Here is a 144,179-nt window from a genome sequence, read left to right on the forward strand (position 1 = left end):
TATATATTACCTTTAAGAGATTTGATGATCTACCTTCATCTGCAAATCTTGACTGTTCCTTTATAACAAAGTATCGCAAAAAAAGTTAATTAGCAAACAACGGAGGTAAGAAAACAAACACCAAATAAATAATTAAAAACTGAATGGTGATCTTACAAGATATTCATATGACCATTGAAGTTCCAACATGTCTTCAAGATCTTTGACAATATGATCCATGGTTGGACGTTTCACAAGTTGTTCATTTAAGCAACTATACGTTATTTTTATGAAGACGCTCCACGATTGTGTGTCCATTTGATTCCTTAAATTTGGATCAATGATGTCATCAAGATCTTTCTTAACGCCATGGTCTCCGATCATTGGTTTCCTCCCACAAACGACTTCAAATAATAACACACCAAAAGAGTAAACATCATATTTTGGTGTCACATTTGTGTGGTTGAAGTAGCGAGAGAAGAGAAGGCGATGCCTCAAACTTTGAGGATATTTTGTGGAAAGTTCAAAACCAAATATTTTTGGTTCCCAATCTTTGTCCAAAAATATTTTAGAGCTATTGATGTCACAATGTATGACATCGTAATGGAGGTAATTCAATGCACGCGCAACACCTAAGCATATTTTTAGTCGTCGATACCATGTGAGATTTGGATCGCTTAGATGTTGATCTAGACTTCCATGAACTGCGTGTTCATATAGGATGATCTTTTCATTGTTCTCATCACAGAACCCAACAAAAGAGATGATATTTTTATGCTCGAGACTAGAAAGCATTGTGTAGGTCCCTTTTCTCGGAGGATCGAGAACAAACCTAAACCTTGTTATACTAACCCACTAGCGAGTGCGGAATCCAAGCTAGCGGGCAAACCGGGATGATGCAAGAACAAACACAAGAACACACAAAATTCACCGATTAACACCACTGTATTAATACGTATGAAGGTTTACGGTTACAAGCACAATGTTTACAATCTTGTTTGCAAACTCTCTAAAGTGTGTGTGTGTGTGTGTTTTCCAGCAGAGTTTCTCTAACTCTCCAAATGTGCATCTGTCTAACACTAACACACTGCATGGGTATTTATACCCATACACAGCAGGTCTTGGTCGAAGGATCGATAGATGGTCCGAAGGATCATCTATCGATGACAGGGAGCTCGAACGATCAGCGTGGACATCGAAGGATCATCCTTCGATGTCTAATGGTCGAACCATATCTTTCGAGCACCTCGAAGGATGATGCGTATCCTTCGAGGCTATCCTTCGATCCAGACAAACATCATGTTGTCCAAGTCAAACTAGGAGGATAGTTGACTTGGTCAACTTACAGACTGATTTAGGACATCGTTTACATACAGACCGAATACAGACAAAGTACAGACACAAGTGCACCAACAAACTCCCCCTTGGCTGTAGCTTTGTCTTTATCTTGTCTTTATCTTCTATAGATGTAGACTTGTCTCGAACTTCGACAGTCTTTGGTCTTCGAGTTTCCAAAACTCTGATGTCCTTTCAAGTCTTCATGGTCGGAGGATCTTCAAAGTCTTCACGTCTTGAAAGCAGAGAGTGTATCAACAAACTACCCGTATCATGTAGGCAGTGTGTTAACAAACTCCCCCTTAACATAAGCTCCCCCTTGAGTTATGCTCGTGAAATACTTTAACTTTATGAAGTGAGATCCTTGTGGTGTTGATGATAGCCAGCGGCAACTCGATCATCTTCATCTTTTGAGTGCCTTCTCGTCGTGTCTTCATTCCAAAGCTTGTCATCGACCATGTTCTCCTAGCCTTTAGAATCTGCACATGCAAGAAATCTAAACGCGTAATGAGAACAACTGCTTGGAACATAGTATAAGCAAATGACACACGAATGACCATGTCACAATCAAGCACCGTCCGACAGTTTGAAAGTTTAATAAATTTTTCAAATTTTAAATTCTAACTTTCAAAACATGCAAATTTCGACCGTTTATGAAGATTTAGTCAGTTTGGTTTTCGTTCAGGTTTCAGGCAACGAAGACTTGAGCTCCAACATCGTACGATCGAAAATAAAGCAGAAATAAAATCTTTTTGGCTTTTATAAAGTTTATATTAAAACACTGCTAAAATCTTTTTGGTATTTTTGAAAGTAAAAGACAACAATTTAAAATCCTTTGAGTGTTATCAAACGACATCACCGCTAATGTCGTGCTGATATGCACCAAACGACGAAACTGTTTAAAAAGAAAAACAATAAAAGTTAAGCAGAAAATAAATAAATATATACAAACATTCTTTTTGCGAGTTTCGAGGGTAAGAGAATCATATCAGTGTACGGTCATGCCAAAACACTCTTGTTGTTCAGTTAGTTAACATTAAGATAAGCATCCTAAAACAATTATCGGTATTGTTGTCCACTTAAGCTCAACTTATCAGATGTAATCATGTTTAGAGGATACGTTAATGTATGATTTATACTTACCGACCGGTGTTCATCCACATCACGACACATTCCCGTATCAAGGTATGCACGAGAGTTCATCTTACCGGTGAGTATACCGATTATCATCTGTTTGACCGTATAAAATTGTGAGATACTCACTTATTTTGATTTGAAAACAAGTCCTTTGTGATATAATCACTTATTGATGAGGAACTTGATTTTCGTATGCATGAGGGCACAGGTGCAAGTCCGTGAACAGGTCAGTACTTCCGTACAGCAGAGAGACGAACTTGACACCCGGATAAATGTGATATTTTATCACTTATTTGATTTGGACATGTGATTGTTTATCACTTATTGAGGTCGAATGCAGTATGCAATATGTACACGTATGTATAGTATCATGGAAGATCTAGACTTGCGTCCCCGTTATTTTTCGGTAAAAGATACGACCATGATACCCAGATGATAAGCAGCATAAAGACCGAATATCTCAGAACCTCGGCAATCTATCAAACGAAATTTCGGTACTAAGACCATATGCCAATGAATGGTTCCCACCTGATCTTCAGTCGATTAAGATTTATATCACCCTGCACACTTTAAAATGATTGTGAGCCTACCGATACATCTTATATAGAGCTGCTTATCGTTTTGCATTTAAGGTTTAAAGAGGTTTGGATAGACCACTGATGTACTATCATTTTCTCTTTTGCTCGCCAGGAAACTCATTTTTGTTTTTCTATTGTTTTTGTGTTTTTGAAATTTTTCAATGTTTTTGTATTTTCCGATTTTTGGATTTACTCCCCCTAAAATCAACAAACTAAGATAAATTTAAAAACACAAAGGTATTTACAAAAATGATTTTCCGATGTTGGTTTACTCTTGCTTGACCTTAAAGCCGTTTACCAATAATAAGAAGTCAAATCTAGATTTGTCAAAGGCTTTGGTAAATAAGTCGGCACGTTGGTCATCGGTGTGGACCTTAACAACATCGATTAGCCTTTTCTCAAAGCAATCACGTATGAAGTGATATTTGATTTCGATGTGTTTGGTCTTTGAATGCTGCACAGGATTTCTAGTGATATCTAAAGCAGCAGAATTATCAACGTAAATAGGAGTAGTTAGGAATTCAAAACCGTAGTCCCGCAATTGTTGTTGGATCCAAAGAACTTGTGAACAACAACTTGAGGCAGCAATGTATTCAGCTTCGCATGTTGATGTAGCGACACACGTCTGCTTCTTGCACTGCCAGGTGACTAGGCGATTTCCTAAAAACTGACATCCAGCCGTTGTGGATTTGCCGTCGATTTTACATCCGCCAAAATCAGAATCACTGAATGCGACCAAGTCAAAGTTATTATCCCTAGGATACCACAGACCGGTGTCTGGATAAGCCTTCAAATAACGAAAAATCCTTTTGACAGCTGCAAGATGTGAGGCCTTCGGGTTGACTTGATATCTGGCAAGCAGGCATGTTGGGTACATTATATCTGGCCTTGATGCTGTGAGGTACATAAGGGATCCGATCATCGCGCGATAGTATGAAGGGCTAACAGGTTCACCCTTCAAGTCAGGAGTAATTCCATGATTAGTTGGCAATGGGGTACCAATGGGCGCTGCATCGGACATCTGGAACCGGCTCAAGATGTCTCCAACATATTTGGTCTGATGGATGAATATCCCAGACTTCGTTTGTTGCACTTGTAGGCCCAAAAAGAAATTCATTTCCCCCATAGCACTCATCTCGAACTTATCCTGCATGATGCGTTCGAAATTCCTGCACAAAACATCATTAGTAGAACCAAAAATAATATCATCAACATATACCTGTACCAGAAGAAGATCTCCATCTTGTTCTTTGATGAAGAGAGTACAATCGATAAGACCTCTTCGAAAACCGTTCTCCAGCAGATATGTAGATAAGGTTGCATACCAAGCTCGTGGTGCTTGATGAAGACCATAGAGAGCTTTGTTGAGCAACCAAACCCGATCGGGATGGACAGGATCTTCAAAACCTGGAGGCTGTTCGACATATACCTCTTCTTCAACCACACCATGTAGAAATGCACTTTTGACGTCCATCTGGTAAACCTTGAATCCTTTGAATGAGGCATAAGCCAGAAAGATCCGAATAGCTTCCAGACGTGCAACTGGTGCATAGACTTCGTTGTAGTCGATTCCTTCTATCTGACGAAAACCTTGAACGACTAAACGAGCTTTGTTCCGAATAACTACTCCACGGTCGTCTTTCTTGCACTTGAAGACCCATCGAGTGCCAATCTTCTTGTAGTTCTCGGGTTTTTCAACAAGCTTCCAAACACCAAGCTTGTGAAATTGCTGTAATTCTTCCTGCATGGCTTCAACCCAAGCACTGTCTTTCAATGCTTCCTTCCACGACTTTGGTTCTTCTTGTGACACGTAACACGCGAAGGACCAGTCATTCTGTTGGCCAGATTCTCTTATAGCTGAATACAAACCAGCATTCCGGTTGTTTCTCAGCTGATTACGCGTCTGCACACCGCGATGGACATCTCCTATGATATTCTGCTGGGGATGGGTATCGTGAATCCGCATTTCAGGATTATCTGGCACACGAGCATTGATACCCAAATTATTCAGATTAAGATCAACAACCAACTCCACACCAGGAATGTGTGTAGAGGTGGATGCATTTCCTTCAGCAGTATCGACATTCTGCGTATGAGGTGTATCCCCAGAGGCACCTTGAACAGGAGCAGCTGGAGCTGAAGATCCTTCGGCTGCATCATGATATTCATCATCTTCAGAAGAGTCATTATAATCAGCAGCATCTTCATAAACCTCATTTTGAACCATATTGTTGACTGACGTAGAAGCTTGAGGGTCAACAACAATAGGTCTGACCAATGGCGAGACAGCAGCGTTGTCACTTTCTAACAACATCCGAGCCGCTGCTGATTCTTCGTCAAAGGTTGGCAGATTGAAGGAGTTAAATAATCCATCATAATCGAACATCCACGGATCACCCGGAGCCCTAACAGGACTCGTGTACCTTTGAACCCTAACTTCACTCCATAGCTCAATCTTTTTGGTAGCTAGATTCCAAACACGAAAATTTGGAGTTGCATATCCAAGGAAGAAACCCTCGATAGCTCGTGCACCAAACTTTCCATCCGGCTCAATCATAGTACAAGGAGCACCAAACGGTTCAAGGTAAGAAAGATCCGGTTTCCTTCTCTGAAGGAGTTCGAAGCAAGTCTTGCCATGTCTCTTAACTGTAAGAACTCTGTTCAACGTGTAGCATGCAGCCGATACCGCCTCCCCCCAGAATTGAATAGGGAGTTCCGACTCTACTAACATTGTTCTTGCAGTTTCAATAATAGTCCGATTCTTCCTCTCAGCGACACCATTTTGTTGTGGAGTATAACGAGAACTGTACTCATGAAGAATGCCTTTAGAAGTACAAAACTCATCCATAACTTGATTCTTGAATTCTGTTCCATTGTCGCTTCGGATCCTTTTCACTTTCAACGTATAGAGATTTTCCAACATTGTAAGAAGATCCTTGAGGATGCCAGGAGTTTCACTTTTGTGTGCCATAAAAGATACCCAAGAAAATCTAGAGTAGTCATCAGTAACTACTAAACAATAAGCATCACCAAACGTTGTCTTGTGCTTCATAGGTCCAAAAAGGTCCATATGAAGACGTTCGAGAGGCATGCTGACAGTGTTGATTTTCTTCAAAGGGTGAGACTTCTTCGTTTGCTTCCCCTTTTGGCAAGAGACACAGATATCATGTAGATGAAAACTTCTTACAGGCACACCATTCACAAGATTATTTTTCACCAAATGGTTCATTTTTCTCAAGTGAATGTGTCCCATTCTTCTGTGCCAAGATATAGACTCCTTTTCTGTGGCTTTTGAGACAAAACAGGTGACTTGTGCAGATGTAGTAATCGCTTGGCTCATGTCGAGAATATAAAGATCATTAACTCTCGGAGCCGATAAGAGAACCCATTCTTGTGGAATTTTGAAACCAGGCTTCAGCACATAACAGCCAGCATCATCAAAAATCACTGAGAACTTTTTATCGCAGATTTGCGACACACTGAGAAGATTGTGATCAATTTGCTTCACATAATTGATCTTATCAAAGCACACGATGCCATTGGAGATACTTCCTTCTCCAGTAATGTACCCGCCTTTATCACCCGCAAAAGCAACATACCCTCCTCTGATATTTCTCACGTCATACAGGAGCCGTAAGTCGCCAGTCATGTGCCTGGATGCTCCACTATCAACAATCCAGTGACTATTAATAGTTCCTCCTAGAACATCCTGCACATGTCAAATAAACACATCAGTTGAGAATGGGGACCCAAGCCTTAGTGGTCTTGGGTCGTCCCTTGGCATCACGATACGTAAGCTCTATCTCTTGATGGTTTTCAAGAACAACTGCTCCCCCTGAATTGTCACCCGACTTAGGTAACCAAGTTTGTCTGTGCCTACCAGTTTTTGAAGATTCTGGTTTTACAGGTTGTGACACTCTTGGTTCCTTTTGAACTGTTTTAACTTCAGATTTTAAAGCTTTTTCAACAGTTTTTATGTTCTTACGTCGTTGCTTAGTTTCTTGTTCTCTTACAGTTCGTTTATCTTGTTTAGGTGAAACTGACCGACGTTGAGGGTGAACTGCTTCAGGTGGAGCCTTTTCAACAATTTTCTTCTTTGGAGCATTTGGGCAATTTCTGATAATGTGCCCAATTTCTCCACATTTGAAACAAGTTCTCCTTTCAACAGACTTAGGAGAACTTGATCGACTACCAGATGTTGAGCTTGTAGAACCTGAGGTACTTGCTTTTTCATCACACCCGTTTGTGTGTTGGGTGTAATTGTTATCACTGTTTCGTTTCAAAATCTTGACTTGTTGTACAAAATCAGTGTTTGATTTGTTTTCAAAAGTCTCAATTTTATCTGTACCTTTTGATGCTACAAACTTAACATCTTTTCCTTTCTTCATGTAACGAGCTCCTTTTGTTTCAACTTTAGCCTTTGGCTTTGGAGCTCGTTGTGGTTGTTTACCCTTAGAAGCAGTAGGTTGTCGAGTGGTTGGAGATTTTTGATTACCAAATTGTTTCCTAATCTCAGCCTTAGGAATTGGATCACATTGTGTTACCACAATTCCCGGAAGTGTTTTTCCCAAAAATTTGTTTGTATTGTCTTCAAAGACTTTGTCAATCAAAGATTTATTTACATTTTTAATTGGAAAAACATGATCTGAGTAGATTTTATTATCTCCAACCAAAGTGTACAACACATTACTGCTTTTAACAGTAGACACACTTGTCTTATCAACCTTGACAGGATCAATCACTTGCTTCTCAACAGATGAAGCCTCAGGAGTATCAGGATCACAAAGGATGTGATTCTCAATGGGAATGACAACTCCTTTCATCTTGTTAAGTGAGTTATCCTGTTCACTCACATCCACTTCTGATTCATCATCCGATGACTCACAGTCCTCGATGATTGGAGGACTTTGTTTCATGGATGTTGAAGCTTCCTGTTGCTCTGTGGATGTATTTTCAGAATTCTCCGGTTTGAACCCTAGGCCAGTAGAAAATTCCTCAAAGTTCAAAGGCACACTGGGTTCATACCGGGGCATTTCCTCTTCATCAGGCATCTTGGTATAGTTGTCCATCAAAGGGGGTGGACACGCCTTATACCCTACACCTTTCACGTTACCTTTCAGTTGTTGAACGTCTATGATGTGATCAAGCACAAATCGGGAGTTAGAATAACTATCCAATTTCTGTTTGATCGCATCATGCTTGCATTGGGCAATGGCTAATTGCTTCTTAGTTTCTTCCACAAGATTAATGTATTCATTTATACTTACTTGTTTGTGGTAAACTACTTTGTTAACCTCGGACACATTTTTCTTTAATGTTTCTATTACAGATTTAAATTCTTTTTCATTCCGGGTTAAAGCCATGTTTGCCTCTTGGCATTTTGACAGTTCAATAACCAAATTCTGATTATGACTATGAAGCTTTTCTGATTCAAGCTTCATATCTGCACATGATTTACAAATACTAGGAGCAGGAGGTTCAGAAGTTACCTGACTAGTAGAGGCTGAACCATTTGCCATAAAGGCAGTTTGAAAAGAAAAAGCTCCATCTTCAGAGAATAGCTTTTCCATTTCCGTTGATGTAGCAGCAGCCTTCCTAATCAGAATTGATTTCTGACATTTAAGCTCATCAGCTTCATTCAGTAGCTCCTGTATATCATCATCTCCTTCTTCATTCACATCAGGCTCTGAGTGATTATCCCCAGAAACAGAGCCTTCTTCATCCGAACTGCCCGAATAACCAGAACTGTCATCGCTTCCAGAAGATTCTTCCTTTTGAACCTGCTCGATGACTTTAGCATACAATGCAGTTCCACTTCCTTGATCACCTTCACCAAACTGCACTGACCAGTCACATCCTTCATCAGCTTGAACAGCCAAAGCCCGATTGTGATTGGTAGCTCCAGGCTGTCCCTGATTGTTATTCACTGCCACCATCCTCCGTTCACGGTTTTCTTGTTGGGCATTCGCATTAGTCTGGTTTCTGAACGGGTTGTGATTGCCGTGTTTTGTTGGTCGAGTGCACTCACGTTTAAAGTGCCCTTTCTCGCCACAATTAAAGCACGTGACGGCATTAATATCAAACCCATACTTCGTGTTTTTCTTTCCTTCCAACGAAGTTCTTCCAGTTCTCGCCATGAAATCTTTTGCCCTTCTAACCGCACTAGCAAAAGCCCATTTAATATCCATCAACTCCATTTCTTCCTTGTCGATCTGATCATAATCTTCATTGGTCATGTTGATGTTTCCAAGCTGACCAGCTACCAAACCACAGTAAGCACTGACCATGGTGTTGATAATTTCCATATGTTCCTTAGCAACTTCAATGCTAAGGTGTGAAAGATTTGAGTTGTCGACTCGGATTGTGTGATGACTTTGAGGCTGAGGTTGAGGATTGCTTGTATAGTGAGCTTGCTGTTGTTGTTGTTGAGGTTGTGGTTGTGGCTGTGTTGGAACAGGAATATAGGACCTCGGATCGAATTGAGGTTGTGGTGCAGCAGCTGTTGATTGAGAAAATGGAAAGGAACTCGTATTGGACACAAAAGCAGTTTGAAGCTTCGGTTGCTGAACAGAACTAGCTGAAGGACCAAAACCAGGCAAATACATTTCTGTATTCTGAGGAGCTGGAGTACGCCTTGCTTTCCTAATTTCTTCATCATTTTTATGTTCCAGCTTCTGAATGAACTCATAGATGTTAATCTCATCTAGAGCTTTAGTATGCTTCAACAGCTCAATAAACGAACTCCATTTTGGGGGTAGGGCGTCAGCAAACCTGTTCACCATGTCTTGTTGAGTAGCTGCCACCCCATAAGCACACATTTCACTAATCAAATGATAGAAACGTGTGGTCATATCATTCAGAGTCTCGTTTTCCAAGAACTGAAATGATTCAAATTCTTTCTTCAACAAATCATGCCTAGACTTTCGAGCAGCTGCATTGCCTTCTCCTCTAGCAACTAAGGCATCCCACAATGCTTTCGTGGTCTTGCAATATGAAAACTGATGGTAGATGTCTTTGTTGAGTGCTTGAGTAAGTATGGCATATGCCTTTTTCTCCAATTCATAAGCCTTCTTGTCATTTTCAAGCATATTGGCGTAACCTTCTGAAGTGGATGCTCTACTTTCAAGACTTTCATTGAATGCATTGACAAAACACATCCAAAGGTCGGTGCTTTGTCCTTGAACATATGTGTGAAAGCGGCCTTTCCATGACGGAAAATCGTTCATGTGGTTCAGCTTTGGTGGACGATTGTTACTGCCTGTTTCACTCTCACTAATCAGAAGATTCTGAAGACTTTGACTTTGATTGGATACCAAAGCCCATTGACACGAACTTATTGATTGTTGTTGTTTTGGAATGGCACTCGTCATATATTCAGCCATCGACATCTGTTTCAGATCTGGTTGTGGATCCGTACTCCAATCCCAAGGACTTGTGCAACTCATTGTGATCAAAAATTAACAATTAACCTACACACCACAAACTGTTAACAACAAACAGACAACAATTGAAAGATACAATCTGATCGAAAGATCAAGACTTGTTCGAAGGATCAACAGTGATCGAAAGATTACTGTTGAGTTTCGAGCAATAGTCTTCGAAAGATTCTCAATGAAAGATCCTTATCTTTCGACTGATTATCACGAAAGATTCAATGTTCGAAAGATTTATATCTTTCGAATACTGATCTCGAAGGATTCACAATGAAAGATCCTTATCTTTCGAGACGTATCCTTATCTTTCGGACAACCAACTTTCGAAAAGATTCCAACTACGAAGGATAACCCTTAGACTTCGAAGGACTACTCGAAGGATACTTATCTTTCGAGCTGCCTTTGATCGAAAGATGTCGAAGAATATCTTTCGATGTCGAAGGATATCTTTCGACAGCTCTGACACACTGACACAAAGTACGACGGGTTGGTGAAAAAGGTGATGTGTTGATGTACCAACTTTCGGCAGAAAGGATGGTTCTGCAACAACTTTTCACCAAACAATTGACTTTCAAAAATTTTTGCCAAAATAAGCAACCTTATCTTCAAGAACTGGTCACCGGAAACACACCGGAGATATGGCCGGAAAAAATCAAGGTTTCACAAAAACGATTTTTATGTTACCCAAACCGACCCCGAACACTCCCGATAGGTTTAGTATGCGTTTTTAAGCAGAAAACTACCAAAAACGGGTGCTAAACCAAGTGTCCAAACACACCAAGAACTTGAACAAACCGGTTTTAAACAAGGTAAAGAGCGAGGCTCTGATACCACTTGTAGGTCCCTTTTCTCGGAGGATCGAGAACAAACCTAAACCTTGTTATACTAACCCACTAGCGAGTGCGGAATCCAAGCTAGCGGGCAAACCGGGATGATGCAAGAACAAACACAAGAACACACAAAATTCACCGATTAACACCACTGTATTAATACGTATGAAGGTTTACGGTTACAAGCACAATGTTTACAATCTTGTTTGCAAACTCTCTAAAGTGTGTGTGTGTGTGTGTTTTCCAGCAGAGTTTCTCTAACTCTCCAAATGTGCATCTGTCTAACACTAACACACTGCATGGGTATTTATACCCATACACAGCAGGTCTTGGTCGAAGGATCGATAGATGGTCCGAAGGATCATCTATCGATGACAGGGAGCTCGAACGATCAGCGTGGACATCGAAGGATCATCCTTCGATGTCTAATGGTCGAACCATATCTTTCGAGCACCTCGAAGGATGATGCGTATCCTTCGAGGCTATCCTTCGATCCAGACAAACATCATGTTGTCCAAGTCAAACTAGGAGGATAGTTGACTTGGTCAACTTACAGACTGATTTAGGACATCGTTTACATACAGACCGAATACAGACAAAGTACAGACACAAGTGCACCAACACATTGAAATCTCCGTCTTTAAAGCATCTCCTTGCCCATACTTACAATCAAACCTCCGCACAATAATATCCATCAATTTCGATTTCCCATACAACTTGAGTCGTCCTTTGTACACCTTTCCTAATCCACCTATGAGATTTTCCTCAGAAAAATTGTTGGTGGCTAGTGATATCTCTTGAAGTCGGTATGCCTAATTAAGTAAAACAAAAGGGAAAAAAATTCTAATTAGCTCAAGCTAAAAACCATTCATTACATGATGATAACGAAAGAGAAAAGCCAAGTAAAAATGGATTCTTCAAGGAAATTGATAGGTTATAGACTTTGGAAGTGAGAGTGCAAAATAGAGACCTTGATGATTAATAATGGACAAATCTGTTGGAAGTCTCTCTGAAAGTGGGAACCTCGCTAATTATAATTAATCGGGTGATACTTTATCAAAAAAAAAAAATGGTGCGGGTAAAGAATTACGAACATAATTCATTGATGGATCACCTATGGAGGGTATCACAGGACCGAGAAAAAATGAGTGTATAGAGAAAAAACGAGATTAACTAACATACCAACAATTGTGTATAGAGAAAACACTATTTGTATTGATTCTCCAAACAACTGGACTACAATAGAAAACTAACTTGCTCATATACAAGCCCTCACTTTAAGCAACAGATTAACTAACATAACTAACTATTATGTATTTTTGCCCTTTCTACCCTCTGACTTCATATATATTATGATTATAACCATTTGACTTTAGACTTAATCCAACTTTCTGTTTTAGTCATAAAGAGTGGTTGATAAAAAAAATTTAAAAATTAGCGTGTTAGAAAAATATATGAGGTGAAAAATCATTTTGATACATAAAAAGATATTATGGATAAATTATAATGGAAGTACCTTAACTTCTAGTGGTTGGATGATAATGTTCTTTAATGTGATAATAATCGCCATAACTCAAATTAATATACTTCTAGCTATTAAGCATATATGCAAAAAAAGATGAAAGTTAGAAAAGAGTAGTCAAAGGATTGATAATCTTACCTTTAAGTGGATGGATGACGACGTACCTTCAATTGCGGCAACAACTATTGATTGTTCCTTTATTATGAATAATCAAAATAATGAGAATTAAGTTAATAGATGAAAGGTAGAAAAGAGAAGTTAAAAGGATTACATGTTTGTGTTGAAGTTCCAAGGCTTTCTCAAGTTTTGTGAGAAGTTGATTTGTATCTGGACGTTCTGATGGCCGCACCTTCAAGCAATCATATGCCACTTCAGCGAAGATGTTTAGTGATTGCAAGTTCATTTGTCTTCGAAGATCCGGAGCGATCAAATCATCTAGTTTTCCCTCTTCATAATGCGATCGGGCCAGTCGAGCAAAATACCAATTATCATTGTTTTGGATGGATGCTTCTCTCCCAAACAAGACTTCAAACAACAAGACACCAAAGGAGAAGATGTCTGATTTGTTAGTCAAAAAATTATGGGCGTTTTCATGCGCTGGGTCCAAATATTGTAATGCGCGGAGATATTTACTAGTGCTTTGAGGACCATCATGCTCATCAACAACAGCGAATGCAAAACCATGTAACTTGGGTTCCCAGTTGTGATCTAGTAAAATTTTGGAGCTCTTAATATTACCATGTATGATGTTATAATCATGATGAAGGGATTTCAGTGCATCTTGTAGGTCCAGGTTTCGGGACCGAAACCGTGATTTTCATGTTTATGTTCAAAGATGGAAGAGATAAGAGAGATGATAACAAACAAACTTTGTATTAATCCGGTAGTAAACATTACAAGTCGGCCCGGTTACATGACAACCGAACTAATACCAAAGAAGTATACATCCGGGGAGAAACCAAGTGGTGATTTCTCCCGGTGAGGTCCCAGACCTCCTCACACTCTCTAGCACACACTTGTGCTTTCACTCTTATGTTGCAAATGACAAAGTGTTGGTATTTATACCAAAACACAGGCTGCAGGTCGAAGGATCAGACTGACTGGTCGAAACATCATCCTTCGATCAGACAGTCTTCGAAAGATACTCACATACCTCGAATGATATCCTTCGATATCCTTCGAGGTCCATCCTTCGATGGGTATCTTTCGAGCTCATCGAAGGATATTCATAATCCTTCGATGCCTTATCCTTCGACACCAATGACAACACAGCAACTTTGTCTAGCAACACACACACACAGTCAAACCAACAACCCTCTCGTTTGACCACTTCAAACGAGCGGGTCTATACACGTTTGTTTGACCGTTTCACTAACTATTACAAATTCAGCATAAAATAAAACTATTCTATTCGACAAGCATCGGACACAAAATCTGCATCAACAAATTCCCCCTTGTCCGTTGCTGTCGAATGCTGAAAATGCAACTGCAATCATCGATCTTCAGTCAAGTAATCATCTTCTCTGTGTTGACGAATTCCCCCTTGACCGATGATCCAGGTAAGTAGTATCCTGATGCTCATTGTATAAGATTTCCCCCTCAAAGTACGCGTATCCGTGTTGAGTGTTGTGCAATTTCCTCAAAAGGATCAATTGACCGATCTTCCGCTGATCTTCCAAAACTCCAACCGGCATATGATAAAGGTTCCATTCTTAAACAACTGCATCAAGTCTTGATCTTCAAGTGTCTGTGCAAAACATTCCACGCTGAACCGTTTGAATCACCAGAAGATCATAAACTCTACCACCTGAGATTGCGTTTAGAATTTTGCCGAAGAAATTCAACAAATGAAAAAATTTTTATCCCCCCATTTCTTTGGCAAAATCTCTAAACCTTAACAGATTCTTTCCACTTCAAAGAAACTGTCGTCAAATATTCACCAATTCCCTCCACCAAGCGGAACTGTTGTGTTTGGCCCATAATAGTCACGTTACCATGTTTGTCATTGCATCGGTAACCGTGACTACCCCACATTTTCAAACATCAAGTCTTCATCATCTCTTGTGTTCATCATGCTGCATCACCCCGCGTGTTCCCAAAGCCCGTACGAATTTTGATGTTGAAACTTTGAAGCCCGGTATGAATAATCCTTGCGAACACCCGACCCGACTCCAAGTGAATTAAATGATTAACCCCAACACACTGTCTGAGTTCATAAAATTCCACAACATCTGGATCCTTCGAAACACCTGCATCAAACGAAAGATAAACACCAAGACAGCTTCGAAAGATGATCTTTCGAAGTCTTTCGAGCACATGTCACATATCTTTCGAGCATCTTTCGAGCACATGTCACAGATCTTTCGAACACCTTTCGAAGTTGGACATGGCTGATCCTTCGTACACTTCAGAATTGATCCTTCGAAGTCTTTTTGATCCTTCGAAGAACTGATGATCTTTCGAGCACTCCTGTTCATCTTTCGAATCTCCTTGATCGAAGGATGATCTTTCGAGGTCGAAAGTTATCTTTCGATGGTTCTGACACAAGGACAGAAAGTACGACAGGTTGGTGAAAAGTTGATGTGGTAGGTGACCAACTTTCGCACATTTCGAAGCATGAAAATTTGAATTTTGAATTTTGTTTCATCCTTCGAAAAACTGTTCAATCTTTCGAGGACAAACAGCATCTTTCGAAATTTGAAGCTGTCAAGAACATCAAGAACACGGAGGACTGTTCATCTGCAGATCTGACCGAAAACACTTTGTATACAGTTTTTGATGATGGAAACTTGAAGATTTAGGAGAAAAACATAAAACCCAACACCCGGTTTAGCACAGATCTGGATATCCGGGTCCAGATCTGGGTTTTTCTCATTTTCACCTTTTTTACATCTTGAACAAAAACCCATAAAAATCACAGATCTAGAGCACATGTGACTTAGTAAACGGTTAGTTTTACTAAATCGGGCACCATGGCTCTGATACCAATTGTAGGTCCAGGTTTCGGGACCGAAACCGTGATTTTCGTGTTCATGTTCATAGATGGAAGAGATAAGAGAGATGATAACAAACAAACTTTGTATTAATCCGGTAGTAAACATTACAAGTCGGCCCGGTTACATGACAACCGAACTAATACCAAAGAAGTATACATCCGGGGAGAAACCAAGTGGTGATTTCTTGTTGGTGCACTTGTGTCTGTACTTTGTCTGTATTCGGTCTTATGTAACGATGTCCTGATTTGTGTTGTAAGTTGACCAAGTCAACCATCCTCCGGTTTGACTTGGACAACAGATTGTATGTTGAGAGATGTTCTGATCGAAGGATGATGTAGAGATCGAAGGATAATTTGGATCCTTCGATCTCATCGAAAGATATGCTTCGAACGATAGACCTCGAAAGACTATCCTTCGAGGTCCCTGCTTATCCTTCGAAAGCATTGTATCCGAAAGATGATCCTTCGGCCCATCTTTCGGATCCTTCGAGCAGACCTGCTGAGCTGGGTATATATACCCATGCATGTGTTGTGTGAGAGTTAGTTCTGCCATTTTACACACCAAGAGATAGAAGCTTAGAGAGCATTCTGCCCAGAACTCACACACACACTTAGAGAGTTTATAGAACACTTCTGTAAACATTGAGCTTGTAACCGAACCTTCATTTGCATTAATACGACTAGTGTTAATCGGTGAATCTTTGTGTGTTTGTTTCTCTACTTGCTACTAACTCGGTTTGCTTGCTAGCTTGGATTCCGCACTCGCTAGTAGGTTTGTATAACAAGGTTTAGGTTCGTAATCCTCCGCGAAAAAGGGACCTACAAGTGGTATCAGAGCTTGGCTCTTTACCTTGTTTAAAACCGGGTTTTTACAAGTTGTGGTGTGTTGAAACACTTGGTTTTGCACCTGTTTTTACTTGTTTTCTTGCTTTTTCTTTGAGTAAAAACGTGTCTAAACTAACCGGGAGTGTTTAAAGTGGGGTTGGGTAACTTGAAAAATTGTTTTAAGTGATTTTGAATTTTCCGGCTATATTCCGGTTCAAAATTCCGGTGACTGGTGTTGTTGTCATTTTTGGCAAACTTTCAAAGTTGGTGGTGAAAGGACAGCCTGCACATCCTTTCTGCCGAAAGTTGACTTACCTACCCATCACCTTTTCACCAACCCGTCACATCTGTGTCAGTGTGTCAGTGCCCATTCGAAAGATATCCTTCGACTTCGAAAGATATCCTTCGACATCGAAAGACCATCCTTCGATCAGTGACAGCTCGATAGATAAACATCTTTCGAGTAGTCCTTCGAAGTTCGAAACATATCTTTCGATCAGGGAATCTTTTCGAAAGATAGTTGTTTTATCTCGAAAGATAAGGATCTTTCAAGTGTGAATCTTTCGAGATTTTGAGTCTTTCGAAGCCAGTGCTCGAAAGTCAACAGTGATCCTTCGAACACTGTTGATCATTCGAACAAGTGTGATCCTTCGGAAGTTAGCTATTCGAAAGATAAGTGTCCGAAAGATAGGGATTTGACTCGAAAGATAAGGATCTTTCAAAAGGGAATCCTTCGAGTTCTTGAATCTTTCGAGATCATTGTTCGAGAGTCAACAGTAATCCTTCGAGTACTGCTGATCCTTCGAACAAGATTATATCTTTCGATTGTGATCTGTTTATTGTTAACAACTTTCTGTGATTGCAGATCTTTCGACCAGGAACCTTCGGTTGTGTGATCTCTCGGATTATTCACTTAGAATTTATTTTTCTTGTCAAAGATGAATCCGAGTTGGTGGAATCCTGCTCCAGATAGTGGTAAATATACAAGTTCAGGAGTTACTCCTTCATGGTGGGGTACACCGGCTCCTGATAGTGGAAAATACACGTGTACAAGTCTATCACCATCATGGGCCGAATCTCCAGTATCTACATCTTCACAAGCAAATGCCTTACCATCAAATCAATGGGCATTAGTAACGGGTCAAACTCCGAGTGTACAAAGTATTTTATTAAGCGAAAGCGAAACAGGAAGTTTGAATCGACCCCCAAAACTGATGAGTCTGAATGAATATCCAGGATGGGCTGAGAGGTTTAAAACATATGTTCTTGGTCAAAATACGGAACTGTGGATACGTTTCACCACAGATTTCGATCAAGCCATAGAGGTTGCTGCTTCAGAGACTGCGTCATTTGCTGATCTTCCCGAAGATAAAAAGAAAACGTATGATCTGGAAAAGAAAGCATACGCCATTCTCACCCAGGCTTTGAGCAAGGATATTTATCACCAGTTTGTCAGCTTCAAGACAACTAAGAAGTTGTGGGACGGGTTGAAAACAAGAGGAGTAGGGAATGAAGCAACACGTCAGCTGCGTCATGACCTACTCAAGAAAGAATTTGACAGCTTCGCTTGCATGGATAAGGAGTCTCTGGGAGACATGACAAGTCGTTTCTATCACCTGCTTACTGAGTTGAACAATTTTGGAGTTACAACAACTCAAGCAGAGGTGGTGAAGAAGTTTGCTGATGCCTTACCTCCTCAATGGAGTAGTTTCTTGGAAATTCTTAAGTATAACGGAGCGTTGAGAACTACAACTTTTAACGACTTCGTGCAGCTTTTGGAAAACAAGGATCAGGAGGAAACATTGAAGGCGAAGAGAGTTCCATTGCCACAGAATCCAGAAGTGTATTATGGAACTTCCAGCTCTTCGTCTGCAAGAACTGGTTCACATGCTCCAATTCAAACGGCGTTTGTCACAAGTACAGATTGTTTTGGCAATCCAATACAAGTTCCTGTTAAGCCACCTCCCACCACAGACATATTTGGAAATCCAATCCAACCACCTCCACCTCCTCCTGCTCAACAACAACGTGCATGTTATGGAGGAACATCATCTGCTGGTCAACAATCAAAGCCAAGTACAGTACAGCTCGACACTTCAAGCTTCTCCAAAGTCAGTGTAGAAGTAGCCAAGGAACACATGGAGCTACTTAACACTATAGTGAGCGCGTACTGTGGATTGATAGAAGGTCAGATTGGCAACATTAATCTGACACAGGAAGACTATCGGCAGATAGATAAAGAAGAGATGGACTTGATGGATATCAAGTGGGCCTTTGCTAGTGCTGTGAGAAGAGCAAAGGATTGGATGGAAAGTACTGGCAGAACCAGCTTGGAAAGTAAGAGAGACACCAAGTATGGGTTCGATAAACAAGCAGTAAGGTGCTTCAACTGTGGTGAACGGGGTCACTTCAAGAGGGAATGTGCAAAGCCAGCACAGCATGGAAACCAGAACCCCTTCAGAAACCAGGGCAACCAGCAGAACCAGAACAGGAATAATGAACGTACATTAGTGCCTGTCAACAATCAAGACAACCGGGCACTTGTAGTTCAGATGGATGAAGGTTGCGACTGGTCAATCCAGTTTGGTGGTGATGCTCCTAATGGTACAGCTTGCTTTGCTCAAGTTGTGAAGGATGTAGTTAGCACCAGTGGTGGAGAATCTTCCGCCAGTGGTGGTGAATCTTCTGAGGATGAAGACTCTTCTGGGTACAGCAGGAGTGTTGATGAAGATTCATCTAGGTTAGGCGATGAGAATATGGGCGAGACATCTGGTGTCTCAGTTGATGCTGATATTGATGAACTTTTGGAGGAAGCTGCAGCAGAAACTCAAAGAAGATCTGTTCTGGTGGATCAAGCTGCTTGTACTTCGTCTTCTCTCCATTCAGCCTTTATGGCTAATGTCGACAGTTCTTCAAGTCAGGTATGTGTCGATGAACCCATTGCTGTAAACTGTGATAACTGTGATAGCTTGCAGGCTAAATGTGCTGAGTTTGAGGCAAACATGTCTGAGTTGCAAGCCAAACATGATGCTTTACAAGCTAGTTTGTTTGACTTGCAAGACAAACATGATTCCTTGAATGCTGAGTGGTGTGCATTGCAAAGCAAACACGAGGCTTTGCAAGAAAAATATGATGTGACATTCATCCACAATCAGAAGTTGACTGTGGATCTTTCAAAATGCACAGAAGCCAATATGTTTTATGAAAACCATGAAAAGGAATTTAAGTCAATGATTGAGACATTAAAGAAAGACAAAACTGAATTGACTAAAATGGTTTCCAGAAAACAAACGGACATTAATTTGTACATCTCACGTCTTGAGGCAATGCAAAAAGAAATGGTCTGTGTAAAAACGGAAAGTGAGGCAATCCAACTCAAGCTAGACAGCTATTTGAGCTCTAGCTACGTGTTGGATCACATCATTGACGTTCAGAAAGAAAAACGGGATGTCACATGCATAGGATACAAAAAATGTCCACCACCAGTCAGACACAATTATGATGCCATGCCTGATGAGGAGGATAGAGTGTTCTTCGAACCATCTGTTCCTCTTGATGTGAAGGAGTTTGCAGCAGGACTCGGATACCAGAAAGAAGTATCCTCAGATTCGGATGTGTCAGCAGATACATCTGTAACTGCTGAACAGAAACAGGATCCTCCAGTTGAGGTTGAGGATGCTGATTCTTCAGATGATGAATCTGATGATGCTGCTCCAGCAAAGTCTGATGCGGTAGTCAAAAATGAGGACATACCTCTTGAGAATCACATTCTATGTGATCCCCCTGCCACACCCGCTAAGACTGTTGCAACTGAGTCCTCGTCTGAGAAGGAGTCGGAGAGTGTGACCTTGCTGTACACTTTGGTTGGTGATGATAAAATTTACTCAGACAAAGATTTTCCTATTAAGAACGTTAATCAATCCTTAATCGATAAAGTCTTTGAAAATTCGACAAGTAAGTTTTTGGGGAAGAAAGGACCACATGTTACAGTTACACAGTGTCCTCCAATCCCAAAGGCTGAAGTTCGAAAACAATTTGGCAACAAGAAATTACCAGCAATGCCAAAACAGCAAAATCACACCAAGCCCAAAGGAAAGGCACCGGCTCAAGTCCAGAAGAAGCCGAATCAAAAGAAGAAGAAAAATGTTAACTTTGTGAAATCGACGGGAACGGACACAATTGAAACGTTTGAAAATAAATCTAACTTAGATTTTGTCAAGAAAGCTACTGTTTTGAAAAGGAATGAACAAAACAGCTCAAAGCCTAGTACCTCGAGTTCACAAGGTTCAACATCATCAGCTAAGAGAACACATGATTCTTCGAGGTATGTTGAACGAAGATCATGTTTTGAGTGTGGAACCATTGGGCATATAATTCGAAATTGCCCTTACCTTCATAAGCAAAAAGGGAAGGTTGATGATCCCCGTGATCACAATGACCGTAAGCGATCTGCTTCTGTCAGACAAGATCCCCGCCTTGTAAAAGAAAGGGAGAAGAAGCAGAAACGCCAACAGGTCAAAAGGATTGAAAAAGCAATTAAAACCGATGTGGTTCAAAAACAATCTGTTTCTGTAAAATCAACAAATTCAAAAACTTCAAACTGTAATGAAGTTAAGATTTTAAAGAATGACACTGATAAAACAAAACAGACATGGAAACCTAAATCGGTTACTGAATCAGGGGGACCATCACAATTTACAAACCATCAAAGACAAGAAGTTATTGTCATTGATGAAAATGGAAGACCCAAGACCACAATGGCTTGGGTCCCTCTCTCCAACTAATCTCTGAGTGAGTGTGCAGGAAGTTCCAGGAGGAACTATTGATAGTCTTAGGATTGTTGATGGTGGAATGTCCTTGCACAAGATAGGCGACAGAAGAAATTGTTGCCTTTGATGGAGAGAGAGAAAAGAAAAAGAAAATTTGGATGAATGAAGTTGCAAAATTCGACCAAATGAAGAACGTGCCAAAAGTTGGTCATTATGGTTTTTGATCGGGTCCACAGGAACGAAAGAAGTGAAATGTGTGTCGATGCCTTGGAGTGCATTGAACATCCGCACACCATTTCTGAAAGAGAAAGTCAAAGACCTTCGCTGGTGAAATGTGGAAGACCAGCCGGACCCGGAGGTTTATGAGCTTGTTGCTGTCAAGAGATTTTTCAGTAGTTGCAAATTCGACCTTGAAGTCCACACCGGGTGGATATCCAGTTGGGAGAGTGCTTAGATTCCTTGCAATGCACGGAACAGTTGCAGGATACGCCTTTAAATTCTTAATCTCTCCTATACTTGTCGATATTTTAACTGCTTTGTGAATTGTTATTATCTCGTACAGCACTCTTTGACCTGACACGTTGATCTCGGATATCACCTCACACGTGATTGTTTCAATGTGAAACTCATCAATGTTGTCATGGTTCGCACCGCTTACCGACATGCCAACTCATTTTTCCAAAATTTGTTAAATCTTTTCTGATAAAACTTAATTTTGGTAAACGGCATTAAGGTCAAGCACAAGAGTAAACCAACATCGGAAAATCATTTTTGAAAATATCTTTGTGTGTTTTAAATTTATCTTAGTTTATTGATTTTAGGGGGAGTAAATCCAAAAATCAGAAAATCCAAAAACATCGAAAAATTTCAAAAACACAAAAACAATAGAAAATCAAAAATGAGTTTCCTGGCGAGCAAAAGAGAAAATGATAGTACATCAGTGGTCTATCCTAACCTCTTTAAACCTTAAATGCAAAACGATAAGCAGCTCTATATAAGATGTATCGGTAGGCTCACAATCATTTTAAAGTGTGCAGGGTGATATAAATCTTAATCGACTGAAGATCAGGTGGGAACCACTCATTGGCATATGGTCTTAGTACCGAAATTTCGTTTGATAGATTGCCGAGGTTCTGAGATATTCGGTCTTTATGCTGCTTATCATCTGGGTATCATGGTTGTATCTTTTACCGAAATATAACGGGGACGCAAGTCTAGATCTTCCATGATACTATACATACGTGTACATATTACATACTGCATTCGACCTCAATAAGTGATAAACAATCACATGTCCAAATCAAATAAGTGATAAAATATCACATTTATCCGGGTGTCAAGTTCGTCTCTCTGCTGTACGGAAGTACTGACCTGTTCACGGACTTGCACCTGTGCCCTCATGCATACGAAAATCAAGTTCCTCATCAATAAGTGATTATATCACATAGGACTTGTTTTCAAATCAAAATAAGTGAGTATCTCACAATTTATACGGTCAAACAGATGATAATCGGTATACTCACCGGTAAGATGAACCCTCGTGCATACCTTGATACGGGAATGTGTCGTGATGTGGATGAACACCGGTTGGTAAGTATAAATCATACCTTAACGTATCCCCTCGCCATGATTACATCTGATAAGTTGAGCTTAAGTGGACAACAATACCGATAATTGTTATAGGATGCTTATCTTAATATTAACTAACTGAACAACAAGAGTGTTTTGGCATGACCGTACACTGATATGATTCTCTTACCCTCGAAACTCGCAAAAAGAATGTTTGTATATATTTATTTATTTACTGTTTAACTTTTATTATTTCTTTTAAACAGTTTCGTCGTTTGGTGCATATCAGCACGACATTAGCGGTGATGTCGTTTGATAACACTCAAAGGATTTTAAATTGTTGTCTTTTAATTTCAAAAATACCAAAAAGATTTTAGGCTTGTTTTAATATAAACTTTATAAAAGCCAAAAAGATTTTATTTCTGCTTTATTTTCGATCGTACGATGTTGGAGCTCAAGTCTTCGTTACCTGAAACCTGACTGAAAACCGAACTGACTAAATCTTCATAAACGGTCAAAATTTGCAGATTTTGAAAGTTAGAATTTAAAATTGATAAATTTATTAAACTTTCAAACTGTCGGACGGTGTTTGATTTTGACATGGTCATTCGTGTGTCATTTGTTTATACTATATTCCAAGCAATTGTTCTCATTACGCGTTTAGATTTCTTGCATGTGCAGATTCTAAAGGCTAGGAGAACATGGTCGTTGACGAGCTTTGGAATGAAGACACGAAGGCACTCAATGAATGAAGATGATCGAGTTGCCGCTGGCCATCATCAACACCACAAGGATCTCACTTCATAAAGATAAAGTCTTTTCACGAGCATAACTCAAGGGGGAGCTTATGTTAAGGGGGAGTTTGTCAACACACTTCCTACATGATACGGGTAGTTTGTTGATACACTCTCTACTTTCAAGACGTGAAGACTTTGAAGATCCTCCGACATTGAAAACATGATAGGACATCAGAGTTTTGAGAACCTGAAGACCAAAGACCGTCGAAGTTCAAGACGAGTCTACACTTTTAGAAGAACAAGACAAAGCTTAGAGATCAAAGACAAAGCTACAGCCAAGGGGGAGTTTGTTGGTGCACTTGTGTCTGTACTTTGTCTGTATTCGGTCTTATGTAACGATGTCCTGATTTGTGTTGTAAGTTGACCAAGTCAACCATCCTCCGGTTTGACTTGGACAACAGATTGTATGTTGAGAGATGTTCTGATCGAAGGATGATGTAGAGATCGAAGGATAATTTGGATCCTTCGATCTCATCGAAAGATATGCTTCGAACGATAGACCTCGAAAGACTATCCTTCGAGGTCCCTGCTTATCCTTCGAAAGCATTGTATCCGAAAGATGATCCTTCGGCCCATCTTTCGGATCCTTCGAGCAGACCTGCTGAGCTGGGTATATATACCCATGCATGTGTTGTGTGAGAGTTAGTTCTGCCATTTTACACACCAAGAGATAGAAGCTTAGAGAGCATTCTGCCCAGAACTCACACACACACTTAGAGAGTTTATAGAACACTTCTGTAAACATTGAGCTTGTAACCGAACCTTCATTTGCATTAATACGACTAGTGTTAATCGGTGAATCTTTGTGTGTTTGTTTCTCTACTTGCTACTAACTCGGTTTGCTTGCTAGCTTGGATTCCGCACTCGCTAGTAGGTTTGTATAACAAGGTTTAGGTTCGTAATCCTCCGCGAAAAAGGGACCTACATTTCTCCCGGTGAGGTCTCAGACCTCCATTCTCTCTCTAGCACACACTTGTGCTCTCACTCTTATGTTGCAAATGACAAAGTGTTGGTATTTATACCAAAACACAGGCTGCAGGTCGAAGGATCAGACTGACTGGTCGAAACATCATCCTTCGATCAGACAGTCTTCGAAAGATACTCACATACCTCGAATGATATCCTTCGATATCCTTCGAGGTCCATCCTTCGATGGGTATCTTTCGAGCTCATCGAAGGATATTCATAATCCTTCGATGCCTTATCCTTCGACACCAATGACAACACAGCAACTTTGTCTAGCAACACACACACACAGTCAAACCAACAACCCTCTCGTTTGACCACTTCAAACGAGCGGGTCTATACACGTTTGTTTGACCGTTTCACTAACTATTACAAATTCAGCATAAAATAAAACTATTCTATTCGACAAGCATCGGACACAAAATCTGCATCAACACATCTGCAACCCTCACACATATGTGCAATCTTCGCATCCAAGTGAGGGTTAGGCCACTTAGATGTTTGTCGAGACTTTCATTAGCCTCATACGTGTGTATGATTAAAGTCTCATTTTCGTTGCTAGAAATCTTTAAAATAGAGTTGATATTTTTATGTTTAAGCCCTTTACAAAACATCAACTCGTTGAAAGTAAGGAATTGTTGTCGAGATTTACGTACAACAATATTGATCAATTCCCCTGATTGTAAGAGTTGTCCTTTGTAAACCTTACAATAGGTACCTTGTGTGAGGAGATTTTCATCAGCAAAGTTGTTGGTGGATGATTCTATCTCGGCATATGGGATATATAATGATGCCATATATTCATCCCAGGACATGACAGCTTGGTCCTTGGAAGATGAAGACATGATGTGTGTAGTGATCAAAGAGAGGGGGTTGTTTTTCTTTTAGAGAGAAAACTTTGTAGGTTTTATGTGAAAAGTAGAAAGGGGTATTGTTTGTTCCTTTTGGATTATCAATAAATCAAATCACTTGGTTTCATTTCATGTGCTTCAGGTGTAAGAGGGGTTGCTTAGGAATGTGAGAAAGGCACAAGGTCATATATAAGTGAACCACATATAAACAATTCTTCTTATACTTAATATTATATAATCTGTCATTGTTCAAAAAAAATAACTTGATATTATAATATGTAAATGATTATTGACTTTAAATATATAATTAGGCAACTTGCAATGGCCTGTCAACATTCATTGCGCAAGACATGCATGTGTCATTGAATATATATATTCTTTTGTTAAACAGCTCTTACTCTCTTAGTGTAATATGTATTTGGTTATCACAAAGCTTAAATCTAAAACAATAAACTTAAACGTATTACACAAAGAAAATTTAAATATCAACTCTTTATTATCTCAAATAATCAATGTGTGTGATTATATTTTGTCGGAATTATCAATCCAAGCACATACGAAAACCTTTTGCAATGCAAAAAGGTACTTTATTTGACTAAATATAGACTCAAGATATAAAAAACCATTCATCATCATTGTTGGTAGTCGAAGCAAAACCGAAAATCATAAAAATAAATATTGATACTCTAGTTAAAGAGTGAATTCGTTAATAGCAGGCAGGCTATAGGGGCTTTGGGGGATAACATGAATCGTGTATTTCAAGGGTTGTACTGCTGATGTCTGATTGGTATCGTTTGATTTAGATATGTTATCGACACAAATCGGTACTAAATAAAAATGCAAAAACTATTTTATAAACCTTACACATGGCACACCTAATTGAAACATAACACTTTTGTTATTAATAAAAAAAAGATATGTTTGTTTAATATAGTAATTATTATTATTTATTTTAAAATCAATAATTTAATAATTGTAGTTTTATTCAAAAAAAATCTAATGGTACGCAAGCAGAAAGATGCGCTGTTGACGGCCAAAGCGTTTACCAATTTCTTTAATTGAATCAAATGAATTATTTTAGTTTGTTAGAGAGAAAACAAACACAAATAAAAAATAAGAAGTTAGCTGAGGTGGTGGAAGGTGTAGTCTTCTAGAGCTACAAGTCTACAACTGCCATACTAAGATCATGTTCAATATAGGTCTGTTCAAACAAAAACAGATAGTATGAGCTAAAACATGAACAATTTTAAGGTGTTATGTACGTTGATGAAACACATAGTCGACCATCAAATAAGTAAAAACAGTTTTAACGAGTAGATGCGAACAAGCAATATAAATATGTAGCTCTAGTAACAATTATTGGTCTTTTAAACTAAATATAGGTATAGGGGTCGTTCTGTAATTAGTAGTTAGTTAGTTTTATGTTATAATTAGATTAGTTAGTAAGTGCGAGGACCGGAAGCGACAAGTTGAAAGTTTGTAACCTACAAACTTAATCAAGGGACGCCTCTCCTGGAGACGCACCTCTTCAGAAACGGCGGCAACATCTCAAAACAAGGAAGATGCGATTGTTCGCAAGGAGACACATCGATTCAAGAGGAGACGCAACTGTTTAATCGCACCTATTCGTATAGTATATATAGGGTTCATGTATGTCAATTGTAATCATCACTTTTCATTCAATACAAGCAAGTTTATTATTCTCGATTCTCAATTCTTTATATTCAAACCTGTAATTCGCATGTTCGATTACCAACAGTGGTATCAGAGCACCACGTGAATCGATCCAGGAAGCAAGAAAGAAGAATCTTAGTGCAAGATTACGAGCAAGAAACGATAATCTGGGTTTGCCGATTGAATCAGAGAACCGGGCGACGTGTTCGATTTCGTAAGTACGTTTTTTTATTTTGATTTAGTCGAACCACAAGAAAGGAACCATAGGGTCATCTTGGTTTTCGTGTTCTGAAGAAGTCAAAGTTGATTTTTGATTCCAATTGTATGCATCATATTTGTTGTACTGATTCGTTAAAGAATCATATCACGAGTGTCTATCTTAATTGCAAGTTTGACTTGTTGCAAAGCCATAATGGAATCACAAACATAAAAAAAGAGTTGTCGTCTCAATTTTTTTTAAGTAAAATTCAAACGATCAAGTTTTTTTTGTATGTTGAAAAAAGGGGATCATTAGCATGTTTTTAAAGTAAGCAAGTCAATTTTTGAATCATAAACGATACGTATAGCAAGAAATCGAACCCGTATCGGTTCTAGCAAGTCAAACCGATTCTTGGTTCAAATAGCAAGTTCCGGATCATTTGGTTCAAAATAGCAAGAAACGACCATTCTTGGTCAAAGCAAGAAAAAGCAAGTACAGCGGGTCGATTAAATTAAGTCCAATTAGCAAGTTGGTTGGATATTTTTTTTATCACTCGCAATAGCAAGTTAGCAAGAATCTGATCAGCAAGTCGGTCAGAACCTGATTAGCAAGTGGGTCAGGGTACAAAATCTGATTAGCAAGTCGGTCAGAAACGCAAGAACCTGGTTAGCAAGTTGGCCAGACGCAAGTACTAAGTAAGAAATTTGATCTACTCGGTCAAGAAAGGGATCATCCGATCATAAGCAAGAGAGGCAAGAAAAGCAAGGCGAGAAAGAAAGGAGGCATGACAGAAAAAGAAGGAAGTGCATCAACTTCACTCCACGAGCAAGGGAACGTATCTCTTCAATGCCCAAAATTGAAAGAGACAAATTACACCCAATGGGCAGTTATGATGGAAACAATCTTGAAGGCATATAGTCTTTGGGAAACAGTTGTTTCAACGGAAGGGATAAACGAAAAAAAGGCGCACACAACGAAAGCACTTATCTTCCAAACGTTTCCAGAAGATGTTTTGATGCAAGTTGCGCAAAACGAAAAAGCAAAGGAAGTATGGGATGCAATCAAAGTTCGTTATCTTGGAGCATATATGGTTCAGAAAGCATGTCTACAAACTTTGAGGAGCGAACTAGAAATCTTAAAGATGGATGAGAACGAAACAGTAAGTAGTTTCGCAAGCAAGTTGAGTGGTATAAAAGCCAAATTTAAAACTCTCGGTACCACTATCAAAGACAAGAAACCAGTAAGGAAATTACTCATTTCCGTTCCGAAGAAGTTCCTACCCATCATGGCAAATATCGAACAATATTCGGAAAAAGACAAAATTCCATTTGAAGAAGCAGTGGGAAGAATAATAGCTTTTGAAGAACGTCTCAAAAGTCAAGACAAGCAAGAAGATAATAATCAAGGAGGACTCATGATGGCAAGTACAAATAATCAGTTTGAAAGTTTGCATCATGGAAAGGGCCGTGGTGTTCAAAACTATGGCAGAAGTCAAGGACAAGGATCTTTCAAAGGAGGAAGAGGACGTGGAAAAGAAATGGGTCCAAGAAACCAAGACAGAGCAAGTTCAGATGTTATGATTGTGGAGAACTTGGTCACTTTGCAAGAGATTGCACCAAGTGGAAAGAAAAGGAGAAAGACACGCAACAAGAAGCCAACTTCGCATTGGAAGAGGAACCAATGCTACTGCAAGTCAAGCAAGTTGAAGACCTTTGTTAAACTATATTTAGTTTACGGGGGAGTATTGGTCTTTTAAACTAAATATAGGTATAGGGGTCGTTCTGTAATTAGTAGTTAGTTAGTTTTATGTTATAATTAGATTAGTTAGTAAGTGCGAGGACCGGAAGCGACAAGTTGAAAGTTTGTAACCTACAAACTTAATCAAGGGACGCCTCTCCTGGAGACGCACCTCTTCAGAAACGGCGGCAACATCTCAAAACAAGGAAGACGCGATTGTTCGCAAGGAGACACATCGATTCAAGAGGAGACGCAACTGTTTAATCGCACCTATTCGTATAGTATATATAGGGTTCATGTATGTCAATTGTAATCATCACTTTTCATTCAATACAAGCAAGTTTATTATTCTCGATTCTCGATTCTCAATTCTTTATATTCAAACCTGTGATTCGCATGTTCGATTACCAACAACAATAATGTAATCCAGCAAATCTGTACAACACAATGAGATACTCGTTTTAACATACCCATGTTGAACATGGATGCTCATCCAACGAGTAAAAAATCTAACGCTAATGCTAGCTCGTCAGAATTTGCCCAAGATTAAAAAAATAGGTACATGATTAGACTTTAGAACAAACTATAGTTTTAGCTACATGATTAGACTTTACAACAAACTATAGCTTTAGCGTAGGATGAGGATCCATGTTCAACATAGGTCTGTTAAAACAAAAACTGATAGTATGAGCTAAAATCATGAACAAGTTTAAGGTGTTATGTGCGTTGATGAAACACATAGCCGACTATCAAATTAGTGAAAACAGTTTTAACGAGTAGATGCGAACAAGCAATAAATACGTAGCTCTAGTAACAATAATGTAATCCAGAACACTATGAGAAACTAGTTTTAACATACCAATGTTGAACACGGATCCTCATCCAACGAGTAAAAAATCTAACGCTAACGCTAGCTCGTCAGAATTTGCAAAAGATTAAAAAAATACCGATTGAGTAAAAAAAATTCTAAAAAAAACCGAAGAATCCAGTCAAGGGTAACACCAAGTGCATTCAAACTAATCCATAATCCATGTTTTTAACTTTATATATATAAAAAAAAAATAGATTGCTATTATAACAACAAAATTCTAATCACTTAAGCTCATTAACTATTTACCCACTTTTTTAACAAAGAGCACGAAAGTGTTTGTGAGTTATGAACCGGACTCATTGTGCAAATGGGTCAGGTCAACCCTTTGACCTTATTGTTCAAATTAAAAAAAAAAAGTTATTAAATAGGAATTGTAAAAACTGCATTTCTAAATAATGATTGAAAAATAAAAAAAGCAATTTAGAAGTTTTAACTATTCAGCTTGAAGAACTTCTAATGTCTTTAACCCCAGTTGACCACTTTGGCCCAGAATTTGACCCATTGGAGATAAAATACATACAGGGTTGAAACTACCAACTCTACCAGACTGTGTCTGTGAGATTTAATATGCCACTTACTTGCATGAAGAATGGTGAATCTTGAAACTATTGTTGTCTGTGAGATTTAAGACGCCGCTTAGTATTAAGCTGCACTTTTTTTTCTCCTGGAACCCAAGCGAATTGTGAGGCCTTTGTGTCATGAGTGCGTGTAGCGCCTTTGACAACCTATGCTAGATACATACTATGTTAATCTTGATACATTACTAACTTGTCCTTCTAACGGATTCATCTATATGTTGTAACTCGGATCTGGATTTAGGACAGGTCAACCAGACACGAACCGATGAAGTTCCCACACCAATTGCGCGCATTGTGAAGCGACTTTACCATCCTCAAGGCCTGCTTGTAATGCGCGGAAGTATAACAAGCAGTAGCCACAGCCTCCCCCCAAATATGAACAAGAAGCTCCGACTCCACTAACATAGTTCTTGCCGTCTCGATAAGCGTTCTATTCTTCCTCTCAGCGACACCATTTTGTTGAGGAGTCTAACGAGAACTGTACTCATGCAAAATTCCCTTAGAAGCACAAAACTCGTCCATATCCTGATTCTTGAATTCCGTGCCGTTGTCACTTCTGATTCGATTTACCCTCAAAGTGTACAAATTCTGGAGTAAAGTGAGCAAATTTTTGAGGATTCCTGTAGTCTCACTTTTGTGTGCCATCATCGATGCCCATGAGAATCTTGAATAGTCATCAGTAACAACCAAACAATAAGCATCTCCAAACGCAGTCTTGTGTTTCATAGGTCCAAAAAGGTCCATATGAAGACATTCAAGAGGCATGTTGACCTTGTTGACTTTCATGATTGGATGGGACTTCTTTGTTTGCTTTCCTTTTCGGAACGATACACAGACGTCTTGCAAATGAAAACTCTTGACTAGAACACCATACACAAGATTATTTCACACCAGATGGTTCATTTTCCTCAAGTGAATGTGACCCATACGTTTGTGCCAAGATATAGACTCCTTTTCAGTGGCCTTTGAGACAAAACATGTAACTTGTGCAGACGTGGTAATAGCTTGGCTCATATCAAGAATATACAAGTCATTAATTCTTGGAGCCGTCAACAGAATCCATTCTTTGGGAATCCTGAAACCGGGTTTCAGCACATAACAACCGGTATCATCAAAATGTAACGTGAACTTCTTGTCACAGATTTGCGAAACACTAAGAAGATTGTGATCAATTTGATGCACATAATTGATCTTATCGAAACTAACAACACCATTGGAAATCATTCATTCTCCAGTGATGTATCCGCCTTTATCTCCAGCAAAGGCAACATAACCTCCTCTAATGCTTTTCACATCGTACAGGAGCCTTAAGTCGCCTATCATGTGTTACCAATTTACGAAATAAGTAGGTTTTAGCCTACTAAATAACAAACCAAACCTTAGGGACTAAAATGGAACACTCTTAAAGCGTCATCTCCTTGGACCATCTTTCCGGAAAGATAAAGTATGATCATGCGTAACAAAGTTTTCGAGTCTAAAACCTTAATGTTTTTGGACTATATGTGTAATAATCCATTATGCCAGTTTGCTTGGGTTATCAGTTAACCCAGACTCGTAAATTATTTGTTTTATAAAAAAATGGGACCTAATCGTCTAAATATTTAAGATATTCGGTATAATCGGGAACGAGTGTTACAATGAGTATCCAGTTAACAATTACAAGTTGAATTGTTAAACGCACACATCAAGCCTAAGTGTATATACTTAGAATGATGTAACTTGAACACGAAACTTTCAATCGGTTTATCCAAATAGTTGATAGGTCATCAAGTTATAAACATGTTAAACGACTTGTAATAAGAGTTGATAAATTGACTAATTGAATTTAGAGGGGTGACAAGTGACAAGCAATGGCGGAACCAAAGGGGTCAAGAGGGCTTATTGATTCTCTGTTTACCCGAATTTATTGGATTTTTGTATATATAAAATCTGAGGTTTTGTTTTTAAATGAGTTTCCTTGACCAGATTAATAGAGTAGATAATCTTTTGTTGATCCCTGGCTAAAATGTTTTGGTCCCATTATTGTTGACAAGTTAAAACATGACAAACCCAACACATAAAAAGTAAACTAAGTTATTGGTTTGGATGAAAATGGCAAAAAATACCAAAGGTGAAGGGCTGTTTGGCACAAAAAAAATCATTTTAGATGAAACTGGCAAACGGGCCTAAACCTCAGGAACGATTTTGGCAATTTACTCAAAAAAAATATTAACTTACGAAAAAAAGTTATGGTGGTTTAAAAATCATGGGGTAATTAGTTTTTTATAGCGGGAATAAAGTGTAACTATTAACTAATTATCTATAATTTGGTAAAAAAAATAAGGGAATTAAAGTGTATTTAAGATGAGGGGATTGAAGTTTAATTATTGTTTGAAGAGTAAATTACAAGTTTTGTCCTTTATGTTTACATCAAATTGTAGACGTCCTTTTGGCCAAAAGTTTACACCTGGTGTCCTTAACCTTTCAAAATCTTACACGTTTTGTCCTTTAGGCCCAACCTGGTTAGAAATCTCAGTTAAAAATTGTCATGTGCAACGTACATGAGGGTAAAATGGTAATTTCCCTCTCAACCCTTTGAAACTCAACACTCACTCCATCATCTTCCCCAAATTTCTAGGGTTTAAACCACCTGCAACTCCAACCACCAATGGCCGCTTCAACCGTCCACATCAATCCTCTTGAAGGTGCTCCACCTATCATTGAACCACCGCCACCCACATCTACCGTCTCACACACCACCACGGATGAATCGATTGCAGGACACCAGCCCCCTTAATCATCTTCATCAATGTCAAATATACCAATCTTACTAAAAACTCATCCAGAACATACCATATATCAATCTTAATGAAAACACATCAAAAACAGGTGGTGTGCATTCAACAGAGTAAACAAAACAATTACCGTCTGGATGAATCCATTGCAGACACTAGTAGTAGATGGCTATAAAAATATCATCCGTCAAAACCCCTGTCGTACCTCTTGAAACCACCTGAAAACCATCGAGCAGGTGAAGTCCGATAGGGGTATGGTTTTTCTGAAGCATGATCGTTGGATGGGTGAAGTCCGGTGAGATTACCGTCATCGAAAAAGCATGAGCGTCGCCGTCATCGGCGAGCACCATCACTGTCGAGCACCTTCAATTTGGGAAAGCGGCCATTGGTGGTTGGAGTTGCAGGCGGCTTAAACCCTAGAAATTTTGAGAAGATGATGGAGTGAGTGTTGAGTTTTAAAGGGTTGAGAGTGAAATTACCATTTTACCCTCATGTACATTGCACATGACAGTTTTTAACTGAGATTTCTAGCCAGGTTTGGCCTAAAGGGCAAAACGTGCAAGATTTTGAAAGATTAAGGACACCGCCTGTAAACTTTTCACCAGAAAGACGGCGCCTGCAATTTGATGTAAACATAAAGGACAAAAGTTGTAATTTACTCTTGTTTGAAAGACTAATATACTCTTACATTATACATTAAACAAAAGAAATTTCTTAACTTTTAGGTATCTTATAATGCGCTTCCCTTGCATATTGTATAGCCAAAGTTATCTTAAATTTCAAAGTCATTCTTTTCATAAAAATACTTTCATGAATCTTGAACTTTTAACTTCCAAAAATATGCAAATCTCCCACCTAAAACAATCCACAAAACAAAATCTCAACTTGAGACTTGTATGTTTATATAATCAACTCCATTATAATAGAACCCAAAAAAGTTTAGTTCCTATAGTCAAAAGCAAAGTCCACTATCAAACTAACGACATTGGTGTCTCCTTAACTTACACAAACTTTAGCACCTAACTCCCACAAACTTTGATTAGTAAAACTATAGTAATGGGATAAAGATTTAACCCCACTTTAGTATGAATAAAAGTCAACTCTGAAAAGTCAACACGTGACGTACTACTCCAAAACAATGACACCAGGTTCGTCACTAGACTTATCTTGATGACCATCAGCGTCTTCCATCGCCACGTCAGCATTTGCAGCCCCGTTGACTGGACCTGATTCATGCTGATGTGGACTTGAACTTGCCACATCACCGTTACTCTTCTCACTTTCAGTCACGGGAGAGACGATTTTGGTGATTTTTTCATGTATTGCTACTAGTGGTTGAAGATTCTTTTTAAGCTTTAAATCTGCAGTAGGCTTCTTCGCCAAATATGTCTCTACCGCATCAGCAGCATTTTCCCCTACCACCGTGCACATCTGCACAAATCATAAGTTTAATACATAATTAATGTATGAGTAAAATGCACGGATAGTCCCTGTGGTTTGGTGAAATTTCACATTTAGTCCCTAACTTTTCAAAATGACACTCTTAGTCCCTGTGGTTTGACAAGTTGTTACTCGGATAGTCCCCAAAGCGGATGGAGGTTAGTTTTTCTGGTTAAGTGGGTGTGAAATGACAAGGACTATCCGAGTAACAACTTGTCAAACCAAAGGGACTATCCGAGTAACCTTCATCCGCTTTAGGGACTATCCGAGTAACAACTTGTCAAACCACAGGGACTAAGAGTGTAATTCTGAAAAGTTGGGGACTAAAGGTGAAATTTCACCAAACCACAGGGACTATCCGTGCATTTTACTCTTAATATATTAAATAAGATTACATCAATATAACCAACAATATTAATTAGTAACCTCGTTATAAAGGCGGGGCATCGCCAAACGATCCGGTTTATCATCACAAGCAGCTGCCGATATTTCTTCTGCAGCTGTACAAAAAATCAAACACTTAGTCCATGTAAGCATTGATGATATTTCAAGAAATAAGTAATATAATGTAATGCACTGCCATCAAATTATTTTAGATTATTATATATAGACGCTTACAGATAACTTCGATTTGAGGCAATTGACTGGTCAACTGGGACAAAGTTCCGTTTTGACTTGCAGTCGGTCTGTCTACAACCTTTTGTTCAGTCTCCATATCATCACTTCGAATCCCGTTAGGTTTTTCATCACCCTATAAATAGATACATTTTCTTTTACGATATATAACTATAATAAATAAAAACTTCAATAACAAGAGGAAACGTATACTTTTACTACATGTGTGATCAATAAGTTCAAAGCAAAAAGAATTTGATCCAAAAAAATGTGTAATAAAGAAACAAAACGTGTAATAAGCCCGACTTACGTAGAATTCTTTTTGGTATTCTGCATTAAGTCCTTTTTCGAGAAGTTGGACCCGTTTTTTGACAAACTCGACCACTCTTCTTTGCATTTCTCGGAAGTGATACAATGCGTTATTTGAAGCAGCAGAATCTTGTGGTTGACCACCAGGAGCCACAGTTTGACCGTCAAGACTTCCGCCAGCAGGGGGCGCGGCCGCTCCGGGAACACTGAGATTTGCAGTGGGAAGATGCAACTCTTGACAGATCACTTCCGGAATCCGCAAGTCCTTGTCATCAACAATAGCTTGCCATCTTCCATAACCGTGCCTTTATATAAGATAATTAAATAATAAATAAGAAAAAAATATGATAATAATAAATGAAATAAAAGAGTAAAATGTCATTTTCGTCCCTGAGGTTTGGCTACTTTTGCGACTTTCGTCCAAAGGTTTGTTTTTCCGTATCTGGATCCAAAAGGTTTGAAATCTTGTCATTTTCATCTGACTCGTTAACTCCATTTTTTAACGTTAAGCCATGGGTATTTCCGTCTTTTTAGACATTAGAAAATTTCTAAAAATGTCCCTCATTTAACAGAGAAAAGTGGATAGAGTTAACGAGTCGGATGAAAATGACAAGATTTCAAATCTTTTGGATCCAGGTTCGGAAAAACAAACTTTTAGATGAAAGTCACAAAGTGCCCAAACCTCAAGGACGAAAACTCGAAATAAAATTAATGTAAAGATTTATGAAAAGGTTACTTTAACACAGCACGGAGTAGGGTTCGATCGTGTTCATCCTTCCAGTGTTTCAATCCTCTTAATCCCGGATACCGATATATGATGTCATCCGTAAATAGCGGAGCAGATGGATTCTCTGAAGAAGATTTCACCTGAAAAGTTATGGTAAAAAAATAAATAAATAAAATAATGACATTAAATTACATGAAAATCACATGGATGGAACTTACTTTATCTCTTACAAGAAGCAAGACTGCAATTCTGACAAGTACGTCCTCAATTCTTAGCCCTTCTTTTGGAACACCGTCTGCGTTAAAAATATTACACATTAGATAAATAATTAATTTACTCGATAACAGGACTTTATAGAGACAAGAAAGTAACCTGAAAACGTTGCGGCATCGGTAATATCTTCTGAAATGTGTGACAGGAACAGAGTTCCATAACTGCAGGTCCGTAATAAACCAAAAAAAAATTAGAAAATAATCATTTTTAATATTTTAATCTGCCGATAAAAACTTGTGATAAATCTAAGGTTTTGCACAAAATCATGGATTCTTGTCAATTTTTGATATTTTTCAATTAGTTACTTTTTCTGTTCATTCACCATTATATTTCCCCCAAATATCAGCATCTCCAAACAAACGCTAATCCTATTAATGAACATAGACGATAATAAAGAAAGGCAAATATATGAAGAAAAAAATACTAGATAAGTCAAGAAACCGAAGACTATATTTTGGTTTCAGAATTCAAATTGAGCGATACTTTTAGCTTTACAGACTTGAAATATTATGATATAATATATAACTAGTGGGTTACCACCCGCACTCCGCAACAGGTTAGAAACGTAGATAAAAACAGGCAAATCGCAACAGGACATTCTATGTGACGATGAAAAAACAACGCCACGGCGGTGATTTCAAAAGTCACGAAAAAGTTATCGGTTCAGTTCGTTACGGTATCGGCAAAAACGAATACCCGGGCGGGTTCGGAACATAGTTAGAATAACTTACAACGGTACATACAAAATTCAGGAAAACATTGCGTTTAGAAAAAAAACTAAAAAGAAACGACCAAAAATAAATAACATAGGAAAGAAAAAAAAAACTAAAAGTTTAGAGTCTACATAGTAATTGCTATAAAGTCTAAAGGAGAAAAACTAAAGTTGAGGGTCTAAATAGTAATTATCATAAAGTGTAAAGGAAAAAAAGAAAAATAAAGTTGAGAGTCTAAAGAGTAATTAAAATAAAGTGTAAAGCAAAGAAAAACTTTATAAGAGTTGAAGGGCTAAACATGTCATTATCAAAGTTGAGGTGTCAAAGTGTAAAGGAAAGAAAAACCTTATTATAGTTGTGGGCTAAACATGTTATTACCAAAGTTGAGGGGCTAAAGTTGTCTTGCTGAAAGTTGGGGGGGCTAAAGTTGTCTTGATGTGACAACTTAGCCTTTTAATATATATGATAATGATAATGCTATAGTTTATGTGCCTCAACTTTAACCTACAATTAGATCAATTCTATTAACCTTAAAAAGTTTAAGTTGACAAAGAGAATAAGGTGCTGTTTGTTTTTTCTGAAAAAGCTCTGCGCAGGCTCTTCTGTCTGCGGTGTGCAGACCACGCGCAAACATTGTCACGCACAAAGTGTTTGTTTTTCCGAAGACGTTTCATTAAAAAACGTCTGCGCGAGCTCTTCTTGGTGCAGACTTCGCCCAACCACTTCTAAGATCTTCTAAGGTCTGCAGAGGGTTAAACATCACCACCCACCACCACTGTCCATCACCACCACCGTCCATCACCACCACCGCCCACCACCCACCACCACCGGCTACCGTCCACCACCCACTATCGTCCGTCACCACCACTGTCCACCACCCACCACCACCGTCTACCACCATCACCGTCCGGCACCACCACCACCCACCACCACCGTACGTACACAACCACCAGATTATTTTAGAAGTCTGCATACGTTAAAAAACAAACAGTCTTCTTCTTGCAGACTGCAGAGGTTTGGTCTCTCTTCTTCTACAGATGTCTGCAGATGTGGTCCGCAGACTGCATACATTTTACCTCTTAGAAAACAAACAACACCTAAAAGAACTTTGACACTTACACTTTAATTTCTTCATAACTTTTTTGCTTCAAGCGTGAAGTAAATTCTGCCCAATCGAAGTCTCCAACCCCAAATCTGCAATACACTTCCTACACAATTAATATAATATTCATAAAGATTGAAAAAATTATATTCTTTTATAGTAACAAGACCTCATCAAGATTTGAACAAATTGGGCCCGTTGACTTTGGTTAAATCCGAGTACTCTGAAGGCTCTCCCTTCACCTTCCATAAGCGGAAGTTGCTCAGCATTATCAACTGCAAAAATAGTATTTGTTGTCTTTGAAATCACTACAGGATATCAACTAATAAAAGAAGTTATGAAAAGTATTCAACTTACACATAAAATATAAAATAGTAAATGCCGTTTTAGTCCTCGAAATTTGGCCAGTTTTGCGACTTTTGTCTAAAGATTTGTCTTTCCGCATATGTGGATCCAAAAGGTTTGAAATCTTGCCATTTTCATCAGGCTCGTTAACTCTATCCATTGTTCTTCATTAAGTCGGAGGTATTTCTGTCTTTTTTGCTAACATAAAGGGCAATTCGGTCTTTTTCACTTTATGTAAAAAGACCGAATACCCCTGAAAAAGACCGAATTGCCCTTTAAGCTAATCAAAAAAGACAGAAATACCCCTGAGTTCACGAAGAAAAGTGAATGGAGTTAACGAGCCAGATGAAAATAGCAAGATTTCAAACCTTTTGGATCCAGATGCGGAAAAACAAACCTTTGGACGAAAGTCGCAAAACTGGCCAAACCTCGTGGACGAAAAATGGCATTTTACTCTAAAACAAATATAACTGAAACGTTTACCACGTGTTTTCTTTCTGTAAGGCTTTCTAGCAGGTGCTATTCCTGTTGAATTATCCTCATCGGATAATTCCGCTTCGTAATTATCATCAGCATCAGAGCTTACATCTTCCAATCCAGCTAGATCATCATCTTCAACAGACACCATCTGAAAATTGCCGAAATAGCAAATAGACGTATGAAAAACATAATAAAATGGAAATACGAAAGTGCCCTACAGTTATCTTAACTATTATAAATACCTGCTTACGGCTTCTTTTTCCCTTTCCCATAGAATTAAATTCTTCGATTTTGTGCACTTCATATCTATCTTTTAGCAAGTCCTCCCAATAACTCGATCGTTCTATATTATTCGCTGCGTTTTTGTTCTCTGCCAATGGCTCTTCTATTTCTTCTTCCACTTTTGACTCCGTCTCGTCAATATACTCAAAAATCGCCACCTAATTATACATTATACAAAAAATAAAAACCCAAAGTTTTATTTTAATTTCCAAACATAAATTCCCATCTAGAAGCAGTTTCAAACCTTAAACGCTTTCAAAAAGCCATCTTCTTCTGCATCATCCATTGCAGCATTTTCTTCTTCCGTGTAATCACGGTTAAGCAATCTATAATGAAGAAGCCATGACGTCTATTTGGTCAAAGATAGTCAAAGATACAAAAAACATAATATGGACTTTCATTAAGGCATAATAAATGTAGTGTTACTTGTATAAAATATCAACATACTTTTTCACTTGTCCCATTTTAGTCATTGTACTTCTTTCATACACGAGTCATTTACACATGAGTTTGTGTACTGTCTGGAATAATAGGTAAATTTAACGTTTTTATATAGAACTTTAAGGACAGATGTTGAAAACATCAATAGACTTTCGCTGAACGCACATGCGTCCATTATACTTAACTAGTATTTTGACCAACCGCGCGTTGCGGTGGCAGCGTAACTTAAAATAACTCAAACTTATATCATCAAATATTTAACCTGACTCGTTTTCGAACAGAATTTACGTCAAAACGTAGACCAACTGAAAACGCACATGAAAATAAGCACGAAAGCGTATTATATTTTACCTGACTCATTACCGAGAAAATTTATGTCCAAACGTAAACCAACTTAGATTTATAACGAAAACATACTTAAAAATAAGCACGTAAGAAAATAGTGTTTTTTTCGGCGGCGGACTCGAAACGTAAAGTAACTCGAATTTGTACCGCCTAGTCAAAACGCATTATATTTGACGAAAAAAAACTATGAATATATAACTTGCATATATAACAATTTACCTATCTATTGCAGCATCATCATAATGAATTTGCCTTGATTTCATCGCCTCATCGTTCTCATCAGCAAACAATTCCTTTGAACCGTATCTTATGATGTCATCCAGCTCTTCCTACATTGTAAATTGTAATAATAAAACATCACAGAAAATATATCACCTTTTTTCGTATCAATTCCAGCTGTAAAATGTACCTGGTTGATGTTTTGATTTTTAAGCTTGCCAACAACCAAATGCTCTAAAACCATCTTCTTTTTCGTCATCTCCATCATTCTTTCTTCGATTGTTCCTCTAGTTATCAGTCTAAATATCATCACCTGCAATGTGACAAATATACAAATAGCGGGATTTAAGGGGGGTTTTTCTGTTTTAATATAAAAAGTGGGATTTTATAGGTATAAGATAGCGGGATTTTATCTTTTTTGTTAAATATACAATTAAAATAGTGTATTCAGGTATAATTTACAAATCAATATTTCTAAAACTTTCTTCCAATGTGTCGCTAAGCATAAAAAAGCGCCCGTTATTTCATCTCTATCGCTATTTCCAGTGTGTCGCTAAGCATAAAAAAGCGCCCGCTATTTCATCGCTATCGCTATGTAGCGTATAGGTAGCTTGTCGCTATCGCCTGCTATTCGCTATTAACAACTACGTGGATTATATCAAACAGGCCAAATGAAAAAGTTAACTCAAAGGGATTGAAAGCCCCCTAAAGTCTTAATTTAATGCATCACTGACACGTTAATTATTTATAATGAATTCAAACAGTCCGACCCGTTTTAAAAAGGTACTAAAAATGTCTCGTTTCAGCCTGTGTTCTAACAAGTCAAAACCTCCTAAATCATATTAGAATAAAATGCCATTTTTGTTCCTGAGGTTTGGCAAGTTTTGCGACTTTCGTCCAAAGGTATGTTTTTCCGCATCTGGATCCAAAAGGATTGATATCTTGCCATTTTCACCCGGCTCGTTAACTCCATCTATTTTATCTTCGTTAAGTCAGGGGTATTTTCGTCTTTTTTATTTAGCAAGGGTATTTTGAATACTTGTACATTATGCTAAATGCTTGTATGTAGAGTGAAAGTTAAGTCGGGGGTATTTCCATCTTTTTTGTCAACTGAAAGTGCAATTCGGTCTTTTTCACTCTATATACAGCATTTAGCATAATGTACAAGTATTCAAAATACCCTTGCTAAATAAAAAAGACGACAATACCCCTGACTTAACGAAGATAAAATAGATGGAGTTAACGAGCCGGATGAAAATGGCAAGATTTCAAACCTTTTGGATCCAGATGCGGGAAAACAAACCGTTTGACGAAAGTTGCAAAACTGGCCAAACCACAAAAATGGCATTTTACTCATCGTATTATAAATGATTCCAATTATAAGTAATAATATAGCTTTCGTAAGCATCATTATGCATTAATTATTTATAACGAATTATATGAACTTAAAACCTATTTTGACTTGATGCATTAATTATTTATAACGAATAATATGAACCTAAACCTATTTTGACAAAGTACCCAATGTAACTTCTAACCTTGTTTTTCTGTCCGAGACGATGAGCACGGGCCATAGCTTGTAAATCAGCATGTGGATTCCAATCACTGTCATAAATAATAACCGTGTCTGCAGTCGCTAGGTTTATACCAAGACCACCAGCTCTAGTAGACAATAAGAAGCAAAATCTAGAAGAACCCGCAGCATTGAATCTATCGATTCGAACTTGTCTTTCACCACCACTAACTTTTCCATCAATCCGTTCATACAGCCATTTCTGAAAAACATTCAAAGATCATGTAAAAGTCAAAAACAAAAGTCAAAAAGTCAAATCTTCAAATCTTCAAATAGTCCGACCCGTTTCATACCTTGTAATTGCAATAATCTTCTAACAAATCCAACATGTGCTGAAACTGTGTATATATTAAAACTCTATGTCCTTGCTCTTTCAGCTTCACCATCATTTTGTCCAAAAGCTGCAATTTTCCGGAAGCTTCCAATAGTTGTCTGATGTATTACGTATAAAACATGAGATAAAGGAGTTCAACTTAAGGGCGATTGTTAACTAATAGAGAACAAAAAAGGTAAAATATATTACTTGTAGAACTCGTTGGTGTCTTCTGGTTCAACTCCCTCCAGCATGAAAGGGTGACAACAAAGCTTACGCAGTTCCATAACCACATTAATAAGCGAAATCTGATTTTTTAGTAACAAATATCAAACATCAGATCTTAGTTAAGATAAAAATAAAATAATGCAATATTCAGCACTTAAGTTTATAAACTAGTATTTAGACCCACCGCGAGTTGCGGCAGCATCAAAACTTAAAGTAACTCGAACTTATACCGTCAAATATTTAACCCGAATCGTTTTCAAACAAAATTTACGTCAAAACGTAGACCAACTGAAAACGCACATGAAAATAAGCACGAAAACATATTATATTTGACCTGACTCATTACTTGGTTTTAAAAAGCGCGCCCTAGGCGCGCCTAGGCGCAAGGCGCAACAAGGCGCAAGGCCTGGGGCTTTTTTGCTTCTCGTCTTGTATAATTACAGGAAGCGACCAAAAGGCACATTTTTTGATGTTTTTTGTGGGCTTTTTGGCCTGAGGCGCGCGCCTCATGTAACTTAGGCGTTTTACTGCATAAAAATGTTGTACCTTGGGTTTTTTGACTTGTACATGTAATTAAAATGGTATAAAAGCCTTACTTATAGCTATATTTTGGTTAAAGGAAGCTAAAAAACTATGGGATATGTATTGGATGTATAAAAAAAATTATATAAACATCTTGCGCCACGGGTACGAAAAGCCCACCGCTTTTGCGCTTTGCGCTTCGCGCCTCAATTTTAGACCTCGTCGCTTTTGTGCGCCACTCGCTTTTTAAAACCAAGACTCATTATCGATAAGTTACATCGAAACGTAAACTAAATTGGATTTAGAACGAAGCGTAGTTAAAAATAAGCATGTAAGAAAATATTTTTTTTACGTTAAAGAATGGTACCACGCGTTGCGGCGGAGTCAAAACGTGAAGTAACTCGAATTTTTACCGCCTAGTAAAAACGTATTATATTTGACCCACATACATAAAATAAACACGTAAAACTCGAGGGGGTTGAAATGAAATTTTACAAAGTTTTTAGAAAGCTGAGTGGCAATGCTAAAAGTTGAGGGTTAAATACACAAAAAAAAAAACCATGAGTTGGATGGCATGGTTGAAAATTTGACAAAGAAAAACAATAAAAAATAGAGGTTGTGTGTAGGTACTATTCCTAAGACACCCTCTTTTGTTATATTAATAAAATAAAATAATTCACCTGAGCTCCTCCTCGGCGAGTTAATAACTGATAATTACGCGTTAGAATTGCCTTATAATACTCTTTCTGCTTGCTACTTAATTCCACACGTAAAATTAGCTCCTTTTTAGGTGGTAACTTCTTCATCACATCTTTCTTAACTCCTGCCATTTACATATACCAAAAGATATTAAATGTTACTATAAAATGTAATAAAAATAACTGAAACAAAACAAGCACAAACTTCAGATGTTTACTTCTTAAAAGATGTGGGGCCAACATCTTATGTAGCCTTGAAACCTGCTCTTCTTGATTGATATCCTTGAACTCTTCCTGAAACTCCTCCAAACTTGCAAACTGCAAACATTTTTAGTTAAACTAGTGGGTAATGGGTTACCACCCGCTCCGCAGCGGGTTTGAAACGTAGATAAAAATAAGCAAATTACGAGTGTTAAAGTCGTTTGATGTTTTAGGTAAGGGGTTAAACATGTCATTATCAAAGTTGACGAGCTAAACATGTCATTATTAAAGTTGAGGGGCTAAAGTTGTTTATTATTAAAGTTGAGAGGCTACAGTTGTTTGATGTAGTTAAGAGGCTAAACATGTCATTAGTTCATTATTAAAGTTGAGTGACTAAAGTTGTTTATTATTAAAGTTGAGGGACTAAAGCTGTTTTAATTTAGGGGCTAAACATGTCAATACCAAAGTTGAGGGGCTAAACATGTCATTACCAAAGTTGAGGGGCTAAACATGTCATTATTAAAGTTAAGGGGCTAAAGTTGGTTAATGCCAAAGTTAAAGGGCCAATATTGATTGATGTCACAAAATAGCATATTCATAGTAATAAAAAGTGTTTTACAAATATCCTATGTAATATTACAAACACTTATATATCTATAAGTTGCAGTAAAACTGTAAAACTAACCTTTCCAGCATCAAGAAAGTGCATAAGCATGAAAAGCTCATCCAAGTTGTTCTGAAAGGGATTTGCAATTCGCATCAAAAAATAAAAAACAAAGTGAAAAACGTAACACAAAAATATAAACTAACGGAAAAGACTAATGTAAAAAACCTGAAGAGGGGTTCCAGTCAATAATGTACGATGTCGAGTGTTGAACTGCTTTAACGCAGAAAACAACTTTGAATCTTTATTTTTAAGGCGATGACCTTCGTCCACTATCTACACAGTAAAAAATTTCGGCAAAGATACATGTAAATGATGTACCAAAAGTACGAATTGTAATAAATGGTCAAAAGAACACACCATGGTCTCCCAACGTATTGCCTTCAATGACCCGTTATCTATGTTAATCATTTCGTAAGATGTCAATAACACGTCAAACTTTATTCTTTCTTGCTTATTTTCACTAGTCCCGTGTTTCTTTTTCTTGTCTTTCTTATGAGACCTTGGGAAATAAAATTCATGTTCTCTTATGACAGAACGCGCTGCGGCCGTTCCAACATACATAACCTGCATTCGTTATCTTATTATTCTATTATGGAAAATAAACCTAAATCAAACATACATATCAGTATTGGACTATGCAGTTAATATCGGTGATATATCGCCGATATATCGGTTATCAGTCCCCATGTAATATATATATATCAGTGTCAAATATCGGTCAGAATATCGGTACTATATCAGTACAGATATTATCGTCGATATTGACCGATATATCACCGATTTGCCTGATATCAGTACCTTTCTTCTTAGTTCTACCATTCGTCTTTCTTCTTATTGCTGCTATTAGTGTTTTAAGTCTTAATTATTAATTGTTAGTGTTAAATGTTAGTTTAAAGCCTTAATCAGTTCCTACTTGCTACACTTGTTAGGGTCTGTTTGGTAGCCTCTGAATGGTCATTAAGATGCTACCTCTTAATGGAACCATTAAGAATTTTACCAATGAGAAGGTAGAAGAATGTGACATGTGATGATTTACCATTCAGAGGTTACCTCTTAACCATTCAGACTTAAGGTTACCTCTTATTCATTAAGAGGTTTTAAAGCATTAAAAGGTAGCATCTGAATGGTTTATAAGAGGCTACCAAACAACCCCTTAGTGTTTTGCAAGTTGCAAAATGTTAATTTGTTAATGGTAATCGTTAGTGTTAAACTGCAATTTATATAAATTCTCCATGATATTAAAATTACCGATATCCCATATCTCAAATATCGATCCTTGACCGATATCTGATTTTTTACCGCATTAACCGCATAGTATATATCAGTATTGGAGGGATCTTGCAACTTACAACATTCATATGAGGTGCCCATGTGGCAAATTCACGTTCCCAGTTTCTCAAAGTAGAAAGTGGTGCTACTACTAAATGTGGGGAGATATTCTCTTCATATAAAGATGCCAAAAAAGCAATACTTTGTATCGTTTTTCCTAAAATATAACAAAAATAAAAAATTGTAAACTATTAAACATATAAGAAAGCAAGACCTAAGAGACCAACGAAAACTTAATACATACCAAGACCCATTTCGTCTGCAAGAATCACATGTGTTTGTTTAGACCATGAGAAACGCAAGAAATTCAACCCTTCAAGCTGGTATGGGTGGAGCTCACCTACAATTACACCAAAGTGGACGATTAAACTAGGGCTGCAAACGAACCGAACGAACACGTGTTCGTTTGGTAAGAAAATATATATGTTCACGAACTGTTTATGAACACTTACTAAACGAGATTATATGTTCGTATTCGTTCGTTACGGAAAAGAACGTGTTCGTTTGTTAATTTTAGAAAAAAACGAACTCAAACGAACGCTCATGAACACATATGAACATAAACTAATGTTCATGAACGTTATGGAAACAAACGAACACAAACAAGCGTTGATGAACGGAATATAGAATATATATAATACACTAATACTTATTAAATATTTTATTTTTGGGAATTTTGAAGTATTTAAATAAAATATAAAAAGTAAAAACACTAATGAACTATCGAACACAAACGAACACTTTACCGAACGTTCACGAAATTCACGAATATAAATAAACGAACGGAATTTCTTGTTCGTGTTCGTTCATTTATTAAACGAACAAACACAAACAAACTTCCCACCAAACGGTTCGCCAATTGTTCACTGAACGCAAATAAAAATATTTTTCGCATACCTCCAGGAAGAAACTCAGGACTTTTTTCAAAATGCAAAAAATCTTTTTTCTTTTTCGAGTCAAGTGCATCGCGATTGTTGCCTTTTTGCTTCCTTAGTTTCCGATATCTAGACTGCAACCTGTTGAAATTCTCAATTTGTTGCTGAAATGATGAGATATCCGATTCCGATTCCCAATAACATTCATCATAACTAAGTCCCACATATTTTACGAAATATTCCTTTTCCTCATCCTCTTCTTGCCTGATTCATTCACCACATAACATGCATCCTAAGTTTATGTCATTACTTATAAGAAAGAGTAAAATGCCATTTTCGTCCCTGAGGTTTGGCCAGTTTTGCGATTTTCGTCCAAAGGTTTGTTCTTTCACATCTGAATCCAAAAGGTTTGAAATCTTGCCATTTTCATCTGGCTTGTTAACTCCATCCATTTTTCAACGTTAAGTCAGGGGTATTTTTGTCTTTTTTATTTAGTAAGGGTATTTTGAATACTTGTACATTATGCTAAATGTTTGTACATAAAGCGAAAAAAGAACGAATTGCCCTTTAAGTTAGCAAAAAAGACGGAAATACGCCTGACTTAACTGAGAAAAATGGATGGATTTATCGAGCTGGATGAAAATGGCAAGATTTCAAGCCGTTTGGAGATGCAGAAAAACAAATCTTTGGACGAAAGTCGCAAAACTCACCAAACCTTAGGACGAAAATGGCATTTTACTCTAAAAGAAATATAAAAATTTGAGATTCAGAAAGTTCACCTGCAAGCAAGAATCCGATCAACCATCGTATATTCAGGTCTAATTGGGACAAAATCATCTTCGGAATTGTTGCCCACAGGCATTTGCTTGCGGAAATTGTTTACTTTCATCCTTAAACGAGGCAACTCCTTGTACGCTTTTATAAACTCTTTTTCCGGTACCCTAAATACACACAGGAAAAAAAGAAGTCTGAATTAACTAATAAATCTTAGAATTAATTTAGCGTTTAATAGAATATTTATGAGAAGATATACCATGTGCAATGTAGATAAGATAATCCTTTCCACTTAACCAGATATTGTTTCACAAATATTTGCTTTGAACCAAGTTTCGAAGCATCACTTTCATCAGCAACTGTCGGTCTCATTTCACAGTCCAAAATCTTTTCTATATCGTTCAGAGGATTAACCTACAGGTACAATACATCATTATAATCAAAATTTAGTACTTATCAGGGTTGTAAATGAACCAAACGTTCAGCAAACAGTTCGTGAACCGTTCGGCTGGAAGTTCGTTTATGTTCATTCGTTAATAAATGAACGAACATGAACATGCAATTTTGTTCGGTAAGTTAAACGAACGAACATGAACAGAGGTTGCGTTTGTTCGTTTATGTTCATGATTCGCCCGTTTACATTCATTGGTGTTTGCTCATTTAAAGGTTTTTATATATTGTATCTTCGTTTTATTGTTTTTAGTTTTTAAAAATTCAAAACCCTAGTTATAGGAGTACATATTCGTGTGCATTCATTTGTGTTCAAAAACATTATTTGTGTTCATTACTTCATTTATGTGCATGAACATTTGTTTGAGTTCATTTGTGTTTGGTAAGTGTTCGTGAACAGTTCATGAACACATCCATTTCTTAATGAACAAACACGAACATAAAAATCTCGTCCGGTAAGCGTTTGTGAACAGTTCATGAACAAACTCATTCCTTAATGAACGAACATGAACAAGGCCTTGTTCATGTCCTTTCGGTTCGTTCACAGCCCTAGTACTTAAATGAGAAATACAAGTAATCATAATAGTTTCTATAACGTACGCATTTTGGACATCTCCAAGTGGTAGGAAATGGAGCTTTGAGAGGTGGTAATAAACATTTAGGGTGGTACTCATACGTGCATGTTTCACAAACAAGCAGATTCCCAGATTCACCACACGCCTGACATGAATCCTCTACCTGTGAATAGTTTAACCAACAAGTATCTTTAACATCTTGTAGTGCAATAGACACGTATCGTGCAGAATCTATAATGTTATTTGACTTTATAAAGGTGGAAGTTACCGCATCATCTCTGACAATTCTTTGAAACTGTTCTGATGTTTTGGATTTACCAAGCAGGTCTGATTCGTCATCAGATTCATCCATACTATAGCGGGGCCTTGAATCCGATCTAACACGGAGCCTCTCAGCTAAACTACTCATCTCTGCAACATAACCAACAAATTTATTATTTAACATCAACCATAACGAGTAGTGTTACTATTTCAAAAGAAAAACGTGAGAGCACGTTTATATTGGCAAACACGATACTCCTAGACGGTAACATGGAAGCAAAACTTTATATGGAAGAATTGAGCATCGCATATGTAAGAAGATTTGTTGTACGTAAATCCAACAAATATTTATATCTAATATCCCTAAAGCAAGATATCACAACAGACACAAACAGAAAGTAAATTGAGACGTATCGTAAGGGTATTAGAATTTATCAGTAACACAAAAATTCTATGATTAAAAGATAATATTTCTAGAAAAAATAACCCCAATTCAACACAGATTAATCTGTATTAGAGCTGTAAACGAACCTAACGTTCGGCGAACAGCTCGTGAACCGTTCGGCGGGAAGTTCGTTTATGTTCGTTCGTTTAATAAACGAACGAATATGAACAAGAAATTTCGTTCGATTAGTTAAATGAACGAACATGAACAGAGGTCTCGTTCGTTTGATTATGTTCGTGAACGTTCGGTAAGGTGTTCGTGAACGTATTCGTGAACATTTGGTGATTTGCGTTCGTTTATGTTCGTATGTTTGTGTTTTAATTGAAGATCTTTGTACTTTCTTATATTTTATTTGTAGTTTTTATATTTTTAAACTTTTACTTATTTTATTTCCCTAAGAATTAAACTAGGAAACCCACTTTCACCTTATTTACATCAACGAATACAATCGACCTCCGTTCCACAATAAGGGATTCAAGTTCGAGTGCTACTCTCTGGGCCATCTATCTTTATCCTTCGTCGCGTTCGCCAAATTTATTTGTGTTCGTGAACCGTTCGCGAACGCGCTCATTTTCTTAATGAACGAACACGAACATAAAATCTCGTTCGGTAAGTGTTCATGAACCGTTCGTGAACACATTTATTTCCTTAACGAACGAACACGAACAAGGCCTTGTTCGTGTTCGTTCGGTTCGTTTACAGCCCTAATCTGTATGCACAATAAATACTGCATATAAATTATAGCAAACAAAATGCAGCTAGCTCCATGCCACAACTAAAAACCCTAAAACCACCTCAAATTACTCCTCAAAATCACTTCAATTTACATCAACGAATAACGTCTATACAAAAGTTTAGCGAAATTTAGGGTTTCAGTAAACAGAAACCAAATCACTTCGATTTGAACCAAACAATGATATCTGTACAAAAAATTTAGCGAAATTTACCTCAAAAACAACAACGATCAACTTCAAATTCACGTGACGAAGGAGATTTAGGGTTTCAGTACACAGAAGAAAGTAAAATTCTGAAAATAAAGTACAAGTGCACGAAATTGGGGGTTAGGGTTTCGTTAAATCCGAAATTGACGAGCGTGTATACATGTAAAATGAAGCAAAATTAAGAGAGTAAATGATGATTGACCTGATGATGACTTGTTTCTGTGCCTGAAAGTGAAATCTTCCTTCTTCTGCAGGTACAAAGTGGATGAATTTGGGAAACTCTGCCTGAAAAAACTTGTGATTTTGTTTACCTTTTGTTTTTGTTTTGATTTGATTTTCTTTAAGATATTTACTAGGGTTCTTTTTATAATGAGTCTCTTGGTTAGGTTAGAACCGGTATTATACGGGTTGAATAAATGTAATTTTATATAATGAATAATAAAAGTTATATCTTGAAAAAACTCGTATATTGTACGGATTGAATATAATAAATAATAAAAAATATATTTTAAAAAAAACTCGTATATTGTACGGATTGAATAAAATATAATGTCATATGTTAATACATACAATCGTCAAGTTTATTTTTTAAAGATGAACTTTTATATACTATTTACTTATTATAACGTTTTACTTTGTTTTTTTATTTTGCATAAATGTAGTTTTAGATAATAAATAATATATCTTTAAAAAAAACTTGTATATTGCAAGTGTTGAATAAAATATGATGTCATGTGTTAACACATATAGTCGTCAAGATTTATCTTTTAAAAATGAACTATGAATCTATTTATAATAAAAACAAATATTTATCCTTATCTAAATTTTTTGTTTAAATTATTTATAGAAAAACAAATATCTATTATTATATAGTTTTTTTTTTGTTTAGAATTATTATTATTATTTAATATGATCATAATAAAAATAAACGTTTATCTTTATCTAAATTTTTGTTTAAAATTATTTATAGAAAACAAATGATTATTCTTATTTATTTTTTTAATTATTATTATTATTATTATTTAATATGAGAAATAAATAGGAAATAAGATGAAAATGCACTAGAAAGTGACACGTGTCCAAAAAAAGATTTTCATTTATTAGTATATGAAGATGAAGATTATTATTTAATATGATAAATAAATAGGAAAATAAGATAAGAATGCACCAGAAAGTGACACGTGTCCAAAAAAATTTCATTTATTAGTATAGGAAGAAGTGTAGTTTGGTTTGTTCACTTTTGCCATCCAGGTCAGATTTTAAAGTTGCACCATTTTCCTCCCTGACATTTTAGAAACGTGTCATTTCAGCCCAAAAAAATAATCACAGTTAAAAAAATCAGTTAAGTTAAGGGTAACCACAGTTAAAGTTACAGCTGGCCGGGATCGAACCTGTGACCAACTGCTTAGAAACAAATAAATTTTACCCCTAAGCTAACTGAAATTTTTAACTGTGGTTATTTTTAGTCTGAAATGGCACGTTCGCAAAATGTCAGGCAGAAAAAATGATGCAATTTTGAAATTTGGTCGGAAATGACAAATTGAACAAACCACAAGGATGTAAATGGCAGTTAACTCTTTTATAATAAAAGTAAAGGGAGAGGTTGGGTGAGTGATATGTTTGAAAGATAATGGCAAGGTTGTAAAAAGCATTAGGCGTTAGTCGGCCAATGATGTACCGACTAGCGATTATTCGTGATTAATTGGATTGAGTTTTTTATATGTTATTTTCAATTTTATGTATACATATACACATTTTATAGGTAAATATTTAAGTAGACATGTTTTAACCCTTCCTCAACTCATATTTTTAACTATACAAGATTCATTGCTGGAATTCACACGATTTGGTTGGAAACTGACCATAATTTATAGGTTTTGGCAGGAATATACAAGTTTTTTGTCGGAATCTGGCCGGAATCGCAGATTTTTGGCTAGCCGCTAGGGCCGATTAGGTTCAACTAGGCCAAACTAGCAATTAATGGACTCATTAACAAAAAAAAATACTTAGTTAGTAGCCGACTAGCGATTAATCGCGGTTTTTACAACACTAATAAGAGGTGGTCCGCACATGGCGAGTGGTAAAGTCTCCACCTAGCCAATGGCCTCATGTCATGTTAACTTCCCTCTCCACTCTTCATTTTGCACTTAAACATAACGGGTGTTTTCACGTGAGGAGTCCATTTTTTTTCTTAAAATTATACATTTATAATTAAAACATTATTTAAACAAAATAAAATTACATTATTATTATTACTATGTGTTAATTATTATTAGGGGAAATGGATTGTATCACCCTAAACTATGTAAAATTGTCCAATATCACGCCCAACTTTCAAGTTGGCTCCCACCACCCTCTACTCGACATTTAGGTGGCAGTGTCACCCCTTCGTTAAAAAAACACTAACCGAGTTTATTTTTTAATCCTACGTGGCATGGGGATGATGAGGTGGACAACCTACGTGGCTAATTTATCCAATGTGGCATGCTGGTAGATCTGGAACATATTTTATAAATAACAAAAAAATACTTATATATATATATATATATTATACATATAAAAATCAATTTATAAATTTTCAGTATCACCACCATCCTGCCATCTCTCTCCACCACCAGCATACACCACCGCCACCATCGAGTTGTAGCCACAGTCGAAAACCACTGCTACCACCTCACTTGTAGCCGCCTCTGCCTCCGCCTCCGTCTCCGACATCCCACGCACCAACTTATAAATCCTAAATAAATCCCCAAATACACCATCCTGTCATTTCTCTCTACCACTAGCATACACCAAACCACCACAACCACCCACTTATAAATCCTAAATCAATCCCCAAATCATTCAATAAATCCTAAATCAACAACACGTTCAAAAATTAATATGGTGTTTACAAACAGACAACAACCTTTTTAGTTCCATCACCTCTACCCTCCACCACAACCAGGCCACCTGCAACCAAACCACTTGCAACCAAACCACCTCCGCCGACCACTCCTACCTCGAGCCGCGGCAACAACCTCCAACCTTCACACTTGTAACCGTCACCATTGACAATCCTCCATCCTTCACATCTAAATCCCAATTAAATGATTCTTGTCAACCCAAAAAAGCCCTAAAAATTGAGTCGTCTATATGATAAGACTAAAAGCTCTATTCGACACAAAAAATATCACGGTTGGGGGAAGGAGGAGAGTTGTAGGTGGTGCGGCAGTGGTGTCACCGAAAGGTTTCAGAGGAAAGGGAGGTGGGGGAATAGATTTGTAGGTGGTGTGAGTCGCCGGCGATGCAAGGTGGTGTCGAAAGGGAAAATAGATTTTGTAGGGTGGTAGACTGGTGGCGGTGGTGCTCCTGTGGCAGCCGGAGTTGCAGGTGGGGGATGTTGCCATCGCCGTCTTCTTCAAGGTAGAGAGAAAAGGAGAGTTAGAGAGAATAGGTTTTATAAAGTGATTGTATTGTGTTTATATATTTATATTAATTATAATTAAAAAAAGCTATGTCACTTTGCCACGTCAGATAAAAAGCCACATCAGCAAAATAAATAAACTCAGTTAGTGTTTTTTTAACGAAGGGGTGACACTGCCACCTAAATGTCGAGTAGAGGGTGGTGGGAGCCAACTTGAAAGTTGGGCGTAATATTAGCCAATTTTGCATAGTTTATGGTGATACAGTCCATTTCCCCTTATTATTATTATTAATATGTGTTAATAAGCAAAGGAAATACGTGTTAATAAGCAAAGGAAATAAATAGTAGAAGTAGGTGGTGATATCAGATCATTAGACCTCTTAATTTACAAGGTTTTGGTGCATGAGAGTACAAGTGAGGCATGACAGACAAGTGAGGCATACCGGTCAAAGAGAGGAAAGTCACATTTGACTCAAAAGTTTATACAACACTCTAGAGAGAAAGATTGGAAACGTAGAGAGAAAAGGTGATGGATGACGAAGCTCCGGCGATGACCCCTTCCGGCACGTTCAGACGACACTTTCCTATACCGGGAAATCATAAGACGGTGATGGGGGCGACGATGAACAAAAGTTATTTAGGATTAAGGTGTAGTTTTGTGGACTTTAATGTTTCTGCTGCTATGTTAGTGAGTATCATTTGGATCTGATTTTTTTGTGATTTGTTTCTTTCGTATATTGTATACAAGGGCGCAGCCCGACCCCCCGAACTTTTCGCTCAATAGTTTTATGTATGTACCTTTCGTATAGAAATTTTTAGGTATATATGTTTTCGACCTCCGGTTCTATAGAAATTTTTTGGTATATACATTTTCGAACCCAGTCATAAATATCAAGTTTCGCCACTGATTGTATAGATGTACATATTTATATAGGTTTGATATACTGACATGCATATTGAATTGGCAGGTGATTAAGAAGATATATTTTATCATGTATGCATTTGTTTTCGAGGGTAATGGTTATTGTGCGCCATCTGTTTGTGGAAATGTTATAATAAAAAAAATACATTACATTAAATTAAAATAGAAAACACATTACATTGAATTAAAATAAAAACCTAAATGATAAAACTAAAATTAGAAATTGCATGAACAATTATATTTTTTTCGTGATCTCGCGTTTTCGGGCTAGAATAAACGGCAACATTTCGGGTAAGCATTGTCGTGTGGCTTAATCAACGTCTCCATATCCCGATTGGTGGGCTCATATATCAACCGTGTGAATGAGTCTTGCGCTTCCATGGAATATTCGTACAGGCCAGGTGCAACTATTGTTGGACGTGTGGATAACCGAGCGAGGGTTGAAATGGTGCACTCGAACCGCCTCGCCTAGTTTGCGAGCCACGTCCCCTCGACTTCAAACCGGGTCGCAAACCTTTTTTCTTGACATCACCCTTGTTTTGTATTATTAAATTTTTATTTATTTTATTACCCTAACAATTAAACTAGGAACCCTTATTTGAAATTGTTTATGCATCATTTTCCTTTCCTTTCTTATTATTTACATTAACGAAATCGATCAACCTTCATTCCACGATAAGGGATTCAAGTTTCAGTGCTACTTTCTGGGCCATCCACCTTTATCCTTCGTCGCGTTCGTCAAATTTATTTGTGTTCGTGAACCCGTCGTAAATACGTTCATTTCCTTAATTAATGAACACAAAAATCAAGTCTCATTCGATATTTATTTCCTTAAAGTACAAACGGTCGAAGTAAACACATTTATTTCCTTGAAGAATTCCTTTACAACCCACACCTGTTGCTACTTGCATATCTCCTTTTCATCTGTAAAGCGTGACGAAGAAGAAGAAAACGAAAAAAATCAGCTAAAATGAAGAAGAAACGAGCAGTATCTGAGGCGAGTACGAGGGACAATCAGACGGCAGAGCTTCTGTTAAGTCTCAAACCATCTTCTACGCCGGTTCGACGGGGCGATTCTAAGTCTCGCTCCAAACCCTCGGCTGACGTCACTCTCGCTCCAAACCCTAACGGTCCGTCAGTCAAGGTTTGCATCTCATCATTTTCATTTTTTCTTTGATTGATCCGTTATTCTGCTTTTCATTCTTTCCGCATTTACTTTGATTCATATTTTGTTTCTGCGATCGTTTAATTAAATGTGTATGAATGATCTATTGGGCGGAAAGTCCGTTTATGTTTGTTGATTGAATGAATGAATGAACGAACATGAACACATGTTTCGTTCGTGAACGTCTGCTCATATGTGTTTGTTAGTGCTGCAAACGAAGCAAACGTTCAGCAATAGGTTCGTGAACCGTTTGGCGGGAAGTTCGTTTATTAATCAAACAACAGACACGGACAAGAAATTTTGTTCCTTTAGTTAAATGAACGAACATGAATAGAGGTTGCGTTCATTCATTTATGTTCGTGAACGTTTAGTAAGGTGTTCGTTTGTGTTCGATAGTTCGTAAGTGTTTTTAGTTTTTATATTTTATTTAAATACTTTAAAATTATATTTAATAAGTGTCAGTGTATTATGTATTATGTTCATGAACGCTTGTTTGTGTTCGTTTGTTTCCATTTGTGTTCTTGAACATTAGTTTGTGCTCATTTGGGTTCATCAACGTTCATTTTCGTTTGTTGCCTAAGATTAACAAACAAACACAACACAAACGAATACGAACAAGTTCATTCCCTTAACAAACGAACAGACATAAAATGTTGTTCGGTAAGTTTCATGAACAGTTCGTGAACACATATATTTCTTGAAAAATGAACACGAACAAGGTCTTGTTCGTGTTCGTTTGGTTCGTTTGCAGCCCTAACACTGTTTGTGGTCATTTGTGGTTCATCTATGTTCATAAACTGTTCGTTTACAATGTTAACGAACGGAGTCAATGGACATAAACGAACACAAGCGTGTTCATTTTCTTAACGAACAAATTTGAACAAGAAAACCCGTTTGTTTTATTGTTCGTGTTCGATTTTTTTACAGGCCTATTGATTAAATACAGTTGCTGATGTCTGAAATGAACTTTTGCAGGCTGTAGGTGCCACCACTTGTATCTGCAATATATCAAGTAAAAGAAAGGTAATTATTTATTTTAAGTTATTGGTAAAAAATGACTTGCAGGTTTAAAAATGTCTATTTGTTGTTGATAATTCTCAGCTGGACGAATTGAATCCTGCTACGTCGAACAGCAAGTATTCCCCTCACTTGCTAGAAGATGCGGAATTGTGTCGTAACGTTTTGGATCATCTTTCCACGCTGGGGGAGGTATTGGCGCATCGAGCAATGTCGGATGAGATTAGTCTGTTGGTTAAACTCACTTGTTTAACTCCGGAACTATTGAGTCGTTTTGAGCGTAGCTCAAAAGTCGCTCAAAGAAAATCAAAGCGGGTCGAAAGGTACAAACGGAAGCTAGCTGATAAGGACGAGGAGATTCGTCGTTTGAAAGAGGAAGTTAACAACTTGAAGAAGTATAAAAAGATGACCAAAAAGGACTCCGAAGTTAAGGAAGTGACTCGTTGTTTGGACGAGGTTAGCGTTGAGCATCAAAAGGAAGTGTCTGTTTTGAAGATGTGTTTGCAAGATGTCCAAGCTCAATTGGAGTATAAGGATCGGCTGCTTGTCGAAGGGGTAACTGAGCTAGATTCGTTGGTGGCTGAACTCAACTGCCATTCGGCTAAAGAGCAAGTTCGGGTTGAAGAGTCTCGGACTTTTAATGAATCTATTCGCTCTCTGCAATCTCGCCTGGAAGAGTTGCTGGCAGATAATCGGAGGTTGAAGGATGACCAAAAAAGTCCCGAGTTTCTTCCTGGAGGTATGTAAAAGATATTTTTATCTTTTGCGTTTCTGTTATTGTTATGGAATGATTTGTTAAGTCTAGGGCTGCAAATGAACCGAAGGTTCAGCGAACAGTTAGTGAACCGTTCGGCGGGAAGTTTGTTTAATAAATGAACGAACACGAACAAGAAATTCCGTTTGTTCATTTATGTCCGTGAACGTTCGGTAATGTGTTCGTTTGTGTTCGATAGCTCATTAGTGTTTTTAGTTTTTATATTTTATATTTAATGTTCATGAATGTTCGTTTCTGTTCATCAACTCTTGTTTGTGTTTGTTTGTTTCCATTAATGTTCATGAACGTTCGTTTTTCTAAAATTAACATGAGCAAGTGTGGGCTGAATAGTCTTGGACTTGAATGAATCTATTCGCCGCGTGGATGAGTTGCAAGCAGAGAATCAGAGGTTGTTGGAGGATAATCAGATGTTGTCGGAGGATGACCGAAAAAGTCTCGAGTTTCTTCCTGAAGGTATGTAAAAGATATTTTATTATTTGCGTTTCTGTTATTGTTATGGAATGATTTCTTAAGTCTAGGGCTGCAAATGAACCGCAGGTTCAGCGAACAGTTCGTGAACCGTTCGGCGGGAAGTTTGTTTAATAAATGAACGAACACGAACAAGAAATTCCGTTTGTTCATTTATGTCCGTTAATTTTCTGTAATGTGTTCGTTTGTGTTCGATAGCTCATTAGTGTTTTTAGTTTTTATATTTTATATTTAATGTTCATGAACGTTCGTTTCTGTTCATCAACTCTTGTTTGTGTTTGCTTGTTTGTTTCCATTAATGTTCATGAACGTTCGTTTTTCTAAAATTAACACGAGCAAGTGTGGGTTGAATAGTCTCGGACTTGAATGCATCTTTTCGCCGCATGGATGAGTTGCAAGCGGAGAATCAGAGGTTGTTGGAGGATAATCAGATGTTGTCGGAGGATGGCCGAAAAAGTCCCGAGTTTCGTCCTGGAGGTATGTAAAAGATATTTTTATTTTCTGCGTGTTTCTGTTATTGTTATGGTTATGGAATGATTTGTTAAGTCTAGGGCAGCAAATGAACTGAAGGTTCAGCGAATAGTTTGTGAACCGTTCGGCAGGAAGTTTGTTTAATAAATGAACGAACACTAACAAGAATACCGTTTGTTCATTTATGTCTGTTAACATTCGGTAATGTGTTCGTTTGTGTTCGATAGGTCATTAGTGTTTTTAGTTTTTTTATTTTATTTAAATACTTCAAAATTCCGACAAATTCTATATTCTGTTCATCAACTCTTGTTGTGTTTGTTTGTTTGTTTCCATGAATGTTCATGAACGTTCGTTTGCGTTCGTTTTTCTAAAATTAACAAACGAACACGTTCATTTTCTTAACGAACTAACACGGACATATAATCTCGTTTGGTTCATTTGTAGCCCTAGTTAAATCTTCCGCTTTGGTGTAATTGTAGGTGAGCTGGATCCGTTTCAGATGCTGTTGCATGTATTAAGTTTGAAACCATTTGATCCGATACCAACATATACATTTAAATTTGATTAATAATATTTTGTTTACTCAATCCTTTTGATTAAATGTATAATCTGTTAAACACATTAAAAGTATGGAAACGTGATTGATAAATTGGCCAGTAAACATGAACTGGACGTTTTAGTGAACCGTTTGTGAACTGTGTGGCGGGAAGCTGGATTATGTTGACATTGACAAAAAAGTTTCGTTTATTTAATTAAATGCAGGAACATGAACACGTGTTTGTTTGTGTTTATGTGTGTTCTTGAATTGTCGTTTACAATGTTAAAAAAACAAACAGAATGTTCATTTTCTTAACAAATTTTCTTAACAAACGAATGTGAACCAGAAAATTTAAACGTTTAGTTATTCGTGATGAACGAACACGAACATATGATCAAGTCGGCTTGTGTGTGTATATGTGTGTGCATGTATGCTTGTGCATTATTTTTATTTTTCTAAGAATTTAAATACCGAAAGGCATATTTCCATAATATAAATTAGCAACATATTGTTACATTGTGTTGTTGTACCCTAAGCATAGGGGTTTTTCAAAAAAAAATTAAAAAGATTTGTGATTTTTCACTTTTAACCCAAAAGTTTTTATCTTTTATATTTGAACACTTTTAATTTGTTTACTTTCAACCCAAAACTTTTCATCTTTTATAATTTAACCAAAAACTTTTTTATTTACAACTTTGGTCCCCCCATACTTTTTATCTTTCACAAGTTTTTCGTTTTACGTTTCGTTCTAAATTTTGCGAGTTAATACGTCGCAACGTGCGTCTGTGGTTCAACGTTTTTCGTCTATTTTTTCACATTTGACTGGCATGTCGCAACGTGTCTACTTCCCCATTTGGCAACTTCGTCGCAACGGGCGGATCCGACATTGACTTAGTTATTCTTTTCTACATTATTTTGCGAGTTAACACGGCGCGGCGTGCATGTGTGGTTCAACGTTTTTACGTCTATTTTTTCCATTTAACAAGTTCGTCGCAATGCGTGTGTCCTAAATCAACATAGTTATTTTTTTATATTATATGTTTCAGTCTTATTTCTTCGCATTAACACGCCACAACTTCAGTGATGGTGGTCGCTACCAACGGTGTGACATTGATGTTATTTGGCATAGTTTTAGGCCCCGCCGCAACGCGGGGGTGCTTAATTCTAGTTAAAATATAATATGTATAATAATGTTATTTTTCTATATATTTTACATACCATCGGCTGACGTTATTGTGGCTCCATACCCTAACGGTCCGTCAGTCAAGGTTTGTATCTTTTTTACCATTTTCATTTTTTCTTTGATTGATCCATTGTTTTGCTTTTCATTTATTTTGTTTCTGCGATCGTTTAATTAAATGTGTTATCAGCTCAACACATTCAAAGTATGGAAAATGTTAATTATTTTGGGCCTAAAAGTAGGATTGAACATGTATATGAGAAAATTTATGCTCAAAACAAAGTATGTATATCATTTATTTATTTTTATTCTTTTTAAATTAGGGGCTGCGAAGAATGTGTTATCAGCTAAACACATTCTGAATTGTTCAGCTAGAAATTCGTTTATGTTTCTTAATTAAATGAACGAGCGAAGCTGAACACAATCTGAATTGTTCAGCTAGAAGTTCGTTTATGTTTCTTAATTAAATGAACGAGCGAACATGATCAAAAAGTTTTGTTCACTTAATTAAACGAACGAACATAAACACATGTCTCCAGTGGCGAAACTTTAGATTTTCGACCGGGGGTCGAAAACGTAATAAATAATCATAAGTTACTCGTGTATCTATAAAAAAAATTAGGTGAGAAAATACCATGAAAAAAAAGTGACATTATTAAAGGCTAATAATTGTTGCCACTTATCATTTAGTTAAAGCTTCCAAAAATTCCTTTCACGTCATGTTCTCATCAACCAAATCTATTATCCCAAAAACAACGATGTCATCAATATTTCATTGTTTTTCGTTAATATATAACGCGTTATATATGGAGGTGGGGGTGGGATTTATGAAGTTCCACGCGTTATGGTTTTTATCACTCGTGATATAACGCACGGCCCCGTGTGGCCTAACTCCTTCGACAAGGAGTCGATCCTTATACTCTAATTGAGCTTGGACATCTTGCAAACACGTCTTCAAAACAGACACTTCCTTTTGATGCTCAACGCTAACCTCGTCCAAACAACAACGAATCACCTCCTTAACTTTGGAGGTACTTAAATCATCCTTTTTGGCTATCTTCTTAACCTTCTTCAAGTTCTCAACTTCCTCCTTCAACTGACGAATCTCCGCATCCTTATCAACTAACCTCTGCTTGTACCTCTCGACCCGCTTTGGTTTTCTTTGAGTTAGGCAGGTGGATTAAAATCGCAATAAATTGAAACGTTGGTGTGTTATATGCAATACTTTTCATATTTGTAAAATATAGCAATGTGCTAGAAACCATAGGGACCAAAACTGCAATTTAGTCAACAATATATCTCATTTTACAACCCACTTCCATCATGTTTCCATTCAACAACGATTCAAACGTGTTTGATCCGAACCACCCGCGTTACGCAACCACTCAAGACAACCCGTGGGCCGTCAATATCAATACCGGCCAAGGTGAGTATCGACCATTACCCGCCGAAAATTCTCCTCAATGGGACACACCATCCTCACAAAGTCAACAAATATCTCCACCCGTACAAATGTTCGGTTATTCTTTTATCACTCACAACCCCCATTTGCCCAATACATCCTATGTCTCCACCTGATACCCGAACCCAAACCTTACCCGAAACCCAACCCACATCCGAAAGCCGCCTGACTTCATCCACACATGGATATTGTAGAAAACAACCGGATGAAGAACGTGCTCAAAAAACACACGAGAAGTGGTCAAGCAAGGAGGGTTAGCTTTGGTATATTGGATTTTAATAAAATTACATCGAGACAAAATACGCCCGTGAAAGAATTTCTTTTATAAAGTTTAGGAATTATAGAGTAACTTTATTAAAGTCCAGGAGTAGTAGCGGTTGTCCACCAATAGCAAAGGATCACCATTCCCCTGGGTTGGTTCGTAACAGTAGCAAGGGGAAAAGGCTAAAAGATGAAATACTAAAAGGGATAAAAGCAGAGGGACTAAACATATACACTACCGGTTAACAAATAAAAAGAAAGCTTTTTTAAAAGCAGATTGGATAAACATGTATATTAGCGAAGTTGGAAGTTCAAAAAGTAAAATAAAATACAAAAAAACCACAATCAATTACTAAAAGGAATAAAAGTAGTGAGAATAAAAGCAAAGGGACTAAAGACGCATATAAACAAAGAAAACCAATAAAAATAAATCTTTTTTTTTTCAAAACAGAGGGCTAAACACGTATATTAGCGAAGTCGAAGGTTTAAAAGTTAAATACAAAAAGCCACGATCAATGAGGAGGTGCCACTGCTATTAACAATATAAACGCAACAAAAGTACTTTATGCGCAACGAAACTACAAAGCGCAACAAAAGAAGAGAGACACCAACTAAATTTATGGAGAAACACCTACCTCGACGTGTCCTGTTTCAGTTGTTTCAAATACTCATCCACACGACTGGCAACAATATCCCCACAGGGAATCTTCTTCCTAGCTCGGGTATCAGAAACCTTGCAAGCAAGCTGCCTTTCAGGCTCCAAACCACGAATAACATCAAGGGGCTGATCCACCATACTCGAAAGTGTTTCCACATATGGAAGCCTAAGATCACACAACCACCTACATGCCACCTTCATCTTATCTTCAATTCTAGGGCGATAAAAATCCAGCTTTTCAATCGCAACACCCTGAGCAGAGTAATGGTAGCCTAACTTAAGCCCACGTTGAAGCCCGGTAAACGTAGCATAAGTGGTGAAATCTTTACAAGGATTCAAGAACTCGTCGCTTCGATGAACGTTGTTAATAACATGCGCAAAACCCTCACTGATCAGCCATTTACGGTCGTCCTTCAACATCTGTCTATCCACTAACAACCCATCCACAACATGCTTCAAAAAGCGAAGAGATTCATTCAAAGTCTGAGTCTCTTCAACCCACGCTTGCTCTTTAGCCGAATGACGGTCACGCTCGGCCACCAACAAGTCTTCCACCGAATCTAACTCGGTAACTCCTTCGACAAGGAGTCGATCCTTATACTCTAATTGAGCTTGGACATCATGCAAACACGTCTTCAAAACGGACACTTCCTTTTGATGCTCGACGGTAATCTCGTCCAAACAACAACGAATCACTTCCTTAACTTTGGAGGTACCTAAATCCTCCTTTTTGGCTATCGTCTTATCCCTCTTCAAGTTCTCAACTTCCTCCTTCAACTGACGAATCTCTGCGTCCTTATCAGCTACCTTCCGCTTGTACCTTTCGACCCGGTTTGATTTTCTTTTAGCAACTTTTAAGCTATGTTCATAGCGGCTCAATAGTTCTGGAGTTAAACAAGAGAGTTTAACCAACAACAAACGAATCCGAGAGGATAAATCCTCATCCGACATTGCTTGGTTAGCCAACACCGCAGCAGGCGTCGAAAGAGGATCTAACATGTCACGACACAACTCTGCATCGTCTAACCAATCCTTATTCCGTAGCATACATTCAGGAGAATATTTAGCGTCGGCTGTTGCGGGATTCAACTCATCCAGCTGAGAATTATCAACAGTTAGACATTTATAACCCTGCAAGTCATTTTTATCCCAATAACTAAAAGGAATAATTACCTTTCTTTTTCTTGATATATTGCAGACCGTAGTTGTGGAATCGACAACCTGCAAAATTTCAATTCAAATATTATTAATAGTATTAAATCATTTAGGCGTGTTAACAAACTAAACGAACACGAACGGGGGCGTGTTTGTGTCCGTTCATTTAACTTTAACCGAAGACGAACAGTTAAACAAATGGATTTTCTTGTTCATATTGTTCAAGTTCATTTAACTTTGACCGAACACGAACAATTAAACAGAAAAATCTCTTGTTCATATTCCTTCTTTAAGAAAATAAACATGTTAATGTTATTGTGCGTTTATGTTCGTTATTTTGACATTGTAAACGAACAATTCAAGAACATAGACAAACACAAACACAAACGAACATAAATGAACAAACACAAACGAACATAAATGAACAAACATAAACAGGCGTTCACGATCATAAATGAACGAACGAAACATGTGTTTATGTTCTCTTGTTTGATCAAATAAACGAAACTTTTTGTCCATGTCAACATAATCCAACTTCCCGCCACACAGTTCACAAACGGTTCACTTAAACGTCCGGTTCATTACAGGCCTATTAAATATTAATCGATCACGCACATTTTCCATACTTAGGCCACTCGGGGCGGTAGCGTGATGGGCCTTCATCACGCGTGGAAAAGGAACGGAACACCGCCGCCGCTAAGCCCACCACGCGTTGTATTTGTAACGCGTTAACTCCACCACGCGTTGAACTTTGAAATTATACCGTTGCCAAATGACCGTTTGTAATATTTTTTGACCGTTGTTTTTGAATTTGATTGTTTTTTTTTTATATAAATCCAACATATTTCAATACACAAACTCAAAAAACTCTCAACTATTCTCACACTCAATACAAAAAATTAAAACACTCTCCAACTCAATCTAAATAATTTTACAAGAAATATGGAAGGTTCAAGCAAGAGAGGTGGCGGATCGAAAAAAAGAGGTTCGGGTACGAAGAAAAATCCCGTAAGGCCCAAGGTTCGAGCGAATCTTGGTGAGCCGGCGCGCTTTAGGTTGCAAGACGAACCCGACCAAGTCCCACCCTTTCAAACCCAACAATATCCACCCTTTCAAACCCAACAATATCCACCCTTTCAATCGCAAACGTACCATAACCAACCGTTCGTTCCACCGTTTCAACCTCACCAATTTCAATCGCAAACGTATCAAATCCAACCCCACACACTCGACCCACTACTAGAAGACAACACCCTCATTCATCATTTTGCAAAAGCGTGGCATGAACCACGTGAACCACAACAAAGTCTTGACGAGGACGAGGAAGAGGAAGAGGAAGAGAAAGAAGAAGCGGAGGAAGAGGAAGAGGAAGAAGAACAAAATGTTGAGGTTCAACTGTTCAAGAAATCGCTCCAATCGGCCGACAACCTTGGACGAGCGAGGAGGAGGTGTCGTTGACGAAGGCGTATTTGCACATCTCGGAGAGTAAGAAACACGGGAACGAGCAACGAAAGGATGCGTTTTGGAGACGGGTGATTAATCATTTTAGGCAACTTCCCGGTGCAAGGATACGAAACATGGACCAAATGACGTCGAAGTGGACGGATCATGCAACAAGCCACCGCAGAGTATTGCCGAATGTACAAAAAGAGAACTTTTCCACACGTGGCGGCATGGGAAGTTGCGAGACATCACCCGAAGTGGGTCCCCGTTGAGTTGGTTGACACGCATGGTCCTACGGCTCCAAAAAAACGAGGCGGTTCGAAAAGATCAAAGACATCCGAGTCGGGGAACTACACGACTTCCGCGTCGGATAACTTGCCCCAAATGAACTTAAACGACGACCCTCTTGACGAACCCGATCAACCCCTTGACGAGCCCGTTGAGGAAGATACACCCAGGGGCGGACCCACATTGGTGCCACCGGGGTCCCCGGACCCCAATCTTTTTAAAAAAAATAGTAGATTCGGTATATTAAATTGTATATGGACCCCATAAATACAATTAGGTGGACACCATAGAAATAAAAAGAAAGCTGGTGTAGTGGTAAATCTCCCTCTTTTCCACCAAGAGGTCATGGGTTCAATCCTTGATAAGCCCATTTTTCTTATTTTTTTAAAAAATCTAGTTCAAACCTCACTTTAACTCGACCCGAACGAGGACCGACCCGAAAATGGACCCCATTGAAATAAAATCTTGGGTCCGCCACTGGATACACCCACAAGGCCACGACGCAGACGAGGTGGTGAATCGTCAAGCAAAGGGAAGGAGGCGGATAGAATCGAAGAGGAGAAAATGACCCAATTCAAGAAGGCCGAACAAAGAAAAGAAACAATGATGTCCCTAAAAGTTGAACGGGAGCAGGCGTACAAGGAACACTTGAAAACGATTGAAAGACAAAATGATTTAAAAATCTTGTGTGAAAACCACGCCCATCTCGACGAACCGTTCAAGTCAGTTGTCATTCAACAAAAGCGCGCGATTTGCGCAAAGTGGGGTTGGGAGATGCCACCCGTTTAGTTGTTTTTTTTTATTTGGTTATGTAATTTATTTTTAAAGTTTAATGAAATTTATAATTTAGTGTTTTATTTTTAATTTCTAATTTTAAAATGAAAATTAAAAAAATTGGAAGTGATAGAATTCCATCACTAGTGATTCCACCCCTTCTACATTTCTATCACTAGTGATAGAAATTTGGTGTGTTTAACTGATAATACACTTAATTAAACGATTGTATAAACAAGATATCAATCAAATGCAAATGTCGAATGAGTGAATGAAACAAACTTAGACGTATCAATCAAAGAAAAAATGAAAAATGGAAGTCCGGCAGCTAGGAGGGTAAAATAGGTGGAGTAGCAAGGGCAAAATAGTAACAAACAAGTTAAATGTATTTGTTTTTTAGTTTATTTCTACAAACCTTGACTGCTGGGTCTCCGTCGTAACAGTCGCTAGGGTTTGGAGCGATAGTGACATCAGGCGATGGTTTGAGACTTAATAAAAGCTCCGCCAATAGATTGTCGCTCGTAATCGCCCGTTCCTTCTTCATGTTCTTCTTCTTCGTCACCATTTACAGATGTGTCGTCGAGTGGAAGAAATAGGAAAAAGGTGTAAAACCTGTGTGAATTGAAAGAGTGCAGTTGAATAGAGGGGTTGTTTGCCAACATGTTAATGGTTAATACTGAATGATTAATTAAGTACTGAACCAGCAAGAGTTCTGAATTATTAAGTGCAGAACCAGTTAGAGGTCTGAACCATTAAGAGTCTGTATAATGCTTAACTGTTCAGAGACAAATGGCTGACCAATTTAGATTAAAGGTTTTAATCATTCAAACTTTGTATAAATCTTAACCATTTAGAGGCAAATGTCTAAACCATTCAGACATTTGCTCGTGAAACAAACAGTCTGAACCATTAAGTATTAAACCAGTAAAAGGTCTGAACCATTAAGATTCTCATTAAGAGGTAAACAAACAGTCTAATAATGCTATATGATAATAAAGTGTGGTATCCGTGCGTGATATAATGTTTTCTGACTTTGTTACTCACTTTGTATTAGTAAAATTAACGTGGTTAAATATAGATAAAAAATAGTATAATGTCTTGCATGTTATGGTGTAAAGTAAAGAGTTCAAGTATAGTCGTAAAAGTAATTTAAATAAAAGAAAGTTTTGGAGAAGATGAGATGTGATGTTGGTTGAAGGTGTAAATTATATGAATTTGGGGAAGTTACCAACCATGGACTCCATCGACCATGGTTTTTAATAGAATTAGGAATTGGGTAAATTACATATTCCATCCTTTATGTTTGATATGGATGTCTTTTACTTTTTAAATTGACAAGGATCCACATGTCCTTTAACCATAACAAAGTTTATTTTAAATGTTAGATGAAGTCATGGGGCGTTACATGAGAGCAAAATTGTAATAGTAATAAGTTCACTTTTCATCTCCCCCTCCTTTAAAACCCTAAAGCTGCAACCCTCTATCATACTCTTTCTCCCATCCACCACCATCTCCGAAAACCACCCACCACCGCAAACAACCATCACCACCACCTTTAGAAACCACCCACCATTGTCGCCACACACCACACACAACCTTACCTTACCATGAACGATGGTCTTGAATCTTTTACCTACAAAAAAATCGTTTAAAATACACACCGATGATGGATTTCGAGTTCTAGAACACAATAATCAAATAAAAAGAACAACATACGCTTGTATTTTAGGGTGATGAGATACAAACCTTGACTGACGAACCGTGAGGGTTTGGAGCGAGAGTGACGTCAGCCGAGGGTTTGGAGCGAGACTTAGAATGTGTGTGATGAGAGAGAGAGAGAGAGAGAGAGAGAGAGAGAGAGAGAGAGAGGGAAAAACGCGAATACAGGGAGTTGGGTTGTGTCTGACGCTTATTTGATACGAAGAAAAAAGTATAATGGTAAAACATTAAATAGTTTATAACTCCTTACATTAATTATTATCTCTCTAAATAATTAGTCAATTTTATTTTATCCTACACACATACAATTTTATCATACACATTATTGAATTTTAAACTACTCGAATTTTGTACTACACATGTCGAAATTAATCATACACACCCATAATTTATCGTACACTCTAAATTATCATATATTATTTTTTTAAATATATATTTTGAAAATAAGTTATAAATTTAATGTATTTAACTATTAAAGAGTAATACTACAAATTAATGATCCTTGTAAGTTTACCAATATAGCTTTAGTCAAAACCGGTTTTAATAAAAAAACATCGGCTCCAGAGGGTGATGGACCTCAACCTACTGTGGCCGAATAGGTTATCTGGGACTAGTTAACTAACCAGTGGTTAAAAATAACATCTTAACCGTTTAAAGGTGGGTTAAAAAATCGGTTGCTTTCTGAAAATATCAAACCGGGCACTAACCGATGGTGATAATTAGGGGTGTAAACGAGCCGAGCTTGAGCTTGACCAGGCTCAAACTCGATTAACTTATGAGAGCTTGAGCGCGACTCGGATTGAGCTTTGTTTTCAAAGCTCGAGCTCGGCTCATTTATAATTTATTACTTTACAAATTTAATAAAAATAAAATAAAATAGACTAGTTTAGGCTCGCGAGCTCCATATGTGAAGCTTGGTCTCAGGCTCGTTTACTAAACAAATTTATTTTTAGGTTCGGGCTCGATTCGTAAACAAGTTGAAATAAGCTGAACTCAGCTCGTTTACGAGACAACTTTAAATAAGGGGTAAATGCTATTAAGTACTAATAAAAACTAATATTACACTAACGCTCGACGATCCTGACGAGATTCACATGTTAGGCTCGAGGCCAGACTTGATAAATAAATGAGCTTTATTGTTTAGACTCAAGCTCGCCTCGAGCTCAATAAGGCTCAACTCATTTTGATCTTTTTCTCAAGCCAATCTCTAATACTCGTGAGCCGCTCGACTTGTTTGCATCCCTAGTGATAATTAACCAAAACCGGTTTATTTTTGTTTTGCCAGTAAATAAAACCAGTTATTTTGTGTACCTCTAGATGGGCTTATTATTTCTTCAACCCACAGAAATTTTTAATGGCCCATACTTAGAGCCCATCATTATTTTCAGTAGTAATGCACGCATATAAATACTCTCTGTCTCTAGGGTTCCAATCGTGAAACCTGCAACTCCAAAACCCTAGTTCCTCACCAGCCGTCTGCAACAATGAAGACGATCTTATCATCAGAGACAATGGACATACCAGACGGCATCGAAATCAAGGTGAAAGCCAAAATCATCGAAGTGAAAGGACCACGAGGAACCCTAACTCGCAACTTCAAGCATTTGAATCTCGATTTCATGCTTATTACCGACGAAGAGACCGGAAAACGGAAGTTGAAGGTTGATGCCTGGTTCGGATCTCGCAAAACAACTGCTGCTATCCGTACAGCACTCAGCCACGTCAACAATCTCATCATTGGTGTGACTCAAGGGTTCCGGTATAAGATGCGGTTTGTGTATGCTCATTTTCCGATTAATGCTAGCATTACGAGTGATAATTCGGCGATTGAGATCCGGAACTTTTTAGGTGAAAAGAAGGTAGTTGTTCTATATAATTTGTTCAAGTTTTTTTCGTATTTAATTTGTTTGTTGTGGATTGATTTGTTAGTGTGTTTGGTTTAAGTATTGATGTTGCTTTGTGTTATGTTGTTTTAGATTGGTTTTGAGGTGTGGAATTAGGTTTAATACACTGTTTTTAGTTTGTTTTAGAGAAATAGTTTGGATTTTGAGATTCAATTTAGTTTTGTGATGTTTAGTTAGGTTCTATGCACTATTATCAGTTTGTTTAGAGAAATGAATTAGATTTGTGTATTGAGTTATAAGAAAGATATGGTTGTTTTGTGTTACATCACTTTAGTTTCTGTGATATGAAATTAGGTATTTCAAGTTGGTTTTAGACTATGCAGTTAATGCACCAAAATATCGGATATCGGTCAAATTTGAGATATAGGTTATCTCGGTCAATATTGCCGATAATATTGGTACCGATATTCTGACCGATGTATGACACCGATATTTTGCTAATGGGCTGATATAACCTTAATATCACTGATATTAACTGCGTGGGTTTTTAGAGAAACAATTTGAATTTGTTTTGTTGACTGACTTGAATTGTTACAAAAATTTGGTTTTATAACTTAAGTTTTGTTTGTTTCATTATGGTTATCACTTTCATGAAATTAGTCTGTTTGTTTTTATTTTATTTATTTAACATTTCTATAATTTTGGTATTGTTTCTGTTGTTTAATAGGTGAGGAAGGTTGATATGCTTGAAGGTGTTACCGTGGTTCGATCGGAGAAGGTTAAGGATGAACTTATTTTGGATGGAAATGACATTGAGCTTGTTTCCAGATCTTGTGCCTTGATTAACCAGGTATTGATTTATCTAATCTCACTTATTTGTTATCGATAATCATTTATGACGATTTAACAAAATTGATTTTGTATATGCAGAAATGTCATGTGAAGAACAAAGATATCAGAAAGTTTCTTGATGGTATTTATGTCAGCGACAAGGCAAAGATAGAAGAGGGTGACAATTAGGTAGTGATCGGTCTTGCTGTTTGGTGCACCTTTTTTCGACTAAGAGAGTGTTTATCTGTTTTAATCAAATTTTGAACATTTTACAGGACTCTTTTGTCGAGTTCTTAAGTTCTTTTTGGAACATTTATTTCTATTGTATCGATCTTTTCGGTATTGTCTGGTGTGTAGTCCTGCGATGTTATATGATGGCTGGAGTTGATATTTCCAATCTTTTTACTTGCAATATACAAAACAACTTTGCTGCGCTAATCCACTCCTTCGGGTTTGTTGACACCTGGTTTTTGTAATGAACAAAGTAGATACCTTTAGATGACTAGACATTCTGAGATAAGTAAAACGACTGAGCGATATTCATGGATGCATGTAGTTGTATATTATTACTAGAAATGAAACTGACGTTTGTCTCGTAAACAGGAACCCCTCAAGTATGTTTTATCGAAATGAAAGTATGTCTTGCGGTATGATCTTCCTGCCTTGTAGTAGAGCGATAGTGTTTAGTGATTTAGTATGGCGTCGCAAGTCCTTATTCCTTTGTTGTGGGCAAAGTGGGGTGAAGTACAGCATAATATTTCTAACAAATAGTCTGGGGGGGGGGGGGGTTGGAGCACGGACCTCCCGGCCGCTGGAGTGATCCCACTCCACAAGCTAGCTTAGCCCCATAGCTGCCTGGCGGATAATACCCACCCGAGCCGAACCTTGGGGCGATTTACAGCTTGCCAAGATTCGAACCCGGGACCTCAAGGATGAGGGCGGGTGAGGCTGGCCAACTGGGCCACCCCAGTTGGTTTCTAGCAAATAGTCTGGCTTAAGTGAGAAATGCGAGACGGGAGTTGACATGAGAAAAGTATCTGTCAAGCGTCCCATTACGAATGTACTAAGAGCTGCCATGACAATGAATTGATCGCGGATGTTCTAACTTCTAAGAGCGCGATGATACTGGAATGACATTGTCTGGTCACTGGTGGCTTAACAGTAGGGGAATTGGAGATGAGATTACTCTCGATGCAAGTAACATCTTACATATGTTAATAATGAAGTCCGTAAACGAACACGAACAAAGCCACGAACAAGACTTTGGCTATGTTCGTTTGTTAGGGAATCAACATGTTCATGAGTTATTCACGAACGCCTACCAAACGAGATTTTTTGTTTGTGTTCGTTTAATAAGAAAATGAACGTGTTCACGAACACTTACTAAACGTAAATGAACACAAACTGAACATACATGAACACAAACAAACTTTCATTTAAGAATAAAATATGCATTTCTCATCACAAGATTACGAGGAATCCACCAAAAATAAATAAATAAATTACACTATTATCCGAACATAGTTGACATAATTGTCATAAACATAACAAACACAAAAATTAAGAAGTTTCTCAAGCATAAACACAAACTGAAAAAGAAATGGTCAAATGAGGGATGTTGGGGGGGGGGGGGTAGTGCACGGTCCTCTCAACCGCCGGAGTGATCTCACTCCGGGAGCCGCTACCCGACCAAGCTAGCTCCGCGGTGACTTCCCCATGCCGAGTTCTTACCCTGGGCGACATATGTCATTCCCAAGACTCGAACCCGGTACCTCTGGGAAGAGGTGGGTGTCGGTGGCCAAATGAGGGATGGTGGAGGCGTATAGTATAACTAGGGTTTCAAAAATTTGAAAAGCTAAAACCAATAAAATATAACATATAAAAACCGTGAACAAACACAAACGAACATAAATGAACGAATGCATCCTCTGTTCATGTTCGTTTGTTTAGGTTAACGAACGAACATAAACGAACTTCTCATCGAACGGTTCGCTGAACGTTCGGTTCGTTTACAACCCTATTAATAATGTCTTGGTGCTTGACTTTCGTCATTTTCAATTTTGGTACTTCAAAAAATAATCATTTTAACATGTTAATCCAACGTGTTTGACCTGCCTATTTGCCAAGTCTGTTTAGAGGCTTTTATTCTATTTATGCCATTGTTGACTAGCATGACCTACTATTACATATCTAAGTATAGGGGGGTGTTTGGTGTGACTTGTCAAAACTAATTATATGTTTACTGTGTTTTGATACAAAAATAGTACAATAAGCAGTTTTAAGTGTGAGATTACTGAGATTAGTTGTCTAAACTACGCATGAGATTATTTGCGAGTGGAATAAGCAATTCTAAGTAAACAATTAGAGTTCTTTCATCATGTACGATGCTCAACCCGGGGGGGGGGGGGGGTTGGTATCCTCATGTAAAAGCAGTTATCGAGGGCGAGTAATCAAGATTTTTTTTTTTTTTTTTTTTTTTTTTGGAAAATGATAGGTTTTATAGTTTTGTTACTTTAGAACTTTGAAGATATGTTATTAAACAACTCCATCACACATATGACTTGTTTAACTTGTTTGAATCATTTGACCCGTTACACTTTTGGTAATACAGATTTACTTATTTTATAGATCATACCATTGCACCCTGTGAAACGAACAATGATTTATATAAGCAAAAGAACATGGATGCTTGTATACAACCAAATGCTTCTGGCCTTTGATTGTTTATAGTTAGCACAAAAAAAAAAAACCTCAAAACAAAATCCGTGCATGATTATAGTAGATTTTACTTTGAACAACGGGAATTTGACAGAAAAAAACCTGAATTCAAATTCAATATACATCGTTAAAACAAACCAACACATCACACATGGACAATGTTTTGAATAATTTAACGAGAAAAAGATGTTCAAAATGCAAAAGCTACGTGACATTCGTGGAGCCAAAAATGTAGAGGTTGTATATTGCTAAATTACTGGAGTCATATTAATATATATAATATGAAAGATCTAATATATTAACAACAACGTCTGGGTGGTGTAGTCGGTTATCACGCTAGTCTCACACACTAGAGGTCCCCGGTTCGAACCCGGGCTCAGACATTTTTAATTTTTTTTTTCATTTAGTTTTTGTTTTGTACTTTAATATTTCAAAATAATGATGTAACAGATGTGAGATACATAATAAAAAAGCATTTATTTATAGCCCCGGTGAACATAAACACATTGTTATGATTTCAGATTTACCAAAGTAGAGAAATGTGAACACCACATGATCTTCTTCATAAAATCTTCATCATTTTTTGAAGAGCTTATATGATATTAAAACAATAAAATAATAATAAAAATACCTAAACCGGTAATATTTCGTTTTTACCATCATAAGAGTAAATTACGATTTTGGCCTTTGTGGTTATATCACTTTTACCCTATCAGCCCAAAATAAAATTTTTTAACATCTGTAAAGGACGTCATGATGAACATTTTTTATGTTTAATGCGTCCCATTTTTCGGATATCAATAAAACATTCACTAACTTGAAAGTTCATTCCAATAAATTCTGAATTGACATTCACACTTAAAAGGTAATTTGTTAAAGGAATATGATTTACAATATTTAGGAAAAAATATTGTCAATTTTTTATAAAAAAAAGTATTCATAGTTCAAACACATTCATCAAATACTCCAACAAATCTTATTCGTATAAGTTACTTAAACTTAATTTTTCAAATTTATCAAAGCCATAACAAAAATTCAAATACCAGATTATTCAGTCTATTAATATATGATCGTATATATATTTGGAACTATAACTTTTTGTAATTTAGTTTTTTTTGTACCGTCTCCTTTTCCATCTAAAACTATATGGAGTGGGTGTGCCCGGACATGGCGTGGGTGTAATTTGAGTTTGTTTTGATTGGTTGAAATTTATTATTATTATTTTTTTAATAACGCCACTTTCATGCCCCTTCCACTTTGTGCTTTCTTTTATCATTGCCCTATGCTGATGTGGCTGTGGCTGTCACATGGCGCCTCATGCCCTCTCTTCATGCCCCTCAATTCCGTATGGCCTAATAGCTGGAATCATATTTTCCAAGTCAACAAATGTGTTGCAAAAACAAATTTCAAATTTCATAACATCTTACAAAAACAACTAATCCACCAGCAAAAAAAAAAAAGAAAAAAAAACACATAAACATAAACAAACACGAAATAGCTATAACCCATGCTACCATTGCTTCAACACCACCAACCACTACCACCGCCGGCACAACAAATTAATAGCGACAAACATCGTAGCCCCAAAGCCTAGAAAATCCATCATAACTTAAATAATTGGTTACAAAGTAAAAAAGATTTAATGCCTTCAAAATAATAAAAACTAAAGCAATTAAATAAGCAATTAAGTTTCAGGGTATGGGTTACCCCGTTATCATCACCACCCCTGTTTTGTTTATCTCGAATGAAATATACATCATCTAAGACAATGGCCACCCGTCGTAAACCAAGGCCAACCTCAACATAATAACGTTTATCACCCAGATCCAGAATCAAATCATCACTCGATTCAAAGAAAATGGTTAAACATAAAACTTAAGAAGGCACCGCACACAGTAACTTTGCTTCCGCCATAGACGGCCAGAGCCGCCAACAACTTTTAAAGCGATAAACAAAGAACAAACCAACCCACTACAAACCGTAATTCCACCGCCATAGACGGCTAGAGCCGCCAGGCAACGACGTGGCAACACCTAAAACCTCTCTAGAAAGAGAGATATAGGTTGCAAGTGAGAGAATTAGAAAGTAGAAAGCTAAAAGGTTTATAAGCCTACAAACACGATAAAAGCAGACAAGACAACACAACATCAATGGATAGAGATGTTCAAGTCACAACCCAAACGCCTAAAACCACCTATTGTCGCCTTATAAGCCAAGAGAAACTTCACAAATCCAACCCATAGTATACAAAGAAACCGTCGTACAACTTCAATATGCGCATGGTACAAAAAAACCATTAAGCCACGTCATTAAATAACATAATCTGGTAAAGGCTTCTGATCTATATAATTAACTAGGTTAGTTCCCGTGTGTTACACGGGTTGAACAATTTAAACTATATAATAAATATTTCTTGTAAATGTAAATTAAAGACGGAGACATTTATATATATTTGATAAATAATGAAACTAATAATAATAGTAAAAAAATCTCATACATGTGTACAGAGTCGTCTGTAAGAATTCATTTACCCTGTTTGAGCTCGAAAAAATATGTTCTTTCGTAATGTTTTAATATTATTATTTAATTTTAAAATAAAATGGGCATTGGGCTTAGTAAAAGCATGTTTGGTTATGTTTTTTGAAACAACTTATAGATTTATTGGGGTTTTGGAAAAGTCAGTATGAAGTGACTTATTGACTTATTGGTTTTTTCCTCTCACATACACCCATATTGTCAAACATCATTTTGTAGATGCCAATGGGTATTGGGCTCACTAAGAGCATGTTTGGTATGCTATTTTAAAAAAATTAACATAGATATCGGTTTTTTTTTTTATAAAAAACATGTGCCCCTCGAAATCACAGACCCTGTGCGGTGGTCCTCTCCGCACACCCTTATCACCGCCCATGCATGTGTATACTCATTTAAGTAATTGATATACATTTGATGAGATCCTATATTTTTTTTTTGTATTCAATTAACATTTTTCTATTTAGTATTATTTGCAATTATTAACATTTTTCTAAATGTATATATAGAGTATGGATGTTACTGAATTTTTGAAGAATAATTTTTAATTTTGACATATATATTCAAACTTATAATTATATAATGTAGTCATGAATTTCAATAAAATCCAAAAAAGCGTGAAACCCTTTTCAAATTTCAATAAAAGGGTTATAATTATCAGATAAACATTTTTCTATTTAATATTATCTAGAAATTAGAAGATAAATTATTAGAAAATAAATATGAAAGAAAGACGGAAAAACCCAAAAATAGGTGCATCCAATGAATGACACGTATCACACATTGGTTTACTTTATTAGGGTGTAAGGGGTGCTCAACTCTTAGGTGAGTCCCCCCTCTTACACATAACCAACCATAAAATGCCACGTCAACTCCCCTCTAACACTCCCCTAATACCCCTTTTTGATGGCGGCACTCCCCTATTAGGGGAGTTGGTTTTTTTAAAAAAAAAAAAAAAAAAAAAAAAAGGAAGGCTTTTGATTGGTCCCCTCTCCCTCTCTCCTCTCTCTCTCTCCTCCCCCTCTCTTCGGCACCTCCCCACCGGATTCACACCCTCTCTCTACCTCACCGTGAGGTTGGCGGTACCCCCCTAATCAGTGAGTGACCTCCCCGCATGCTTCACCGAATTACGCCCCGCCCACCCTTATATGTATAGATTTGACATTATAAAAGTAGCCCCAATTGCTCTCAGATTTCTTAGCACAAGTCTACCCAAATGAATTTTCTCTCAACATATTATATTAAACCAAACGAAACGACAATCAAAAACAGCATTTTGCCATGCAATTGTTTACTCAAAACACAGGAGGGAAGGAAAATATGTGTATTGAACTCGGATTTCATCGATTGATGCATCATCGCCTATAGGCGGTCAACTGAAATCTGGTCTAGTCAAACCAGCTATTTGGATCTCGATACCCGTTGTAGAAACCATGTTATGCTTCAACTTGCTCTTGCAATTACTTACTCTGTCTGCATAAAAGAAGAAAAAATAGAGAAAGTGTAGAAACCGAATTCTTTGTATAAATCTTGATTCAGATTTCAAAAGGTACCTTTTGCCGTTTCGGGTTCGGAGGAGACGAAGGTCCATCTGGCTGGCGTGAAGATGCACCTCTGTTTTGGTTCTCTTCAACCTACATATAGATAGATATGTATGGCTTGTAAGAACTTCAGTGTAAAAAGTTTATCCTAAATGAGTGTCATATGCATGTCAGACGTGATAAAATGGGCAGATATATGGTAAGACCACCTGTAGTGGTGAGAAATTGGGGCCTTTTTTGGCCCAAAACGCCCAAACAACGCCCATTCATGCCCCCCCCCCCCCGGGCGTTTTTTTTGAATTTTTGCTGTTTGGCGTTGTATTTTCCACGCCCGTGTTCAAAAGTTTTGGCCAATCAGTGATGTTCTACTTTTTCTTGTCCAATAAAGTTTTTTGATTTTTTTGATTTAATTTTATTTACACCCCTTTTTTAACATAATGCCCACATCCCCACTACACCCATTTTAGAAAAACGCCCCATTGCTGACTGGGCTGCCACATGGTGCACAACGCCCATGGGTGGGGCATTATTCATGTGTACCACTACACATGGTCTAACAAGTCAAAACATTCAAGTCAAATCAGGTACTTCTGTTAGGGTTCCAAGACATTTTTTGTTCAACTTTTTTACAAATAATTAGTGTGTAAAATATGACAATAAAAATATACAACTCAGAAACATACTGAATTTGTGTATAAAAGAATGGGAAATTGGATTTTATTAATCCGACCTTTTGGTAGCTGGCCAATAATAATTCCACCTTATGAACTATTTTTTCTCAATGGACCTCCGTTTTAAATTATCTACTTCCTTAAGTTTTTTTTTCCAAATTTCAAACTGATGTTTTATGGCTTTTGATCAGAACAAGGATACGAGTCAGTTGATGTAAAACTTACCTCGAAACGGTGCTCTAGCAATTTCGGTAGATGACTAGAGTCTTGCTTTATGTGGATGACTAGAGGTGACAGTTTGGCATATATACTCATGGAAGGATCATTTCTGGTTATGTTTAGCGTCAAACGGGTACTACTAAATAACCAAAGTAACTTCAAAATTAAAAGAAAACTCGTCAAATGTGGCACCGTTTCGAGATAAGTTTTACATCAATCGACTCGTATCCACGTTCTGATCAATAGCCCTAAAACATAAGTTTGAAATTAGGAAAAAAAAAACTTAACTGAGTTAAGTTTTTTTAACGTAGGCCCACTGAGAAAAAATAGTTCAAAAGGTGGGACTGCCAGTGGGTATTTTAAAAGGTGGGATTATTCTTGGCCAACTACCAAAAGGTCAGATTAATAAAATCCAATTTGCCTAAAAGAATTAAAAGAGGTTATACATATTTGAAATACAATGTGCGACTTCTACCCGTTTAAAGAGGATGCCACATTTGGCGAGTATCCTTTTAATTTTTAAAATAATTTAGTTATTTAATAGTACCCTTTTTAACGCTAAACATAGCCAGAAATGATCCTTCCATGAGTATATATGCCGAAATTGCCACCTCTAGTCTTCTACAGAAGAGTAAGATTTAGGCAGGGTTTGGTCTATGGGTATGGGAATGAAGGAATAACTTCCATTCCTAATAGAAGCGTTTGGCTATAGGGCTTGGCTTTTAAATGTAGACAGTATACCCACAATCATTTTTGGTAACCATAAGAACCCTATACCAAAAAACTTATAGGACCCCACCAATACCCTACTAACCAATAGGATCAGCTAAAGTGCAACTTACACGCATGTGGCCTTCAACCCGACCCAAACCCCAAAATTGAACATGAACCCGAACACGATCCAAACCCGAAAATCGTCTCAAGCACATGAACCCAAAATGACACATATATTCATGGGTTGACCCGAACACAACTTGTCTAACCTGAATTTCTATATTTTTTATATTTTTTTTCCAAAAAATTCAATGTATATAAAACAATTATATTTTAGTTGTAAAATCTTATGTCAATTGCTCTTTTAATATATTTATTGCATAAAATACGTAACCAATTAAAATTGTGACATATAAACACATTATGAAAAGTTTTATATAATAATATAAATGGGTTAAACAGGTCAACCCGCCAACCCGACGGGTCAACATGAACACGACCCATTTAACTAAACCGGTTAGCGGGTTCAACCTGAAACTGACCCGAACCCGTTTAGACTAAACCTAAACCCGCAAATTCCGTGTTAGGTTTGTGTCGTGTTTTCGGGTCGTGTCATAAGTTCACACCCCTATACGCCATCCCCTTGAAGGTTCATACCCATACCCAAATATCTAGGCATTCTCCGACTCCATACTATCATATTATTAAATCCATTCTGGGATTTCTAGTTACAAAACTACAAAGCAAACGCCTTACGCTTGAAGGAGGTTGTGCAGCTCCATCTTCCACATCACCTCCACCATTAATGTGCTGAGTCACAACAGGCATAATCTGGTGCAACAAGTTAGCCAGAAATGTCCCTTCATCACTGGCAGCTGGCGTTTCATGGGAACCGACAGCTGGCGTTTCTTGAGAACCGACAGCTGGCGTTTCTTGGGAACCGACAGCTGGCGTTTCTTGGGAATTGACAGCTGTGTGAGCAGTTTCAACACTTGTTCCCTGAAAGATAAAGCTGTTGTCATTGTTCTGGCCACTGGTGAATAAACTTCTCAGCAGTTGACCAAGTCCACTAGGAACCTCTGTAGAAAAAGTTCGACCATGAGTTGTACCTGCATCAGATTGAAAAACTTCATGTTTGACTTTGAACTGTCATATGAGTTCTTAAACAGTTAAACTTATTAGTTCAATATTTTTCTTGTAGTAAAATTAAACTTTATCACACTATACTATACTAAATATAACCATATTATAGAAGGGGCAACTTGCATAGAATAGAAACAAACTTTACACATTTTCCCGAGTTAACAACCAAGTTACAATTTATAAATAATTATGGTCCTGAGTTAACCGAACCAATTCAAAAAAAAAAAAGATCCGATTTGAAAAAAGAACTCGGTTTTTGAAAACCGGTTTCAACTCGACTCGTCCCTACAGTTTCGACACCAGTTCGTCTTCTCAATCTTTGAAACCCATTTATAACCCGAACCGGTTGTAAAAAAAGACGGTTTTTTTTGTCCCAAACCGATTTTTAACCCGGACCGAATCGGTTTAATGGGTTTGATCCTTGGAAACCGGTTTTAAACCCGAACCAGTTTGGAAAAAAAAAAAAAAAAACTGGTTTGTTTACCACTCAAAAACCGGTTCGCTTTGTAAAAAATATCGATTTGTACACCTCTGTGTATGTCACGTGGCATTTGATAACTTCATTTTTTAAAAAGTTTTTTTTTTCCTTTCAAACATGTAGATAAACTTTTTGCCCTAATAGAAACCGTTTTGGTTTTACCAGGAACTTCAGGTGGTTGTTGCTGAGCTGTACGATTAGGGGCCAAATGGGGTCTGTTTTCCCCATTATGATGGTGACTTCCATTTCTATCTACCAAACCAATAGATGATTCAGAAGCGGCAAGTCCAGGTGGCAACGTAGAAACCCTAATAGGTACCACCCGCACATTTCCCGAGGCAGCTTGTTGATTTGAAGTACCGCCATCAGAAGCTGCTGACTCAGCTGCTGACCGTTCCCCGCCATTTGCTTCTCTTTGATTAGCAGCTGACGACAACACTGAACCTAGAACGCGTAACAATTGAAGAAAAAATAGATCAGTATATTCTTGCAAATCAATATTATAAATCCGAATATTAATAATTACCGGTACGTATTCTGATATCAATATTCCTTGGGCGTAAACCGGTGCCTGAAGAGAAACTAGTACCGGGGCCCGTAGGTGTCGTTCCGAAACTGGTTCCAGGTTGAAAAGGTAAAGGCTGCACCAATGTTAAATAAGGCAGAAGATTATAAAAAGGATTGAAATTTTTTCTCTGAATTTACATATCAGTCCCTAGACTTTTTAAACATAACAAAAACATGTTTTTTATATTACCTGAACCATAATGGGATTTGGACCAGATGTAGATATGAAAACAGCAGGTCCAGCATTAACCACAGCTTCAGTCTGGAAAAACAAAAAACAACTACTTTTACATGTCTGATACGACAAAATTCAAGAAAATAAAGATTAAACAAATATAAACACACCGGTGTCTGCCCTGTTCTAAGCGTCATCGTTGTGCGCCCAAGCTCAAGCAAGAAAGCGCCCAAATTTTGCAAAAGTGCACCTGATCTCAACGCATTTGACTGCATCCTTAACCGTGTCACGGGATCGGTTACATTCGTTTGGTCCCTTAATTGTCTGGTCAATTGCTGCACGAAAAAAAAAACACATGATATATCTAACATGGTGCTATTGAATATTGATACTTTTGTAATGTTTAGTACATATATGATATACCGTCAAGCATACTCCGGCTTGCTCAATCAGCAATTGTCTTGTAGACTGAGTCACTTCGCTTAGAGCCGCTGGTGTCGGTAATCCGCCCGGACCAGCGGCTGAACGTGGTGCAGCATTTGATTCTTCACCAGCACTGTTGCCCTGAATTCTAGCTGCCAAACATCATATATCATAATATCATATTCGCATCGTAAGCAACTAAAACTCTAAAAGTAAGCTAACAATGGTGCCTATAGTGTTCAATATAAAGAACTTCTGACCATTTTCATTAAATTCTTGTCCCAAACACGTTAAATACTGAGATAAGGTAGTCAGAGAATCAGGAATAACCTGTCAGGGAGATATTTTAAAGTTTTAATCAGGAAATAAGTAATAAGTTGTCTAAAAACTATAATTGTGCATCAGAAATAATTAAAACTAGTAAATTTCCCCACGCGTTGTGGCGGCGTCAAAACGTAAAGTAACTCGAATTTATATCGTCTAATGAAAACGGATGATATTTGACCCGACGTAGACCAACTGAAAACGTACATAAAAATGAGCACAAAAACATATTATATTTGACCCGACTAATTTGCGAAAGAAATTTACGTCAAAACATTAACCAACTCGAATTTATACCGACACTTGCATAAAAATAAACACATAACATAAGATTTTTTTTTCAAGTTAAAGAATGGTATGGCATGTTGCGACGACGTCAAAATGTAAATTAACTCGAATTTATACCGTCTAATTAAAACGTATTATATTTGACCCGACGCGTTTTAGAACAAAATTTATGTCAAAACATAGAACTGAAAATGTACATAAAAATAACGTATTATACCGACATACATAAAAATAAACTTGAATTTATATACCGACATACATAAAAATAAGCACGTAAAACTCAAATACTCAATTACAAAGTCTTTAAAAGGTTTGAGAGGTTGTAAGTACCAATGGTGAAAGTTGAAGAATAAAGGTATAGAAAAAACAAAAAAGAAACTGAAAGACAAAAAAAAAACGGTGGTCCAATCAATGGGAAGAACTGTAAAAGAAAGCAGTGATTGTAGTTATATATGATATTGAACTTACAGGGAGCTGCAAAGGGTCCATAGAAGCACTAGCTGGAATAGTGAAAGCAGCACTTTGAGAATTAGGTTGACTTCTTCCGGAAGCATCATCGGGTTGTTGACCAGTGGAATTTCTTATTTCATTTAGGCCAGGTATCCGTGAAAGCCTTTCGGAGATGTGTTGCTGTTTGATGAAAACATGAGGTGAAACCGTGTTCAAAAATCAAAATAATAAAAATAGATATGAAATTATTTAAGAATCTAATTAGTCAATGGTCAACTTACTTGCAAATCTACTGCATCACCACCGCTTCCAGCATTTGCTATTCCAAAAGATCCGAGAACAGCCGAAACAATCTACCAAATTAAAGAAAATAATCATTCGGTTAGGTGTCAATCTACGGGTTTCAATGATTTATACTTTTTCATAAACTTAATTCTTACCCGACTAAAATCTGGAAGACTGCCATCACCTTGATCGGATATATTGAATGTTCCAACCACCACACTGGGCCCGTGTCTAGTACTTGAAGCTGGATCACCTGCTGCAAATGTGGTATATATCTGCCTAAAAGAAGATTCTAGAAGTAGGCCCTATACAAAATAGAACAAAAAAGAAAACAAAGGAAACCTGTATGATCTGGAACGGTTGATAGTGATGGGTTAATCGGCTGTCGAGCAACCAAGTGCAAAGTATGTCCATCTTCTACATCTACAGTTCATACTCATTAAGGAGCTTCAATATCAGAACGTAACAAGATTCTTTTTTTTTTCTTTTTTTTAATGAAACTAGAAGGATACGGTAAGCTGAAAGTAACTGATCATCCTTGAGAACTTTGCCACGACATATTAAACGTTGCTGGTCAGATAATATGCCAGTAACTGTAGCAATTTGTTCCTTTAGTGCAGGAACAGGTACCTATAAAGATATACAAATATAACGAAAGTCGAACAAGAAAATACATGATGAAATACTAAGGAAAGAAAACTAGTGTTTACGCATTTATCTACTCGCAGTGTGTATGTTTGAGAGTCCAAAGTCTTTATCTTTATCTCAACAGTGGTTTCAGAATTGTTAAGTTCGCTGCTCCCAGAATCCACAATACCCTTGCCGCCATGATTACTTGCCATAGTATTAGTGGCCTGTTTAGAGCCTGTAAAAAGTGAACGTTAATGATACAGAATATTGAGAAGAAATGTAATTTGTGCAAAACCTGAAAGAAATCAAGAATAAATTGGAAATCAAACGGACATCAAAAGGCAACGATGAATCACAAAGTCAAGGAGAGCAATCTTGAGAATACTTGAAACTAGAATGGTTAGTTCTTCTGTTTATTTAAAGGTTCAAGGACAGTAATCACGAGAATGCCGATAGAAAGCCTTTTCGTCATAAATCGTTTAAACAGGTCTGAAACAATTATACCAACCCTAAACAAGCCTGGAATCAACCTAAACTAGCCTTAAAGAAGCCAAAAACATGTTAAAAAACCCCTAAAAATTGTATTCTTATACTATACGCCTCGCCTAAAAAAGCCCTCGCTTTTTAAGCACCTTGCATTGAGGTCCACGGCTCACCCTTTGCGCCTTCGACAACTGTGGACTAACGCATACCATAGTTATTAAAGGCGCTAAGCGCACTTAAGGCGCATAGGCCTTGCCTGGGGCCTAAGCGCAAAGCGCAAAAAAAAGCGAGGGCCTGAGAAAAATTAAGCGCATAATGAAAAAAGTTAAACTATATTATGTATTAGAAAAAGAATACTATTCTTCAAATAAAATAAACAAAATCTATTATATAAAACTATATGTCATCTATTAAGAACCAAAAGTTCAAAAAATATTAGTGTATTAGTGTAGAAAAGTAGTTTTCCTTGGATAAAAATAGAAATTTGGCTAGAATCTTGTCGGAATTTAGAGAATTTGGCCGGAAACTCTCCGGAATCTAGGAATCTCGCCGGAATCTGCGCCTGAACCATCACCTAGAGAATTAAAGCGCAATTTCCTCGACTTAAAGTGCAACTACCTCGACTCGCCTGAAAAATGGGCCTAAGCGCAAGAGGCGATGGCTTTTAATAACTATGACGCATACTCAATTTGCATATCTAATATAACCTATCATCTACTTTACACCAACGGAATCAGCGGAGACAACTCAACTGTATCATCGATAATCTGGCATCCGGAATCCATTGTAGAGTTTATCAACATCGAAAATCGAATAAATCATAATAAATCTAACTACACACTTAAACAATCTGCCAACACAATCAACTCAAACTCTAATCGCACAATACAAATACATAATTAGACGATGAATTTCACAAACTACATGTTTTAGACGATGAATTTCACAAACTACAGAACGTAATTAGACAAACTAAACGGTGAATATCGTCGTACATGCAATGAATATAGTAAAAAAGCACAATCGGATTCTAAAACCCTAGAATGTTGTAGAAAACATAAGGTGAGATATAATAAGGAGTATACATCGATTGATGATAAATGAGAGAATCGGTACCTGATGTTTGGTGGATGAGAGAACCGTTGAAGGTTGGAGCGATCTGGATTTTGGGCAGCGAGTGTGTCTGTGTGTGTAGCAGCAGTATTTGATTGTGTTTTACAGGAGGGTTGATATTGTTTGTAATTACCACATGGTAGATATAAGGGGGGGGGGGGGGGGGGGTGGGGGGAGGAGGAGGATGGTTTTGGGTTTGGCAGTATTATTAAAACCGGACCGGACATGCTGATCTGAGCGGTAAGGGTGTTTACGGTCCAGTGGGGTTTTTTTGGCCCGAAGCGTTAACTTTGGTTTTGGGAAAATACAAACTAAACCGATCAGGTTGATTGAGTTGGTCGAAGTGGTCGGTTGACAGACTTGATTAGCAAAGTTGTGTATCGTGTTTTTTTGAAAAAAAAAAAAACGAAGTTTAATAAATATAATAGTATAATACATATAAATAACTCACAATGTTAAATGGGTGGTTTGATTTACTAGGTCGGTTGCAAGTTTCAAACCATAATTGTCAAAACCAAACCCTTTATAGTCGGTCAAAATTGTACCTATCTAAAAAACATGGTGTTAATGGTTTGTATTGAATGTTTTGAGTGATTTTTAAATCAAATTGTAAGCAAAACTATTACTATTAGTTTTTAGTCATTGTAAAACAAAACTAATACATTGACAACTAAACCAAAACTAATATGTTTACTATCTGATTTTGGTTTGGTTTTACGATTTGGGCTTAATAACGTATTAGTTAAGTATCTCAAATGCTAAGTTGCTAACTAAATGAGGGAATGGATTCATCTAGGGGTAAAGTCTTCCATGATAAAAAAAAAATTGTCTATATATTTTATTTTAGAACATAGTTAGGAATAATAACTCTTTCGTTTTTTAGTGTCCTTTGTCATTTAGCGAAGTTATACTTCGTATACTTTTCTTTATTTGTCATTTAGTGAATTTTCATTCACACCTCGTGGCTTTGACATTTAGTGAATTTTCAAATATCACGTGTACTTTACTCGATTGTCATTTAGTGCTTTGTCATTTGATGAATTTTCAATTACTATTTAACACAGTTTTACTTCTCCCCCGCGCCCAATCACCTCACAACGCTGGTAGCACGGTTTTTCCTTCTCTTTGTCATATACTGAAGTGAATTTTTGTTTGCTACTTAGCATGGTTTTACCCCCCCCCCCCTCTAAAAAATCGGGTGACTTAAGACTAGTTAATATTAAGCCTTCATCGGCATGTTTTTTTTTTTTTTTTTTTTTGACATGGTGCTATTATGATTTGCTATGTCTGGAAGATAAACATAGTATTTTTTAAAAGTGCATTGATTTGTGTGAAAAGTAAAGATGAGAAGTATTGATTTAAATTTGGCGGTGCCCTAATCAATCCGAACAAATCTAATTTAGTTCGGATCGATTTGGTTAAAAACCAAACAAGCCTAGATCAATTTAGGCTCCGCTATTGTTATGAAATTGGTGTATAGAAGTTGCTCTATCTCTTCTTATGTAATAATGAATTCAAGAATGTCAAGATCAAGAAATACAAATAAAACTACACAAACTTCATCGATTTAGGTCTTAGGTGAATCCACAAAATCAAAGTTTGAAATTATAGAGATTTAGGCCTTTTGTTGGAAATATATGGGTCATTTAGATTGGTTATTGGGCTAGACATTAAAAGTTAAACCGAATTAAAAAATTGCATTACTTATATCCAATATGAAAACTGAATTTTGAATTTGGATTGGTTAATACTCGAACCAAAAACCGTATTCGAATTACAGGATCGGTTTTTCGGTTACATATATGATTTTTTTTTTTTTTGAATTTTTCGGGTTCCTTTTTTCACACCCCTAACAAGGAGTTATCGACACATAATCAAATTGCATATCTAATATAACCTATTATCTGCTTTATACAAACGGGTGGGATTAACTAGTGAAAATGACAAGTTTAAGAAACCATGACGATGTAGATACGAAAAATAAACTATTTAAACGAAACAGGTAGAAATGACCAAACCATATGGACAAAATTAGTAGTTTACTCTATTATTATACTAGGTTAGAACCCCGTGTATTACACGGGTTGAATAAATGTAATTTTATATACTAAATTAAAACAATTATTCTTTAAAAATCTCGTTTATTACACGGATTGAACAAATGTAATTTTATATATTAAATAATAAAAAAATTATATCGCTAAGAACCTCATGTATTGTACTGAATAAATGTAATTTTATATACCAAATGATAAAAACCCGTGTATTGTACGGGTTGAATAAATCTAATTATATATACTAAATAATAAAAAAAGTTATATCTTTAAAAACACTGTGTATTACACGGGTTAAATAAATGTAACTTTGTAACCTTGTATATTACACGGGTTGGATAAATGTAATTTTATAAACTAAATAATAAAAAAAAATTATATCTTTATAAACATCGTGTATTATACGGGTTGAACAAAATCTAATTATATATACTAAATCATCATCATCATCATCATCATCATCATCATCATACTCAGTAAATCGCACAAATAGCAAAGCTAAGGTAGGGTCTGAGGAGAGTAAGATGTAGAGGCTGCTTTCAGTAAGACCCCCGACTCGATAGTAGTTTTGCATCAAGCTTTGGACATAAGGCACATAACACTTAGCAATCGGGACAAAGACCGATTAGTGCATGTTCCCTTTTGTCCTTCTGCTATCGACGCCACCACATGATGATGATGCATGATTAACCGTCCGCCGCTTTTAACGTTATTTTCACAAATTTAGTGAAATAACGTTAAAATTAATGCAATTTCACTTTTGCCCTCCGAGCGTCCACACATTATTAAAAGTTAGATTATATTATATATGAAATTAAGTGTATAACAAAAAGTCTTTATAAATTTCACGTAGAATTAAATGGAATCCTTTATTAAAAGTAGGTTAGATTATATATGGGCTTATACGTGTGAGTAGTTGTGATTATTGAATGGTTGAATTTTGAGGGTTTTGAAATGTGAATTTGATTATGATAGATTATATTTTAGTTTTAAAACTTCTAGAATGATTGAATCAAATAAAAGGATTATGATTTCCTAGAAACAAAAATAACTGAGTTTTTTTTTCTGGTCATTTTGAACATGAGCAAATAGAACGATAGCATCTTAATAAAAAAATAACTAATTACAAATGTGAAACCCAATAATTTTACTTATGTCCCATTTGAACGGAAAAGATAAGTACAAACTAAATTTAAAAAAAATGCAATATGAAAATAAGAGATAGAATAGTCGCTATTTTTTTTCATAAAATATGAGATAAGGGTAAACTAAATAAAAAAGTGTCAATTTGATAAATAATAATATTAAGTATGAAAAGGTAGGAAATTACAAATGTAGACATCTTCAATGAATGACACGTGTCCAAAATCAGGTTTCATTTATTATATAGTATAGATAACTGGTTAAAAGGCTATGCCGGCACCCACAATAGTTCGGTCGGTAGGCGACATGGCTTTTAAGGGGTGAGTGGCTCCACTTTCCATTTCTGCCTCATCATTCTCGCCTATCCACCCGGCTGTTCTTTTATGTTACTAGGATATTTATCTTAGCCCATAACAAACTAATCTCCTACAGGCCCAATTGACACATTTATTCCATATGAAGCATATGGCCCAATTGGAAATTACCTGGATACAAAGAATACACTATTATTTTATCATAAACACACATTATTGTTGTATTGTTTAACTAAAACTATATAACTAAATAACTTTTAAAATGCTGAATTTACTATTTTAGTTAGTTAACATTTTAATTTGTTGTAATTATAATATAATATTTAACAAATTTAAGGTTGTTGGTCGATGTAAAACACATGTAGATAATATTTCGGCATATCATAACTTTATTTTTTTTTAGCTTTTGTCTTTCGGTTGCTATATGTAACAAACCTAGTTGATACAATTAAATTTCTGCCGCGAAGCGCAAGAAATCCTAGTAATTTATGTAAAGTTGAGGATTTCATGAAACCGATAAACGAGCCACCACATTTTCTATTTGTTACTAATAAATAAAGAGTTTGTTATTCATATATATCCTTGCATTTTCAAAGTACTTGAACAATACTTCATTTTATTGGTCCATTTCACATTTTTTTGTTTTTTTTTTAATTTTAGTTGCACTTTAAAATGAATTGTATGGTGTCCATCGAAATTTTTAGGTTCTTTTATTTTTATAATTATTTTTTAATATAATTGTTATAATATTTTGGTTTTATGGTTTTTTCGACATGGTGATACAAAAAAACTGTCAAGCCTTTTTATCTATAATTACACCATTTACCTTTTTGTTATTTTAATAACATAATATAAAATTTTGAATACACTCATCCTTATTTTTATCTACGATTCGATAATTTTTTTATTCAGATGGGTAAATATGGCTGACTCTTTTTGTTCTTTAATGTGACGAACCGAAACAATATTGTTCGGACTATATCGGTATTGGTACCATATTCGCTTTTATGTTTTCTCAATGTTGCGTTATAAAAGTGATTGAAAATAAAATTGTATTGACAAAAAAATATTTTTAATACTGTATGCTATAGCAAGTGTCGGTGACCGAATTGATGCCCATCCCGAAAAACATCGCTACCGGTATCGATATTTGTATCTATAGTTTTCGACCGATGTAAAACATTGTCGTTCTCCTTTTGGGTGTATTTCTTTTGGTTGCTATAAGAACCGAGCCCATACTTTAAGGAGCCGTGCTGATATCGACCAAAAGCCCGTCGCGAAGCGCGGGAAATCCCACTACTTCTATACAATAACAAAAGCAATTGTTAACGGTACTATTTTTTTAAGAGTAAATTACGTTTTTGGCCCATATGATTATATCACTTTTACTATATTAGCCCAAAATAAAAATTTTTAACATATTCGCCCCCATGGTCTCTATAATTAACCATTTTGACCCCCATGGTCTCTATAACTAACCATTTTGGCCCCCATGATCTCTAGTCTTAGGGGCCAAAATGGTTAGTTATAGAGACCATAGGGGCAGATATGTTAAAAATTATTATTTTAGACTAATATAGTAAAAATGATATAAACACAGGGGCCAAAAACGTAATTTACTCTTTTTTTAATGGTCAATTTTGTAACCTACAATATTATATGGTTTTCTTTTTATTAACTTACGTTTTTAACCCTAAACTTTGATAGAGTTAACATACAACCCCTGAACTCTAATAACTTTTTTTTATAAATGATTTACGTTTATATGCCTGAACTTTAATAGATTTTTCAAACGAAAGTGTATATACATTTTTTTCTATAAATGATTTACGTTTCAACCCCCGGACTTTAATAAAATTACATTACGACCCTTGAAGTTTAATAAATTTAATTTATTTTCTTTTTTTAACAAATATGTTCTTTTATCTTTTTACAAGTTTTGTTCTTTTTAATAGGGGTGTTCAAAAGAATCCGGATCCGAAATCGAATCCGAAATATCCGAAAACCCGTATCCGAAATATCCGAAATTTAGGATATCCGAAAATTTGGATATCCGAAAACCGGATAATCCGAATTTTCGGATTCGGATTCGGATATGAATTTCAAAAATTTCGGATAATCCGATTATCCGATATCCGAAAACTAATTATTTTTTTTATAAATATATATAGTATATGAGCATTATATTTAGTTTGAAGTATTGTAAAAATTAGTAAATAATTGTATTCGTGTGAATTTATGATTGTTTTTAGTTTTAAATGTTGGAAATTTAGAAAGTCGAATATAAGTTTAGTTTTTATCTATATACGAAACATATTTTTTGATTTCTTTTTATAAATTCGGATATCCGTTTGGATATCCGAATCTGTATCCGAAATTTCGGATATCCGAAAATCGGATATCCAAAATTTCGGATACGGATTCGGATATCAATATTCACTATCCGAAATTTTCGGATATCCGGTTTTCGGATATCCGAAAACCGGATTATCCGATCTTGAACACCCCTACTTTTTAACCCTTCAATATACCAGGTAACAAACTTATTTTTATTTACCTTATTATACTTATAACTAACTTTTAAGTCTATATATTTTTATTTGGCGGTGCCCTAATCAATCCGAACAAATCTAATTCAATTCGGATCGGTTTGGTTTAAAACCAAACAAGCCTAGATCAATTTAGACTCAGCTATTGTTATGAAATTGGTGTATATAAGTTGCTCTATCTCTTCTTATGTAATAATGAATTCAAGAATTTCAAGCCTCGGCTATTTTGCAAGATCAAGAAATACAAATAAAAATACACAAACTTCATCGATTTAGGTCTTATGTGAATCCACAAAATAAAAGTTTGAAATTATAGAGATTTAAGTCTTTTGTTAGAAATATATGGGTCATTTAGATTGGTTATTGGGCTAGACATTAAAAGTTAAACCGAATTAAAAAATTGCATCTCTTATATCCAATATCAAAACTGAATTTTGAATTTGGATTTGGTTAATATTCGAACCAAAAGCGTATTTGACTGGGTCGGTTTTTCGGTTACGTATATGATTTGGTTTTCGAAATTTTCGGCTTCTTTTTTTCACACCCCTAACAAGGAGTTATCAACAAATAATCAAATTGCATATCTAATATAACCTATTATCTAATTTATACAAACGGGTGGGATTAACCAGTTGGATGAAAATGACAAATTTTAGAAACCATGACGATGTAGATACGAATAATAAACTATTTAAACGAAACAGGTAAAATGACCAAACCATATGAAAAAAATAAAAAAAAAATAGTAGTTTACTCTATCTATATACATATAATAAAAGAAACCATGTTAGGGACACATGGCGTTCTATAAGTCAGTCTTAATTATTTTTCTAAATATTTATTATGAAAAGTCATTTATTGATAAATATTAAATTCAAAATTTGTAGAAGAGATTTTAATGATAAAGACAAAGATAACTGATAATAATACATGTGTTTATGTAAACTTAGATTTATTCAACACGTGTAATACACCAGGTTTTTAAGGATATATTTTTTTTTTATTATTTGGTAGATTCTTCAACCCGACTATACACGAGTTTTTTTTTAAAGATACGACGTTTTTAGAATTTAATATACAAAATTACATTTATTTAATCTGTGTAATACACATTGTTTTTAAAGATATAACACTTTTTTAGCTCTATTCAACACGTGTAATATATGGGGTTTTTAAGGATGTATTTTTTTTATTATTTGGTAGATTTATTCAACCCGATTATACACAGGTTTTTTAAAGATATGACGTTTTTAGTATTTAGCATACAAAATTACATTTATTTAATATGTGTAATACACATGGTTTTTAAAGATATAATTTTTTTTTATTATTTGATATATAAAATTACAGTTATTTAACACGTACAATATACGGAGTTCATAAAGATATAACTTTTTATTATTTAATATTTATTCAACCCGTGTAATACACGGGGTTCTAACCTAGTTATTATATAACCACTTTTGCCTCATCCTTCTTCCCTTTCTCATCCGGCTGTTCTTTTATGTTACCACGATATAATTTTCATAGCCCATAACAAACTAATCTCCTAAAGGCCCAATTGACACATTTGAAGTATATGGTGATGGTCCTATTGGAAATTACCTGGACACAAAGAATACACTATTATTTTATCATAAAAACACATTATTGTTGTATTGTTTAACTAAATAACTTTTAAAATGCTGAATTTACGATTTTAGTTAGTAAACATTTTAATTTGTTATAATATAATATTTAACGAATTTAAGGTTGTTGGTCGATGTAAAACACATGTTGATAACATTTCGGTTGCTATCATAACTTTATTTTTTTAGCTTTTATCTTTCGGTTGCTATATGTAACGAACCTGGTTGATACAACTAAATTTCTGCCGCGAAGCGCAGGAAATCCTAGTTGTTTATATATATTCTTGCATTTTAAAAGTACTTGAACAATACTTCATTTTTATTGGTCCATTTCACATTTTCTTTTTATTTTAATTGCACTTTAAAATGAATTGTATGGTGTCCATCGAACGTTTTTAGGTTCTTTTATTTTTATAGATATTTTTTAATACAATTGTTATAATATTTTTATTTCTATGATTTTTTCGACATGGTCATACAAAAAATCGTCGAGCTTTTTTATCTATAATTACACTATTTATCTTTTTTGTTATTTTAATAACATAATACAAAATTTTGAATACACCGTTGCAATATCCTTATTTTTATCTATGATTCGATAATTTTTTTAATCAAATGGGTAAATATGGCTGACTCTTTTTGTTCTTTATCATAACAAACTGAAACAATATTGTTTGAACTATATCGGTACTGGTACCGTATTCGTTTTTATGTTCTCTCGATGTTGCGTTATAAAAGTGATTGAAATTTTTTTTATTGACAACTAAATATTTTTAATATTGTATGCTATAGCAAGTATCGGAGACCGAATTGATGCCCATCCCGAAAAACATCGCTACCGGTATCGATATTTGTTTCTATAGTTTTCGATCGATGTAAAACACGTGTCGATATCATTTTGGGTGTATTTCTTTTGGCTGCTATAAGAACCGAGCTCATACTTTAAGGAACCGTGCTGATGTTGACCAAAACCCTGTCACAAAGCGCGGGAAATCTCACTAGTTCTGTACAATATAAAAGTAATTGTTAAAGATACTATTTTTTTTAATGGTCAATTTTGTAACCTACAATATTATATGGATTTCTTTTTATTAACTTACGTTTTTAACCATAAACTTTGATAGAGTTAACATACAACCCCTGAACTCTAATAACTTTTTTTTATTAATGATTTACGTTTATACGTCTGAACTTTAATAGATTTCTCAAACGGAAGTGTATAATACCTCTTTTTCTATAAATGATTTACGTTTCAACCCCCATACTTTAATAAAGTTATATTACGATCCTTGAAGTTTAATAGATTTAATTTATTTTTTTAACAAATATATGTTCTTTTATCTTTTTTATAAGTTTTATTCTTTTTTGTTTTACTTATTATTTATTTAACTTATTATAAGTAAAGTTAACTTTGAACTCTAGAATATTTACTTAATCGTGTTGCTTACTTATTTTTATCAACGTTTGGATTAAGACCTATATGGTTTTTTTTTTAACCCTTCAATATACCAGGTAACAAACTTATTTTTATTTACCTTATTATAGTTATAACTAAATTTTAACTCTAGATATTTTTATTTAACCATGTTGATTACTTATTTTTGTCGTTGTTTAAATTAAACCGGTATGGTATGTAGTAACCAATCGATATATCATTTACCTAATACTTAATACTCCGCCGTAAAGGGTGGGCTATTCAGTAGTAGTTGATAACAAAAAATTTTAAAATGAATATCCTTCAATAATTTTATAATTGTCACCAGAGGCTTAAGTTTATCTAGTGAAGGCAATATAAACCTAAACCATCCTTACTTCCTTAGTAAACTTTAAACCAACTAATATTTATTTGTATTGTATTTTGAATGTTATGTCTCTTATATCTTATATCATATATCATATGCACGCCTTTATAATACTAATTACATGAAATATTCCAATTTAAATCAAATAAAATAACGAAAGTGAACATTTGTTATTTTGTTTAAACTTCGTTTATTTTCAGAGTCTAAACTAATAACAGAACCACAATATATATCATATAATGTTTCTTCTTGAAACGCGGCATAACCAATGTTTATGGACAAACAGTGGCGGATCCAGGAACATTTTTCACCGGGTTCCTTTTGGTAGATTCTCACTAATTTATTCCAAATCATACGAGATTTCCACTATTTTTTCCAAATAGAGGGGGTTCCCGGGAACCCCCAAAACACCTCTGGATCCGCCCCTGTGGACAAAGATAACGTGCAGAAATTAAAGAAAAGAAAATCTATACAGCTTTAATAGCTAACAATATTTAAGAAAAGAAAATCCATAAAGCTTTAATAGCTAACAATATATCTTTATTTTTTTACTTCTCTGAAAAATCAATTAGGGGCTGTTTGTTTAGCTTTTAATAGTTTAGACCTCTTACTTGTTCAGCACTTAGTGGTTCAGACTGTTTGTTCCCTGAGCAGATGTCTGAATGGTTCAGATATTTGTCTCTGAATTGTTAAGCATTATACTGAGTCTGAATGGTTAAGATCTCTAATCTGAATTGGTCAAACATTTGACTCTGAACGGTTAAGCATTATACAGACTTTTACTAGTTCAACACTTAATTTGATGTATTAATTTTTATTCGCATACATAGGTAGTTTAATTTAATAATATGTAAAATATACTAGCAGTGTATTATTTGCTATTTGAACGCCTAAAAAAATTATTTGGTAACCTACTATTCTTGGGTCCTTAATCCTTTCCCACTAGCTAAAACCTTACCAATCATTGTTCAATTTATAAAATAAAAATTGCTCTCATATAATAAAATTATAATTACATTTATTATCTGTTGATCATTTGTACTTGGTGTGTTTATTTAGTTTGTCATACTTTCGTATAAATATTAATTAATGTATTAACTATATACTAAAATATAAAAAAGGGACTTTTTGATGAGTCTATATATCTCCGTTACTTTAAGTGTTACTATTAGAAACTTAGCAGTTTCATCCAAATCGTATTGCTAGGCCAATTTCATGACCATCTCTCATTTTTCTATGAAAGGTTTGTTTTGTTTTTTAATATTTACAAAAAAACTATTTATTCTCACGATTTTGGATCATGTTGAAGACAAATTTTACGTACAAAGTATACGCGACATAGAGAGGAGGACAACTAACATTGACTTGAAGAGTAAATTAGTTATTTCTCAAGAGAACAACTTACCCTCTCTCTTATTCTCACTATTAGAAACTATTCTATAGGAACCCATTTAAAAAACAAAATAAATTTTTATATTTTAAATTAAAATCTAGATAAAAATTGCCCCAATGAATATATATGTTTAACTTATAATATATAAAATATTTGTCTTGTCAAAAAAAAAAAATATTTGTCTTGTCAAAACTTAAAAATATATAAAGATTCTTGTGTTAATTTAGTATATTATATAGTTATTATTATAAAGATATTATTCAATATAGTTTCTATTACAATCACTCGTTTATTTATTAAAATATTAAAATATATAATATAAAATATTCTCAAGATTATCTATGGAAAAAAAGACACCCAATATGCAACCATTGACTTGTATACATTGTAAATGTTTTTTTTTTTCTTTCACAAACACACCACCAACTCTCAACTTTGGTATATAAATAGATGATTACAATCATTCAGCTATGAGATCAAACCAAAAGTGTTACATTTTCCCTTTATTTCCACTTTAAATTAATTGTTTCTTTAAATCAGTATAACAATTTTAATCTGTTTCAAAAGAAATTGGCATTTTCATATGGGTTTATTCTTTAGTCTATCCGTTTTGTTATTTTTGCTACTCGTGCTTTGTTTTAGCTCGAATATGATTCATTCGTTAAGCGTTAATGTTACCGAGGGCAGTGTAAGTATAAACGGTACAACTTCTATTGGTTTTATAGATGAAGATTTCATATGTGCTACTTTAGATTGGTGGCCAGAGCCGGCCCGTTAGGCTTTAAAACCTAGGCACAGGCCTAGGGCCACCAAAAATCAAGGGCCTTCAATTTTTAAAAAAGTTTTATATATTGTATATGTATTAAGCCCAAATAAAAAGCAAAACTAAACCATTTTTTTTATTATAGGAGCCCAAATAAAATTTGTTTAGGAAAAAAGGCCCAAATTCAACATTAAAGTATAGACATAACTGCAACAATCATCGACCATTCGACCTCATCCCGAAGCTAGAAAAATAAATTTTAGTTAAACATAGGGTAAGGTTCCTGTAAAAAGGACCATTTTACATGAAATTTAACTTCGCCAACTATAAACTTTATAGTTTCTAATTGTCGGTCCCAATCCCGGGTAAAAGAGGAGGGTTTTGTGACTAAATATGTTGAAAAGGATAATTTTTCAAAAGGGCCTCCACTTCTTAGTTCGCTTAGGGTCTCTAAAAACGTAGGAACGGCTCTGTTGGTGGCCACCAGAAAAGTGTGATTATGGAAGTTGTAGCTGGGGAAATGCTTCTCTTCTCAATCTGGTGAGTTTATAAAGTCAGTGAACATATGGTTTTAAATAATTACATGTGGTCAGTAATCCGTCGCTGAAGCCTCTCTAAGACCATGTGTAGTGGTGAACTAACATAATGCCCCCATCATGGGGCATTATCCGACACGTGGCATCCTAGTCAGCGTTGGGGCATTATAGCAAAACTGGCGTAGTGGGGCATTATGCCAATAACGCCCGTATTATTTTTAATGAAAAAAAAAAGGAAAAGGGATGTCAGGTTGAAAAGTAAAGTGGCATGTGGGTATCTCAAATTCATTGGTGGACAAGACCATTTTGTCAGAGACCATATTGCAACTTCAGCGTTTTAATGAAAACGCCCACAACCAATTTTTTCAAAAATAACGCCCGGAAACGCCGGGTGTAATGGAGGGAGGGGCGTTATCCGGCGTTTTTTTTGAATTTTTTTTTAAAAAAACGCCCCACTACGGATGGTCTAATAGTCGCTTGTAACTTAACAAGTAGCAAGTTGCATTCATATGCCTGCCATTCTTTTTTTTTTAATTTTAATTTCTCTGTCTCAATTTACATTCTTGTTAAACAAAACATTTTTTTTTTTCATTTTTTTTTCATTTTTTTTTGTTTGACAGGATCTTAATAACAAAATCTTATTTAACGCAATCAAAGGTACATACGATAAACCCCTTTTGTTTCTGTCACCTTTTTCGGAAAATAAGCTTGATCGAGTGAAGAAGATATACATTATACATGTTAGTAGTGACAGACCCAAAATGTGTAACGTTTTAAAACGGGCTGGTTTAAGACGAGTCAATAAAGTTTTGATATGTTGAGTGTGAAATGCAGCCTTTTCTCCCTTGAAAGTTAGATTGGGTGGGACTTTGCAAGACAAAGTGATGTACCAGAAGATTGGTGATCAAGAAACATGTCCAAATTTCACCAAAAACTCTAGTTTAATGTTTGGGTTCACTAATGGTTGCTTGACCATGTCAAGATGGGATCAACTCAATGTTTTCTTTAAAAACTCTGGGTAGGTTTTATTTTTTTATTTATTTTTAGTTATCTATCACTTTCTTTATATATCATGATGTTTTCTTTTGTTAATTATTTTTTTTTGTAAGAGTTTAACTAATATTTTTAATAAATACTTTTTTTAATCATCATGTACAAATTGGTTAAATCATAACCGTATTGACACTATTTTCTTTGTTAACTGTGAGAATCTGTAATCGGAAACTCACCAGACCCCATATAAAGTAAGGTAAAACACGGCTAGCGCTAAACATGCCACCTATCTAAATTGTAGGTATCAAAATATTCATGTTCATTTTTTTTGTTTAATGCCACCTATCTAAATTGTAGGTATCAAAATATTTATGTTTACTTTTTTGTTAAAGTTTTGATACATCAATTCTTATATTTTACTATTGCTATGAATTTGACATGTTTAAACCATGATTTTTGATTTTGAATGATTTTCATTATTTTTTTTTCTCAATTTTTACAGTGCAAAGGTCGTGTTCGGGTTGAATGCTCTAAGTGGCCGAACAATTGGGCTTGATGGTACGGCGATAGGATCATGGGACTCGAGCGAAGCAGAAGCTCTAATAAGGTACACCGCCAACAAGGGATACATTATTAGCGGTTGGGAACTTGGTAAGTTTTACTCGATCATTGTACTTCTCATTGTACTTGTATAAATAGTTGAACAATAATTGTTACTCGATCATCACAACTATCATCAAAGATTTACTTATGTCACATATTTTGGTGATCAGGAAATGAACTGAGTGGAACCGGGATAGGAACAAGTGTCACGGCACAACAGTACGCATCAGACACAATTTCCCTTCAAAATCTAGTGCAAAAGATATATGCTGGATTTCAAGAAAAGCCTATTGTTCTTGGACCAGGAGGGTTTTATGATGCAAACTGGTTCAACGAGTATGTAACCGAATCATTAGGTTCACTTCAAGCGATAACTCAACACATATACAACCTCGGTCCAGGTAAACTTATAACATTTTCATGAAAAATTATCATATATTTAGGTTAGAACCCATTAAAATATGGTATGATTAGGTGTGGACGATCATTTGGTTGAAAAGATACTTGATCCGTCGTATCTTGATGGAGGGTCACAGCCGTTTAGAGACCTTCAAAACATTTTGTAGAAATCCAGGAGTTCTACAGTGGCTTGGGTGGGCGAAGCTGGCGGTGCATATAACAGTGGTCACGATCTTGTCACCAACGCATTTGTGTTTGGCTTTTGGTAGGTCATTTTCGTATAAATTTTGTTTGCTTTAAATTACAATCTGATGACTATCTAAAAACAATCTACTCACATATAGTTTACATGGTCACAATATAATACACCAATATAATACACCGACCAATTTTTAATTAAAATGGTATCTAACGTCATCGTTTTCATGTATTCTGACTTTGTCACTATACTTATTTGTGACTAGTGGTTTTGATAAAGAAATATTTTCTTAATGAGAGTTTTGAAAACTTAATGTCATCTTTGCAATGGCCAATGGGGATGGATCAAACAGGTACTTGGATCAACTTGGGATGTCATCTATGTATGACACAAAAACGTATTGTTGACAAACGTTGATAGGAGGAAACTATGGACTTCTTAACACTACCACTTTTGTTCCAAATCCTGATTACTACAGGTAACCATACCAACTTCCTACCGATTATTAAGTTTAGTGACAATTTCGCGACAATACACCTTAACAAACTTTTACAATGCAGTGCACTTCTTTGGCACCGGCTAATGGGAAGGCAAGTTTTATCGACAAGTTTCGTGGGCACAAACAAAATACGTTCTTATGCTCATTGCTCAAAAACATCGGTAAATGAACACACAAAAAGCCAAAACTTTATATTTTGTTCATATAACTAACTTTTAAAATCGTCTCAACTTTACAGGCAGGGATCACGTTGCTAGTAATCAACCTAGACGGGTTTAAAACAACAAATATTGGCGTTTTTATTGAAAACACGACGACAGTAATCACATCAACCCAACAAAACGCGACACAAAAACAACGAACAAAATTTTCCAAGATGCTTAGGAATCCTAGAATTGACGAGGCACAAAGAGACGAATATCACCTAACCGCAAAAGACGGGGACTTGCATAGCCAAATAGTATTACTAAACGGAGTCGAATTACTTGTAAATTCTTCGGGTGTTATACCTTCGTTAGAACCGATCCAAAAAAACTTCTCGAGCCCGATAAGCGTTGCTCCTTTCTCCATTGTATTCGTTCATATACCCACTATTCGTGTTCCTGCATGTACATAATTCAAATGCCAACTTATAGCATTATTTTGGATCCATGATATTCGTTCGTTTCACTTAAGTGACTCGTGTTATTATAGATACCAGACATAGTCATACATTTTCTTTAAACCATGAGATAAAATTAAGGATGCAAACGAGCCAAGCGGCTCGCGAGCTACTCGAGATCGCTTCGAGAAAAAGCTCGAAACAAGCCGAGCCTTATCGAGCCCGAGCCGAGCTTGAGCCTCAAAACAAAGCTCGTTTGTTTATCGAGCCCAAGCTCGAGCCTCACATGTGAAGCTCGTTAGGCTCGTCAAGCCTTATCGAGCCTTAGTGTAAACGAGCCGAGTCGAGCCGAGCTTATTTAAACTTGTTTACAAGCCGACCTCGAACCTAAAAATAAGCTTATTTAGTAAACGAGCCGGAGCTTTACTTATCGAGCTCGCAAGCCTAAAAAGTCTATTATTTATATTATTTTTATTTAATATACTAATTAATAGATAATAAACTAGCCGAGCCCGAGCCGAGCTCGAGCTTGATAAAATACAAACGAGCCAAGCTCGAGCTTTGAAAACAAAGCTCGAATCGAGCCGAGCTCTCATAAGTTAATCGAGCTCGAGCCTGGCCGAGCTCGGGCTCGTCTCGTTTGCACCCCTACAAACAGTTTAATTTCATGAGGTGAGGGAGATTAATTAATGTTCATACTTACAAAATGAAAATAACTAAAAGAAGTTTTTTTTTTTTTTTTTTTGAACAGCGAAACTTTACAATTTGAGAATAAAATGATCATTCTACCAATCTCAAAAGGGGTAACTGGCTTGACCTCACAAGAAGCGACCGCGGCAAGATGGTTTTGAACCTAAAACTGAAGCTACAAATATTGACACACGCGGCCTATTCAGCAAAACTTCTCCCGTTTTCGGTTTCTTTTTCCTGAAAAGCAATAAATTTCTCCACTAGTTACGCTAGACAAGAATGAAGGGTCAGCCCGTTGCAAGCAAATGCTACAACGACATACACTAGCACCAGCAAAAGAAATATCAAAGCAAACCTGCATTCAAAATCCGACATGAAAATGAATTAGTTCTTTCCAAGTAACAGACAAGGGTATAACAGTCATTTAGCCATGCAACCATTTAAAGATTTTGGAATTAACAATACAAAGTAAAAGACGGGATGAGTGATATACATAAGCTTGACATTTCTCCACCAAATTGCATTCCTGTATCGTCGAGACTGTTTTTTAAACCGAAGTGTTTTATTATGCATAGTGGCAGTTTTATCGACAAGTATCTCCAAACGGTCACCCCTTTCTAAAACTTCGTCAATATTCTGTATCATAACCGTGCGCACCTGTTAACAAAAGCAAAACCAACAATTATAATGATATGAATATATGATCTAAAATACACCTATCTGGTTCATGATTGAAACGATGAATCTGCTTACCTGGCTCATTACGCCTTTTAAACGGTTAATTTTATCTGCATTAGGGTCATTTGAGTAATACTCCATTTGTTGGCTCAAAACCCTTGAAAATTCATCGTTCATGCCATAAGCTGGAGCGGATAATACTGCTCGGCCGTAAGTCCTCACAAATCTTTGATGTATGTCTTCAAGAAAAGCAAAAGGAATCCTTCCTGAAAAATAAAATGTTAACCACTCTGTCCATGTTTTTGCAAATATGGAAGCGGACGTTATATAACTAACAACCAGTAAAAAGATGGTTAATTTTGGCTGGAAAAGAAGTTATCGTTTCACAGGAAACATAGTTGACAAACAACTACTATGCAATCCGTTACAAGTGCACTAATACACTATGCACCTCCTAAACCGTATTAGAGTTTAACTACAATTCCTCCGGTCTCAAGTAAATGCCAACTACATATAAATGATTGACGCCGCTATAATCACCAATCTTGGTTTTAAAAAGCGCGCCTAGGTGCGAGGCACAACTTTAGGCGAGGGTCCACACTTTTTACTACATAAAGGTGAGAGGGGCACTCCCCTCTTAGGGGAGTCCCCTCTCTTACGCACACCCAATCAGGTTATGCCACGTCAACTTTCCTCTTAAACTCCCCTCGCACCCCAATTTGATGGCGGCACTCCCCTCTTAGGGGAATTGTTTTTTATTAAAAAAAAAAGAAAAAAAGAAAATGTTGATTGGTTGAAAATGAGGGTGGCCCACCATCTTCTCTCTCCTTCGTTGCGGAGAACCCTCCCCGATAAACACCCCCGATTTCCCTCCCCGCTTTGTTGGCGGCACCCTTCCCGCTCGGCAACCCCCTCCCCGATTTCCCTTCCCGCATGCACCCCGCTCCCCCTAAAGCACGCGCTGCACATGAGGCGCAGCGAAGGCGCGTTTTTTCACAGAAAAGCTGCCTGAGGCGCAGCTAAGGGGCGCGCCTCTTGTACATGGGAAGTTTTTGTGCATCAGAATGTTGTACATTTAGCTTTTTTAGGTTGTACGTGTAGGCAATTTATATATAAAATCACATATAAATTATAAATGCAACTTACTTCCAGACACATCAGCAGCCATACAGAGAACCGTGAGTCCATCATTCCGCTTAACATGAAAAATATACCGATCCTGCGAGTACGAAACATTCATATCACTATCTCCGGCCATTTTCTCGAGTATTTGTCTGGCAATCGCGCTCGCATTCGTCTGCACGCCGCTGAATTCCGCCAACACCACCGATCCTCTAGCCACCAGCGTGTATACAATCGTCATCTCTCTTTCAATTGCCCTAACTCTCCTCTCGATGATGATCTGATTGTGATGGAGAGAAAAATTAGGGCTTAAAGGAGAAACTGGATTGTGATGGTGAAGAGTTAGGGTTTGATGGTTTCACATGGTGGAAATATATGGTTGGGGACCTTTTTTATTTTGTTTTTTTGAACGGCGGTTGGAGAAATAATGTTTGAACGGCGGTTGGGTTGGGGACCTATTGATGGTTGTCTTTTTGAATATTAAGAAATAATAATGTTTTACACGCGTCTTTATGTGTCACGTCAACGTCTTGTTATCGTTGAAAACATGCCCACTTCTCCCTAGTGGGCGTTCTTCCCTTCAAATATTTTAAATGCATCTAAGGGTGTACGGGGCACACGCGAGGAAGGGATTCGGTGACCGTTGTCCCCTATCGGGAACACCGCCGTCATCAACGCGGGGACCCGAATCGGGGAATGAAATCGGTGTTCATTAACCGCTTTGATTGCACGCTTATTGAGGAACGGTAATGTGGGCAACGGTCGGATTTAAAAAAAAAATCACTTTTTAAAACATATATATATAAACACACCATTCACTCAATTTTTATACTCAAGCCGTACCAACTTCACACATTTTTTATACTCTCCAACCACACCCACTTCACTTTATTTTTTATACTCTCAAACCACACTCACTTCAAACCGAGCAATGGAGAACCAACCCCGTGAGGCCAAGAAAAAAACTAAGGGACGGGGCTCGCAACATGTCTTTTGTTAAATTATAGTTTGACTTTAATTTTTATTTTCTAGTTTGACTTTAATTTTTATTTTCTAGTTTGAATTTAATTTTTATTTTTATTTTCTACTTTAAAATGTCTTTTGTTAAATTATATTTAATTTTTATTGATATTTTTTTTTATAAACATGTATATTTTCAACAAATAAATAAACAAAAAAAATAATTAAAAAACCGAGTCACCTATGAGGGGAGTGCCGCCATCAATTTAGGGTGTTAGGGGAGTTTAAGAGGGGAGTTGACGTGGCACAAGAGGATTGGTAGGGCGTAAGAGAGAGGACTTACACCCTAAATGTGTTATGTTAGTTGTTATACTATATGAGTCGACGATGGGATATTGATTATGAATATGATATGAAAATTGTTAAGTTTATGTAAGACAATTTTCTTTTCAAAAGAGAAATCAATTCAATATGTACACAACAAAATAAAAAAAATGTAGTATTAATACATTCTCATGTCCATTAAATTTATCTTAGTATTTAATTTTTGGTTATGCAATGCCAATCAATTAATGAATAGACCATATTTAACGGGGAGGAATGTATCTAATAAATTTTGCATAGGTCTGGTATGTGTAAGTTCAGGAACACAGGGGTTTGCTCAGACCAGCGGTTGAGGATGAAGGTAAATTATGAATTTCCTTTGGGTTAACATAAGGGGGATTGGTGTGGAAGGGAAACCTGGTTGGATTTAAAGGAATTAAGAGGGAGCAGGAGGCCTCGTTCATTGCACTTCAGAAAACGCAATATAGAGATTTATCGGATTTTAATATGTCGGAGTATCGGGGATCTAGGAACTTTAAAACTATGGGGTGTGGAGGGGCGTTGGGTAGATTAGGGGGGGTGATCTATATGTTGGTAAAGAGACTTGTAATTTAGAGGAATTTGTGTGTACCATTCACAGTATCTCGATGGTACAATATATACCCAAAGTGGCTTAACTAAAGCCTATAATGTAGCCACTGATGGAGCATTCCTAAAATACAAAAGGAAATACAATATTATGTGATAATGATAATAAAGATAATATATACTCTAATAGCCCCCCACAGTTGGAGCGGGTGGGGATCTGACGCTCAAACTGGATCTGAAATTTTGAAACAATTGGCGCGAGAGGCCTTTGGTAAAGATATCGGCGTACTGGAATGACGACGGAACGTGAAGAACCCGGACATGTCCCATACGAACCTTCTCACGAACAAAGTGAATATCTATCTCAACATGTTTAGTTCGTTGATGTTGAACTGGGTTTTCAGTCAGGTACACTGCCGAGACATTATCACAATAGACTATGGTTGCCTTTGTAACCGGAACATGCAACTCATACAATAAATTTCTTATCCAACTGGTCTCAGCGACAACATTTGCGACACCCTTGTACTCAGCTTCAGCACTGGACCGAGATACGGTGGGTTGCCGTTTGGATGACCACGAAATCAAGTTATTTCCTAGGTATACACAGTAGCCTGACGTGGATCTGCGTGAGTCCGGGCACCCTCCCCAGTCCGCATCTGAATAAGCCGTGAGAGATAGACCGGAGGATGAATGTATGTCACACCCCAATTTTCCACGTGTCACCGGTGGGCCCGGTGGGGAGTATAGTGACGTAGTTGGCCTCATCATAGACAAACAACACAATATATAAATGCACAGCGGAAGCAAAAGATAAATATATTACATTCCAAATATAAGTAATGTCAAAGTATTACAACGGAAGGTAAAGGATCCACAGGCGGATCAATAAAAGAAAACTGTTCAATAGACTTTAGGCATCTAGGACTTGCAAGATTCCCTAGTGACGCCCTGAGCTCCCAGCCAATTACGCATAGTACCTGTCACTTAACCTTTTGGAAAAATACGTCAGTTTGCACTGGTAAATACAATTAACTGACTCATTTTGGAAAAAAGAGAGTTTGAAAAGTGATTCGAGTGCAAACGACACAAAATATCTTGACACATTGATTAACATGCACAGAGGCAAAATTAATCTTTATACTTGGGACAATTTTATTAATAAAAATCTTGTATCCGATTTACATGGTTGTCCAACATTTAGGGCCGGTGATTATACAATACAAGCCGGACAAGATTAATCGACACACCACAAATATAATCTCACAAGAAGATAATCTCACGAGTGAGTATACGTTATACATATGCAACAGGAGGTGTTCTGCCTACACCTTGTGCTTACGTCGTGGCCATTCACTTTTTAAAATGAGCCAAGGATATCCAGGACACGGTCATTAACCCCCAATGTTATTTGTTATCAATTAACACAGATTAAAACGGGATTATGCAATTTAATCATCTCCGATTAAACAGTTTCTACACCCGACCAAGCGGTATTTTTATAATACCGTATCCCAAGCCCGTATAAGGGAAAATAAGTTAAAATGTATTTACCTGAGCTAGCTCCTGTCTTAAATAGCAAGAATAATAACTCAGCCGTATCCCTAAGTAAGCGTAGGTACAATTTACCGGAAAGCTCTAGTCTGGAACGATGGTATAAATAACCAATTTAGAATACTAACGGGTCTTTAATTAAGCCTAAGCTCTGACCGGTTAGTTTTAAGGATGATACGGTTAAACGCACGATTAAGCGAAAGACCGGATGGAATGTGATTTAGACCCGACAAGCTTGAATACTTGTATAATATGGGTATACTAAATACATTCTGGATTTTGAGATAAAAATGATAACGTTTGACCCGTTTCGGTCAATTTACGCAAACTAGTTACGTAACCCGAACCGAACGCAAAAAGGGCGTTACGGGTAGCCAAATAAGTCAAATGCAAGTTCCCTGAGATAATTATGCCTTAAATATGACATAATATCAGTAAGTTATGTTCTATATTGCCCGGAATAATTTTAAACTCAATTTATGCCTTAGAAGGGCATTTTGGTCATTTAAAAGATCATAAAAGAGTAAAATTAGAAATCTGAGTTTCGGGTCTGGTTCATACAGAAAATATACTTAATTTAACATGTTATAACAGTAGGGTATGACCCGTATACAAAACTTATCATTTAAAATCAAACTATGCACCGTAGGGGTATTTTAGTAATTTCACAAGGGCTAAAAATGCCAAAACTGGAAATCTGAGCTCAAACATTTATACTTACTGTTATTATATGAAAATATACTAAATACCTCAGTAGGTATAAGTCTTATATGTTTAAAACGAGTATAACGCTTACTATGCGCTTAAAACGCTAAAAATGCGATTTAAGGGCGTTTTCGGGTTTTCAAAGAAAAGCTGAGATTTTTATATTTCCAGAATACTTAAAATACTTTATTCAACAAATAGAAACAGTAGGAAAAGGTTTCGGGTCAAAAGAATGTATAAAACTCATTTTATGGCTTAAACGGTCAAAACCGACATAACCCGAAATAACTAAGCGATCTAAGATCCGTTCAGCCAAAAATTAATTAAAAATCATCAAAAATCCCAAAATATTATAATACATCAGTGGGTAAAAAGTTTTATATCAAAACGTGGCCAGAAATGGGTTATATGCGAAAAGGGCCGTTTATGTAACTTTAAGGTATAGTTTTACGCTAATGGCCATAACTCAAAATCTGGACCACCAACTGATCCGAAATTTTCGGTGCAAGTTTATATATTAGAAATAAAGATTTCTACTCTTTCACTTTTCCAAAAATCACGTTTTATATCAAAAAGGGCAAAATAGTCAACTTTATGCATAAATCGGAAACATGCATTCGAATCGGCTAAGCATAGACTCAATCAACAAAAATTCCAGAAGGTTTTACCAAAATAAAAATGGTCAAAAATACTCTCCAATACAGATCTCAAACATGCATGTACGAATCCGAATCGATAGTCTACGAAATAGTCGTTTTATAAGACTTTCGGTTCCGATTCGTATTTATACTATAGATTGTCGAGTTGATGATGATAAAACTCATTCTTATATGTATTACAAGTTATTTATGATGATCAAACAGATTGCATGTCTATTATATTAACATTCAAGCTTATTTTTGCAAAAATCACTTCTGTTGACTTTTTAGAATCACGTTTGACTTGACAATTAACATGCATATAGTGGGAATCAGAGAACACCCTTTTGAGGGTTTGTTTTCCACATAATTACCAACATAAGTGTGGTTTCAATTCGAGAAATGACTGAGAGAAATTCGTTTAATCAGAAAGTCAAAGCGTAAGAACAACCAGTTTGACTTTTACTAATAATCTATGAAAGAACGAATTAAAGATTGAATTGGAAGCTTACAAAGGTCCTATAGATGCTTAGTTACTACTAGGAATCGGCCTTGATGTTCAGAAATGCTCCAGGAAGTTGTCTTGAGAGTTTTTCAAGTTGGATGTTCTTGATCACAATGTATGAGCTCAAAGAAATGAGCTTTTGATCTTGTTTTATGGATGAAATCAGAGGTTATAGAGAGCTTACTATTGTCCTAGGCATGCAAGGGATTTAATTGGTGCAAAAGGAGGTGTTGCAAGCTGTTATACACTCACCAAACTGACCCAAAGTGCAAAATTCGCATTTTTCTGTTACTGGGGGTCTCACGCGGCCCGCTTGGGGGTGCCAGGCGGGCCGCCTGGCTTTGTCTGATCCCCAAAACTTTGTTAAATGTTGCAGTTTGGTCCCTGCACTTTGGTTACGAGGTTTTGGCAACTTTTCTTGACTCGTAAACCCCCAAACTTGGTTTCTAGGAACCTTGGGACATTTACCAACATGTTAATGTCCTCGGATAACTTTGCGCTCAACCGAAAAGCCATGAAATTCGACGTTGACGCTTTTAGTCCCTCAAGTACGGTTTTGGCCATAACTTTCTCATACGTTGACGAAACTTCATGAAATTTTTACCACATATTCTAGTGAGTATATTTTAGCTTTACAAAGCTTCGGGTCTGCCAAAAGTTCACTCAGAGGTATAAATTCAACATGTTGACACTTTTGGCCCCTATAGTTTACAATACTTCACTTTTGTGCAATTTCCGCGTCGTATGACCCATGAACCATCCGTTTAAGGTTATAAACATTATGTTGGGTTATCATAGAGTCTATTTATCCATTGTTGACACTTTGGACCCTTACGTTCCATAGTTTTCACTGTTTGTCACTTTTAGTCCCTCTAAAGTATACTTTCACATACCAGAACCTTATGACACGTGTCAAGACATTATTGGACGAAATTTTTTGAGGTGTTACATCCTCACCCCCTTAAAAGAAATCTCGTCCCCGAGATTTACTGAAATAAATGGGGATATTTTCTTTTATCGTGGATTCCACTTCCCACGTATATTCGGGTCCTCTACGGGCATCCCATTTGACCTTAACAATAGACACATGCTTCCTTCGAAGCTTCTTCACCTGTCGATCCTCAATCGATAAAGGTTTTTCCACAAACTTTAGACTCTCACTATGTGTATATCTGTATGCGGTATAACTAGTGATTCGTCAGCGAAACACTTCTTCAAATTACAGATGTGGAACACATTATGAATAGCGCTAAGTTCTTCAGGCAAGTTTAACTTGTAAGCAACTTCCCCGACACGTTCGATTATCTCGAAAGGCCTATGTACCTCGAGCTTAGCTTGCCTTTCTTTCCAAATCGCATCACACCTTTCCAAGGTGATACCTTAAGTAACACTTTTTCACCTACTTCGACGTGAAAATCTTTGCGCCATGGATCCGTATTCGATACGGGTTTATCATTATATCACAAGTCTTCCAACCGTTATGTGATAGTGCTTCTTGACTTATTGGCGAAACGTATCCCTTAATCCTTAGGGTGTAATACATTGCGAGTTCCACCAAGCTCCTTAAATAAGCTTTTAGCTCATAAGTTATATGATCTATGATACATTCGATTCCTTCGAATGATTTTTTTTTATATAATCAGAGTTTAACTAGCCTGATACTTATTAATTTGGCACACCCTTCCAGAGTGATGTCTTTTGATGAACCTTATTTCTTAACAAGGACTTAGGAGGGTTGCTATTTTCACAACTCTTTGATTTTTCTGCCAAAACCGGCAATCTTACAGATGATCATGGATTTGCCTGATCTTATTCGTTGTTTCCAAGGCAACTATCAGACCGGATGATTGGACTTACCAATCTTCTATTTAGCAATAGATAATTAACATTCCATCTAAGCAAGGTCCCCAAAGGAGTAGCCTTGATACTTATATATCACTATTATAGGAATGCTTATCTTAATGTGAAATGGTTCTTCCAACCATTACTTAAAACTAATCTTAAGGGATAGTTAATTCTCACAGTTAGTCGAACAATCGACGATCCTGGGCAGCTGATGGAAATTCTTAATTGTTGCTTAATTTGGGTTGTGGTATCCAATGCATAAGCAGAATGAACCTTCTTTCTTAATTAACAATGCCGATTTCTTCAGGATATCGAGTTTGGCTATATGAATCCTTTATTTTTAAAACTTACTTATTTGGGGTTTCGATTCTTCCAATGATGGTACTAGCTACCTTGAAGGTTTCATAATAGAATAACCTGAAATGGGATATAGATCTTAACTCTACTTGCCTCTCAAGAGGTGAACATGGTGATTCTTATATGGAAGCTAATTACGACACATAGAGATGTCAGAGATTTCCGTACTCTCAGGCTTTGGCTCATCTATCGCTGTCGGTGTCAGATAAATGACACATTCCCTTTACCATTGCAAAGATGCCCTAAGTAGAGATACTTATAAGGACATTTTTATATAGGATATCTTCTTTGAATACTACTAGTCGACTTTAGTACAATATGACTATTGGGATATCTTCGGGGATCCCATGCATTAAACCTCCATACTGATCAGGCATGGAAGCAATCTATGGGACGCACCAGGATACGCAAATCCTCATATGGCACTTTTATCAAACATAGTTTGGCATTCGCAGGCGATATAAAACAATGAGAAGAAAAAGAGAAAAATAATGATTAAAATAACATATGCTGTCGTATTCTATGCGAAGAAAGAGTACTCTTAGATCTTTCGGAAGGATCCCTTGCCGATACGAGGAGAATCGGTTACTAAGGTTTCCTTGGTAATTTATACCTTGTGGCTAATATAAAGTTTACTAAGCTTATGGTTTATGAAGGATTTACTGGTATCCGAACCAAAATAAAACTCTTAGCATTTAAATTACTGATAAAACGACAAGGAATTGTACCTGATGTCAATATTTATGGGCCAGCTTAGGCATTTTAGGCGCTTTCAATTTTTGGCTTTACCTCCTCCGCCGCATTTCCTTTGACATTATTAGGGCACGTAGTCTTGATGTGGCCTTTCTCATTACAGCCAAAACAAACTGCATTCTTCATGTCCTTACAGTCCAATGCTTTATGTCCCTTAGACTTGCAGATCCCACAAGCCCTGGGCTGTGATTTGGATCTTAGTTCGAACCTGCATTTCCCATAATGGCGCTTCTTGCAGGTCTCACATACTGGTTTCTTGTCAGACTTTTGTTTGTTCTTTTTCTTAGAACTCTGGGAGTTATCTACCTCCCTTTTCCTTTTTAGTTCATCCTTTGCATCCGAGGCATGAATGAGATCCTCCTCAAGAGCAAGGAAATGTGGTCCTAGATGAAACTTGGACCGAGCAGCATGGGGCTCCTTTAACTTTTTCACAGCCTTCTTTACAGCTTTTCCAACGGCTGCGTCTATCATAGTCTGAAGAACATCTTTGGAAATTCTAAGGTTTACAATTTCAGCATCATTTGCATGCGTCGCGTCATCAATGGCGCGATTGACTGTTATCTTACCCGAGTTTGCCATACTCGATATTGGTTCCTAATACCAATAAAACAATTTCTTAGTTGAAATCCAACAACTGCTATTTTCATTCTGATGGCCTTAATATATACTAACCATGGTGTCAATCACCTATACAGGCTATTATAGCACTAACATTCTTAATGAACGTTATTTAAAATATATTAATATTACTTAGCCTAGGTCGCAAAAGACCATCAATGGCATTAAAGGTTTGGACCTAGTCCATTACCTTTCTGACAGAGGATCAAAACGTCATATCTGTCTTTATTATATTAAAGAATTTAGGTAGCTTGAAAGCTTGCCATAGGAATATCAGAAAAGAGTGATTCCTATTTAGATATAAAATATCCATCTAAGGTTTGTTGGAGCATTTTCTAAAGTATCATCGGCCAATTTCTACTTCGTATAAAATGACCGAAGTCCTACTAAGACGGAGACAACAGTTCTCAACAGTGATCGTTCATTATTGAATCACATGTGTCAGTATCAATTAAATTTCTGCATAAACTGCTTGATAAGGAAAAGTACCTGCTATATAGTTATCCTTCCTGGCATTCATCCGGAAGACTCATGCATTTGTTTTTCCTGGCCTCTCAGGCTTCTTTATAAGCTTTGGGCAGTTGGTTTTGATGTGCCCTTCCTCGTTACAGTTGTAGCATGTGGCGTTCTTTAACCCCTTGCAATCTAAGGTTTTGTGGCCTTTGGTCTTGCAAATTCCACACAATTTAGCGCGTGGGTCTATTGTACATCTTCCAAAATGTTGCTTTTTGCAGTTATTGCATTTGGGTCTGTTATCAGACTGACTCGAGTTCTTCCTCAACTCGGAATCTTTCCCATGCTCCGAGCTTCCCTTCTTTTTCTTGTTCGTTTGATGAGAGTTTTCCTCCTCTCTTTCTCTTCTTCTCTCGCCAGAAGCCTTAACAGACTTAAGTCTGATTGCATCTAAGGTGAGAGATAAGGATAAGTCCACCGCGGACCTATATGTGGTTGGCCTAGATGCTTTAACATTTCCTTTTATCTCTGGTGCTAGGCCTCCAATGAAACGCGCTATGCGTTTAGGTTCAGGGGTGACTAGATAAGGAACTAGGCGGGACATAGTGTTGAAACTTGTCACATATGCCGGACAATTCAAATCTTTCATGACCAAAGTCAAAAAGTCTGATTCTATCTTTTCTACTTCATGCTGAGGGCAATAGTTTTCCTTGACTAAAGCAACAAATTGGCCCCAAGATAAGTTGTAGAGTAGAACTTTCCCCGTGGCTTGGAGCAATGATCTCCACCATGCCAACGCTTCTCCTTTAAATGATTGTGAAACAAATTTCACAACATCTTGCTCCGCACAACCGCTGATGTCAACAACGGCGTCCATCTCATCGAGCCATGTCATGCAATCGATGGCCCCATTTTCTCCTGTAAAGTCTCTGGGCTTGCAGGAGACAAAATATTTATATGAACAGGTCTTAACTGGTGCCTCTTGATGAAACACAACTTGTCTAGACGGAATACTCCTTTGATTTGACAAGTCATGATCATCGTTCTTCCTTGACTCATGAGTTTCAGGAGGGGGCTCACTACGAGCCATAGATAGAGTCTTGGAGTGGGTATCATTTGATTCGTCATTCTGTCGATCAAGAGCTCGAGTAACAGCATAATCTATCATTGCCTGCAGTTCTGCTCCAGTTACACTAATTCTGGTAGTATCATTGCTCTCCTTCAAACGACTGTTAACTTCATCTAATCCAGCCATGTAGCTTGATTGGTACATAATTATTAACAATGATTTATTCAGAGATTATTATGGAATCATCATCTTTGACGATTTATCAACCATGGTAATATAAACCATATTGGTTAACTTGTTAGTTATATTTAATTAGTATTTTCCATTATAATTTATCCTAGTTATAAAACATTAAGGATATTAAAGTGGCGCATAAGGCCTAGTCACAAGGACAGTTCTAAATTTTTGTAAGCCATGATTTCAGAGAATCGATGCATTAAGGTTTGAATCACGTTCATTACCTTCTCTTGACAGGGAGTTGTAGACTTCAACTGTCGTTTGTCTTTTAGGACAATAGGTATAGCCTGTGGGCATTTCCCTTCTGAGGGGTGGTTATAATATGATCATCTTCTCAGATGTTATTAGTCGAGATCGTATGGATCCTACCGACTATTATGCTTGGACCTGGTCCAACACCTTTAGACAGGAGGTCAAGACCACCACTGTCGTTGTCTTATCGGACAACAAGTTTAGCCCGGAGGCACTTCATCACTATCGGATGTTTATAATGTGATCATCTTATAGGATGACACAAGCCATGATTTCTAAATCACTAGGATAGATAAGAAAATTGGAAGAATCCAATATAAGTTTGATTGTTGTGATTTATCGAATCACATTTGTCAGGAGTGCTAACACGTTCTTAGGCGTTAACAAGGATCTGAATCCCTTGGGTAGGTTTCACCATCTTGGCCGCGTAGGCTAGATTTCACCTTTAAGATTCTTTTTAAAAATGCCTACTGGCAGGGAAGGAAGGATATTTATTTTATTCAGGATTTTATCATAAATCCTAATTTATAAGTTAATAATAGCACAAATGGCCTAGTCGCGTAGACAAGTTTAATTTATAAGCCATGATCGTCTGGGATCGAGGCATTTAGTAATAGCACAAAAGGCTTAGTCACGTGGACAAGTTTAATTTATAAGCCATGATCGTCTGGGATCGAGGCATTTAGTAATAGCACAAAAGGCTTAGTCACGTGGACAAGTTTAATTTATAAGCCATGATCGTCTGGGATCGAGGCATTTAGTAATAGCACAAAAGGCTTAGTCACGTGGACAAGTTTAATTTATAAGCCATGATCGTCTGGGATCGAGGCATTTAGTTGTGAATCAAAGTTCATTACCTTTTCTTGACAGGGAGTCATAGACCACCACTGCCTTTTGTCTTATATGACAATTAGTATGGCCCGTAGGCGCTACATCACTATTGGATGTTTAATAAGTTTGGCCTGTAGGCACTACATCACTAATGGATGTTTTAAATAAGTTTGGCCCGTAGGCATTAAAAGATAATTATGTCCTTATAAGGACTAATAAGGAAAACGATTTTCAGTAAAAGGAGTTTCTTCTTCATCTTATTTCTGAATGCTTTCTCCTTGGATGTTCGTTCCATTTTAGCCGCGGTACGAGACTCAGCTTCTCGGGCTCCGGTGTGGAGAACTCCTATTACGGCTTCTTCGCTTGGCGACGTATCCAGTATAAAAATAATCGGAAGCAGTGAATTCCAGATTAGAATCGGGAGTATTCCTATGTTAAGTCTAGACTCAAGTATGTGCAATTGTGTCACTGAGATTAAACACATTAGGATAGTGTTTAATTCACTCAATGTTGGCTCTGATACCAACCTGTCACACCCCAATTTTCCACGTGTCACCGGTGGGCCCGGTGGGGAGTATAGTGACGTAGTTGGCCTCATCATAGACAAACAACACAATATATAAATGCACAGCGGAAGCAAAAGATAAATATATTACATTCCAAATATAAGTAATGTCAAAGTATTACAACGGAAGGTAAAGGATCCACAGGCGGATCAATAAAAGAAAACTGTTCAATAGACTTTAGGCATCTAGGACTTGCAAGATTCCCTAGTGACGCCCTGAGCTCCAGCCAATTACGCATAGTACCTGTCACTTAACCTTTTGGAAAAATACGTCAGTTTGCACTAGTAAATACAATTAACTGACTCATTTTGGAAAAAGAGAGTTTGAAAAGTGATTCGAGTGCAAACGGCACAAAATATCTTGACACATTGATTAAAATGCACAGAGGCAAAATTAATCTTTATACTTGGGACAATTTTATTAATAAAAATCTTGTATCCGATTTACATGGTTGTCCAACATTTAGGGTCGGTGATTATACAATACAAGCCGGACAAGATTAATCGACACACCAAAAATATAATCTCACAAGAAGATAATCTCACGAGTGAGTATACGTTATACATATGCAACAGGAGGTGTTCTGCCTACACCTTGTGCTTACGTCGTGGCCATTCACTTTTTAAAATGAGCCAAGGATATCCAGGACACGGTCATTAACCCCCAATGTTATTTGTTATCAATCAACACAGATTAAAACGGGATTATGCAATTTAATCATCTCCGATTAAACAGTTTCTACACCCGACCAAGCGGTATTTTTATAATACCGTATCCCAAGCCCGTATAAGGGAAAATAAGTTAAAATGTATTTACCTGAGCTAGCTCCTGTCTTAAATAGCAAGAATAATAACTCAGCCGTATCCCTAAGTAAGCGTAGGTACAATTTACCGGAAAGCTCTAGTCTGGAACGATGGTATAAATAACCAATTTAGAATACTAACGGGTCTTTAATTAAGCCTAAGCTCTGACCGGTTAGTTTTAAGGATGATACGGTTAAACGCACGATTAAGCGAAAGACCGGATGGAATGTGATTTAGACCCGACAAGCTTGAATACTTGTATAATATGGGTATACTAAATACATTCTGGATTTTGAGATAAAAATGATAATGTTTGACCCGTTTCGGTCAATTTACGCAAACTAGTTACGTAACCCGAACCGAACGCAAAAAGGGCGTTACGGGTAGCCAAATAAGTCAAATGCAAGTTCCCTGAGATAATTATGCCTTAAATATGACATAATATCAGTAAGTTATGTTCTATATTGCCCGGAATAATTTTAAACTCAATTTATGCCTTAGAAGGGCATTTTGGTCATTTAAAAGATCATAAAAGAGTAAAATTAGAAATCTGAGTTTCGGGTCTGGTTCATACAGAAAATATACTTAATTTAACATGTTATAACAGTAGGGTATGACCCGTATACAAAACTTATCATTTAAAATCAAACTATGCACCGTAGGGGTATTTTAGTAATTTCACAAGGGCTAAAAATGCCAAAACTGGAAATCTGAGCTCAAACATTTATACTTACTGTTATTATATGAAAATATACTAAATACCTCAGTAGGTATAAGTCTTATATGTTTAAAACGAGTATAACGCTTACTATGCGCTTAAAACGCTAAAAATGCGATTTAAGGGCGTTTTCGGGTTTTCAAAGAAAAGCTGAGATTTTTATATTTCCAGAATACTTAAAATACTTTATTCAACAAATAGAAACAGTAGGAAAAGGTTTCGGGTCAAAAGAATTGCAAGCTACAATGGCCAAATCGGAGGAGACCAACAGTCATTCTGGGGAGCACCCAGACAATACCAGGATTCACGTCACTGGTGAAGAATTGCAAGCACTGATAGATAATGTTGTCGCCAAGGCTATGGATAGGCAATCTAGTGGTACTCAGAGTAGAACCCGCACAGTGACGCATGTCAAGTCTAAGACTCATTCAGGGGCTCATAGTAAGCCGCCATCTAAAAAGAGTGAGCCGAAGAAAGCTGAGGATGATAATCACTCCTCCAACACAGCAGCGTCCCAAAGCAGGAGATTAAGCTGAAACATGACACGTACAGCAGGTCCTGTACGTACAAGTATTTTGTATCTTGCAAGCCCAGAGTTTTCACTGGGGAAAAGGGAGCCGTCGATTGCATGACGTGGATTGATGAGATGGATACTGTGGTTGATATCAGCGGGTGTGCTGATAGGGACGTCGTGAAGTACGTGTCCCAGTCATTCAAGGGAGATGCGTTAGCATGGTGGAAGTCACTCCTACAAGCTGCCGGTAAGGCCACACTGTACGGTTTGTCATGGGAACAGTTTGTGGCCCTGATTAAAGAGAACTTCTGTCCGCAGCACGAGGTCGAGCGAATCGAATCGGATTTTGTGTCTCTAGTTATGAAGAATCTCGATTGTCAAGCGTATCTTACTACGTTCAACACCTTATCCCGGTTAGTGCCTTATTTGGTGACCCCGGAGCCGCGTAGGATCGCTCGATTTATTGGGGGTCTGGCACCGGAGATAAAGGCAAGCGTCAAGGCTTCAAGGCCTACTACATTTAGGTCAGTAGCTGATCTATCCCTCTCCCTCACTCAGGATGTGGTAAGATTGAGAGCTATGAAGAGCTCTGAGGAGAACAAACGGAAACGTGATGATGACACCTCACGAAGGTCTGAGAAGCGACATAGAGGGAACAACGACCACAGGAAAGGGTCGGGGTCTAGGAAAAGTGATCATCAGTCGGGTGAGAAACCCAGATGCAAGATCTGCAGGAGGCACCACTTTGGGAGATGTCGTTTGGAGACGAAATCCCAGTCTTCAGAAAAACGATGTGGAATCTGCAAGTCCACAGACCATAAAGCTGTGGATTGCAAGAAGATGAAGGATGCAACGTGTTTTGGTAGCAACGAGAAAGGGCACATTCGGCCCAACTGCCCAAAGAATGCGAAGAAGGCTGGTGATGGGAAGAAGACTAATGCGAGAGTCTTCAGAATGGACGCTAAGGAAGCAGTCCTTGACGACAACGTCATTACCGGTACGTTTCTTGTAAATGATGTTTTTGCTAGAGTCTTGTTTGATTCAGGAGCCGATAAGTCGTTTGTAGATGATAAGTTTTGTAAATTGTTGAACCTTCCTGTTAAAACCTTAAGTGTGAAATATGAGGTGGAATTAGCCGATGGAACCTTAGAAACCGCCTCGACTGTTCTAGATGGATGTGTTATATCCATTAGGAATCATTCTTTCCCGTTATCCTTGCTTCCCTTTAAGTTAACTGGATTCGACATAGTAATAGGCATGGATTGGTTGGCGAGTAACCAAGCCCAGATTCTGTGCAATAGAAAGCAGGTGATAGTGAAGACTCCGTCTGGCGAGTCACTTACTATTCAAGGAGATACCCAGCATGGATTGCCTGAGCAAGTGTCCATGCTCAAAGCATCCAGATGCATGCAGAAGGGATGTGTCATTTATATGGCACAAGTTACCATTGATGAGCCGAAGCCGAAGATTGAGGATATCCCTGTTATCTCGGAATATCCTGAAGTATTTCCTGAAGAGCTACCCGGGTTGCCACCGGATAGACAAGTGGAGTTCCGGATAGACATTATTCCAGGTGCAGCACCTGTAGCAAGAGCACCATACAGGTTGGCACCAACGGAGATGAAGGAGTTGAGGACGCAGTTGGATGATTTGTTAGCTAAAGGTTTTATTAGACCTAGCTCGTCTCCTTGGGGAGCGCCAATCTTGTTCGTTAAGAAGAAGGATGGTTCGATGCGTCTGTGCATCGATTACCGTGAGCTTAATAAGGTCACTATCAAGAACCGGTATCCGTTACCCAGGATCGACGATCTGTTCGATCAGTTGCAAGGAGCAAGCTATTTCTCCAAGATTGACCTGAGGTCAGGTTATCATCAGTTGAAGGTCAAGGACGAAGACGTACATAAGACCGCGTTTAGGACTCGTTATGGACATTACGAGTTCCTAGTGATGCCGTTTGGGCTCACTAACGCACCAGCCGCGTTCATGGATCTCATGAATCGCGTCTGCAAACCTTATTTAGATAAGTTCGTCATCGTCTTCATTGATGACATTCTTATCTACTCGAAGAGCCAAGCTGATCATGAGAAACACCTTCATTGTATTCTCAAACTTCTGCATCAAGAGAAGCTTTATGCCAAATTCTCGAAGTGTGAATTTTGGCTTCGAGAAGTCCAGTTCCTTGGACATGTAGTAAGCGAGCGTGGTATCCAAGTAGATCCCGCTAAAGTCGAAGCAGTCATGAATTGGCAGGAGCCGAAGACGCCTACTGAGATTCGCAGTTTCCTCGGATTGGCAGGATACTATAGGCGATTTATCGAGAAATTTTCAAGAATTGCTGCGCCCCTAACTTCGTTGACCCGTAAGAAGATTAAGTTTGATTGGGGCCCTAAGCAGCAGGAATCCTTTGACATTCTGAAGCAGAAGCTGAGCAATGCGCCAGTATTGACATTGCCCGATGGCATAGAGGAATTTGTGGTGTATTGTGACGCATCACACACTGGCATGGGTTGCGTACTCATGCAGAAAGGCAAAGTCATTGCCTACGCTTCTCGACAGTTAAAAGTGCACGAGAAGAACTACACCACCCACGATTTGGAATTGGGTGCAGTTGTATTTGCATTGAAGCTATGGAGACACTACTTGTATGGAACCAAGTGTATAATCTATTCGGATCACAAGAGTCTTCAGCATCTGTTCAATCAGAAGGAATTGAACATGCGACAAAGGCGATGGATGGAAACTCTCAATGACTACGATTGCGAGATACGATACCATCCAGGCAAGGCAAATGTGGTTGCCGACGCCTTAAGTAGAAAGGAAGGGGTTAAACCGATCAGAATCAATGCCAAGCGCATTGAGATAAGAAATAATTTGAATGAAAGGGTATTAGCTGCACAGAAGGAAGCTGTGCTGGAAGCTAACTATCCTGCAGAAAAGTTGGGAGTAACTGAGGAGCAGTTATCCCACGACAAAGATGGAATGCTACGATTAAACGGACGAATATGGGTTCCAGTATATGGAGGACTTCGGGATGTTATCCTCCAGGAAGCCCACAGCTCTAAATACTCAGTTCATCCTGGAGCAGATAAGATGTACCAGGATTTGAAAACAAACTACTGGTGGATTGGTTTGAAAAAGTCAGTAGCTGAGCATGTAGCTAAATGTTTGACTTGTGCGCAAGTCAAAGCTGAGCATCAAAAGCCGTCAGGTTTGCTTCAACAACCTGAAATTCCCAAATGGAAGTGGGAAATGGTGACAATGGATTTTATCACCAAGTTGCCAAAGACGAAAAAGGGAAATGATACCATATGGGTCATAGTAGACAGACTGACTAAGTCAGCTCATTTTCTACCCATCAAAGAGACGTATAGCTCAGATATGTTAGCTCAATTATACGTCGATAAGATAGTAGCGCTACATGGTATACCTATATCTATTATCTCCGATAGAGATACTAGATATACGTCACATTTTTGGAAGAGTTTCCAACAATCGTTGGGCACTCGTTTGAATTTTAGTACGGCTTATCATCCTCAGACCGATGGTCAGAGTGAGCGTACTATTCAAACTTTGGAAGACATGCTTCGTGCATGTGCGATCGACTTAGGTGGTAGTTGGGATAAGAACCTACCACTGATTGAATTCTCCTACAACAATAGCTACCATTCCAGCATAAAGGCTGCGCCTTTTGAGGCCCTATACGGTAGAAAGTGTAGATCGCCCATTTGTTGGGCCGAAATTGGAGAAGTCCAGTTGTCAGGACCGGATATCGTCTTTGAGACGACAGACAAGATCGTTCAGATTCGCGATCGTTTGAAAGCTGCCAGGGATAGGCAGAAAAGTTATGCGGATCCTAAGCACAAGGATTTTCACTTCGATGTGGGTGAAAAAGTGTTGCTTAAGGTATCACCTTGGAAAGGTGTAATGCGATTTGGAAAGAAAGGCAAGCTAAACCCGAGATATATAGGACCTTTCGAGATAGTCGAACGTGTCGGGGCAGTCGCTTACAAGTTAAACTTGCCTGAAGAGCTTAGTGCCATTCATAATGTGTTTCACATCTGTAATTTGAAGAAGTGTTTCGCTGACGATTCACTGGTTATACCGCATACAGATATACACATAGACGAAAGTCTAAAATTTGTGGAAAAACCTTTGTCGATTGAGGATCGACAGGTAAAGAAGCTTCGACGGAAGCACGTGCCTATTGTTAAGGTCAAGTGGGATGCCCGTAGAGGTCCCGAATACACGTGGGAAGTGGAATCCACGATGAAAGAAAAATATCCCCATTTGTTTGAATAAATCTCGGGGTCGAGATTTCTTTTAAGGGGGTGAGGATGTAACACCTCGAAAAATTTCGTCCAATAATGTCTTGACACGTGTCATAAGGTTCCGGTATGTGAAAACATACTTTAGAGGGGCTAAAAGTGACAAACAGTGAAAACTATGGAACGTAAGGGTTCAAAGTGTCAACAATGGATAAATAGGCTCTATGATAACCCTACATAATGTTTATAACCTTTAACGGATGGTTCATGGATCATACGACGCGGAAATTGCACAAAAGTGAGGAATTGCAAACTATAGGGGCCAAAAGTGTCAACATGTTTAATTTATACCTCTGAGTGAACTTTTGGCAGACCCAAAGCTTTGAGAAGCTAAAATATACTCACTAGAATATGTGGTTAAAATTTCGTGAAGTTTCGTCAACGTATGAGAAAGTTATGGCCAAAACCGTACTTGAAGGACTAAAAGCGTCAACGTCGAATTTCAGGGCTTTTCGGTTGAGCGCAAAATGTTCCGAGGACATTTCCATGTTGGTAAAAGTCCTAAGGTTCTTAGAAACCAAGTTTGGGGGTTTACGGGTCGAGAAAAGTGGCCGAAACATCGCGTACAAGTTCAGGGGCCAAAGCTGTCAAAGATTGAAACTTGTTTTGGCTGAACAGGGGTCAGGCGACCCGCCTGGTATGACCCAAGCGGGCCGCATGGGGCTGCCAGCGACAGAAAATTCGATTTGGGTTGAATTGGGTCCGAATTTGAGTGACATACAGCTGGTTCTTGCCTCCAAAAGCTCCAATCAAGTGCCATGCATGGCTACTACAACATTAACCCTCATTTCTCAGCTTTAAATCAGATCTTCACCTCATTTCTTGAGCATTTTCATAGTAACCAAAAGCTCTCAATTGCAAGAACCTTCAAGGCAGACCTTCTGGAGTTAATCCGATCATCAAAGCTGATTTCTAGTGTTCACTAAACACCTATAGGACTCTTGTAAGCTCTCAATTCAATCTTTAATCCGTTCTTGTTGTGATTATTGCTAAAAGTCAAACTATTTGTTCATAAGCTTTGACTTTCTGATTAAACGGATTTCTTTCAGTCATTTCTCGAATTGAAACCTGATTTATGTTGGTAATATTATGGGAAACAAACCCTCAAAAGGGTACTCTCTGATTCCCACTACATGCATGCTAAATGTCGAGTCAAACCTATTTCTAAAAAGTCAACAGAAGCGATTTTTGTGAAAAATGACATGAATAATGATATAAATGACATGCAATCTGTTTGATCTTCATAGAAAGCTTTATTATGAATATAAGAATGTATTTTACCACGATCAACTCGACGATCTTTAGTGTAAACCCGGATTGGAACCGAAAGTCTTAATAAACGACTTTTTCGTAAACTATCGGTTCGGATCCGTACATGCATGTGTGAGACCTGTATTTTAGAGCATTTTTGACCATTGGCATTTTAGTTAAACTTTCTGGAAATTTTATGTCATAAGTCTATGCTTAGCCGATTCGAATGCATGTTTCCGATTTATGCATAAAGTTGACTATTTCGCCCTTTTTGATTTAAAACGTGATTTTTAGAAAAGTGAAAGGATAGAAATCTTCATTTCTAATATATAAACCTGCACCGAAAATTTCGGATCAGTTGGTGGTCCAGATTGTGAGTTATGGCCATTAGCGTAAAACTATATTATAAATTTACATAAACGGTCCTTTTCGCGTAGAACCCGTTTCTGGCCACGTTTTGATACGAAACTCTTTACCAACAGAAGTAATATAATATTCTGGGAATTTTGATGATTTTTAATTAATTTTTGGCTGAACGGATCCTAGATCGCCTAGTCATTTCGGCTTATGTCGGTTTTGACCGTTTTAGCCATAAAATGAGTTTTACACCTCCTTTTGACCCGAAACCTTTTTCTACTGATTTTATATGATGAATAAATTATTTTAAGTGTTCTGGAAATATAAAAATTCTCAGATTTAATTTGAAAACCCGAAAACGCCCTTAAATCACATATTTAGCGTTTTAAGCGCATAGTAAGCGTTATACTTGTTTTAAACATATGAGACCTATACCTACTGATGTGTTTAGCATATTTTCATATAAAAACAGTAAGTATAAGTATATGAACTCAGACTTCCAGTTTTGGCACTTTTAGCCCATGAGAAATTACTAAAATACCCCTACGGTGCATAGTTTGGTTTTAAATGATAAATTTGGTATATGGGTCATACCCTACTGATATAATATGTTATATTAAGTATAATTACTGTATGAACCAGACCCGAAACTCAGATTTCTAATTTTACTCTTTTATTATCTTTTAAATGACCAAAATGCCCTTCTAAGGCATAAATTGGGTTTAAAATTATTCCGGGCAATATAGAACATAACTTACTGTTATAATATCATATTTTAAGCATATTATCTCAGGGAACTTGCATTTGACTCTTTTGGCTACCCGTAACGCCCTTATTGCATTCGGTTCGGTTTACGTAACTAGTTTGCGTAAATTGACCGAAACGGGCCAAACGACATCATTTTTATTTCAAAATCCAGAATGTATTTAGTATACCCATATTATACAAGTATTCAAACTTGTCGGATCTAAATCACATTCTATCCGGTCTTTCGCTTAATCGTGCGTAAACCGTATCATTCTTAAAACTAACCGGTCAAAGCTTAGGCTTAAATAAAAGACCCGTTAGGAATCTAATAGGTTAATTATAAACCTTTGTTCCAGATTAGGAGGCCCAGTAAAAGCTACCCCACTTACCGTTTGTGTTACATACTTGCTCAGGTAAATACATTTTGACTTATTTTCCCTATACGGGCTTGGGGTACGGTATTTAAAATACCGCTTGATCGGGCGCACAAGTCCTGCGCCTTATGGGTGTACAGTCTTGAATAGCTTGTGCGACTTCGTTTAAACAGTCTTGTCTTACTTAAAGGCTTTGGGGGGTTATTGACCGTGTCCCGGATATCCTTGGCATTATCTTACGAGATGGCCACGACCAGAGCACGGGGTGTAGGCGTACACCCGACGTGTATAACTCTTTAATGTGGTGTGTCATTTAATCTCTAGCCCGGACAGCAGATCCCGGGCCACCAGAGATATAAGTGCATGTAAATCGTTCACAAGTTTATATTATATAATTACCCCAAGTTAATAAAAATATTTATGCCTTGTGCATTTAAATCAATTTTCAATCATTTTCAAAATGAGTCAGTCGATTTGTATTTACCAGTGTAAACTGACGTATTTTTCCCAAAAGGTTAAGTGCAGGTACTATACGAAATAGGCTGGCTGTTTCCTAAGAGCGTCCACTATAGTCTCGCAAGCTCGGACGACAAATATCTGTTGAACTATTTTTATCTCATTTTATTGATCCGCCTGTGGATCCGTTTCAACTACTATGATGTTATTATGTCATTTTATTTAAAAGTTGAAATGTATCTATTCTGCTTCCGCTGTGCATTATTATATTGTGTTGATTGTCTATGACGATGCCAACTACGTCACTATACCCCACACCGGGCCCACCGGTGACACGTGGAAATCGGGGTGTGACAGGTTGAATACTTGTATAATATGGGTATACTAAATACATTCTGGATTTTGAGATAAAAATGATAACGTTTGACCCGTTTTGGTCAATTTACGCAAATAAGTCAAATGCAAGTTCCCTGAGATAATTATGCCTTAAATATGACATAATATCAGTAAGTTATGTTCTATATTGCCCGGAATAATTTTAAACTCAATTTATGCCTTAGAAGGGCATTTTGGTCATTTAAAAGATCATAAAAGAGTAAAATTAGAAATCTGAGTTTCGGGTCTGGTTCATACAGAAAATATACTTAATTTAACATGTTATAACAGTAGGGTATGACCCGTATACAAAACTTATCATTTAAAATCAAACTATGCACCGTAGGGGTATTTTAGTAATTTCACAAGGGCTAAAAATGCCAAAACTGGAAATCTGAGCTCAAACATTTATACTTACTGTTATTATATGAAAATATACTAAATACCTCAGTAGGTATAAGTCTTATATCTTTAAAACGAGTATAACGCTTACTATGCGCTTAAAACGCTAAAAATGCGATTTAAGGGCGTTTTCGGGTTTTCAAAGAAAAGCTGAGATTTTTATATTTCCAGAATACTTAAAATACTTTATTCAACAAATAGAAACAGTAGGAAAAGGTTTCGGGTCAAAAGAATGTATAAAACTCATTTTATGGCTTAAACGGTCAAAACCGACATAACCCGAAATAACTAAGCGATCTAAGATCCGTTCAGCCAAAAATTAATTAAAAATCATCAAAAATCCCAAAATATTATAATACATCAGTGGGTAAAAAGTTTTATATCAAAACGTGGCCAGAAATGGGTTATATGCGAAAAGGGCCGTTTATGTAACTTTAAGGTATAGTTTTACGCTAATGGCCATAACTCAAAATCTGGACCACCAACTGATCCGAAATTTTCGGTGCAAGTTTATATATTAGAAATAAAGATTTCTACTCTTTCACTTTTCCAAAAATCACGTTTTATATCAAAAAGGGCAAAATAGTCAACTTTATGCATAAATCGGAAACATGCATTCGAATCGGCTAAGCATAGACTCAATCAACAAAAATTCCAGAAGGTTTTACCAAAATAAAAATGGTCAAAAATACTCTCCAATATAGATCTCAAACATGCATGTACGAATCCGAATCGATAGTCTACGAAATAGTCGTTTTATAAGACTTTCGGTTCCGATTCGTGTTTATACTATAGATTGTCGAGTTGATGATGATAAAACTCATTCTTATATGTATTACAAGTTATTTATGATGATCAAACAGATTGCATGTCTATTATATTAACATTCAAGCTTATTTTTGCAAAAATCACTTCTGTTGACTTTTTAGAATCACGTTTGACTTGACAATTAACATGCATATAGTGGGAATCAGAGAACACCCTTTTGAGGGTTTGTTTTCCACATAATTACCAACATAAGTGTGGTTTCAATTCGAGAAATGACTGAGAGAAATTCGTTTAATCAGAAAGTCAAAGCGTAAGAACAACCAGTTTGACTTTTACTAATAATCTATGAAAGAACGAATTAAAGATTGAATTGGAAGCTTACAAAGGTCCTATAGATGCTTAGTTACTACTAGGAATCGGCCTTGATGTTCAGAAATGCTCCAGGAAGTTGTCTTGAGAGTTTTTCAAGTTGGATGTTCTTGATCACAATGTATGAGCTCAAAGAAATGAGCTTTTGATCTTGTTTTATGGATGAAATCAGAGGTTATAGAGAGCTTACTATTGTCCTAGGCATGCAAGGGATTTAATTGGTGCAAAAGGAGGTGTTGCAAGCTGTTATACACTCACCAAACTGACCCAAAGTGCAAAATTCGCATTTTTCTGTTACTGGGGGTCTCACGCGGCCCGCTTGGGGGTGCCAGGCGGGCCGCCTGGCTTTGTCTGATCCCCAAAACTTTGTTAAATGTTGCAGTTTGGTCCCTGCACTTTGGTTACGAGGTTTTGGCAACTTTTCTTGACTCGTAAACCCCCAAACTTGGTTTCTAGGAACCTTGGGACATTTACCAACATGGTAATGTCCTCGGATAACTTTGCGCTCAACCGAAAAGCCATGAAATTCGACGTTGACGCTTTTAGTCCCTCAAGTACGGTTTTGGCCATAACTTTCTCATACGTTGACGAAACTTCATGAAATTTTTACCACATATTCTAGTGAGTATATTTTAGCTTTACAAAGCTTCGGGTCTGCCAAAAGTTCACTCAGAGGTATAAATTCAACATGTTGACACTTTTGGCCCCTATAGTTTACAATACTTCACTTTTGTGCAATTTCCGCGTCGTATGACCCATGAACCATCCGTTTAAGGTTATAAACATTATGTTGGGTTATCATAGAGTCTATTTATCCATTGTTGACACTTTGGACCCTTACGTTCCATAGTTTTCACTGTTTGTCACTTTTAGTCCCTCTAAAGTATACTTTCACATACCGGAACCTTATGACACGTGTCAAGACATTATTGGACGAAATTTTTCGAGGTGTTACAATGTAACTGAAGACCGTAGTCAAGCGTGCCCTGAATGTATCGGAGGATGCGTTTCATAAACGCAAAGTGTGGCTCACGTGGAGCATGCATAAACAAACATACATGTTGTACCGCATACGTGATGTCAGGCCGGGTGAATGTTAGATATTGCAGTGCCCCGGCGAGGCTACGGTAAAGAGTTCCATCTGAAAGAAGATCACCATCTGTAGCACTTAGTTTGGAGGTTGTATCAACTGGAGTGGAACATGGTTTGCACGTTGACATGGATGCTCTTTGTAAAATCTCTTTTGCATATTGTGCTTGTGAGAGAAAAAGACCTTGTGTGTTGCGGGCTGCATTAATACCCAAGAAATAGTGTAAGCTACCAAGGTCTGTCATGGCGAACTCTCGTGAGAGTGTGCCGATGATGGTTTGCAAGAACTTGTTATCCGATGCCGTGATTACGATGTCGTCCACATAAAGTAGAAGATAAGCGGTATGATGCGTGCCTCGATACACGAAGAGGGATGAATCACATGTACTGCTTTTGAAACCTTTCGAAATAATAAATGTTGAGAACCGATTGTACCATGCCCGTGGGGCTTGTTTCAACCCGTATAGAGACTTTTTGAGTTTACATACCATGTTCGGGTAGTGTTGATCCACAAATCCGGGAGGCTGGTACTTGTAAACTGTTTCCTTTAAATCACCGTGCAAAAAAGCATTTTTAACGTCGAGTTGGTGGATTGGCCACTTTTGTGAAACCGCAAGGGATAGCACTGTGCGAATGGTAGCCGGTTTTACTACCGGACTAAACGTTTCATGGCAATCAACCCCAACGGTTTGAGATTTCCCGTTCACCACTAGTCTTGCTTTGTATCTTTCCAAAGATCCATCGGATTTAAACTTGTGACGAAATAGCCACATGCATCGTATAATCGGGCTATCCATGGGTCGCGGAACCAATTCCCAAGTACCATTAGCCTGCAAAGTACTAAACTCGTTTTGCATGGCGCTTAACCAATTAGGATCAGAAATGGCTTTAAGATAAGTGGCAGGGACAGGAGAGATATGAGCGGAAGTAGTGGTGTGAAGGTTTAGTCTTTGTTTGGGAACGGTGATTCCGGATTTTAATCTAGTGGTCATTGGGTGTGTGTTTTCTGTTGTAGTGTGGTGTGTAGGAAGAGTACTGGAGGTTGGAGATGGTATGGTATTATGTTGGATAGGAGATTGTTGGACCATGTGTGGGCTAGAGGGAGTGGGTGAGGTTGTGTCCGTGAAAAGGTGGGTAGGGGAGGAAGATTGTTGGGCCATGGGTGGTTGAGGGATTGGTAGTGGGTTAGAGATTTGGGTCGTAGGTGGTGGGGCAAATGATGTGAACGGGCTGGATTGTTGGGCCATGGGTGGAGAGGTAGTAAATGAACCAGGATTTGGTTGAGCAGTGGAGGTCGCGAACCATTGTGATGCAACCGTGGATAAGTTTTCATCGTCAAGAAAGTTATAAGCGGGTTGAGGGATCAAAGTGTGATACGGGAAGTTCTCTTCATCAAATGTGACATGGCGAGATATTATTGTTTTGCCCGTGGTCGGGTCAAGACAACGGTACCCGCGATGGCTCGGGGGGTAACCAAGGAAAACACACCGAATGGAGCGAGGATGCAATTTATGAGGTAGTGTGTCGGATGTGTTAGGATAGCAAGTGCAGCCAAATACCCTCAAATGATCATATGTAGGTTCACATTTGTAGAGGGCATAGGTTGGTGTTTTGAATCCCAAACGTTTCACAGTAGGATGTTGTGAAGGTAGGCGCTCGTGTGAAGGGCTTCGACCCAAAATTTGGGTGGAAGGTGAGCATGGAATAAAAGAGCACGAATGATGTCATTAAGACGACGAATCATCCGTTCAGCTTTACCGTTTTGAGAAGACGTATGAGGGCATGAAAAACGGAAAAGTAAGCCGTTGTTGTCACCAAATTGTTGAAACTGTTTATTATCAAACTCACCACCATGATCGCATTGAAAAGTTTTAATGGTGCAATTAAATTGAGTGTGAATTAAACGATGAAATTTAACAAACGTAGAAAATGTTTCGGACTTGAATTTTAATGGATAAACCCATACAAACTGAGTAAAATTGTCGATCAAGACCATATAATATTTATAACCTGTGTTACTAAGTATTGGCGACGTCCACAAGTCATAATGTACTATATCAAATGGAGCATATGTAATAGATTTGGAATCGTAAAATGGAAGTCTTTTGCTATTAGAAATTTGGCACGAATGACAAAGAGATGAATCTTTTATCTTATTACATGGAATTTTAAAGGTACGAAACAAAGCATCTAAAACCGGAGCACCGGGGTGGCCTAGACGGTTATGCCATCTAGGTTCATTATTTGTGGAAATTAAGATGGAACGATCAGGCAGCAAAGTGTTGAAAGCGTAAAGATCCCCGGGGCTGTCATGGCGTGAAATGAGCTGTCCCGTCTTGAGGTCCTTCACAGAAAAACCAAAAGGGTCAAAATCAACAGAGACAAGGTTATCACGTGTGAATTGGCGGACCGATAAAAGATTCTTTATTATGGATGGGGAGTAGTGAATGTTTTGTAAAAGATAGGTTTTGTTAGGTGTTTGATGAAAACCATTTCCGGTTCCTAGTATCGGTAAGCGTTGGCCATTACCCACGAATATAGTATTAACAGGTGATAATGGTAAAGGGGAACAAATTTTCTGTTTGTCACGAGTTATATGAGAGGACGCACCTGTATCCATGTACCATTGCGGATCGGTAGCATTGAGATGAACATTAGTTAGAGCTTCACCGAGTTCGGTGGGGCTTAAAGCATTCACAGAACCACCTGGATAAGTCAGATGTGCAGCTCCGGACTGTGGGCCTGCTGGCGGCCCATTGTTGTGCCACTGTGGAGTACGATGTGGGCCTTGCGGTCCGTTGTTTGACCAATTATTTTGCTGGGTTGGGCCGTTCCATACAGGCTGAGTTTGCGTGCTGGGCCATTGAGATTGTGGGCTGGGAACCGATGGATATGGGCATGGTGGCGGGCTCCAGTAGTTGGAGTGTTGATTTGAATAGGCAGGAGGTTGAGGCCACTGTTGAGAGTGGTGACCTCTTCCACCTTGATTGCGATTTTGATTTCGTCCTCGACCGTTCCGTCCTCGACCCCTTCCACGGTATGAATTCTGATTTGAACGCCCGTCTGCATACCGATTTTGATAGTCATGCGAGGTTTGAGATCCAGTAGGATGATTTCCGGGAGTGAGAAGGACGGTGTTTGATGACGGTTGACGCGCCATTTGGCGTTGGTAATCTAACTGGAGCATACCGATAGCGATGTCCCATGACGGCGAAGCATTGGTTATGAGAGAGGACGTGATGTCATATTCTGGAGGTAAACCCCGCACGAGTTGAGTGACAAGACGGGGTTCATCGACTGTGCGTCCCACATCTTTTAGTTGTTCAGCAATGTTCTTCAACTTCTGGCAGTAATCTTCTAAAGAGGAGCATGCGACCAATTGGAGACTATTGAACTCGGATTCTAAGGCGGCTGCACGTGCCCCTTTGTTATTGAGAAAGATGTCATGAACTTTGAGCCATGCTTCACGTGCAGTTACCTCGGTGTCCAGAATACGAACTAGAAGATCATCCGATAAGGTGCCGTAAATCCATTGGAGCACTATCGAATCGATCTTGACCCATGACTCGTAAGTCGGGTCTGTCTTCTCGGGTGGGTCGGTACCGTCGATGTGTTGAAGAACTTCATAACCTTTGCAGTGAAGAGTAAAGAGTTTCGTCCATGACGAGTATGTGACTTTAGTACCGTCAAGAACACGCACCTTGTTTTGTATGTTCGTTACGGAGTACACCGGGTGGAGAAGTTTGGCGGCGGCTGGGGCATCTTCTTTGAGAGTAGTAGACGAATCTTTGTCTCCCACGAGTGCTGTTGATTGATCAAAAAAATAGAAAAAAAATGGCTGCTAGGGTTCTTCACGGTATCAGCTCTGATACCATAAAGAGACTTGTAATTTAGAGGAATTTGTGTGTATCATTCACAGTATCTCGATGGTACAATATATACCCAAAGTGGCTTAACTAAAGCCTATAATGTAGCCACTGATGGAGCATTCCTAAAATACAAAAGGAAATACAATATTATGTGATAATGATAATAAAGATAATATATACTCTAATAGTTGGACCCGCAAAGTTTAGATTTGTGGAGGTGGCAATGGCTCAGCTTAAGAGGGGGCGGGGGGGGGGGGGTGCCCGACCCTCCGAACTTTTCGCTCAGTAGTGTTGTATATGTAGTTTTCGTATAGAAATTTTTGGGTATATACGTTTTCAACCCCTCGGTTCTATAGAAATTTTTGAATATATACGTTTTCGACCCCCGTCTTCATTGTCAAGCTTCGCCACTGGGGTGGTTGTGAAACATCAACATTTCCTAGTGATCAGAGTTTTGTGATTGGTAACATGAAGGACATAAACATTCTCAATGTTTATTCGTTGATTTTTTTCCTAAAATAAATAAAACGTTCTCTAGCCATCAATCTGTTTAAGCCAATGATTAATCCAGATCAATAATTAATAAAAGTTTTTTAGTTCTTATAATATATAGTGTTCTGATTTGAACTTCATCATTATATTATACTAGTAATACTTTAATCAATACAAATAGTTTAAACATGTATATTAAAAAAATAAGTAGTATTTTGTGAATTTATATTTTAATCTTATTTCTAATATCACTAATCACTAGTTATTTTTTCGAACTGTAATACAAGTTGTCGATCTGCGACTTCCTTAACTTCAAATACAATTCTATCCCCGACGTCAAAATCATCACACGCAACTCCATGCAATTCTGATAAAAGAAAGTTCTCACCATGCGAGCGAAGCCATACTTTGTGAGAGCCTTCGTATGCTGAGCTGATCAAATCAACATATAAAGGCCTTTTATCCTCTAAGAGTTTATGTTTTAAATTTTCACCTAGACGAGACACTATATGTCGTCTGACATCTTCCTTTAACAACGAAATATCCATTTCCTTCTTTATGCCACGACCCTTGACCACTCTATATACATCGCCAAAAAACATATCTTCATTTGACGAATTAATATCTATTGCCTTCTCCTTGCCATGGCTATGGCCCTCACCCTTCTTTTTTGCCCTGCCAAAATACATTTACTAACTTAGGAAATATGCTTGTGGAAATAATGCTTATATGATAGTGACTATCATATAGACTATATGGGGTTCTTTTATATGAAAACTAAGATTTAACGTTTATTACAATATTTAAGGTGAATATTATATTTCCATATCATTCTTTTATGAATGAACTTAAATATTACTTATAAATCCAATCATCAATATATTCTTAAAGGTGAAAGATAATGATGTTAATTGCTTATTAAAATAATATTTAATAGCTTTATCATATTAACATCACAAGGAGTCATCAACTTGTCAAGCTCCTAAGTCCTAAGTCCTAACCAAGCATTTATCTAGTAGTTTTTAAGCAAAATGGCCTAGGAATCTCTCAATCTTAACAATCTCCAATTTCTAAACGGCTTTCATAATGGCTTTCATAATGTGAGTTAAGATATGTTTCTAATATAACTATCATTCGTAACTCATTTCTTAATAAATTAACGTCTCGAATTGGGTTTATTTACGTTATATAATAGATTACTCTTCTTATTATACTTGCTAACTTGAAATTCATTAAAAGAGATATTAGATTTAAATAACCTCAACTTTTACTATTTGTCTGATAACACTTTCAACTTACGAGTTGTATCACGCTACTCCGAACTTATTTTCCTCTGACATTTCCAAACTAAGGAGTTGTTTGTTTAGCTCTTAATGGTTCAGACCTCTCACTGGTTCAGCACTTAATGGTTCCGATTGTTTGTTTCGCGAGCATATGTCTGAATGATTCAGACATTTGCCTCTGAATGGTTAAGTATTATACCAAGTCTAAATGATTAAGACCTCTTATCTGAATTGTCAGATATTTGCCTCTGAAGGGTTAAACATTATACTGGCTCTTAATGGTTCATACCATCTTACTGGTTTAGCACTTAATGGTTCAGACCTGTTACTAGTTCAACACTTAATGGTTCAGGCCTCTTAAAGGTTCAACACTTGCACATTCAGAAGTTGCTAAACGGCCCCTAACTGAACCCTAACGCAGTTAGCTGATTTCAGTACTAAACCAGTGCCACAACAGATGCCACGTGTGAAAAAATTACCACGTCAGATGCGTTGTTAGCTAAAAAATGCAACGTCATATGATACGTCAGCAAAAAATGTCACGTCAGATGCCACATAAGCAAAAAACTAACTGGGTTAGGGTTCAGCTAGTTTGAGAGTGACAGAGGAAAATAAGTTGAAAGTTCGGAGTGGTGTGATACAATTCATAAGTTGAGAGTATTATCGGCAAAGTGGTGAAAGTTAAGTTTATTTAAATCCAATATCCCTTCATTAAAATAGATTAGCACCACCAATCTTCTTTCTTCCGCCACTACCTACTGGTTGGCGTCGACACAGGCACATTCATCATGGCCACCACCACATATTGGCCGCCGTCACCACCTACTAGTTGTCGTTAACAGGACTACCGTCCCCGCCATTGCTAGTACACCATCACAACCGCCTCCACCACCACAACTGTCGTCGTACCAACTGTTGAAATATATTGGTTTTTTTATATCATTCATCTGGGCTGTTATTAAGTTATTAATTTTGGGCCATTGTTATTGGGCTATTGTAAGTTGTTACGGTTGTTAAGTTTGTTGTACCAGGTGCATTGTACAGGGGGCATTGTGGAAAATTTGGAGGAATGCAATTGTCACTGATAATACTTTTGGACTAAAGTGTAAATGAAGATATTTTTCACATATAAAGGGCATATTCCAAAAGTTTCAGTCAATAATACACATCAGTTTGTTTCATTCTCTTCTTTGTATAGCTTGTTAGGGTTTGTTGCAAGAGTTTTGTTCAAGTTGTGAAGATCGTCTTGTATAATCTCTCAGTTGTGATTTGTGAGAGATTGATCTTCCTGATTGGTGTTCATCTTTGGATGATCATTCGGACATCGTTCTGTATTTTCTGTATTGTTTACCGATCTTACTATTTGTAAGATCCGTTGGGAATTTGGGAGGTAATCTCTTTGGGTTGGCTAAATAAGATTTTATCACCTGTTTTTTGTCGCTACATCTTGTTTCTATTGTTCATTTTTTGTGTTATTTGTTTCGGTTGTTCATCATACCATAATTTCAACATGGTATCAGAGCCTCAGTGCTCCGATTGATGATTGTTGTTCATATCCGCTGTGCATTCAATAGTTTACTTTCTGATTGTTGTTGTTTATTGTTTGTATTTTAGGGTTTCTCTGCGTGGGAATTATTGTTGAGAGCAGATATGCCTGGATCTGGTTCGTTGGAAGTGTGCTTGCTGGTTTGGATTGAAACCCTAACTTAGGGTTTCGGTGTTTCTTCTGTGCTTTACATTCTGTGTTAGTCTCTGAACCCTAGAAGGTTCAGGGCAAACTAACCGGTTGTATTTTTGGGGTTGTTTTCTATATCAGATTTAGTAGTTCTTGAAAACTACTGATCTGATAATTCTTGAAGGTTTTGCACCCGCTGTAAGATCGTTCTTATCCCTTATTTTTTTTTGTTTCTGTTTTGCATCACTTTATATCTGACTCTAGGCATCCCCGGACTAGTCGGGCCGGCACTTGATCGAGTCTAATTGCTACTTGTTGCATTGTCCGTATTTGTTGTTTTTTTTTGTTTTCTGTTTGTGTTGTAATCAGTTCCTGTTGTTTATATTCTGTGTTTTTTTAGGCCTTGTTGTTGGTGTCTTAGGTCCTCTAAGATTAGTTGTGGCTCCTGAGTAAAGGCTTGTCCAGGCACCATTGAGTGACGAACCTGGAATCTGGTCCCTGACTCAGCTTCGCCTTAGGTTGTTGGATCTGCTTGTCTCGTCTGTGTTTGTTCTTTGATTTGTTTCTTGTGTGTTGCTGTTGGTGCAGTCATCTGTCGCCTTCGTCTTAGTGTCTAGTCTCGGTCTCGTTGCGGATCCGATCGGGCATGACATCACGAGTGACATCACCTAGGTGACATCACAAGTGATGTCATGATTCAAGAATTAATGGTGGACGTTTATAATATGCATTGTAAAGAATTTAATGTTCACAAAATACAAAATACAAGATGGTTGTAATTGGACCTTTGGATGGTCCAATGAGACCTCACCTTTACAAGAACCAATGAGCATCCACCAAATGAAGATTCAATTACATGAGAATTCACTAGAAGACAAATATATGGAAGGTCAAGATGAATCGCTTATTCAGCAACATTACGGACCGCTTTTTTGGTCAACATATCGGATCGCTTTTAAGGAACTTGTCAGATCGCTTTTATGGTTTGTGATATGGATCGCTTTTGTGGGCTGTATTTGGAGCGATCCTAGAATACTATAAATAGGCTTCTTTCTCATTTCATTTGTAACAACTTTCAGATCTGATACCGAGGTATTGCCGGTTTTTCCTTGTAATCGAAACGTTGTAAAATCAATATACAAGAGGATTAAAGTGTGATACAAGCTGTGTACGCATCCGTTTCCTTGTTTCCGCCTCTGAAACGGAGTTGAGCTCTTCCGAACGACTCGTTTAGGTCGAAATCCGATCCTACAATTGGTATCAGAGCCAAGGAGGAGGAGATCTCGCATATACAGCTCGTTTTTCATCATTTTTCTGCTTCTACACCTTTCTTTTTCGAAAAAACTGAACTTTTTACGGTCAAAATCGCTCCAAATTTACACAGTGTGTGCGGAATCATGATTTAACAAAACTTTGAGATTTTCAGAACTAAAATCGGCTTAAAATTGATTAAAATTGAATTTTTGTTCGAAAGCGTTCGTTCGTTGCTGACGTCATGTCAGGACCGCTCCAAATTATCACTTGACGCTCATTTGGTAAAATTTTAGGACCGCTCTTTAAAACATTTTAGGATCGCTCATCAAAAAATTCTGGACCGCTCATAGGACCGCTTAAGTGAGGATCGCTCTTTGTAACATCACATAGGACCGCTCAAGTGGTTAAATAATTTTTGGTTCGCTTTTCATGACATTTGAAACTGACCGCTTAAAAAATTATCACCGCTTGAAAAATGATTTGGGTTGTGTGAACACATTTATCGAACTTGTCAGTAGTTGGGAATAGCAAAAGGAAGTCACATGTGATGTTTGTCAATTAAAAGGGTGTTTGACATATCGAAATTTTAAAAAAGTTGTCAGTTCATTGGATAATTGTGAAGTTGCCGCCCATTTAAAAAAATTACACCTCCCCATATGGCCAATACCTTTTAAACAGTCCTTTAACCTTCGGCCCACCGCCCCATATAGCTAATCAACTGTTGCCGCCCAATAACATTTTTGAGATTCAATTGAATCTTTATTCATCTTTTGTCTTCTAGTGCACTTTTGTCTTCAAATGATGCAAACTCATTTGAGTAGTATGTTTGAGAATTTGAGTTCAAATGTGTTAAGTTGATCAAGTCATGTGTGATTTTAGTTCAAAGTATCAACAGAATCTACAGGTTGTGTACTCAGGTCTCGTGATTTGAGCTGTGGTTTCTGTCAATTCGCTTCAAAAGTTTCAAAGGGTCAAGTTGTCTGTAAACGATTTGGGTCATTCAGTCCGCACAGTTGGTCAACGTTCAGTTCGCTCAGTGTGTCAACCTTCAAATCTACACAGAATTTTCACCAATTCGAGTAACAGTTTGTTTCCATTAATTGATAAAACATTAAACTGATTGTGTTTTTTGTTTGTGTGATTATCAGGTATTTCCCGAAGCATCATCTGCGCTTTGAAACATGGCTGAAGAGTTCTACAATGCGTTCGCGACACCCGTTGCCCCTGTAACTCCTGCTGAAGCGTTGTATAATGAGAATGAGACGGGCACTCATCAAAAACCGCCGAAACTCATGTACATTGAAGATTTTCAGGGATGGAGAAATCGATTTGAGAATTGGGTTCAAGCATACAGATTCGATGCTTGGTGTTCACTGATAAAAGACTATGAGAAACCAAAGAATGAGCGTGGATTAGTAAAGGGTTTCGATGATTTTACTGAAGCTGATAAGTTGAAGTACACTAGTGAGAAGATGATGATCAGCATCCTTCAGCGAGCAGCTAAAGAAGATATCTTCGTCTTACTTCAACATAACGGAACAGCTAAATCCATTTGGGAAGCGTTGATTCAGAAATTCAGAGGGAGTGCTGATATGATCAAAAACAAGAAGGCATTATTGAAGAAATCGTTTGACATGTTTACTGCATTTGATCATGAAACAACCAAGCAGACTATTGATAGATACTGTCATTTGGTGTTGGAAATGGGTAGGTTGAATATAGTGAAAGATGATGATGAGTGGGTTGATAAATTAGCAGAGGCGTTACCACAACATAAGTGGGGAACGTATTTGATGGTTGTGAAACTTATGAGAAAGTCCGAGAACATGAATTTGGCTCAGTTTATTCAGAAAATCGAAGAGCAGGAGCTGGATATTCAAAAGACAGCTATCATGACAAATCCAAATGCAAAGCAAGATGTCAGTCTATATTATCGGGGAAACAAGTTTGAGACCACTCCGAATCTTAGTCCAAAGATTAGTACTGCATTCAGTGCTGATGATTCTGCCAGTCCTCATGCAAGTACTACAACTCAGAGTGGTGGATCTACTTCATCATTCTCAAGCTTTGATCCTAACATCAACACACCTAGTCCTCAAAAGCAAAATTCTACAAATTTGCAATGCAATGTGACACTGAACATCCAGAATGGTCAAAGTCTTTCTCCTGAAGTGGCAAAGCAACACATGGCATCTCTTGTCGCTATGTTAGAATCGTATGAAAGTTTGATTGCAGGTAAAATTGGCAATCCGATGCTCACAAAAGAAGACTACGACCAAATCGATGCAGAAGAGCTTGAGTTGATGGATGTGAAGTGGTGCTTGGCCAGTGCATGTAGGAGAGCTGAAAAATTTCAATAGATTACGGGCAGAGACGAGTTTCGAGGAATGGCTACTTCTCCACTTGGTTTTGACAAGTCAAAGGTTACCTGTTTCCGATGTAAAGGAAAGGGTCACTTTAAACGGGAATGTAAGAACTAAGAGTCAACTGGTAGCCAAGAAAAGAGCAATTATTATCAGAAATCGATCTTTCATCAAATCGATCAAAAACCTCAACAAAAGGAACCGCAAACTGCTCATGGGAGAATGATTGAAGAAGCCAATAGGAAAGCTTATTATGGGATAATTGATCAAAATGATGAGGTTGTAGCACAGGGATTTAGTTGGGACAAGTATATACCTAGTAAAACTAAATCTGATGTGGCACTTGTTACCAGGATTCTGGATCAAAGTGAGGATTGTCAGAAGAGGATTCCAATATTTCCAGATCTTGGAAGTGATGTTGATACGGATGATGAGGAAGAGTATCTTAACAAATGTAGAAAAAGCATTGATCCTGACAGTTTTAATTTTTTCTATGCAGATAAAGTTGAGATGCTGAATCAGAAGAAGATTGCTCGATTGCAGAGAGAACTAGAAGCTGCAAAGCTACTCGCTGATAAAAAGGCGAAGACTGAAGATGTCAAAACAAAAGATGGAGCAACTGCTGAAATTGCAATAGAGAAGATTGTTGAAATAGAGAAAGTGGTCGAGAAAATTGTCGAAGTCGAGAAACTCGTGGAAGTTGAGAAAATTGTTGAAAAGATAGTCGAAGTAGAAAAGTTTGTCGAAATAGAAAAGATTGTCGAAGTCGAGAAAATTGTAGAAGTTGAAAAGACTGTCGAAGTCGAAAAGATAGTTGAAAAGGTAATTGAAGTTGCTAAGCCTTGTGAGAAATGTTCAGAATCTTGCAAAGAATGTGATGAGAAAGACAAAAAGTTTGCTGAGTTGGAGAAATTGAAGGAAGATTTACTGTCAGATGTGAAGTACGTGAAAGAGTCATACGACGTATTGAACAGGACAGTTGACAGTCTGAAAAGAGCAAATGCAGAATTTGAAAAGGCAAATGACAAAATGAGTGCAACTTTGATGACAAAGCAAAGCGTCATAAATGATTACATTGAAGATTGTGCTAACTTGAAGAAGGAGTTGGAACTTGAGAAGATCGAGAGTGAAAGGATCAACCGATTACTTTTGAGTTATACTACATGTGATTATCTGATTGATCGTGTTTATCCTACTGTCGCAGGTCTTGAAGCTTTCAAGAAGAAAGGAAAAGAAGAGGATACTGGTAAGAAACCAAGTGTCAAGTATAACAGATGTCCGCCTCCTATCTTTGAGAGTTATTCCCCCAGGAAACCAAACGAGGAACAAGTAGACAAGGCTCTAAACATCAAATTAAAGTCTGAAATCACTGATGAATTACCAGACAATATTGATGTTACATTCACAGCGTCTGACACTGATCATGAGTCCGAGTTAGTTAAGAAAGTTGTCGATCAGGTGTTGGATATGGATGAAGAGTCAAAGTCGGAGTCTAAGTCAGATAGTTCGAGTTCGTCTGAGAAAAGTCCGAGTTCACCGGTTAAGAGGGTTTACAATGAAGAATTCATGTTATCACAATCTAATTTGAATGACGAATCAATCAAAGTAGCATGTACATTGATTGATTCAGACAAATTATATTCTGATGAGGAATTCCCAATAAGAAGTGTCAAAACTGAAATGATCAAACAGGTTTTCAAATTAACAGAAATTAATATTTCTGAAATAAAAGATGTAAATCTTACTGAAAAACCTAAAAAGTACACTTCAAGAGTTCAACAGAGATTGAACAAGAAAAAGGGTTATGGTTATGGTTCAGGTTATCGAAAGAAACCAAACCATAATGGTAATCTCAAAAAGAAAGGTCTTGGTTTCAATTCTTCAGAAAATTATAAAAATCAGAAAACTTATAAACCAAAAACAAAATTTGTTTCAGGTGGAAGTTCTGAAGATGAGCAGAAGAAACCGTTCTGGAAACAATCGAATCAAGAGTTTCTTGCTGAAGTAAAGAAGAATGTGAGGAAGTTTGCTTCGAGAGTTGATAGAAGAACCTGTTTCAAATGCCAAGAAGTTGGACACATAGCTTGGAATTGCCCCAAGACCAACTACCAAAAACAGGGAGTTTCTTCTAACTCTGTTTTGAGAAAAACTTGTGTTGATAAGAAAGAACAACCTGTGAAAAATGTTAAAAAGTTTGAAAATTCTACTTCTGAGGAAGGAGAAAGTTCAAAACGTTTTTACAAAAGAAGAGGTGATTTAAGTAAACAAAAATGGGTTGTTAAATCTGAGGGTAATTCTGACAATGAATCTGATTCCATAAAATCAGAGGAGTCATTGGTTGATAAAAAGATTGTGAATTCCGTTTCAGTGGTGAACGATGAGAATTTTCCGAAATTGACAAAAGAAAATTTGATGAAGAAAGTTGGAAAGGTTGAAATCTCAAATCAATTCTTCGCCGATAAAGGAGAATTTGATGTTGATAAGGCTTTCAACGGGAAAGTCAAACATATTTTTGGGAAGATGGTTGATAAGAAGGTAAAAGGTGCTAAAGAATTTTATAAATCAAAATGTTGGTGGGACAGATGTGTTCCAAAGTCACCCAAGGCTGGTGAAGCTTGGGTGGACATTATGTTTGAGTAAAACACCGGACTTGCCGGAGATCCCAAGTTGGTAATCGTGGATCAGGAATCGGCATCTTTCTAGTGTTTGAAAAGTTTGTTTGAAAGATTTTGAATAGTGTTTGAATGTTTACAGGTGAGAGGACTACACCGGAGCTTCCAGGTTGGTAAGTGCGAAGCAGGAATCGGCATCCTGATTGGTAAAATGGTGATGTAGACGTAACATTCCTACAAGTGGTATTGTGTGCTTTTACAAGTGGTTATTTTTACAATTGGTTTAGAGATTGCTTGATTGCAAATGGTAAATCAGGGACATTAAGTTGTACTTGATTTACTACATATGGGTAAAAGATAGACAAGATGATGAACCACATCCCCGTACTTAAAAATGATAAACCTACAAGTGGTTTTTAATCAACCAAACTTATTTTCCGGAAAAATCATTTTGATTAAAACAAACTTTAGTGTTTTGAAATCTAAATGAGAAAATGGTTTGTTGATAGGGGGAGTTCTGATTGTTTATGCCAAGTGAATGGCGAATTGATGCGATTTAATATCGGTTGTCATGTTTCTGTACAGTTTGTTTTCAATTTTCGTTAATGTGTTTGCATTTTAGGGGGAGTAGAAATTTTCATAAAATCCAAAAACATTAGAAAATTTGAAAAAGACAAAAACATGATAAAATCCAAAAATGAGTTTGTTGTGAAAAAGAGGAAATGATAGTACATCAGCGGACTATCACAACATGCTAAAGAATTCGAAAGATTAAAAGTGTTAAACAATCTTACTGTGGATATGTCAGTAGATTTTTGCACATTTAATAAACTGTGACAAGATATAAACATAAATTTCAAACTTGCTTGTTCTGTGGGTTAACACAAACTTGGATATATAGGTAACCCCTGAAATCTTGTTTGAAAGGTCCCTTATTCTGAGATACTAGGTCTTTATGCTCAGTGATATCTGGGGTATTATCCCGGGACTTCTGCTGTATGGAAGTACTGACCTAGTCCCCGGATAATACTTTCTGCAAATGCTTGAAAAAGCGCCGCCCTCAGCAAATCGATGAAACAATAAAATTGATAGTCATTGCTGTTGTAAAAAAGATCCTCTAAAGGGGACCCACCAAAAGTCGAGCCGTCATCTCTCTGCTGAACGGAAGTTCTGACCTGAGCTCTCACGGTTTGGCACCTAACCCCTTACAGATATCAGCTGTGGTATACTCACCTGTAAGACTGAATATTGGGATCTGGATACGGGAGTATATTCAAGTAGTGGGACACACGGATAAGTTTAAGTGCTTAAAACATTAATATCGTATCTCAGATCAGTTGAACTTTGTGTGAAAATTTAAGAGGACCAGTATACTGACAATCTAGGTAAATTGTTTAGAACTTAAAATGAAATGAAGCTTAACGGTGTTGGTGATTTGTCTCATTAGCTGATATGATCCTCTTACACAAACTCACAAAAATATTGTCTGTAAATATTTCTTTACTGCATTACATGTTTCTCTATTCCAAAATCCAAAAAGATTTTCAGTTTGTTTTAGCATAAATTTTTAAAAAATTCAAAAAGATTTTCGACAACTGGTATTGAAAAGCTGATGTTCAAAATTCCGAGTGCTAAACATGATGAACAAATGGTTTGGGAGAGTGTGTTGGTTTTGAAAACAAAAATGATATATATCTCAAGTGGTTCTTCAAATTATAAAATCATTCTGTGATTGTATAATTTCTGCAAATGACTCATTAGATCTTTACATATTATCATCGGAAGTTTTATTTTTGGGTAGAGGATGTGCAGGTTTCAAAGAGATATAGAACCAGGTTCCGATACCTGAAGACTTTGTGATTACAACATGCCAGACTGCGATCCCAGTATATCGAAAGGGGGAGTCTGAAGACATCCGATTAAAGATTGTTCGTGGAGAGTTTATTGGTGATGATGTAAAGAGAAGAGAAAGATTTGAGGATGCTTTCACTGATAAAGACTGAAGTCGTTGAAGATTCGACACTTTAGACTCGTCAACATCTGAGGGGGAGTCTGTTGGTGCAGTCATCTGTCGCCTTCGTCTTAGTGTCTAGTCTCGGTCTCGTTGCGGATCCGATCGGGCATGACATCACGAGTGACATCACCTAGGTGACATCACAAGTGATGTCA

At 37.2% G+C, this 144,179-nt stretch overlaps 6 protein-coding genes, 1 non-coding gene and 1 pseudogene across 13 annotated transcripts; 4 read left to right on the plus strand and 4 right to left on the minus strand.

Annotated features, from left to right (window-relative positions):
* Positions 1-34,294: 34,294 nt before the first annotated feature.
* On the minus strand, positions 34,295-50,904 carry LOC110891525 (CHD3-type chromatin-remodeling factor PICKLE). 3 transcript variants are annotated; one of them, XM_022139229.2, is made up of 31 exons: positions 50,765-50,904; positions 50,569-50,648; positions 49,184-49,326; positions 48,941-49,078; positions 48,150-48,304; positions 47,896-48,057; positions 47,139-47,380; positions 46,486-46,581; positions 46,262-46,398; positions 45,270-45,476; positions 45,078-45,185; positions 44,931-44,981; positions 44,263-44,362; positions 44,027-44,169; positions 42,807-42,904; positions 42,577-42,715; positions 42,249-42,485; positions 40,901-41,023; positions 40,711-40,820; positions 39,950-40,031; positions 39,666-39,863; positions 39,427-39,571; positions 38,768-38,873; positions 38,616-38,690; positions 36,883-36,944; positions 36,729-36,805; positions 36,520-36,650; positions 35,785-36,088; positions 35,478-35,610; positions 35,286-35,359; positions 34,295-34,850 (listed from the first exon to the last, which is right to left on the minus strand). In XM_022139229.2, exons 3-31 carry the CDS (start codon positions 49,322-49,324, stop codon positions 34,545-34,547), a joined length of 4,080 nt encoding a protein of 1,359 aa, XP_021994921.1. In that variant the 5' UTR covers positions 49,325-49,326; positions 50,569-50,648; positions 50,765-50,904; the 3' UTR covers positions 34,295-34,544. The 3 variants fall into 3 exon arrangements, with proteins under 3 accessions (XP_021994921.1, XP_021994920.1, XP_021994922.1); XM_022139228.2 differs by having other exon boundaries at positions 49,184-49,329; positions 50,574-50,648; positions 50,765-50,898; XM_022139230.2 differs by lacking the exon at positions 50,569-50,648 and having other exon boundaries at positions 50,765-50,889.
* Positions 50,905-55,748: 4,844 nt separating this feature from the next.
* Positions 55,749-59,481, plus strand: LOC110891524 (spindle pole body component 110). Of its 2 annotated transcripts, XM_022139226.2 has the most exons (6): positions 55,751-56,034; positions 57,031-57,078; positions 57,157-57,811; positions 58,178-58,300; positions 58,670-58,792; positions 59,266-59,481. In XM_022139226.2, the coding sequence occupies exons 1-6, from the start codon at positions 55,861-55,863 to the stop codon at positions 59,352-59,354; spliced, it is 1,212 nt and encodes a 403-aa protein (XP_021994918.1). In that variant the 5' UTR covers positions 55,751-55,860; the 3' UTR covers positions 59,355-59,481. The 2 variants fall into 2 exon arrangements, with proteins under 2 accessions (XP_021994919.1, XP_021994918.1); XM_022139227.2 differs by lacking the exon at positions 58,178-58,300 and having other exon boundaries at positions 55,749-56,034.
* Positions 59,482-62,631: 3,150 nt separating this feature from the next.
* LOC110891523 lies at positions 62,632-67,213 on the minus strand. The gene is made up of 3 exons (XM_022139225.2): positions 66,961-67,213; positions 64,059-64,106; positions 62,632-63,983 (listed from the first exon to the last, which is right to left on the minus strand). Exons 1-3 carry the CDS (start codon positions 67,108-67,110, stop codon positions 62,859-62,861), a joined length of 1,323 nt encoding a protein of 440 aa, XP_021994917.1. The 5' UTR covers positions 67,111-67,213; the 3' UTR covers positions 62,632-62,858.
* Positions 67,214-69,682: 2,469 nt separating this feature from the next.
* Positions 69,683-71,336, plus strand: LOC110891522 (60S ribosomal protein L9-1). Its single transcript, XM_022139224.2, has 3 exons — positions 69,683-70,123; positions 70,836-70,958; positions 71,039-71,336. The coding sequence occupies exons 1-3, from the start codon at positions 69,749-69,751 to the stop codon at positions 71,126-71,128; spliced, it is 588 nt and encodes a 195-aa protein (XP_021994916.1). The 5' UTR covers positions 69,683-69,748; the 3' UTR covers positions 71,129-71,336.
* A 2,630-nt stretch (positions 71,337-73,966) lies between these two features.
* On the plus strand, positions 73,967-74,040 carry TRNAV-CAC. The gene has a single exon. It is a non-coding gene; the product is annotated as a tRNA-Val (tRNA).
* A 3,312-nt stretch (positions 74,041-77,352) lies between these two features.
* Positions 77,353-85,809, minus strand: LOC110891521 (ubiquitin-like domain-containing protein CIP73). Of its 2 annotated transcripts, none has more exons than XM_022139223.2 (16): positions 85,697-85,809; positions 84,178-84,332; positions 83,980-84,097; positions 83,810-83,890; positions 83,623-83,720; positions 83,464-83,535; positions 83,201-83,362; positions 82,381-82,450; positions 82,121-82,272; positions 81,868-82,032; positions 81,713-81,784; positions 81,482-81,596; positions 81,118-81,399; positions 80,091-80,443; positions 77,743-77,823; positions 77,353-77,662 (listed from the first exon to the last, which is right to left on the minus strand). In XM_022139223.2, exons 2-16 carry the CDS (start codon positions 84,307-84,309, stop codon positions 77,654-77,656), a joined length of 1,962 nt encoding a protein of 653 aa, XP_021994915.1. In that variant the 5' UTR covers positions 84,310-84,332; positions 85,697-85,809; the 3' UTR covers positions 77,353-77,653. The 2 variants fall into 2 exon arrangements, with proteins under 2 accessions (XP_021994915.1, XP_021994914.1); XM_022139222.2 differs by having other exon boundaries at positions 83,623-83,723.
* A 12,933-nt stretch (positions 85,810-98,742) lies between these two features.
* LOC110889029 lies at positions 98,743-101,217 on the plus strand (annotated as a pseudogene).
* LOC110891520 (vesicle-associated membrane protein 711) lies at positions 100,747-104,104 on the minus strand. Of its 3 annotated transcripts, none has more exons than XR_002565385.2 (5): positions 103,684-104,104; positions 102,613-102,803; positions 102,353-102,516; positions 101,987-102,214; positions 100,747-101,170 (listed from the first exon to the last, which is right to left on the minus strand). XR_002565385.2 is itself a non-coding variant. In XM_022139221.2 (4 exons), exons 1-4 carry the CDS (start codon positions 103,898-103,900, stop codon positions 102,124-102,126), a joined length of 663 nt encoding a protein of 220 aa, XP_021994913.1. In that variant the 5' UTR covers positions 103,901-104,104; the 3' UTR covers positions 101,901-102,123. The 3 variants fall into 3 exon arrangements, 1 of the variants encoding a protein (XP_021994913.1); XR_002565386.2 differs by having other exon boundaries at positions 101,959-102,214; XM_022139221.2 differs by lacking the exon at positions 100,747-101,170 and having other exon boundaries at positions 101,901-102,214.
* Positions 104,105-144,179: the final 40,075 nt, after the last annotated feature.

The sequence above is a fragment of the Helianthus annuus genome, chromosome 11 (assembly GCF_002127325.2).
Source record: "Helianthus annuus cultivar XRQ/B chromosome 11, HanXRQr2.0-SUNRISE, whole genome shotgun sequence".
NCBI lineage: Eukaryota > Viridiplantae > Streptophyta > Magnoliopsida > Asterales > Asteraceae > Helianthus > Helianthus annuus.

Bases quoted from the DNA above. Each gene is read 5' to 3' on its own strand.
- LOC110891523 (XM_022139225.2), bottom strand. From the start codon at position 67,110: ATGGTGACGAAGAAGAAGAACATGAAGAAGGAACGGGCGATTACGAGC. The intron at 64,107-66,960 runs GTTTGTAGAAAT...GAAATTTTGCAG, and splicing joins ACGGAGACCCAGCAGTCAAG to GTTGTCGATTCCACAACTAC. The intron at 63,984-64,058 runs GTAATTATTCCT...GATAATTCTCAG, and splicing joins ATATATCAAGAAAAAGAAAG to CTGGATGAGTTGAATCCCGC.
- LOC110891522 (XM_022139224.2), top strand. From the start codon at position 69,749: ATGAAGACGATCTTATCATCAGAGACAATGGACATACCAGACGGCATC. The intron at 70,124-70,835 runs GTAGTTGTTCTA...GTTGTTTAATAG, and splicing joins ACTTTTTAGGTGAAAAGAAG to GTGAGGAAGGTTGATATGCT. The intron at 70,959-71,038 runs GTATTGATTTAT...TTGTATATGCAG, and splicing joins CTTGTGCCTTGATTAACCAG to AAATGTCATGTGAAGAACAA.
- LOC110891525 (XM_022139229.2), bottom strand. From the start codon at position 49,324: ATGAGTAGTTTAGCTGAGAGGCTCCGTGTTAGATCGGATTCAAGGCCC. The intron at 39,572-39,665 runs GTATTTATAATA...GGCAATTTTCAG, and splicing joins GAAAAAGAAGCCGTAAGCAG to ATGGTGTCTGTTGAAGATGA. The intron at 38,874-39,426 runs GTAAACGTTTCA...CTATTTTTGCAG, and splicing joins TTACAGAAAGAAAACACGTG to TTGATAATGCTGAGCAACTT.
- LOC110891521 (XM_022139222.2), bottom strand. From the start codon at position 84,309: ATGGCAAGTAATCATGGCGGCAAGGGTATTGTGGATTCTGGGAGCAGC. The intron at 81,785-81,867 runs GTGTGTTTATAT...TTGTTTTTCCAG, and splicing joins TTAGAACAGGGCAGACACCG to ACTGAAGCTGTGGTTAATGC. The intron at 80,444-81,117 runs GTAAAACCAAAA...AATCTGATGCAG, and splicing joins ACAACCACCTGAAGTTCCTG to GTACAACTCATGGTCGAACT.
- LOC110891520 (XM_022139221.2), bottom strand. From the start codon at position 103,900: ATGACGATTGTATACACGCTGGTGGCTAGAGGATCGGTGGTGTTGGCG. The intron at 102,804-103,683 runs GTAAGTTGCATT...TTTATTTTTCAG, and splicing joins GGCTGCTGATGTGTCTGGAA to GAAGGATTCCTTTTGCTTTT. The intron at 102,517-102,612 runs GTAAGCAGATTC...TTTTGTTAACAG, and splicing joins TAAAAGGCGTAATGAGCCAG to GTGCGCACGGTTATGATACA.
- LOC110891524 (XM_022139226.2), top strand. From the start codon at position 55,861: ATGAAGAAGAAACGAGCAGTATCTGAGGCGAGTACGAGGGACAATCAG. The intron at 57,079-57,156 runs GTAATTATTTAT...GATAATTCTCAG, and splicing joins ATATATCAAGTAAAAGAAAG to CTGGACGAATTGAATCCTGC. The intron at 58,793-59,265 runs GTATGTAAAAGA...GTGTAATTGTAG, and splicing joins TCCCGAGTTTCGTCCTGGAG to GTGAGCTGGATCCGTTTCAG.